Source organism: Chiloscyllium plagiosum, unplaced genomic scaffold (assembly GCF_037043375.1).
Source record: "Chiloscyllium plagiosum isolate Xiang-an unplaced genomic scaffold, Cpla_swu_hap1 HiC_scaffold_2, whole genome shotgun sequence".
In the NCBI taxonomy this organism is placed as follows: Eukaryota; Metazoa; Chordata; class Chondrichthyes; order Orectolobiformes; family Hemiscylliidae; genus Chiloscyllium; species Chiloscyllium plagiosum.
This window is the reverse complement of record NW_028270140.1, coordinates 127,032,935-127,134,067: the sequence shown is the minus strand read 5'-3', so window position 1 is coordinate 127,134,067 and position 101,133 is coordinate 127,032,935. Positions and strand designations below refer to the sequence as shown.

The window sequence follows — 101,133 nt, the reverse complement described above, 5'->3', positions numbered from 1 at the left end:
CTCTCTCACTCTCTCGTCACTCTCTCTCTCTCACTCTCTCTCTCTCACTCTCTCTCTCTCACTCTCTCTCTCTCACTCTCTCTCTCTCACCTCTCTCTCTCTCACTCTCTCCTCTCACTCTCCTCTCTCTCACTCTCTCTCTCTCACTCTCTCTCCTCTCACTCTCTCTCTCTCACTCTCTCTCTCTCACTCTCTCTCTCTCACTCTCTCTCTCACTCTCTCTCTCACTCTCTCTCTCACTCTCTCTCTCACTCTCCTCTCTCACTCTCTCTCCTCACTCTCTCTCTCACTCTCTCTCTCACTCTCTCTCTCACTCTCTCTCTCACTCTCTCTCTCACTCTCTCTCTCACTCTCTCTCTCACTCTCTCTCTCACTCTCTCTCTCATCAACTCTCTCTCTCTCTCACTCTCTCTCTCACTCTCTCTCTCAACCCACTCCATATCCACCCAAGATGTTTTTATGGCGGGCTTTGCAGATCAATAGGGCTGTTTCTGCTATTGTATTATCCATTGCCTAAGTCTGCCATGTGATTTCCTTCACTGAGGAACATTTGAAATACTGTTGTTCTTGATGTGTTGTGACTTGAAAGTAATGGTGACCTGACATCATTGTTGCTGTTGATCTTGACTGAGCAATCACAGGAGTGAACTGAGTACTGCATTGCATGCTGCAGGTTGTAAGTTCTGTCATATCGTGTACTCCTAGAGAAGGCAGTATATATTTGTCCAGTGTCAGAAGTTGATGAAGTGAATTGCTTTGTCCTGGGTTATTTTGAGAGCTGCAGCTGTACCTCTTCAGGCTAGTAATGATTACTCCTTCAGATTTGTCGATGGTGGAAAGACATTAAGTGATTAGGAAGTGAGCCATTTTTCACAGAACAGTCAGCTTTGACTGAATTAGATTAGATTAGATTACTTACAGTGTGGAAACAGGCCCTTCGGCCCAACAAGTCCACACCGTCTCACTGAAGCGCAACCCACCCATACCCCTACATTTACCCCTTACGTAAACTACGGGCAATTTAGCATGGCCAATTCACCTGACCTGCACATCTTTGGACTGTGGGAGGAAACCGGAGCACCCGAGGAAACCACGCAGACACGGGGAGAACATGCAAACTCCACACAGTCAGTCGGGAATTGAACCCGGGTCTCTGACGCTGTGAGGCAGCAGTGCTAACCACCGTGCCGCCCACAATTCTCGAAGCTGTGGTGTTGATATGGCTGCATCTGATTCAACCCCTGGTCAATAGCCTGCCAAGATTCTGATGGTGGAATTTGCATAATAAAGGTACCTAAACTTCAAGAGATGGTGGAATTTTTCTCTTTTTTTAAGTACTGATTACTCAGCACATACTTGCTATAAATGTCACCTGCTACTTTTCAGCCCAAGCAGGATGTGATTCAGTGGGGTTTCATCATTATTGAGGAGTCATGAATAGAGCTGAATACTGGAATATGTAGATTTGGCCTAATTGTTGACCCTCATGATGGAGGGAAATTAATTAATGAAGCTGCTGAAGTGATTGGGCTAAGGATGCATCTCTGAGGAACTCTAGAAGTGTTGTCCAATGGCTGGCTTCTCATAACCACATCTTACTTTGCATTAGGTACAATTCCAGTGAATGGAAGGTTTTCCTTTTGACTCACGTAGACTTCATTTACATCCATTACATACCTCAGTTAATAAATTAGAAGAGCAGATCCTCTCATCTTTTCAGTGGCATTCAACTCTTTTGTGTACGTGTCTGAATCAAACTGAATGTGTAATTTAGATTGCAATAAAATGTTTCTGACTAAGTCTGAACAATATGGTGGTCATGTAGAAGATTCAGTTATTTTAAGTTGGTGCCCATGGGGTACATAGAACAGTACAGTTCAAGAACAGACCTTTCAGCCCACCATGTCTGTGCCGACCGTAATGCTATCTAAACTTATTGCATTTGCTTGCAAATTGTCCATATCCCTCCATTCACTGCCTCTTCATGCATCTGTCTAAATGCCTCTTAAATGTTGCAATCATATCTGCTTCTATCATTTCCCTGACAGCATGTTCAGCAAAACACTACTAGAGATGTTTGCCTACCTTTGGAGAGGTGAGATAGTAGGGTCTTCCTTTATTACGAATGTTATGTTGCAAATCTTTTGTGATTTATAGTAATATACTTCTGGAGAGGTCAAATTTTGAAGACCGTTTTTTAAAGCTGAAATTAGGGGTCGAGTATTACGCAGGCACAAGTTTTGAGGGCTGAAATTCATGCTGCAATTCTAAGTACCGTATTATAAGCAAAACTTGATTTGATCTCACAACCAATCCCGGGTAAAGAAAAAAAACACAATGAATTACAGTAAAGGTAATTATTAGATAAAAGCAAGAAACTGGTATAAAATTTGAACATGTCAAGATTCATTGAAATCCTGCAAAATCACACTGTTCAACATCATGGCCTGGTAGAATGGCACACTTTAAAATGAAACATTTCAAAAAGTTTACACATTCAGAATTTAATAACTTTCCCGCCAAATTCTTCCATTTCCCTCCCATTTCTTCATGTATGTTATGAACATCAGTAATATTAACACATTTGTCAAAGGAATTAATGATATACCAGTATGTAGCTAATATATCTCAATTTTATTCAGATATAATGGCACAATTAAAATGATCAACTTTTTAACAATATTAACTTTAGAATGTAGAGTGAACAAAGTGCGATAAATACCGATAGACTTAGTAGACCTTATAGACGTTTATAAAATCATGAGTTGCATTGATAGGGCAAATGGACAAGGTCTTTTCCCTGGGGTGGGATGTCCACAGCTAGAGGGCATAGGTTTAGGGTGAGAGGGGAACGATATAAAAGAGACCCAAGGCCAATTTTTTCAAGCAGAGGGTGGTGCGTGTGTGGAATGGGCTGTCAGAGGAAGTGAGGAGACTAGTACAATTTGGAGGGATAACCGGCCGAGTGCTAACAGGTGGGACTAGATTGGGTTGGGTTATCTGGTCGGCACAGAGAAGTTGGACCAAAGGGTCTGTTTCCATGCTGTACATCTCTATGACTCTAGTACTGGACTGAATGAATGAATGAATGAATGAATGAATTAAAACATGCTGTCGTAAATCAAGGTGAGTAGAGTTATGAATGAATGAACAGAGATACGATAAATAAAGAGCAATGAATCGAGTTACCAGTATGATTGAATGTATGCATTTTAGTACGATATAGTAGGGTCAACATATACATGAGATATATGGAAAATACCATATTTCTTTGGCCAAAGTTAGGTCTCTACTTGTACTTCAATTGAACATATACTTGAGTATACACAGTTATCTACATATCTCACTCTTCAGTTTATTTTGCTTTGTTCAGTGGTCTGTAATGTAAATTCCTTCAGTAGTTGAGGAATTGTGAATGGGTGCTGAACAATTTTGCAATCACAAACATCCCCACTCTGATTTTGTGCTGGAGGGAAAGTCTTTGATAAAGTGGTTGAAAAGTAATAATAAATAATTCAAATAGAATATCTTCACTTTTTTAAAGTTATTGACTTGCTGTGAATGCAAATTCTTCAGTCTGATTAATTCACCAACCTTCATGCCCTTGTTGCTAGATTCTCATGAAATGAGGCTTTATTTTCTGATTTGAAATCACCAACTGAATGTGTCTGTGTGCCAGTAGTTATTGCATTTTTATGTCCTGATCTCTTGGTTTTCATGTATTCAAAATGTTATTGAGTTATTTGCAGCGTGCTGCGTTTGGATTATTGAACTAAACCTAGCGGAGCAAATTAGTCCAGTGCATTAAAGCACAAAGCTTTGTTTGACTGAAAGTGTCTGTGTTTGTTCCCATGCTTGAGTGTCTTCTTCACTATATGATTGTTGAGAGAGAGGAATATCTTCCAAAAGGAAGAAAGACGTCACCTGGCGTCCCTTATGTTTCTTGTGATTTTATTGGGGTTTTATTCATTATTTGATAAATATGTATAATATGGTCTTGTACAAGATTGTCTGCTCTATGATGCTGCCACCTAGTGTGGAAATACAAAATCAAAGAATTTAGCCAGGGATTTGAGTTATGAAATATGGGTTCCGAATAGAAAAAGATGAAAATCATGCAGTTTGGGTAAAACAGACCCAAGATGATAAACTAAGAGATTAACGGTGTGATCTTTCTTAGAATTCTGATACTTGATCACAAAAATATTCAGAAATCTTTTGGAATTAAGTTTGAAGCAAGTGTGTTGAACTTTTCATTGCTACTTTCCTCCCCAGGTGCCTTTGACAAATGGTCAGACATATCAATCTTCCAGAGTTCCAATTAACTGCAACCAACCCCACCACACAATGTCTCAAGCAACCATTGGGAGACATCCTTCTCGGGAACAGCTGATTGATTATTTAATGCTAAAAGTATCCCACCAACCTCCACATTGTCCAACACAAAGTGCATCGGCAAATCATTTGATGAGACAAGGCCGTGATATTATACAGCAGGAGGTAAGAACTAATTGTAGATTCTCTCTCCTAATAATCCTAATATTTTGCTGTTTTTTCCCCTCTCTTGTCCTTGCTAGGTTCTCCATAGAGATCCAAACCTTGTAAAAGGATATTTAAATTTCCAGTATTCGTGGAAGGTCCACACTACAAATTCTCAAGGTTTCAGGCTTCTGCTGAAAACAAACTAAAAGAAACAATGTCTAACCACCACTGCATAAGCAACTTATACTCTATACACCAGAAAAGATCCTCCATTTAACTATTAAAGCAATCAAAATTCCTCTTCCTGTAAACAGAGCTTCATTCTACAGAAACCACCTCAAAGTTATTCTCAACTCCCTGTGCCTTGCATCTATTTCTCTTTTCTACTGGATAACTTCAAATTGTTATACTGAGTTTCATGGTGGGGTTACCCTGCTAAGTAGAGCTTGGTGAACCTTTCAACTTTGTTTAAATTCTCAGCAACTTGTCCCTTTCGTCTGAACATAAGCCTTCTCCCACATTGATTGGCAAATAATAGACTGGCTATCTCTGTCTGCTCTCTCTTTCCCTGCAATATTCTCTTTCATGCTCTCATTCTGTTGCCTCACCATCTTTAGAGGTTTTAAGCATTTTATACCTGGTTCCCAATACAACAAAAACTGAAAGAACTGCAGATGCTGTAAATCAGAAACTGAACCAGAAGTTGCTGGAAAAGCTCAGCAAGTCTGGCAGCATCTGTGAAGAGAAATCAAAGTTAAATAATCGGGTCTGGTGATTCTCCTCAAAGCTCAGTTCTGAGGAGGATCACAGACCCAAATTGTTAACTTAGATTTCTCTTCACAGATGTTGCCAGACTTGCTGAGCTTTTCCAGCAACTTCTGTTTTTGTTCCAAGTATAACAATCTGGGCCCCTTCTTTATCACCACTTATCAGGTACAATTCAGAACAGGTTATATGATCCTCTTCAGCCCTTAATTTTGCCCTAACTCAAAGAGAGAATCCTGAGATGTTGCAATCTTATAACCTTTGTATTTGTAACATCTTCTACTTTTGAACCTTACAACTGATAACCAGGAAAACTGAAAGAACTGCAGATGCTGTAAATCAGAGATAAAAATAGAAATTGTTGGAAAAGCTCAGCAGGTGTGGCAGCATCTGTGGAGAGAAATTAGATAACTGATCCCAGGATATTGTCATATGGGCCATAATTATCTTCATTTATCTTGCTATGTTAACTCGTAGATTAGATTCACTGATTCATAGATTCAGAAATCTTGGATCTTTTCCTTTCACAGCACTTTGTCCAGGAGCGTTAAAGCTGTAGCATTTCCACCACTGCCTAATTGAGATTGGTTAATAACATATTAGTGAATAAACATTGAATTTTCCTAGTCTGGAATACACTATCAGTCTCTTTCATCTTATGTGCAGCCTTGAGTACTTCTATGAAGTGCAAATCTTGACCTTTTTAAGTTTTCTCAAGATGTTATTATAAATTTAAAGTTTAAAATGAATGCAGTTTAACAATAAAGTTTCAGTACTGGCTTTATACCCATTGTATTTGCCTGGTATCACTGGTTTAAAAAAAATTGAGCTGACTGAAGAGCTTGAAACATAGAGAGGTGTTTGTGACTGAGAGGCTGATAGAGAGTTTTGAAATATTTTAAGGTGTGGGAAACCTTTGTACTTCAGAGTTGTAATTTGCCAAAATGTATTATAATTAGGATTTTTTTTTGGGGAAATGCAAAGTATTCCCAGCAGCAGGCAAGACTCATGCCCACATCCCAGAGGTACAATAATGAAAAAGATTTTAATCTACTTTGTTTTTCCAATGTCCCTATACCCTCTCAGTTTATGTTATCAATGCCAACTTAAATAACAGCAGCATATTTCAGTTTACTTAAATGGTTTCCTGTATTCAATTTTCCAGATGCACGTTAGAATAGATAAGAATCCTGAGCTGGGTTTCAGTATATCTGGAGGTATTGGAGGTCGAGGAAACCCCTTCAGACCTGATGATAATGTGAGTACTTCACTATATAATTACTTCAAAGCATGATAACTTTCTTTTGCAATCCAAGTAATTGTAGTAAATTTTTAAAGATCACTGAAACTTGTTTGATTAGAATTGCATGTGATATTTTCAAAATTCAGTGTCATAAGTTTATTACTATTGAGTTCTATTTACATGTGTGTTTCCTTGTAATTATTAAAGATTATATGAAAATATGGTTTAAATCTCTTAATGTTTGTTCATTATTTAGGGTATATTTGTAACTAGAGTTCAACCAGAAGGGCCAGCTTCAAAACTGTTGCAGCCTGGAGATAAAATAGTTCAGGTAATTTCCCATTAATCTTACTTTATCTTCTGATGCCCATGTTGTGTTTAAAAAAAAATTGAACTCTAAAGCACTTGCAGTTATGTTTTCTTCAACGTTTTGCGCAGGTTATTTCTTTTATTCTCTATTATACATGTTCTCATTCATGTGCTCCAGATGAGTTAAAAATAGCTTTTTCTCCTTAGTGTTTCTTGCCTTAAAATCATCTCCAAATGTTAAACTTAATCAGATCAGTTATAGATTAGTTGGGCAGAGAAATTACAGATGGGGCTTAATGTGGACAAATGTGAAGTGATGCATTTTAGGTCAAATGCACAAATTTAACCAGTGCTATAGGGCATTTATCATGGCATTCATAATTTCACATGAACTTCTTTACTTAAATGTAAATGATTGATTGATTGAGGTACATACAACACTTTTGAGAATCGTCGCACAATTTTGTTTTGTTCCAAAGTTGTATTTTACTTTCTTCTGATTAGAATAAAACCAAATTACTGGTTGCCACTTCCAAAATACTTCTACGTTTGTTTCATGACTGATCTTGTTCGCCATCATCATATGGGTCAGCCAGGTTGACCATTGCTGCCTCCCATTCTTCCACTATTTTAGGATCATCAACAAGGATAAGGAAGCTAATAACCCCTCGCTGGACAAAGATGAACTGTCTTATCTAGTCCTTTCACCTGTCCCTTTCTCTCACCCCATTGATACCAGTGTTCATGGATTTCTAAGATTGAAAACGATATGCACAAGTCTCTCAGGTTTATACTCCTAGCCACTTCGTTACAAATCTCAAATCTCTCATGCTTTCAGTTTTTACACTAACCCTCTCCATCTCTTCCATGAGATCACACTTTGCTTCCTTGATTTTCCCTTTGTTGTGCAACTTTGGCCCCCCATTCAATTAATGTCCTTTTTTCTGAGGCCCTGTTTGCTCCTAGTATTGCTCTCAAACTCCAGATGACCTTACCCATCATGCTGTCATGGAAAAAGCCGATCACATTGAACAACTTGGGCAGTCAGTTGTTCTACTATTTTAAATAGACCACTGTTACTAAGATGGTCAAATGCCTTGATGAGATCGATGAGGGCAAACAAACAATGTCCTTCCTTCATGGCATTTGTTTTACAGCTACACAGACACTGAGAAGATCAAGTCAATTGTAAAGTTTCTAGTTCTGAAACCACAAATGCATCAACCAAGGATGCACTAGATGCTGGCCAGCCAGCAATGTCCACATAGGCAAAAGTTAGGACTGCAGATGCTGGAAACCTCATCTTCTGCCTCGGAACACTTCAACCCCAGGGCATCAATGTGGACTTCACCAGTTTCCTCATTTCCCCTCCCCCCACCTTACCTCAGTTCCGACCTTCCAGCTCAGCACCACCCTCATGACCTGTCCTACCTGCCAATTTCCCTTCCCACCTATCCGCTCCACCCTCCTCTTTGACCTATCACCTCCATCCCCACCCCCATTCAACTACTGTACTCTTTGCTAACTTCCCCGACCCTCCTCTCTGAACCCTCTCTCCCCCCCCCCCCCCCCACCCCCCCCCCACCCCCATTCACCTCTTGTATTCTTTGCTACCTTCTCCCCAGGCCCTCCCCGTTCCATTTATCTCTCCACCCTGGAGCCTTCCTGCCTCTATTCCTGATGAAGGACTTTTACCCGAAATGTTAACTTTCCTGCTTCTCGGATGCTGCCTGACCTGCTGTGCTTTTCCAGTACCACTCTGATCTAAGCAATGTCCACATCCCATGAATGAATAAAAATAAAACAGGGGTCACAGTTTAAAGATACAGATGAATTTGTTGTTGTATTTTCTGCCATAGAAAATGGTGATGCCAAAACTTTGCATGTTTTCAAGGAGGAGTTAGATACATTTCTTCGAGCTAAAGGGATCAAACAGTATGGGGTGTAAGTGGGTACAGAGTACCGAATAAGATTTCAGTTTTGATCATATATTGAATGGTAGAGCAGGTTAGAAAGGCTGATTAGCCTACTTCCGCTCCAAGTTCAACATTTTTACCAGGAGACAGCTTGCCTTCATAGATTTATAAAGTGTGCAGCTTAAAGGAGGTCACTTGGCTCATGTCTGCACCTGCCCAAAAACAAGCGACCCAGACTAATCCCACTTTACATTATTTGATCTGTTGCCCTGCATGTTAGTGGGTTTCAGATACACATCCAGCCACCTTTTAAATAAGTTGAGGCTTTCTGCCCCATAACATCTATACAATATATATAGCAATATAATTACTAAGAAGACACCACTTAACACCAATGGCAGATTCTGCAGTATGATGGCCTCTCGGGAGTCAGCATTTTAAAACTCTTGTTTTTCATATGTTGAGAGTAGAGTGTTGTAGACAGTTTTTCAAAGTATGTTCCATTTTGTTTCTGTGCTGTGTGGAAATGCCAAACAGTGCCTGTTCGAATCCATCAAGAAACTGTCTTTTAAGGAGTAAGTAGTGTGACTAACATTGATGTGAGACCAGAATTTCTGATTTGAATGAAAAACTTCAAGAATTGTATTGTAACCCTGTTGCACACCAGAGGGTATGACGGACTGTATCACAGTCAGCATTGTGGTAGATGTTAGTTTTGAGAATGCTGTTCAGAAATTCACAACTGGGTGCTGATCAAATCAATTTCAGTGCCTTGATCTTGGATTTCTCCAGCTGAACTTATGTTGCTGTTTGTTCTGAAAGATGGTAGTAGTTACATAAAATTCATGGTAGCAGCAAAGATCAAGTCATCTCTGTCCATTCTTATTTTTCTTTCAGGCTTTAATCTCCAATGCAGGAGAGTCGCGTTTCAATTTGTTTCCCCTTTTGCAACTCCTAGTCTGTAAAGATGGGACTTTAGTCTTTGGGGCTCTACTGATTTCCATGAGAATCTTGGCGTTGAACTTTTTTTTTGCCTCTGTAATGGAGAACAGCATTGAATGATAGATACTGATTAGATTAACTGGTCCTGTTTGAGCTGAGAGGAGAATAGATAGATAGCTCATTCTGGATCATTTGTGTATGGTTCAAGCTAAACATCAGTCATACATGCAACCCTAGAATTTATTACTAAGTACATAATATCTGTGAGGTACACAGAAATTAGATGAGTAGAAAGGCTGTACATATATGAAAGGTAAATAATGTTTGACAACTGTCAGTTTTTTTGAGGCTGTAACAATCAAGATAGATGAACAAGTGAATATGGTTCATTTTCAGATTGCATGCTGCAACTAGTAGACTATTACATTAATTAGTGTCTGGGCTTCAGCTTTTTGCAATTTTCATCAATTTATTTGAAGGGACTGAGAATGATGTATACCAGTTTTTCTGATGGGAGAAAATTATATGGGAAAGTTAACTGTATGAAGCATGAAAGAAGACTATATCCATGTACACAGATTAACGGAGGGGGAAAATGTGTGACAGACACAATACAGTGTGGAGAAATACATATGTTATCCACTTTGATGGGAAAAGTAGAAAAACAGAGACAAAGAATGTTGGCATTTTGAGGCACTCACGGTAAGTTAACATACAGATAAAGCAAGCAAATCCGAAAGCAATGGTATGTTTGTCTTTTTACAAAGGGATTGGAGTAAAATTAGTGAGTAAACCTTTTAGTAAAAGACTTATTAAACAATGAAACAGGCATTGTTTAATTTTGCAAATGAATAGACTCGATTTTTGTAAACTTGGATTAAACTTTGCTGCTTGTACTATATTTTTAAAACTATGTATTAATGGATGTACTTCTTTTACAGGCAAATGGATACAATTTTGTTAAAATTGAGCATGGACAAGCGGTGTCACTATTAAAAACCTTCCAGAATGCAGTGGACTTAATTATCCTGAGAGAAGTTGCATCCTAATGATGTAAATCATGGACAAAAAAAGAAATCAACCATTGTGACCAGTTTTTTTTAAAATAAGTAATTCCATAGCAAAATGCAGCTGATATCACTTTTTACTGGGAGTTGGGAGAGGGATCAATGGACTATAAAATGGTCAGATAAGTTTAGGCTGTAAAGTAATTTGTTGGCAGTGTAGAGCTTTGGTTATAAGGGGCACAACCACTCTGTATAATGGTAAAGGTGTGGATCCAGGGACTGAAATAGATTATGGAAGCAAATATTGCAGGATGAAGAATTAATATAGTAAACATCAAAATCACTCTTAATATGAACAAACCTGTGTGCTTTTCTGTACAGAATTTAGGTTTATTTTTGGATAATCTTATACATCACTAAATAAATTGTACAAGGCTTAAGTAGTGAGCCTGATTTTAGCTTATGAACAGGTGGCAGGGCTATCTGTTCCATAGATGTATGCCTTTATTTTTAATCACCTTTGTATAATTGTTAAACGCTGAAACCTACAAGTTTGATGTACAGGAGCTGGAAAATGGATGTTTGTGCATTGTTTAGACGAATGGGTAGGTGAATGGCTTGAGCATATACAATAAAGTGACCTTGCTATGAGTAAATGGGGAAACTGCATATGGGGCTAGGTTGCCAAAAAGTACAACAGTGTGGTTACATGATGGAGAAGTTATTATTCAAAGTTGGATTCGGAAAGGAAGAGCAAATGAAACCTGTCTGTCTGAGATGGTCTGTTACAAACAGTATGTTCTGAAATATGATTGGAGACTAAAGTTATTCAAGGTTTCTTAGTGTTTTTACAAAGCGGGGATTGTGGTTATGTTATTACTGTATGAGAATGTTATTTTATTACACTGTTATCATTTCTAGTACATTTGGCCAATGTTTTAAAAAAAAACTTTCTATCTTTACTAAAAGTGGGTTTCATTAACAATACTGATGCATATTGGTCAACCTTGCGTATCACAGTGGAAGTGCCATAGGAGACCGAGAATTAAGTTTTTAATAGATTCTACCCATGCAAAGAAGCAATACTGTCTGTATATTTAGAAGAAAAAAATCTGAATTTAGTAATGTGCTTATCTTTTAATCTCAATTCCCTGTAAAATTTCTATACCAACTTAAGCATTAAATGAGTTGATTTATTTTATCAAATGTACACTCAAGATTATTTGAATGAAGCCCTACAAATGCTCCTATGATGGTGCTAAAGGCTATTTTCCTTATGTTGGAATCAAATTGATCAATAAAGTTGCTCTAAGCGTATAGTAGAAATACTTGTATATGTCAGCAGAAACAAAACCCTCTTGGGTATCTTCTGTATTTTGCATCAGCTCATGACTTCATATTTCTTGATTGTTGGTATTCCGTAGCAGCATTCCCATGAAGGTAAATTGTATAAGAGTTTGTTGTGTGTGTTGAAAATTTTTTAAAAAACACTTCCTTTTTTTTTAATAAGATTTGACACCAGGTCACAAGCTGTGTTGATTGCTAACTTGGTATTTTAAAAGATTTTTACCCACAATTTTAGGCATGGTTTTTAAAAGTGTGGGAACAGCTTTAAAGAAGTAAAAAAAAAAGTTTCATCTGATGGGGGAATGATACTGTTCAGCTGCATGGTAATACTGTAACAGAATTTATACTGAAAGAATAAATTATATTTCAATGAAATAGCCATTTAGTAAGAATTGACGTTTGTAAAATGTTTTCTTTCATGAACATAAAAGTACCATTTGAAAATTTTGCATTATGTATGCACTTTCAGACTATTGTTGGATCAAAAGAGCTTATTAATATCACATTTACTTGAGGAATTTTCAAAATCTGGATTGATTTTTCGGCAACCTCTAGAAATGATTTTGAAACCAAACTTATAACAGTGCCAGTAAATCCATTGATTTGGACTGGATCATAGCAATGGATGGGATACCAGCTATTTGACAAAAGTAAGGCAAAATCTCACCTGTTTTTTTTTGTAACCAATATGATGCAACATTTATGAATTTCAAGAGGCTTGATTTCAAAGTGATTTGTTTCTGTTTTCATTCTACCTTGTTTTACATAAATGTTTAAAAAAAGACATGTTTTATTTCTGTTCACTGGTTTACAAAGCAAAGCTTGACATTCGGCCTGTTGTGTTTGAAGTAACCAGTGGATCACGATGGATGGCCAATTCATAAAAGGTAAAATTCAGCTGCATATGCAAACCAGAAACAAATTGGAAAGTTTTGAATATTCCCTTATATTTATTATCTAACTTATTTATTTTAGATGGTTTCTTGTGGACTGCAGTTTTCAAAAGTTTGTATATACTTGAACATGACCTGGATTGGAACCAACTTAAAATGAACCAGCAGTAGCCACTGTACTTAACTAAGTCCCCACAGTAACATTGATTATATTTTGAACATTGCCTTTTTAATTGAGGAAATCTGTAATGTTTGAAAAAGCAGAATTTGTTCAACATTCCACATTTTGTACATAACTAGATGGTATCTGACATAATCTCTGGTGATTAGGGTAAACAAATACTCTGTTTTATTTGTACAGTTTTAGTTTTAATGAAGGCAGTCTGTTGTATATGAAATCTTGACTGACCAGTTAAAATTGCTGTGTCCCACTGACAACTGAAACTGATTTATAAATTCACTTAATTTACAAAAATGCAAATTGCTTCTTTATGTTCCTATTGTGGTTTATTAAAAAAAAATCCAATCACTCACTTTATTTGACCACATTTTGTGTTTTTTTTTAATCTTGAAGTTTTTTTCTATACTACACAAAAGCACTTCATGGTTGCAGTCTTATCCAAAATGGACTCATTGTAACATTAATTGTATGAAGTGAACTGTACAAACAGTATTGTCATTTAAAAGCATATTCCTAAAACAAAAACTTTGAAGTCAAGTCCACTTTCAATCATATTTATAAATTCTTGGTTTTGTTTATAAATTATTGATTTGGGGTTTATTGTCTTAAACAATATTTTATAGATCTGACAGTTCAATGTTTAAAGTGGTCTCAAAAACAAAAAATGAAATGCTGCTTGCAGTCACATTCATGAATTTATTTTTACTGGTTTAAAAATATATTTAATAAAAAAGAACGCTTCATGCCATATTCTGTACATTAAATATAATGAATACTTTATAAAAGTTTTTGTTTTGGCTCTGCTTTATTTAGGGCTCATGTCCAAGTTCTCAAGGTGCAATGAATATTTAATCCAATGCAAAGATAAGTTGTTAAACTCTGTTTTGGTACCTTGCTGTTACAGTTCCATTTCCACAGTGAACAAATTGAAGACTGCCTGAAGAGATGGCAGAAGTATGCGTCACCAGACAGGCTGAAATAATTCTAGTTTTGATATGATTATCCAGCAGTAAATGTTATATTGCATTGTGTGTGAACATATTCATTTTAATTCCCTGCTAGTTAAGTAAACTTACATTTGATGTTAATGTACTTTATTAATGTAATGAGCTTTTTAGCCCAAATCAACCCACCAGCTGTCTAATATTGACCATAAGACTGCCCCAAATGCATTCAGTAAATATTGATAAAAGTCATACAATCTTATGTACCAGTCAGTGATACCTGGTCGTATTCGGGTAAGGTAAGATGTGTATGGTATCTTAGATCATTACATTTCAAGGCTAACTTGGCTAATCAACATAACTGATTCTGTCAACTAGTTATGGTATAAGGAGTTATCAAGGTACACCAATTTCAAATTCTACTTGACAAGTGATTCTCTCAATCTGCCTGTCTTCCATGTATGATTTACATAAACAAGACACTAGAAGAAGTAGTCTATAGTAGCTATAGAGCAGGAGAGAGAATAAGAGTTAGTGAGGTCATGTAAGAAAGGCAATACATAATATTAATCTTCATGGGGATTGGAATAGTCAGATTGGCAGAGGTAGCCATGAAGAAGAATTCATAGCGTAACTGGGACATTTCCAAGAATAATATTTTGTGAATCCGACCAGGGATCAGACCATTTGGATGTGGTGCTATGTAATGAGGCAGATTTGATAAATGATGCCTTAGGAGACAGTGACCATAACATGGGAGAGTTCAGTTTGACAAGGAGGAACCTGGGTTAGAAACAACTGTAGTAAGCTTAGTTAAGGATCATTACAAAGGATTGAATGCAAAGCTGCTGAAACCGACTGAAAAAGGAGTTTAGTAACAAAGATTGCTGAGAAGCAATGCCAGATGCTTAAGAAAATTGTTCACCGCTCACAGCAAAGACATTTTCTAGTGAGGAAGAAAAGTTTTAGGAAGGGGATAAACCAACTATTATTTAAACAGGGAAGCTAAGGATAGCATCAAATTCAAGGAAAAAACATGCAATGTGGTAAGGCCAAGGATCGAGGAAGTTTTTAAAACCAACGAAAGATGACTAAAAAAAAAACAGAGAGAAGATAAACTTTAAGCATAAACTTGGAAGTAATATCAAGACACGCAGCCAGGGATTCCTTAAATATAAAAAAAAACGAGAACCGCAGTGAGTGTAGGTTCTTCAGAACGAGGCTGGGTAAATAATAATCGTGAACTAAGAAATGGCACTGGAGTTGAATGAATACTTTGTATCTGGCTTCACAGTAGAAGACGCTAACAGCATTCCAAGATGATTGAATAACTGATGGGGAGGAAATAAATACAATAACTATCACCAGAGAAAATGTGCGAGGAAACTTAATGGAGGTTCAAGACTGATAAGTCCCATGGACATGGTAGGATATATCCCAGGACATTAACTTAATTAGCTACAGAGATAGCGAACTCTGGAAAAGTCCCACAGGATTAGAAAACTGTCAATGTAATATCTTTATTTAAAAATAAAACTATGGACCAATTATCTTAATATCTGTTATTGGGAAAATGCTAGAGTCTATTGTAAAGGCTATAATCGCAGAGTATTTAAAAATACATATATCAATCTTCATGAAGGAGAAATCATGCCTGACAAATTTATTGTTGGTCCTTTGGAGGATGAGATTGGAGAATTAATAATGGGAAACACAGAAATGGCAAAATCATGTTGTCAATATTTTGCTTCAGTTTTCACAATTGAGTACACTAGTACAATCCCAATAGTAACAGGTAATAAGACATAGGAGTGGAAGCAAGGCCATTTGTCCCATCGAGTTTATTCTGCGAAAGGGAGGAACATAGAATAATCATCACCACTAGGGAAAAGGTACTGAACAAACTATTGGGTAGGCAATCCCCAGGGTGTGATGGCCCATGTCCGAGGTCTTAGAGGAAGTGACAGCAGTGATGGTGGAGCCACTGATTGTAATGTTCCAAAATTCCCAGATGCGGTCCAGTGGAAAAATGTTGTTTTAACACTCTTATTAAAAAAGCAGGGAGGGAGGCAGAAAGTAGTAGACTACAGACAAGTTAGTTTAACAGCTATTGTTGAGAAATTGCTGGAATCCAAGGAAGTCATGACAGGACATTTGTAAAGTCAAAATGCAATCCATCAGAATCAGCCTAGTTTTATGACAGTTTAATCAAGCTTGACTAATTTGCTGTAGAGATTTTTGAAGATGTGTCAAGCAGAGTGGATAATGGCGATCCTATAGATGTAGTACATCTGGACTTCCAAAAGAATTTGATAAGGTGCCCCACAAAAGGTTCATATATAAGGTGGGATCACATGGGGTTAGGGGTAATTTATTAGCTTGGATAGAGAATTAGCTAACCAATAGAAAGAGAGTCAGGTCTTTTTCTAATTGACAAGATGTAAATACTAGGGTGCTACAGGATTCCGTCTTTGGGCCCAGACTATTTACAATGTTTCTTAATGACTTAGTACTATGGTGAAAGAATGTGCAGATTTTCAAATGACATTAAAAAGGGTGGGAAATTAAATTGCAATGAAGACATAAGAAATTTACAAAGGGATATGAGTAGGTTAGGTGAATGAGCCAAAATGTAAATAAGTGTAAGGTTTCCGTTTCGATTGGAGGAATAGAAAGACAACTTATAACCTAAATGGAGAGAAACTTTGGAGTGCATCAAAGCAAAGTGATCTGGATTTGCTTTGTACGAATCACAGAAAACGAGTACACTAGGTAATAAAGAAGGTAAATGGAATTTGGGCATTTATTGATAAAGCAGTGGAGTATAAAAGTATGGCAGCATTGTTGTAACTGTACAAGGCATTAGTGAGACTACACCTTGAGTACTGTATACAGTTTTGATCCCCTTACTTGAGGAGGGATGTAGTTGTATTGGAGGCAGTTCAGAGGATGTTCACTAGATTGATTCGAGAGATGAGAGTTGTCTAACAAAGTGATTGAGCAGTTTAGGCCTAAACTGTCTGAAGTTTAGAGGAATGAGAGGAGCTCTAATTGAGGTACATGAGATGCTAAAGGGGACTGAGCAAGTAGGTGCAGAAAGAATGCCTCAGGTAGTGCAAATTAGAACACTAGGTCCTAGAATAAGGAGTAGTAATATTTAAAACAGATGAGGATAACTTCTCTCAAAGGGTCATGAACGTGTGGAATTCACTACCCCAGAATGAGATGGATTCTGGGATATTGTATAAACTTGAGGAGAGACATTTTTATGTAGTAATATGTAAAAAGGTTATGGAGAACTTTCAGGCAGGAGAGTGGAATGCAGATCGACGGAGCAGGGGGACTGAATTGCCTACATTTGCTCCTAGTTCTTTTGTTCTTGTATTTTGGAATTTGTTGAGGTAACAAGGAGGCTAGATAAAAAGGAAGCAGTGAATGCAGTGTATGTGGATTTTCAGAAGGCATTTGGTAAGGTATCACACATTAGGCTACTCAAGATAAGAGACAATTAATTCAAATATTGAATGAATGAATAAATAAATTGAAAGATTGATTGAATGAATGAATGAAAGAAAGAATCCAAAGACTGCATGAATGAATCACTGAAGCCAAAGATTTATTGAATGCATGAATGAATGAATATTGACCTTTTAGCATGTCCTGACACATTAGGCTACTTAAGATAAGAAACCATGTATTTCAAATAGTGTCTGAGCATGGAAAGAGGATTGGCTAACAGAAGACACAGAATTGGGATAAGGGAGGCATTTTCAGGATGACAATCTATAATTAGCGGATTGCGACAGGGATCCGTGCTGGGAACAAAATTTACAATATGTTTTAATGGATAAGGAAAGTGAACATATAGCCAAGTTTGGGATATAAAATACATGGGAAGGCCAGTGGTAAGGATGACAAACTCCCCAGAAGGAAATAGACAGATAAGTGAATGGGCAAAACCTCGGCAGATGAAATGCAAGCTAAGAAATTTGAGGTTATGCACTTTGTCAGGAAGAATAGAGGAACTGAATATTATTTAAGTGGAGAAACACTGAAGAAATCAACAGAACTGAGGGACTTAGAAATCCTTGTCCATGAATCACAAGCTACCATCCACATTTAGTGGAGAAAGGGAAGGTGAATGGAATATTTGCCTTTATTTCAAAGCGAATGGTTTATGTAAGTAAGGGGAATTTTCTAAAATTATGCATGGCACTAGTTAGACTACAGCTGGAATATCCTGTGAACAGTTTTGGTTATGTAAATACAAGGAGTCCAGAGAAGGATTGCTAGGCTGATTCCAGGTATGGAGGGATTGTCTTCAGAGGAGAGGTTGAGTAGGTTCAGTTTGTACTCTTTGAAAAATGAGTATTGACATTATTGAAACATACAAAATTCTGTGACTTGACAGGGTAGATGTGGAAAGGTGGTTTCCACAATTGGGAGCATCTAGGACCCTAGCATGTAATCTCAGAATTAGGGGCCGCACACTTCAAAGAAACATGAGGAATTTCTTCACTTGGTGAATAGTGAATCTGTAGAATTCTTTATTACAGACGGCTGTGCAGGCTGGGTGGTTAAGTATATTCAAGGCTGAGATTGATTTTTAATCTGTAAGGAAATTGATAGAAAGGCAAGATTATGGTCCTGAGGATTGTCAGATCAAACATGATCTCATTGAATGGTGGAGCAGACTCAATGGGCTGAATGGCCTACTTCTGCTTCTCATATGATTGAATGAATGAATGAATCCAAAGATTGTATGAATGAACCACTGAAGCCAAAGATTTATTGAATGCATGACCACATGGACCTAATTTTTCAGTGTTGGCCTCTCAATTTAACTCCCTAATATTCTTCTTTGCAAATCTCCTAGTGGTCTTGTTGTATATTATTTAACAAACACCTTCTTGGCTTTCAATTTGCAGCTTGTGTTGTCTCCTGCATTTTCATGTACTGTTTTTATGCTGTGATTATTAAATTTTACCTGGTCTTGAATGATATGGGCATTGGTCTAAAGTTGGGAGGATACAGCAAGAAAGAACTTAAAAAGCAGCTTCTCAACATTGAAAAATATTTTGTGACTGTTCCTCTCAAGGTTTTGAATGGCAATTTCTATATTTCACTAATGGATGGCAACTGTCTATTTTCATGCATTTGCATCTCATTATTGGCTAATCTCACCTCATTTCCATGCAACTTCCCATTTCCCCTCCTGCCCAGAAAAAGCAGACAGCCTCAATTCCCAACATGAGAATCAAAGTGAATACCTGGCGCCAAAGCTCACCACTTGCTTCTCCAGTCTTTCATCCAGCTCCACTATTGCCACCATTTCCCTGCAGGCTCTATGGACAACATCCTGTTCCATCCTTCAAGGGAAATGGGCATCACCTCTATCCATCATTGTGGCTGCTTTTGAAACAACTCACCCTCCACTTCAGGACTTTGGCTTGGAGCTTATACTTTTTCCAAGTATGGGGACGGCAAACACGAGGAGACACAACTTTTAAAGTGAGGGGAGATAGGTATAAGACAGATGTCAAAGGTAGTTTCTTTACTCGGAGAGTAGTAAGGGTATGGAATGCTTTGCAACGGTGGTAGATTCGCCAAGTTTAAGTCGTCATTGGACGCGCATGGAATAGTGTAGGTGGGATGGACTTCAGATTAGTATGACAGGGCGGCGCAAAATCGAGGGCCGAAGGGCCTGTACTGCGCTGTAATGTTCTATGTAATTTATTTATTTTTTAGGATCTCCCTCTAAGAAAAAATGTAATTACGAGATTCGTGACTTCATTAATAAAGGAATAGAGTTCAAAAGCAAGAAAGTTATGTCAAATCTTTGTAAAACACTGAGTAGACCTCAGCTTGAGCTTCACCCTGTTTGATTCTGGCCATCATACATTAAGCAGGATGCCAAGGCATTTGAGAAATTGCAGATGAGATTTACCACAATGATACCAGGAATGATTAAAAGCACTAAATAGATGCCAACGCTTAGATCATGCAGGCATTCTTCAAGTGAAGGGCTTCTGTTAATTGATAGCTTCATTCTCTTTTTTTTTCTTGGAACTATTAACATTTTTAACAACCAAATAGTTCTCTAAACAAAACTTCCAACTATTCCCAAAGGACATGGACAGAATGTTAAGTTTCAAGGAGACCAAAGCGCTGTAGCCAGGAGCTTTATTATGGATGTGTTCTTTCAACAGGCAGCAAGGTTATAGAGCTGTTTATCCACCCAAAATAGCTTATGATGTTATTAGGTCATGTAACTAGACTTTTAAAGTGACAGTCCACCATACTCATGTATGCAACATTGCATTTTTCTACTCACTCACAGATGCAAACCTTCTTTGGCATTGCTGGACATTTATAATCTGCCCTAATTGCTCTTGAGAAAGTCTCCCAATAGTCCAAAGTATGAATGAGCCCTCAGTTAACTACATAATTTTTAAATTACATATGCCATATTAATATTACATTTTAAAACTCCCTCCATATTTTAATGCATCAATGCAATTTGCAAATCTGACATTTTCCAATTCCTACTTGGAAACTTCACTCCTAGCAGATGGAAATTAAGCCCTTTACTGTATTTGAAACTGACCATCAATTTTCTCTGTTGACAGCAAATCCTGAAAATCTGGCTGAAACCAGCAGTAGTTATCTGTTTTTGAAAAACCCACAGCTGTTGTTTTTTTGCTTTCCTTCAAACACATTCAACAAGGGAATAGCCGGGGACGCTGTGCAGATTGTTAATGGTATTGTTCTATTTACTGTGTCCCATTGTTCACCTAAATGTAAAAGTTGCTGCAGTAGGTTCCAAAGCACAAGAGCAATTAAGTGTTGTCGATACTCTTGGGAGTATTGAGATTTTGGTTACAGAAAAAACACAACCTTTGCAGCTAAACCAGTATTAGCAATGGTTCTGTTGGTTATATACATGTCTCTTAGTCAGGACTATGTGGTTAAGTCCCACTGCAGGCAAGGAACGAGGTTGAGAGGTGACATCATGGTTACCTCAGCAGGTGAGGAAATTGAATCCACATTGTTGGTGTCATTGGTTATAAATTGCTTTGGGATGTCCTTAGTTTTAGCAAGGCACTATATAACTGCAAGGGCAGTTTCTAAACACAGACAGCAGAGTCTTGGATGAACTCAAGTGTACGCAGGGTATGTTGGCGTGATTGTGTCAGAATGTATCTACAAATACAAATTCACCCCATAGACTTACATGTGAGAGATTGGGAAGAGAGACCGAGTTTGCTCAAAAAGCACACAACTTGCAGGCAGTCAATCCATATAACATTTTATAAATTCCGACTTTGGAAATGGAACCAGTCTGACTCAAGATTGGGATACAGACCTTACATGTTTAATACATTATCATTGATCTGAGATGTCATTTTTTTTTTATATAAAACCTTCAGTTATCTCGAATGTGACTTAAAAGAAGTTTTGGGTTTTACATATTAACAAACCAAAACCTGCAACTCATTCTAAAAGGTGAAAGCTTTAACAGCAATCTAGGTTTGTTCAATATATCACTTTAATTGCATGACACTAATCTTTTGCTGTAAATTGTGTCGTCTTATCCTGCCCAACTAGTTACTTGATGAAGGAGTAACTCTGAAAGTTGGTACTTCCAAATAAATGTATTAGACTATAAACTGCTGTTGTGTGATTTGTCCACCCCAGTCCAACACTGGCACCTCCCCATCATAGCATCCATGAAGAGAGTAAGTTGATGTTTCAAGTCTAGATGACTCTTTATCAGAGCTGAAGTGAAATGTGGAGGGGACAGCATTTATGCTGTAGTTTGAGGGGAGGGGTGTTGCAGGTGTGGGGATAGTGGGTGTAATTTGCTGGTGGAGAAAAGATGTTGACAATTCAGATTAAGTGATCGGACTGTGAGAATGACAGAACAATGGTGTGTCTCCTGCCAGACTTGAAGGACAGACAGTCCCACTTCGGTGGAGGGAGGGGAGACAGGACATGATAACAGAATGTAACAAGCTAAAAGAAAGGGAAGAAATGTATTCACACTTTGAAGAGGAAGGCTGTAAAGTGCCTACTCTGAAGATGAGATGTTGTTCCTTCAGTTTGTGCTAGGGAACACTGCAGCATACCAAAACTTGAGTTGAAATCCATGCAGGGTAAGTCTGAGTTGGAGAAGACTTATGTCATTGACCATATTAAAGCTGAGATCAGGTTAAGAAGAATGAGGAAAGAAAGTTTACGTTTGTTACAATCACATAGGGTTATAATTTGTGCATTTGATCAGAACTGTTTTAATAGAGTGACAGGAGCAGAAATTCGATTGGCTGATGAGGTTCTGGGAAAGATGAACATAGCTTTAGCAGTTGGTAGTATATTTGAGGAGGAGATGTGGAAGGTTGGAATTTGTAAGGGCACATGGAACAAATTGAGTTTTTGTAGTAATGGGGTAATAATACAAATTCAAATTCTGACACCTGGAATACTGTGTACAGTTTTGATCTCCTTATCTAAGGAAGGATACATTTGCAATAGAGACAGTGCATTTGAAGTTCACCTGACTAAACTTGGGAATGATCAATTTGTCTTAGGAGGAGAGATCACAGAAGTGTTATGGCACAGAAGGAGGCCATACAGCCCATCATGTTTGTACCAACTCTCCAAACATTTAGGATATATGAATAGACAGAAAATAGAGGGAAACAGACCCCATGTGGAAGCAAACTGTTTTTAGTTTAGAAAGGCATCCTGTGTCAGCATAGTCTTGGTGGGCCGAAGAGCCAGATCTTTGCTGTACTGTTCTTTGTTCATTATGTGGAAAAGCTTTATACTTTTTTTTTGCAAATTATCAACCATGTGCCCACTTACCCTTTTTACAAATGGGAACTGTTTCTCACTATTTATTTGATCATACATCACATGATTATGATAATTTCTATCAAATCTCCTCTGTTACCTTCTCTCCAAGGAGAACAATCCCAATCTCTTGAATCTATCCTCAAATTATGTTTTCTATTCCTGGAACAATTTTTGTAAATCTCTTCCACACTCCCAATATATTCACATCCTTCCAGTACTTTGTTCAGAATTGCATCTGTGAAGAGATATGCCTTTATCTGTCCTGGTTCTCTTAAGGGAGGGGTGTTGTAAACCTGATACCAGGTTTCTGCTCCATAGAAAGCAGAATAAATAACTGAGTGTTTTTTTAAAAAAAAAACAAAGAAGCGTGAGTGGGTAGAATCAGGCTTACACAGACCCAGGGATTTAATTTTTGCATTCAGTTGTTGAAACTGGGCTTGTGGAGTTGGAGCTGCTAAATACATACCTCCCTCTCTCTCTGCTGCTAGATTCATTCTGTTAACGTCCCTTTCTCCTGGGCTGGAGGAGATAGCAAGTGAGGGAAATCTGTTATGTAGCATTTGCCTTTGCCAAGGGTATGTTTGTGGGATGCTGCTATATATTGGAACAGTTTATTAGTAATAGTTAAATAACATGAGTTTGATAAGTATTTTGATAGTTAAGTTTTGCCAATTATTTTTTGTTGGTAATTTAGGTTGAGTGTAAGAATAAGTTGTTTTGCTTAAAGTCTAGTAATGTGACCAATCAAATCACCTCCAGAACACAATGCCTTACCCATTGTTTTAAATTAAAAAAAAAGTTAGGGTCTAGGCTATCTCATGTTTTGGGCGGGGGGGGGGGGGTCTGGTCCACAACACGTACAATAAGTCAGCTTAGGCCAAGCAATTATGTAAGTTTGGCATCACATCCTTACTCTGTCTCTGTTGATAGAACACCCAGGGTTCTGCATGCTTTATTTACTCCACTCTCTCTTCCTGTCCTCTGACTTTCTGTACAGATACACATTCAAATCTTTTTCTTCTGCACCTCGTTAGGAATTCTACCCCTTGTATTTTACCTGTCCACTTTCTTTGTACCAGAATATATCTTACATCAAGATGGAGGAAAATGGGTCTGTATTTTCTAAAGCTTTAAAGGATAAGAGGTGATCTCATTGAAATCTAAAGCAGCCCAGTAGGTTGTGGCATGTTTGTTTCCCTTGGCTGGTGAGTCTTAGAAGAGGACCTCTGATATTGGCTAAGGCACATGGGGCAGGGGAAAGACAGGCACAGGACTCTCATCTTCCCTTGTCAAAATTCTGCAGGGACCGTTCTCTCAGACATTCTAGTCCATTCCTGCTCCACTCTATCTCCCCACACTCACTGTACCTTACCATGCAATTGCAAAAAGTGTAATATTTGCCTGTTTACCTCCTCCTTTCTCACCATTAAAGGCCCCCGATATACCTGCATTTACATACACGTCATTCAATCTGGTCTCCTCTACACTGCAGAGACCAAATGCAGGCTAGGTGCATAATTTGCAGAACACCAAGTTCTAACTGCAAAAATGACACCTAGCTTCCAGTTGCTGGGACTTCAAAATGCCACTGTGTTCCCACAAACATTTCTGTTGTAGACTGTGTTCCAGCAAGTCCACACAAGCTTGAAGAACAGCATTTCATTTTCTACCTGGGGACCCTGCAGCCTTTCGGACTTAACGTCAAGTTCGATCACTTTAGAGCCTGATTCCATCCCTTTTCTAAAAAAAAACACCCACATTTTGTCTATTTAGCCTATCCATGCCCCTCATGATCTTATAAACCTCAGGTTTCCTGAAGTGCACTAGTCCTATTTGGCCCATATCTCTCTAGACCTTTCATATCCATATACCTGTCCAAACATCTTAAAATGTTGTAAATGTACCTGACTTTACCACTTCCTCTGGCAGCTTGTACTATATACATCCTGTGAAAAGTTGCCCCTCACATTCCTTGTAAATCTTTCCCATCTCATCTCTGCCTTCTAGACTCCCCTACCCTGGGGAAAAGACTTTGACGATTCACCTTATCTATGCTCATGATTTTTTAAACCTCAATAAAGGTTTAGCCTCCAGGGGAAAATAAATCCCAGCCTATACAGTCTCACCTAACTCAAACACTCCAATAACGTCCTTGTAAATATTTTTTGCACCCTTACAGTTAAATAACATCCCTCCTAAAGGAGGCCTACCAGAACCATACACAGTGCACCAAATGTAGCCTTACCAACATCTTGTGTAGTTGTATATCCCACTATCTACTGTGACTCCACTTTCAAAGAACTATGCACCTGCACACCTAGGTCTCTGTTTGAGAACACTCCTCAGGCCTAACCATTAACTGTGTAAGTCCTGCCCTGATTTGTCTTACTAAAGTGCAACATCTCCCATTTATCTAAATTAAATTCCTTCTGCCATTCATTGGCCCACTGGCCCAGCTCACCAAGATGTGGAGGTGTTGATGTTGGAATGGGGTGGACAACGTTAAAAATCACAACACCAGATTATATCCAATAGGTTTATTCGGAAGCACAAGCTTTCAGTGCGTTGCTCCTTCATCTACATCATTGCAGAGTTACGAAAACAGGAACAAAGGACTCCTGCTCCTCCTGTTCTGGATCTTTATAAATTACTTGGATGAAGAAGTACAAGGATGGGCTAGTATGTTTGCTAAAGACATGAAGGTTGGAAGAGTGGTGGAACATGTAGAGAACTGTTGTAGGTTGCAACAGGACATTGACAAGATGCAGAACTGGGCTGATAAGTGGCAGATGGAGTTCAACTTAGATAAGTGTGAAGTAGTTCATTTTAGAAGGTCAAATTTGAATACAGGGTTAAAGGCAGGATGGAGGAACAGAGGGATCTTGGGGTCCATGTCCACAGTTCCCTCAAAGTTGCCAAGTTGATAGGGTTGTTAAGGTGTATGTTGTGTTGGCATTCATGAGCAGGAGGATTGAATTGAAGAGCCATGAGATTATGCCGCAGCTCGATAAAGCCCTGGTTAGATCACACTTGAAATTTTGTGTTCAGTTCTGGTCACCTCATTATAAGGATGTGGATGCTTTAGTGACGGTGCGGTGGATATTTATCAGGATACTGCCTGGACTGGAGGGCATGTCTTATGAAGGACGGTTGAGGGAGCTAAGACTTTGGTCATTGGAGCGAAGGGTGGAAGGTACTTGATAGAGGTGTACAAGATATTCAGAGGTATAGATAGAGTGAATAGTCAGATTTTTTCCTCCAAGGCAGAAATGGCTATCACAAAGGGTATAAATTTTAAAGGTGATTGGAGGAAGGTTTCAGGAAGATGTCAGAGGTAGATTCTTTATAGAGTGGTGAGAGCGTGGAAAGCATTGCCAGAGTTGGTAGTAGAGTCAGATACATTGGACATTTAAGTTACTCTGGGATAGGCACATGGATGATAGTAAAATGAAGGGTATGTAGGTTAATTTGATCTTAGACTAGGATAAAAGGTCAGCCTAACATTGAACGCTGAAGGGCCTGTACTGTTCTATGTACCTGATAAAGGACAGTGCTCTGAAATCTAGTGCTTCCAAATAAGCCTGTTAGGACTATAAGCTGGTGTTGTGATTTTTAAAATTTGTCTAGCTGACCAAGAGCATGCTGTACTCTTAGTTAACTACCTGCCCTGTCCATTACACTACTGATTTGTGTCATGTGTAAAAGCTAACCAGAATTGTATACAGTACTACAAATATGGCCTTAACCAACAATCTTTCTATAGCTGTGAAATGACATCCCAACCCCTATACTCGATACATTATCACACTACAGGGGTTGCATTCAGTACAACTCGACCACTTGCTTATTCTTATTTATGTGGCCTGCTATCCATAGTTTCTAGTTTATTTACGCCCTAGATCTCTTTCTCTGGGCTCCAATTCTACGGACTCCTTTCCCCCGCCGGCCGAGCGGGAGGAGGGGCCGCAGGACACAATCACTGGGGGAGGAGCCAGAGTGAGGGGGCGGGAACCTGAGGATTATGCCGTGAGAAGGGGGCGGGGCCGGAGGACTTGGTCATCGGCGGACGGGACAATGGAGTGGGCGGGGCCTGGGGACGATACGCTGTCACCGCCAGAAAACGAGGCTGGACGACTCAGTGCACTGAGGACAAAGTTAAAAAAAAACACACCAAGTTATAGTTCAACAGGTTTATTTGGAAACACTGCTTCAAGTGCTTGTGAAGCAGGACCATAAAACACAGCATTCATAGCAAAAGATTAAAGTGATACAACGAGCTAGTGTTTCCAAATTAACCTGTTGCATTTTACCCTTGTGTTGTGTGATTTTTTTTAAACTTTGTCCACCCCGGTCCAACATCGGCTCCTCTGAGGAACCGGTGAGAGTGGGCGGGACCGAAGCACCCGTCACCGGCTGACGGAACAATAGGAGTGGGTGGGACCGGAGGCTGCAGACACCGGGAGGGGCGGGGCCAGGTGGCTGTCAATCACTCGTGCGGCAAAGGCTGTCGGGAGACGGGCCTAGCGAGACGCTCCAGCCACGCCAAGAGAGAACGGGAGAGAGAGAAAAAAATTCGAGAGAAAACAATCGGGAGAAGGAGCCGTCCGATCAGGCGTGTAAGAGCCAGAGAGATATAGAAAGAGGGGCGAAGCTAATAGACAGACCGCTCGCAGAAAGAAACAGAGCGCAGCCTCCGTTTAGGGACCTCCATGATGTCCACCTGCGTGGTCCAGGTCACCAACATCTCCCCGGTGGCCAGCGCCGAGCAGCTGACCACTCTCTTCAGTTTCCTGGGAGACATCGACGATTTCCGCGTCTTCCCTTCCGAGTAAGTGAGAGGTTGCGGCCGGGAGAAGGGGATCGGGGTTGCGGATGTTGCGATCTCTCTCTTTCTTCCTTCCTTCACTTCCCCAGTCCCGACGCTGCCGCCATTTTACGCCGAGAGAGCGTTGCGCAGGTTTTGCTGTTGGCGTCGAGTCTCTCTCTCTCTCCTGTGTCTCTTCCCTCCCCCGCCCCCTCTCCAACTCGGGAAGTACAATCCTACGTTCAGCCCGGTGGCGGCCCTATTGTCCACCCAGCTTGACCATCCCAGCTGATTCAGATTGTTATAAAATACCCCCACCCATGGCCCGCTTCCTGAGTGCGGCTCAGCCAACTACACTGATTACAATATTGGATCATGATTGATCCCTAACGTTACCATGAGTGGCGGGGATGTGGGAACCGTGTACAACACCCTGGTTTCCTCCTCCCTTCAGATGCCGCCAAAGGTTCATTTGTTTCCGCCTGTTTTTTTTTTGATTACACACACCCTTGTCCTTCATGAGAAAATCAAACTCATCGTAAAGCCGACGGTTACCGACTGTTTTACGCTCACCGTTAAAAGTGAAGATTCACCCCCTTCTGTAATGCGGGCGCTTCAGTCAGTCATGGGCAATCGCGTGAAGTGAACCACTCCAAACTTGCCCACATCTTAGTCGAGAGCATACAGTTAGAGGCGGAAGAGGCCCACGTGCCTTTTGTGCGAATCGACCTGATCTCAACCCCAGTCAAGATCAGAGTGGTGCTGGAAAAGCACAGCAGGTCAGGCAGCATCCGAGGGGCAGGAAAATCGACGTTTCGGGCAAAGACTCTTCATCAGGAATGAGGCCTGATCTCAACCCCACCAAGCAGTCATGGAGTCATAGGGATGTACAGTATGGAAACAGACCCTCCAGGTAAACTTGACCAGATATCGTAAATTAGTGTAGTCCCATTTACCAGTATTTGGCTCTTGTACCTCTGAACCCTTCCTATGCATTTACACATCTAAATGCTGTAATTTTACCAGTTTCCATCACTTCCTCTGGCAGTTCATTCCATGCACTCACCACCCTCAGCGTGGAAAAAGTTGCCCCTTGGGTCCCTTTTAAATTTTTCCCCTCTCCCCATAACCTATAGTTCTGGACTCACCCATTCCAGGGAAAAATTTGGGTGGTTGTGAGGTCGCAACATATTGTACGCGCAATCAAAAGTTTTGTGTTCGTATCATAAGCCATGCTATCCTATAATTAAATACTTGAGCACTGAAGATACTTTGATTATGTTGGTTGCTTTCCCAAGCTAGTGGGTAGTAGAGATACAGTCAATGGATGAATGGCTGGTTTACGTGATGGACTGGGCTATGTTCACAACTTTCTGTTATCTTAGGAAGAGCAGTTGCCAAATCATGCTGTGATGCATCCAGATAGAATGCTTTTTATGGTGCATCTATGAAAAATGGTACAGGTCCTTGTTGACATGCCACATTTCCTTAATCTCCTGAGGAAATACAGACATTGTTGTGCTTTCTTGACCATTGCATTGATATGGGTGGACCAGGACAGATTGTCAGTCCTAATTACTCCCAGGATGCTGTCGACCATCTCCACCTCAGCACCATTGATGAGGATAGCAACAAGCATGTGGTAACACCAACACTTAAAAATTCTCCTCTGTGGCACAAACCATTCTGAATTGAAAATATAGTCCAGTGACCCCTCAAATTTGAAATTCCCATTCTCACTTTCAAATTCTTCGGTGATTTTATCGCAAATCTATGTCATTTAGCTCTTCAAACCTCCAAGAGCTCTTTTTGTTCAGTTATAGACTCTTGTAACCTCTGACATCCTTTGCCTTATGTTTGATGGCAATGCGTTTGGCTACTAGCCTGAGCTAATGAAGTCTTTCTTAACCCTCCTTGTCTCCCGCATTAAGAGGCTTTTCAAAAACTAGCATGTGTTTAAAGTTTTGAACAATTTGCCCTAATATTTCCTTTTACTTAATGTGGATTTTGATCTGAATATGTTTCTGTAAGCATGTTCTGCTGATAATGTTAAGGGTAATATATAGCTACAAGTTATTGTGAAAGTTGTCACACGTGTGTTTTATGAACCCTTAGTACTTTGAAAAAGATGCATAAATATAATGTATTATCATTCAGGTATGTTTAAATATTGATCAGTTTCAGTGCTAGGTTTTGTATCCTGTTTGTAAACATATCAAATAATGACAAATTGCTGACAGGTTAAAAATGTTCTAAATGTTAAATATATGCAAAATATTCTGTATGTATTAGTCAAATTTATTCAAGTAAAATAAATGCTGAATTCTAGTAAATCTTCTACAAAATCTTTGTTTGTTTCGAATGCCTCCTCTTCCATCTGGTTGATTTCTTATTCTACAGCTTTGTTACAAAAACAGACTTTTGTATTATGTTTTCACTTGGCCTGCTCTTCGGAATATGTAGTTTATCCTAAGCCAGGTTGGGAATTCTTTGCTTAATTGTTTTCTTTTATCTATATATTTTACTTTAAATTTTTTTTCATTAGCTACACAGAAGTATTTCATTTATATTTTGATTATTTTAAGGATTTTTTGACAACTTATTTTCCCTCCAATTTTCCTTTCCTGTTTGGATTTTTTTCAAGTATATACTTTTTGATGCTCATCTGAGGAGAGTTATGTCCTTAGGGAAAGAATAAACTAATAGGCGTTTTTACTCATTTTTTTCACAAAGTGAAACAGTAGTGATCAGATAAATACTCGAGCCAATATCAGTCAGGATCAGTGCCCTACATACCCTCTCGTCTTCGTTAGGAATAACCAAAAATGAACATTACAAGAGCTGAGGAAAGAGAAACACTGAAGTAAAGGGTACAGGTTCAGACAGCCATACTGTCTGCCTGCTACCAAGATTCATACGTCTGCTCTGGGCTGAAGAAGAACTTATAGTTGGAAGGGAGTGAATCCAGTTGTCATAGTCCATAGTTAGTATCAGGAAAGAGACTCTGTGGTCCCCAGTATGAGGAGCTAGGCACCAAATTAAGAGGCAGAACCTCTAAACAAAGTAATCTTTCAAATATTACTTGAGCTGCTTTCAAATTAGCACAGGATAATCAAGGTGAAAAGAGTTGAATATATGGCTGAATGACTGCTGTGGGAGAAGTGATCTAAATTTAGGAAACCAGGATTACTAAAGAGCTTTGGGTAGGGATGAGTAATGATAAAGGCAAGCACTCACTTGTAGGGGTTGTGCACAATAACAACAAGGTAGGTTAGAGTATCAAGGATGACAATGGGAGCTTGTGAAAAAAGTACAGCAATTTTCATGGGGGCATTTTTAACTTTCATATATACTAGAAAAATCAGATGGGGAAAGGAACGAGTCTAGATGAAGAATATATTGAATATTTTCAGGACAGTTTCTTAGACCATCAATGTTACGGCACCAACTAACAGGCTATACTAGATCTGAAATTGACACTAGATTTAATATTCACTGGTGAATTAGGATTAATTGTTTATCTCGTTGTTAAGCAGTTACAACGGTCCAATAATATAATTGAATTTTATATACAGTTTTCAGAGAGAAGTATGGGTCCAAGGTGACTTGTTGAATTTAAACAATTGCAATTATGAGTGTATGAGAGCAGGTCTAGCAAAAGTGAACTGGCAACTTAGGTGGAGGTCAATAGAGATGCAGTAGCAAACATTTTAAGACGATGTCTCAGAAAGCACAGAATTGATACACATCAACAAATAAGGAGCATTCTGAGGGATAGACCTGCCATCCACTCAAAAAAAAAAGTCAAATGTATCTAACTCCAGGAAAAGACACACATTGCACAAGAATAGGTAACAGGACAAAAAAATCAAAATATGAAAAAAAGCAAAAGGTTAATAAGGGAAATGTTAAAGTGTGAGAGAAAGTTAAAATATAAAAACAGACAGGAATAGTTTCTTTAAACATTCAAGAAGGCAAAGAGTTAAGTGTTGGTTCTGTTGAAAATAAGTCTGGGAAATTATTAATGGAGGATAAATAGAAATTAAATTGAAATGATATTTCATGTCAGTCTTTGGTAAAGAAGATTTGTGTTGTATCCCAGAAATAGAACTGTTGGAATTGCAAATTGACGCATGTCCAGATCCTGTTAGATTTGTGCCTCATATATTAAAAGAAATAGTGAGATAGTTGATGTATTTCTTCTAATTTTCCAACTTCAGGGAAGGTTCCTTTAGATTAGAAATTAGCCAACGCAACTCCTTTATTCAAAAGGGGAGAAAGACAAAAAGCAGGAAACTAGTGGCCAGTTAGCATAACATTTATAATAGGGAAAATGTTAGAAACTATTACTAAAGACATTAAAATAGGACTCTTGAAAACGTTAATCAGGCAGACCTAACGTGGGTTTGTCAAAGGGAACTCACATTAAACAAATTTATTGGAGCCTTTTTGAAGAAGTAGCTTATGCTGTAGGTAAAGCTGAACCAATGGAACTATTGTACAGAAAGGTGCCACACCAAACATTCCATTGTTGTTGAAAATATAAGTTCATGGTGTAAGGGTTACTGTGTTGGTATGGATAAAAGATCGACTAGCTCACAGAGAATAGGAATAATAGATATTTTTCAGACTGGCAGGATGTCACGAGTGTCAAAATTTATTTCCCTAAAGTGCCCATCTACTCTCCTTTTGAAATTATTAATTTTCTTTGTTTCTGCAACCTTTGTAGGCCACATGTTCCAGATTGTTATCATTTAATTACCTATTTTAAAAAAAGTTCTCCCTCTGCGATTCCTATTCCAAGTCACAATCTCTGTTCCCTACTCTCTGCACTACCAACTGTTAGAAAAGATTTTCTTTGTCAGCATAATTGTGTACACACTTTCAAAACTCCCCTCAATTTCTTTTCCTCAAAGAGACCCTTTCCAACCTAAAGGCTGAGTTAAAATCCCTGAAACCATTCAGATAAATTTTCTCTATGTGCTCCCAAGAACCTTCCTTGCATTCTTTCTAAAATGTGATTTCTAGATGCAGTGCTGTAGTTGTCTAGCCAAACGTTTATAAAAGTTCAGTGTAATTTCTCTGCTTTTGTACCTTTATCGTTCACAAAAATGTCTGAAAGTGGAAATTTTGGTTCTAAATTAAATTGTGGTGACATGCAATTAGGAATGATGTAGATTACTGGATAAGATTCTAAGGCACTCAGTGAATTACAATGTTAACAGTGTTTGCAGCTTTTGTGTTAATTTGAAAAGTGAATGACTTGTACTACTGCACAGTGTCTAAATTCGCATGCAGGATAATTGTTTAAATGATGTATAAAAAGTTCCAACTGTTCATGGGAAAAAAAATAGTTATTTTCTAATCAACCTGTTCAGGGATACTATTATTACGTTCAGAAGCAGGTGAGACTTGAACTTAGGACTTCTGGGTCAGGGATAGCTGCCGCTGCACCAGAACAGCACCTGAGGTATTGTTAAAAACTGCAATTTGAATCATTTGACTTCAAATGAAGAGCACTAAACTGGAAATTGGAATGGGAAAAGAATTGTGTGACAAAGCGAGTTTACCATTTGAATTTCAGTTTGCAGTTTTGTCAGTATGCTGTTTACAAAGGGACTACCTGAAGTAAGGTTAAGCAATATCGTAGAACCGGGATGATATGACACATGAGGCCACCATTTGAAATTATTTCAGTTAGTGCTACTGTTATACATATTCTTATAATGTCTCCTTTTTCAAAGAGTTGAACATATTAGCAAGTTTTGAGAAGATTTGTAGCTCAGGTTGAGGTTCTGGATGTAGATTTACTCACTGAGCTGGAATGGTTCATTTTTCAGATGTTTCGTCACCATACTAGGTAACGTCAGGATATTTTTTCTGAACCCTTTCAAGTTTCACAACATCCTTCCTTTAGTAGGGAGACCAGAATTGCACACTATATTCCAAAAGAGGCCTCTGTAGCATGGACAATCTCAATAAGGTGATCATCCCTTTCTTCTCAGTTAAAACATTGAATTCAAATTTTACCATCTGCTATGGTGAGATTTGAACCTGGATCCCCAGAGTATGACCTGGATCTCTGAATTAACAGTCCAGCAATAATACCACTAGGCCAACATCTTCTCTGTTGGGGTCACCTGAACTTTTAACATGTTCAATTGACCCATTATTATTTACATGTGGTGAGCAGGCCAATGGTCTCTGAACCCACCATTCTGTGTTTTGAGGGATGAGCACATGTGGGTGTGAAGATGGTGGGCTAGAAACCATTCTACTTTACATGATACTGCATGGCAAAAGCCTCTGAGAGGGCATGTAATACCTAGCTTCTCTCTATAACTTTACCTCCCTTTCTGCCAGTTTCAACTTGTTTCTTCTGATTGTGTGTTTGCTGCTTCCTGCTTACTGTCCAGTTTTTCTGGAAAGTTTTGTATGATGTTTCATTATACAGGATGATCCTATAGATGTTTTTATTGTAATTTTAAAGAATATATTGTAGTGCAGTTGTAAGTTAAATGTATTAAATTTGTTATTCTTCTTGCAGCAATTCGCCTATCCCAGTTTCGACAAGGGTATGTTACATTAAATATCACGATCCTGTGAGTGTTGGTGTGGCCCAGCATCTAACAAACGTGGTTTTTATAGACAGAGGCCTCATAGTTGTTCCCTTCAATGAAGGTAGGTATTTAAGGCTTTGTTGCAAATTTTTAAGCTCTATAGTAATTATTTTTATGTTTTTTTTTTAGTTGAGTGGAAAGAGTTTCTAGTGATTCGTGTTGGTGGACAGTGGTCTTTATTTAACACAAGTTATTCCAATGTCTGGAATGCCCATTACGGCATTGAGCCTGGGCCTGTTTTGTAGAACTCTGAATATTGCATTGAAAGCACAGATCAAAACACTTGACAGACAAAACAAAATATTTGTTTTTTGTTGTGGAATCGTGGAATTGGAATTAAATATAAAAGAAATCTTAGAAATTTTATCGTGCAGAATTAGTAATTAATGCATGAAATTTTTAAGCAAAAATGTTAAACTAGATATCTCTAAAATTAGTTAAGTTAAAATAGATGCATGAATTCACCCACACATGCATTAATTATTAATTTTGCAATGCAGAACATCAGTCTTTTAGTATTTATTATGTTCATTGAAATTTAACACATTGAATTTTTAGGGGTGCCCAAATATTTTGCAACAGCCTCACCTATCAGGCTATGTCAAATGACTCAAAGTTTATGCAGTGTAGCACAAGATTTGTTGGAAGACCTGTATTCAACAAATCATTATGCGACCATAACTAAATAACGAATGTAAAGCAGTCAATGCAAAGCATAATTACAAACGTGCTATACATACGTTTTGTTTTAGAAGAAATGCTTAGATGCAATTTGTTCTGAGTCAATAACATTATGGAATCTAATTAATACTAAAGTGATATTAATTTCAAAAATACATAAGTTAAGATACAACACTTTCACAAGTGTTAATAACACCATTTGTTCTTAATTGGCTAATAATTAGTTTTGCCTTAAATCCTTTCTAAATGGTGAGATTTTATAAATGCTGTAAAGTATACAAAACATTGATGTCGTTTTTGTATTTGGCCAAAAGGATGTACTCTCTACTGGAAAATAAGTGAATAAAGACTTGCCCACAAAGATTTAGTGGGTTATTCCAATTTGACTTAGTCTGATCTAATCTTTAAGGGATCATTAGCTTCCATTCACAGTTAAATTCTCAAGCAATCTGATCAACCATTCAGACTGAAGAATCCTGACGGGAAACCAGGAAATAACATGCAAGGATTCGAATTCAATTTTCAATAATTTTACAGAAAATAATATAAAGGTTGTGACGTACACATGAAATTTAAGTAGAAAATAAAATATATTTTTAAATGTTATGAGGAGGAAATGGCACTCCATTTTCAAGACTAGAGGGATTGTTCCTTTTTTTCGAATTTGTAAAATCTCAAATACATCTCATTCAATATGCTCAGTGTTTTACATTGAGAATACTGCACCAAAACTTAGAGCTTATGGCAAACTTTCTAATTCTGTGTTGATCGCATCTGATGGAGGTGCATGGTATGAATGTTAGCAACTTCCAAATTTAACTGCATTCACACAGTACTGATGGCAATCACTGACGGTTATAACATCATTTCAGCTACATTTTCTGGGCCAGTATCTTAATTTTGTACGGTAATCCAGATGATTGTTTTGGAATAAATTTATAGATTATTAAGTTGATTTACTGCAGAGAATCCACACTTCTGAGTACATGTTTTTAAGGCACTCAGCTGTCAATGTGCTGTTGAAACTATGATGGAACTGACATTGTGCTCCCAGTTATGAAGCTGTAATTGCATGTAATGTGGGAGACGAAGGGCCCAAACTCTATTGAGCTCTGTACGTGGAATTTAGCGCACACAGACTTGGGTATACAAAAGTAGCTCAGGGAAAAATGAAACCCAGGTAATATGACCACATACGTTAATGATATTTCTGAGTCATGTTATTAAACATACTGGTATTTCCATACTGACCCTTTAAATTATTTATAGTGCTAATTGATTTTACTCCTATTGAACTACTCACTGTTCACCTTAGATAGTATACTCTGAATTCTTAATGTCCTGCTGAAAATCAATAATGTGTTCCAACTGCTTTGTTCAATACTGCAAAATCAAAGTGTAAATGAATCCATCACAAAGTTTTTAAGTAGAAAGACCACACCAGAATTCATAATGTTTAGCCTTGTTCTCACAACCTTTATTTTCACTTGACATTAACAGTGGTGATCAACAATTCTAAGGTGTGGCTTTGAAAATGTATTATATGGAGTTACTTTATAACACACGAAATAACTTTGAGTAGCTAATAATGCAGTACTGTTCTACTGATTTTATTATCTGAACTGAAAAAGATGTGATGGCAGATAAAGGTTCACCTTAAAATGCTTATTTAGAATTGGAGTTAAACAAAATTTATAAAGTTCTCATGCTTGTTGTATAGAACTTGCTATGCGTGGTTCTTGTTATATTTCATTTATAATTTCTGTGCTTTGGCCTTTGCAAAGAAATTCTATACAGTCTTTATGTGCCATTTCAATAATAATGGAATTTATAATCTCGTAGGAATGAACAAGTTTTTACTCAATTGACAGACATGCTCTTATGTGCAGCATTAAGTCATCTGAAACATTTTTAATTCATTTAAATTGCTGTCAACTGTTACATTCCAATTTTAAAAGCTGGTTCAGTATTAATGAGATTGTTAAGTCCAAGTGGCTGCATTGTCTCGCATATTAGCCAAGACAGTGGCTGGTTCTTTTCCTGCAGGTATATCATGTTTTCAAGTAATTGAAATATGTCCTAATTAATTTAAGATTTTTCTTTATTAACCATATTTAATGGTCGATGGAATCCCAGTACCAATATTAATTTGGTTTTGTATGTTTTCTCTGTGATGTGTGTGCATTAGTAGATGACTAGACTGGCGAAGGCAGACCTGTGCACTTGCCTACTGTAGGCATTGTTTGCCATGCCACTAATGCTGACACCAAGCAAAACCTTCACGGGGGGAATAATGACTGGAGGCTGCCCGTCGACATCTTCCAAGATGGATACCCTGTCTTTTTTTTTTATTTGTCCCTTGTATACATCTTCTCTTTAAACTTTTTAACCTTTCTGTTTTTGTACTGTGTTATTTGTAAATGTTCTCTAACTAAAATACTGTTTATTAAATCAGTTCCTGATGTGTGTGTTTGTATGTGTGCGTGCATGTGTGTGTATATTGGGGAGTGGAGTTCTTTTTAGATATGTAGTTTATAATGGTACCTTTTTGAAATGCCAAGATAAAGTTTTGCCATTGTTTCTTAAGATATTTTGAATTATACCATTATTATAATGTTTAAAACCATGAGTTTATTTCAGGAAGTATTTGAAAGCTTTTTATATGGCTTTGAAATTTTCAATTGATATATGATACCAATCTCTTTTGCTTTCATCACAATTTTGTGACTGCTGTAGTGAAATCTTTTTTTCTGTTTTAGTTAATGATAACTATAAGTTTGTACTCTTGTATGTTAACAAGGAACATTTTTAGGGACAATGTAGTTAATATAGATAATGATTAGTGGCTATAACATAAAATTCTATTTGTTTTCTACCACACATCATTTTCACATCTGGCAGAGTACTGATTTATGATCTTTTCACTAAATTGTATACAGTGATTGATATAATGTGAACCTGAATTTCCCCCTGTATTCTATCCAGTCACAGCATGCTGGCTATTCTCTGTATATTCTCCCCACCCTGCCATTATTAAAATAAATTTGTTGTGTGGTAGAAAACAGAGTATGCATTTGAAAGTAGTGAAGTGCAGTGTACTGCATGATTTTCACCACTTCCCCACAAGATTTGTAATTTATTTACAAGTAGTTTGTGATACTAGTTAAATGTTCAAGCACACAGAAATTCTTATTTAAAAGCTAGCGGTATGGTGATATTGTTTTTATAAGGTAATATTTGATACAGTTCTTAAATATGGCAGTGTTTGGAAGCATTTGTTCTATTTGCCTGAAGCAGTACATTGTGTTTTTTTTTTAATCCAGGTTTTGACTTTTCTCCTCAAACCTACGGTGTGAGTTGTATTAGTGTACAAATTGCTTGGGTGCCCATAGGTCTTTGATTCCTTATTCAAAAACTAATTAGTTTTTGTGATGGTCTGACAATGAATATCATCTGACCAATAAAAACAGAAATTGCTGCAAGTATTTAGCAAGAGAGGCATTGCCTGTGAAGAGAGAAGTTGAGTTAACATTTCAGACTAATAAATATAGTTTAGCATCGTTAATTGTCGTTATAAGAAAAGAATACAGCATGGTTGCATTTTGTTCTCATCCAATATCCATATGTGTATGGTTTTAAGTACAGATCAATGTGTTACGAAGTGTGAACCCTACCTAATTTTTCTCCCCACAATTTAAAGGGTGAACCAGCAAGTTGTTAGCCGTTACTTTTATTCTGGCCTTCTGTAGTCAGTTCAGACTGGAAATTAATAAATGTGTGGCCTTTCAACTCTACGTGACTAACAAATCACAATCATGTTTATTCACTAACCCCCTGTCTCTTTCACTGATTATTTTTAGAAAAGATTTGAGTTGGGTTCACCTAACTTAAAACATTTTGACGTTTTAAAATTTGGAGGTACTTAAAATTTCAATGGTAACCTCACAGTGTGTTTTGGAAAATAGTCCTTTTTAATACCAAAGGAAGTCGATACATCTGGAACACAGATGTGGTATCACAATATTTAAGAAGTATTTAGGTTAATACTTGAAATATCATATGTGAACAAGGCTGCAGAACAAGTGTTGGAAAATGGACTAAAATAGGTACTGGATGCCCAGTGAAATAACAGTGAACTGAGCGATCTCATTCCATGCTATAAAATGCATATTATTCTATAACTCTACAATGGCTAGAGACTGATTATTTTTACAATTTTAAGTTAACTTGCGCTTCTTGTTCACCTGCATTAATTCATGATAAAGGTGTTCTCACCAACTCAGCATCTAAAGGTAGCATTGATAGTTTGACTTATTTTTTTTAAACACAAGAACATGTATGAAATATGAATTGACCCTGCAGAGACTTTATATATTATCCAGTAAACGGATTCAGTCGTAAACCTGAACAAATTAATATTGAACTTTCAGAAATTCATCGCAGGCTTCTGAAAGCAAGAGAATTGTTACAGGTGACTGCAGTATCTGACCAAAGCAACATCTTAATCTGTTCTCAAAATGTTGCTATCACTACTGTCAAATAGTCCTGATGTAAAAGGTCAATGCCAGAACCCAGACATACTTTCTATTGACACCTTTGATGTTTAGGTCTGTCAAGCAGATAAATCACTAAGCCGTCATATTGTGAACTGCAAAATCACAGTCGTTGATATCAGTCCCCTCTATGATAAGCTGTGGATTAAACTGAAAAATGCTCGAAATGTGACCCTGATACGGTGTGCGTCCATTGTCATTTTTAGGATGGCAGTATTCTTGACGTTCAAATATCCTCTATGGAATTGCTGAACGTACACTTAAATTGGATTTCGGTGCAGTTGGGAGCTTGATTTAAAGTTGACTTTGCAATATGAGTTTCCCAGGAGCCAACGATCATGGCAGTAAAAGGAAGTAGGCAGTACTGAATTCATGAGATCATTGCCTTTTTCACCATTGTTGCATGTTGGGAAGCAGAGTGCTTTCTCTAACTTTACAAGGAAGCCTTCAGCTTTGTGATTGTGAACTGATTTTTAGCATCACTCCTTTCCTCCTGATTTCTATGTTCTGTTTTTGGATGTACGAGCTGCACCCACTGCAGCTGAGTGTTTCTCATGACTACTGGTTACAGGTTATCTGTTTGACTAGCTTGTGATTAGGATACTGACTGCATTGAGATCCTGCAATAGAGTTCAGCAGGACATCCATGTCCATAAACTTTCCAGCTTCTTTGACCTCCCTCCATAAATATTATGGGCACCAAATTCGCATTTTGAAAAGTCATTCATTATTGGATCTAGTGAAGCACCAGAATGAATAGCAAACTAAAAATAAGAGTTGACCAATTAACAAATTTAAAAAAAAATTGTGTGCCAGCTTACAATGCAGAAATTTAATTAAAAATAATATATTAATAATCTGTCTTTTTGTTTTTCAAAACAAGAAACTTTAATCATAATGCTGTACGTAGCACAAACAAAAGTTGTGAACTGGTTTATTAACAATGTATTCACTATTTAGTGACACATAGTGGCACTACCAATATTGCTACAGTATGGCTTACATTAAACTACTTAATTGAAATCTGCACAGTACTTTTCCTCTTTCATTTAATGAATTCCACTTGCTCTTTCTCCTTTTCTCTTTTGCTCTACTTTGGCTGATTACGTTTTGCTTTCTAATAATCATTTAATCCTGTTTTTCCGCCTCTGTGTCCTTGTCAGTTTTCTTTCTCGATCTCTTACTCACTCAGTACTCTGTTCTACTTGTTCCTACTCTCATTTCTGACTTGTTTTTGCTTACTTATTTGCATTTGGTTCTTTTCTTGCAGTTACTCGCAATTAAGTCTCAGTAATTTGTGTAGCACATAGTTGAACAGATCTGACAGAAGTTTGTAGAACTAAAAAGATATGCTTGTGGCAGTAGCACCAGTATCTCATGTCATTTCACCCCCACTCCTTTCCTCCCCTTTGGAGGATGCAAGACCATTGGTTTTGTTATCTCCCTTTGTTGAATAAAATTAATTAGTTTAGCAATGATATTAATTCTCATTGGATGTGAAACTTTTGAGTTAGTTTATGTCTGTTGCACCTCAAAATTATCAAAAACATTAAGCTAATGCCTATATCCATACAGTTTTTCTGATGTTGATTAACTGGCTTTTGACTTTGGCAGTAGTTGTTGCACCACAAGCAGTTGTTAATCTACGGAAGCTTATTATAGTATTTGCCTAATTTATGCTTATTTTCTAAGATAATAATTTAACAGTAACCTTAAAGGAACAGAGCTGTAAGCAACTTGATATAAAGGCTATACTCAGTGCTACAGGAGATCAACTAATTCCAGTTCTATTGGTTACCTGGGCCAGGAAGGAGGAAGGATAGTTAAGTAATTCACTAAAAGCAGTTGCAATTCAGCCACAGAAGGGCTGCATAAATTTTGAGCTCCCTGCTGTTCCTGGCCATCTCCTACCCCAATTTTATTGCGCAGTAACTGGTGATCAGTTGACTGTAAAATTATTTGTGCAGATGCACATATCATTGTTGCACAGGCAAGGTAACGTGTAATTTGTCATGGTATTCAGGGCAAATTGAATTACATTACATTACATTATGATCTCACGTGAACAATTATGGTGTCTTGCTGCAACTGTTAAACTGGTTTTTAATTTTTTTTTTAAAAAAGAAAATCAGTTCTTCGATTTTGGCTATGTCATTTTATTGGGGACTGAAAAAAGAATTTTAAAAAATGTTCTTCTTTTCTGTATCTGATGTTCTGTGTGCTAGTAGTGATGCAGCCAACATGAACGGTTGTCGTGTGTAACACAACTTTCGAACACTGAGAGTGATCGCCTGGGGAAAGCGTCCATGCTTGATATCGTATGGTACATGACCAATAAGTTTCAAGTACAGGTGACCATAGCTCAAAGTGTTAAATTATTGTCTACATTTTTAATTATTAAAACAACTTTTCCTGTAATATATGGTTGCTTACAGTTTTGACAGTTTTGCACTTTATTTTAATTTTATTACAGAGTAGGTTAAAAAGACATCTTTGTTTGTATATTTTTGGAAGGATCTAGAAGTGAGCTCTCAGATTAGTCAATCTGTGCTTTTGAGATGGGAAGAACTCTTTTTTTTGAAAATTTTATTCCATTTTCCTAAGTAATTGTTTTGTTTCTTTCACAGGTAAAATCCCAGATGAAGCCAAAGCCGTGTCCCTTTTAGTTCCTTCTGGTACTCCAGGATTGATACCCGGTGCAGGCTTGCTCCCAGTCCCTACTTCAAACCCACTTGCTTCGGTAAGTGATGCTTTTTTTATATATATATATATATTAAGATCTGTGAATTTGCAAATATTATTGATAAGTATAACATTTGAAATTAATGTAGAAGCTGTATGGACTGATAGTTTCCTTTGTAAAATTCAGTCTTAAACTTAATGGAACACAGGGCAGTCGGAGGAGGAAACTAGCTTGTGAGCAAAGGCATTGCCATACAGTATGAATAGAGGGCTAGTTAACTAAAAGGAAGCAGTGTTATGGACCAGGCCAGACCCCCTCAGACATTTCAAGAGAGTCGCCCAGACCGTAACTTTGCCAGTTGTTTTAGGCTGGTGTAACGCGGATATTCTACGAGTGATGCAGCTGGTCAAATTTACAAAATTACCAAATGACACGCAAACAAAAGAGAACAGAATAGTGAATAACTTACCCGATCTGAAAATCCAAAAGATTATACAAACTTAATGATACTGTTCCCAATACTTGCAACAATCCCCATAAATACCCCTTGGCGCAAAAGGTAAAATCATACACAGGATCTCACAGGAGAGAAGTCTGAGAGACGGTGAGCATAGACCTGCTTCTCTTGAGTTCAGCAGCTTCAAAACTGCTTGATTTCTTTCAAAGAAAAGCGAGACCAAAAGCCAAATCAAATGAGAAAAGCTGAGCTGGGAAAAATGGCTAGATCACATTTCATTGTACAAGTGTTTTTTTAAACTTAAAAGGCTTTTACCTGAGGCACTACCTGTTAGCGAAAAGCAAACTGACCCTATAATCCTTAGACTTTTCACAGTCTGTGTTTTTTATTACCTCTCTCGGGGGAAAAAAAAATAGGGCCAACATAACCTTTTTAAAGGAACAGCATCATTACTTAATAGATATATAAATGCCCTTTTCCCATATTGATGAAATGTAACAAGTAGGCTGCCACAGGGATCAGTGCTGGTTGACTTGGGTAATGGAGCTAAATGTATGTTAGTTAAATTTGCTGATTTAAAGGAAGCATTTGAATATGAGTTAGGGCTGTGGAGCATTTTTTAAATGGTCTGAAAACCATCTTGGAACAGTGATCCAAAAGAACAATCCAAGCAGACATAGAGAATCCTGAGTGTTAATGGAGGAGATTACAGGTATCCCCCACTTTTCGAAAGTTTGCTTTACACAACTTCGCTTTTACACATCACCCACATTAGTATCTGTTTTTGCTAACCAAAAGAAATCTGAAGAGGATTGTCGCTTTTATGGGAAAAATGCGAAATTTATCACATATAAATGAATGCTTCTTTGCTTTACACCATTTTGGTTTACGAAAGGTTTCATAGAAACGCTCTACATTCGGATAGCAGGGGATACCTGTACTCTACTAATCTAAAAGCAAAGTGCTGGAAAAAATCAGCACGTCTGGCAACATCTGTGTAGAGTGAAGCAGAGTTAACATTTCGAGTCCAATGAGTCGTGTACTCAACATATTGACTCTCTCTCTCCACAGATGTTGCCAGGTCTGTTGAGTTTCTAAATCACTTTGTTTTTATTTCAGATCTTTAGCATCTGTGGTATTTTGTTTATATTAAAAATGCTTGTACATTTGGGTTTTTGACAGGCAGTGTAAACACATTATGCTATTGGTTCTGTTCAGTTCAGTTCAGAAAATAACAGATTTCTAGTTGAAAGAAATTAAGAATTGAGTTCAGAAGCAGATTTTAGTTTATTAGATTAGATTCCCGACAGTGTGGAAATGTCCTCCTGCCCAACCAGTCCACACCGACCCTCCGAATAGTAACCCACCCAGACCCATTTCCCTCTGACTAATGCACGTAACACGACGGGCAATTTAGCATGGCCAATTCACCAGACCTGCACATCTTTGGACTGTGGAAGGAAACCAAAGCACCCGGAGGAAACCCACGCAGACACGGGGACAATGTGCAAACACCATACAGACAGTCGCCTGAGGCTGGAATCGAACACAGGTCCCTGGTGCAATGAGGCAGCGGTGCTCACCACTGAGCTACCGTGCTGCCATCTCTTAGTAGGTCTGATTTAGTTTAATTCAGAGGAAATCAGCCAGGAGAACTTTGGATAGCAATCATCAAATTGTTGAAATGTGAAAGGTTTCTGCCACTCTGAGAGGCATCAAAAATACATTCTCCACAGTTCAAGAAAGAACAACTAGAAGGAGATAGTAAAATGGAAGCACAGAGTTGAGATGCGTGTATAAATTCTCTGATCTTAACTCTCAGTAATGTACAGTGTTGGGAATCCAGTTGAAACTATGTTTTAATGTTGGAGTTAGTAATATTTGATATTTTAATAGCAAAATGTCTATATAGCTGCAATATCTCTGTGTATCAAAGGGAGGCAATGGTCTAGTGGTATTATCACTAGACTATTAACCCAGAAACTCGACTAATATTCTGGCAACCCCGGGCTCAAATCCTGCCATGGTAGATGTTGGAATTTGAATTCAGTAAAGAATCTGAAATTAAAAGTCTTAATGATGACCACAAAACCATTGTTTATTATTGTAAAAACCTATCTGGTTCACTAGTGTCTTCGCAGAAATCTGCCATCCTTATCTGCTCTGGCCTACGTCATTCCAAAGCCTACAACAGTGGTTGACTCTGAACTTCCTGATCGGCAATCAATGTTGGCCAAGCCAGGAAACCCTACATCCTGTGTATGAATTGTTTTTTAAAAAGCTGTCCTTTTTTTCCCTCTTGCATAATAAACGGTTAATTTTTTAAAAAAATCTGAAACCTTGCTTCAGAAACCAATGTTAACTAACTAAGCAAAACAGTGAAACGTGATCAGTCCAGCTCGGTTTTGTTTTGGGATCTCACTTGTACTGTCAAAGTGGGCAGTATTTGGTATATAAAAATAATGTGAGAAAATGTGAACGTGACTTCTTTTGTAGGAAGTGTCGAAAAATAAAATATTATTTAAATAAAGATTGCAGCATTGTGAGGTAAACTGTAATGTACAGAAGGGTCTAGGTTCCCTGACAAATGAACTATAAAAGGCTAGTATGCAAGTCCAGCATGGTTGAGAAGGCAAATGGTCTGTTGTAGCATATTGCAAGAGGAGTGGACTATTTTACTACAGTTGTAAAGGGCATTGGTGAGATCACATTTAAAATAGCTTTGGTGACCTTATTTAAGAACGGACATAATTTCATTGGAAACAGTGCAGAAGAGGTCACTTGATTACTGGGATGAGCAGTTTGTCTTATGAAGACGGCAAGGCAGCGGAGGTTTGAAACCAGACTCACATGTGGGAAAGGCTTCAGGAGTAAACTTCAAGGAAAAATCTGGAGACAGGGCTCCGAAGGCAGGTTGTTGTTATCTACTCGTTCTGGCAGCCCCTGTGACGGCACTGGTACCAAACTCTAATGGCTTTGCTGTTCCTTTGGATTAGCCAGTGTCATGGAGCAGAGGACGTGTTTCATGGTCAACAGCTTTTCCCCATACCACATCGCCTAGGCTTGCATCCTACCACCACCGCACATGGAGAAAACACTCCAGCTTCATCCACAACGTTGACACAACACTGGGAGGAGTGGGGGGGCAGCAGATACCGATTTTAAGTCATTGCTAGATTGGCATAGAACATGATGCCAGAGGCTGCTCCCTACAGTGGGACGGATTTTAGATTCCCACTGGACAGCTGGGCAGTCCTCAGCCAGTAAAGTACTGTCCTGCCACCGTCAGCTACCTGATTGGGTGCATGGGGATTAGGAATTATCCAAACAACAGATTGCACCAAGCAACAAAAGAGACCAGCTCTGAAACTGGGAAGTTAGAACATCCAGACAATGCTGACTGGCTTCTCAGAAAAACTCCAGGACATCAGCAACTCTAGAAAATCAGCTGTCATAAATAATGAGCTCAAGAAGCTCAACATGGGCATAGGTGCCCTTCAGGAAACAAGTCTGGCAGAGGCAGGCTCACTGAAAGAGAAGACTACATGTTTTACTGCCTGGGGAAGGGCTTTGATGAGCCCAGAGAGCTTGGGGCTTTCCAGTAAAAACAGCCTGATGAACACAGTAGAACAGGGCAGCAATGGCTCAGAGCAACTCTTGACTCTTCGCCTCAACCACTGGTAGCCTTGTCACCCTTGTCAGCCTGTATGCACCGACACTGTCCTCCATGCCAGACACAAAGGTCGAGTTCTACGACAATCTTGCATCCCTCATTAGCAACGTCCATAGGAAGGAGTAACTTGTTCTTCTGGACAACTTTAATGTTAGTGTAGGTGCAGACCACAACTCATGGCCCTCCTGCCTTGGGCATTTTGGCGTGGGCAAAATGAATGAGAATGGACAGTGACTGCTTGAGCTATGCACTTACCACAATTTGTGCATCACCAACTCCTACTTCCAGACAAAGCCTCGGCACAAGGTTTTCTCGACATGCGCGCTCAAAGCATTGGCACCAACTCGATCTGATCCTAGTTAGGTGCACTGCCGTTAAATACGTTCTCCATGCATGCTCTTACCACAGTGCGAACTGTGACACAGACCACTCCATAGTGTGTTGCAAGATTAGGCTGCAACCTAAGAGATTCCATTGCATGAAACAACATGGGAAACCTCGCATTAATGTCAGCAAGAAGTCCCAGACAGACCTTATGCAACAGTTCTAAGAGGCTTTCAATAGAGAATTCAGCGCCTTGTGACATGGAGACTGTGCCACAGAGAAGTGGGAAATCTTACGGGATACCATACACCACACATCCCTAGCTATCTTTGGAAAGAAGACCTACAAGACACACGACTGATTTGAGACTAAGGCAACCGAGATGACCCTTGTCGTTGAAGCCAAGCATGTTGCCCTCGCTGAGGACAAGTGGTCAGCTAGCAGAAAGAACCTGCAGATTCTCAGGGCTGCCAGGAACAAGGTTCAGCAGACTGCCAGGTGTTGCGTTAACGAGTACTGGACACAGCTAAGTGAGGAAATTCAGATGGCTGCTATAACTGGGAACATAAGGAGAATGTACGAAGACATCAAAAAGGCACTAGGACCAGCTCAGAGCAAGACAGCCTTCCCCCTCAAATCCTCTACTGAGGAAGGTAATCACATACAAAGGCCAGCAGATGGAGAGGTGGGTTGAACACTACTCTGATCTCTACTCCAGAGAGCATACAGTGTCAGCTTCAGCACTTGGTGCCATCACTTGTCGACCATGGACGAGCTAGATGCAGAGCCATCAATACAGAGCTCAGCAAGGCCATTGACAGCCTGGCCTTAGGCAAGGCCCCGAGTAGTGACTGGATTCCTCCAAATCTGATCAAGTGCTTCCTGCTCCCATTGCATGAAGTCCTCTCTCAGTGCTGACAAGAAGGAGCTGTACCGTAGGTCATGAGGGATGCCAAGATCAATGCCCTCTACAGGAACAAGGGTGAGAGAAGCGACTGCGAGAACTACAGAGGCATCTCTCTCCTCAATACTGTCACAGAGCCTTTGCTCGGCTCATCTTGACTCACCTGCAGAAATTGGCAGAATGTGTATACCCAGAGTCACAATGCGGCTTCCAAGCTAAAAGATCAATAGTAGACGTCGTCATCTCCCTTCGCCAACTGCAGGTGACCAGAAAATGCCCTTATGTCGCTTTCATTAATTTCACCAAAGCGTTCGACCTGGTCAGCAGAAACGGCCTTTTCAAGGTTCTTCTGAAGATCGGCTGCCCACTGAAAGTGCTGAGCACGATGGAATCCTTCCACAGTAACATGAAGGGGACAGTGCCCTTCAAAGGCAGCTTTTCTGAGCCCTTAGACATCCACAAAGGCTGCATCCTTGCTCCTCCACTCTTTGGGATTTCTTTTGCTGAACTCCTGAAACATGCCTTTGGCACTGCAATGGAGGGAATTTACCTACGCACTAGATCAGACAGCAGGCTCTTCAACCTGGCCTGCCTCAGACCCAAACAAAAGTAAATGCGGCACTCAGCAGGGACATTTTGTTTGCTAATGATGCTGCAGTTGCAACACACACCCAGCAGGATCTCCAGTCACTGATATATTGCCCCTCCCACGCTTGCAAGGATTCCGGGCTGACTATCAGTCTGAAGAAGACAAGCGCCCCAGGACGGGACACAGAGGCACTGCCGGTCATCACCATCGATGACAACGAACTCTGTCCATCAGTTTATGTACCTTGGTTCTCCATCACTGACAACCTCTCCTTGGACACAGAGATTGACATGAGGATTGGGAAAGCAGCCTCAACTCTTGCTCGCCTTATGACTTGATTATGGACAAATCCCAAGCTGACAGTGCAGACAGAAATGTCAGTCTACAATGTCTGCATCATAAGCACACTGCTTTACGGCATTGAAATGTGGACTACATATGCCAGACAGGAGAGAAGACTGAACACTTTTTCCACTCGATGAGTATCCACTGTATCCTGGGCATATCCTGGCAAGACAGTGTCCAACGCAGCAGTCCTATCTCACACTGGCCTTCCCAGCATGTACACTCTGCTCAGGCAGGGGACACTGCGCTGGCTGGGCCGTGTCCACCACATGGAGGACGGCCGTATCTCAAAGGATATCCTCTAGAGAGCTCACATCTGGAAAGAGACTCATTGGGCGTCCCCAGCTGTGCTACAAGGAAGTCTACAAGAGGGACATGAAGGTGCTTGATATCGTTAGAATCCTGGGAAAGGCTTGCAGCTGACCGTACGAGATGGAGAAGCATCCTAAACCAACACCTCAAAACGGGAAAAGAAGCTGATGAGTGCTGCAGCAGACAAGCTAGAATAGCGAGGATGCAACCCATGGTCAGCCGTGACTGAAAGGGGCCTCACACTTCTGAAGAAAGATTGGACTTGTATTAATTTAAATTAAGAAGAATGAAAGCTGATCTCACTGAACTGCATAAGATCCTTTTGGGGATTTGACTGATTGGTTGCTGAGAGGATGTTACTCCTTGTGAAAGAAACTAAATCTTGGGCAATAACTATATAAACAAGAGGTCTCCCATTTTAAGAATGAGATGTCAAACTCTTTTTCTTTGATTGTTAAGAGTCTGTGGAATTCTCTTTCCCAGAGAGCTTTGGAGGCTGTCATTGAATTTTTTTTTTAAGGCCTTGACTAACCAGGGACTCAAAAGCTATAGCCAAGAAAATATGTAATCTTATTGAATAATGGAGCAGGCGCAAAGGTTCAAATAGTCTACTTTTAATTTGTATTGTTAGTATACTGATAGTTGGCTGCATTGGAATGGAAAATGCTGAGTCATGGAATGAATGATGCATTTTGTGCTAAACAAATAAAAATTTGCAACCACTGTCCCATGAAATGAGTGCAGAACCCTTTCTTATTTCCCTTCACTGCTTTAATGGATCATAGAATTTTCTAAGTGTCTTAACCTATTTGAAAGCCTTCTTTCAACCCACACCTGCGAGAAAAGCTTTGCCTCTCTTCATAACCTTTTTGTTCAGTTTGGCATTCCTTTCTGCTTGTAAGTTCATATGTGTATTCAAGATGTTAGATGTTAAATGTACAACACATTTGGATAGAAGTTGGTAATGTTTCAAACTAAATGACTATGTTCAATGAAGCAGCTTGCTGATTTGCACCTTAAATTTTATTTTGACAGATTACTACAGTCGATGCAGTTGTGAGTTCAGTGGGAGCTGTTGTTGGTTCTGTCCCTTTGACCACACTGGGAGCACTACAAGCTGGACTTGATCCTGCTCTTACAGCATTAGGAATAAACTCTCAACCTCCAGCAATGGGAAATGTGGACCCTTCGAAGATCGAAGAAATCAGAAGAACCATTTATGTTGGAAACTTGAATTCACAGGTAATTTGGTTAGTTGATTTAATTTGATAACTGGACATTGTATTCTCTTCTTGCTGTGACAGTATTCTGCTACTGGAGAGTTTAAATTGACTGGCATGTATATTGAAATTGAGTACACCAAACCTTGATTTCATCTAGAGATTTATATAATAATCACAGCAAGACCTTAAGTATTCCCTGTTATTTCTCCATTGAAACTTGCAGGGACTGCAAGTACTGTAGAGCTTCAGAATTTATTGTTAATGTATCTGCATTATCCAGAGGTTGAGGTGTTAAGGTTTCCCACTCAGCCATCAGTGGAAAAGCTTTCAATTGTTGAGAACTTTGATCCTGCAGTTCATCTTACTGTAAAACAAAACTTGACAAAACGTAGTTGAATGCGATGTGACTGGATTTTTAATAGCTTACTGAATTTTTACAGCATACTAATTTAAAAATTACTGCTTAATATGTTCGCTTGCTCTTTTTTATTATTTTTCTTCATTGTTTTTTAAATGCCACAGTTAAAATGAACGAGTTTTTTTTACTTTAGTTTCAATATTAATTACATTGTTCTTATTTTTCCACCTGAGACTTGAAAATAAAAGGAAAGAAATGTAGTTCTTTTTAACTTTGAACATTTTTGTAGACAACAAACTGCAATCAGGAATGAGAAATTTCTGTTATTCAGTGGATTTCCAACATTGACATTTCAGAAATCCACCATTTTAAGTATCTGTTCCAACATTCCTACCAAGGTTTAAGCAATCAAAACTCTAGTCAGTTACAGTGGAAACCTGTTGCAAAGTTGTGATTGGAGGAACAGCCAGCATAGGAGAGACAGTTGCTCTTCCAATCTCAAATTCTGTCCCAGACATTGGCTGCTCCAGCTCTTCCAATCACAGGTCTCCTCTTCCCTGATCTTGCTGCTTCTCCAGAGATTAAAAGCTAACATTTAAAGCTAGGGCAGAGACCATGTGCTATTTTAGGAACTGGAACAGCCTGGACACTAATCTTGAGAGGGAGGAGAGAAAGATCAGATGTGACCAATACTTCATTATTATATTTGACAGTGAGAAAAGAGAGAAGGTACAGTAACTAGCCTACAAATAAGTTTTGGAACAGAGGACTGGGAAGATGAGACTTTGGAAAGCAAATAGTCCTTCCTACCATCAGGACTAGAAACCTGACGAAAACAAACTTGCTGTGGGGATTGTTTGTCAGTGGTGAAGATTCTGAATTTCAGTCTGCAGCTGATCAACATTTTGGGCTGTACCCCTATTCCTGTTCACCCACCCTGCCAAGATGTGATCAGCAATTCTACACCACACTGACATTACTTTGCTTCTCATTTGAAAAATCTAGAAAAAAACCCTAGTAATTTTGTTTTTAATGTACCTAATAAACCTACTTTTAGTTAATTATGTATCTGGATGAAGCTCTCTCCATTCCATTTAGATACTTGTGTTCCAAAGGAAGACCAATCTTCCACAAAGTGCTGCTGTGTTTTTATATTAGCAGATTATGTATCCATTCTGTCAACTTACTAATGTCTATCAGTACGTTGGCATTATTCTGATCTGTGTTAGCTAGATGAACCCCTCCCACTCAGTTTTGGTGTTGACTACATATTTGACATTGTAACTTACTATTTTATTTCTGAGTGTAGGCTGTTACTTTTTTTTTATTTGTTTGTGAGATCTGAGCATTACTAGCTAGACCAGCATTTATTTCCTTTATCTTATTGTCAGAATCACAGAATTGTTGTCGTGCTGAAGGAAGATGTTCAATGCATTGAGTCTGCACCAGCTCTATGCATTTTGCTTTCGTATTTCCTTCCTCTTTTTCCTTTTAACTCTGTACAATGTTTCTGTTGAAAGAATTTCTAACACCATTTTAAATGCCTCACTCCACCATTTTCACGCAATGCATCCTACACCCTTCTCACTATGTGCAAACGTTTTTGCATTTGCTTTTGTTAACAAAGTACTTTAAAACTCTGTCCTCTGGATCTTAATACTTTCCGGGAAAGGTAGTGGTGACTCACATTTTTGTATTGCTGATGTGTGTGGGGATCTGGTCAACACATAGTGCTGTTGTGAGGGGTTCCAGGATTTTCATGTAGTAACAGTAAAGAAGTGGTGATATAGCTCCAAGTCTGGATGGTGTTTAGGTCTGAGGGAAGATTGCAAATCATGGTACTTTCATGCATTTGCTGCCCTTGTCCTCCTAGATCTTGAAGGTTATTGGTTTGAAAGATGCTGATGAAGAAGGCTAGGGGGTTGTACATGATGAATGGCACTGATTCCCTATCCAGAACCTTCCAAAACACACACCATCTGGTGTCTCTTAACCTTTTTTTTAATTCTGCAACGTTATCCTTCTCTGTTCCCTTGACTCTGACACCTAGTTGACTGCCACTGTTTGTTTTTATATTCCCTCTATGGATCCATTTGCCAATATCTCTCTTCTTAAGGTCTTTATTACAATTTTAGCTCAGACTTTAAAATCTCTCGAAAGTCTGCAGCATTTTTGTTTGAATTCTGTGCACTGTAGAATGGTTGAGTTGTGCTCCATAATGGGTTCACAATGTGATTGCCAAATGAACTCTTTGTGGAGGTCCTGTACCTTTAAGAGTGTTGAAAAGCTAGCAAGGCCTGCCTGACACAGCACACAGTGTTCTGAACAAGATAACAATGTAACATTTGGTCAAAACAGCTAGCAGCAGCTGCGTTACCATGAGATTAAAACAAATTCAAATTTGGTCAATCAGTTTAAATTAGGCCCCAAGATCCAAAATCCAATCAAGTTTGAATTTAGTATTTTGATAATATAAAACCAATGAAACGATCCAATGTTTTGGGGTATAAAACCGGACATTTTGGAACAGTTGAGAGAGAACTGCCACAGAGGCTGCTAGCTCAAGAACTCTCTGGAAGGTACCTGTCTGGGGAAGGAGTTTGCATAGCAGAATATTGGGGCTGACCTGGAGAGAATCTACAGAGGAAAATCTACAAAGGAGACTAGGCAAAGCTGACTAGTTTTGAAACGTGATTTTTTTTTGTAAATCTTAATCAGGATTTTTTTTATCGGACTGTTGTAGAGTAGGAAGTAAAAGACAGGTTTAAAAGAAAGGAATTGTTAATAGTTGCTGTTTTTTAATATATTCTGTTGGACTTAAGTTGTTAATTTTTGCTTTAAATAGAGACCTCTGTGATAGTTCTTTGCCCCTCAAATTTTAACAGATTACAGCAGGGATGAATCTTTTCTGTGTTGCTGGTTTAAATTAGCAAGGGGGTTTACACCATGTTGTAACATCTTCTACGTACAACATTCTACCGTTAATAGCTGCAATATTATCTCTAATGATGACAATCATTCCTTTATTTCATTTTTCTCTAAAGACAACAACAGCAGACCAGCTACTAGAATTTTTCAGCCAAGTTGGTGAGGTCAAGTTTGTACGTATGGCAGGAGACGAGACACAACCAACCCGATTCGCCTTCGTTGAATTTGCTGAGCAATCTTCTGTACTACGAGCTTTGGCCTTCAATGGAGCCATGTTTGGGGATAGACCTTTAAAGTAAGTTTTTACTTGTTTAAGTTGATTTAAAATAATAGCCAGCTGCTAATGTAAAATACATGTTAAAAATCTAGAAATAGAATATCAAGCGTTCTAATGGATGTCTATGAATTTGCCATTTGATCTTTTTAAAGATGTCGCTATTACATTTATATCCTTTATTACAGCTTACGATGTTAGACTTTAAAATAAAAAAAACTCACATATATTAGTTGAATTGCTTATTGAGAATCATGGGTTGAGAACTGCCAACACAAAGTGAAAAGATTTCTACACCTGATAGCAAGGAAATAAAATATCAACAGTTCATTCCATCTTAATTTAAACATCAAAAATGAGTCTCCTCAGTGATTACAATAAAAATCTAATACATTAAATCCCAGAAGGTGACTTTTTCAGTGGTGAATTATGTCTTTGTCGTTGCTTCTGCTGTGAAATGGGTTTGTTGACTACTAAGTGATATTTCATTAAATGTCCGATGTATTCTTTGTATATTGTTTTCCATTTATGCTTTATGAGAGAGAACTATTGTGGGATTTCTCACAATTTGCAAATACTAAACAAGGGAAGTTCAGCTTAAGTGGGGACATAAAATGAGTGATTTGATATCAGTGTGGAGGAAATTCAGCAAATCTACTGCTGTCATTTGTGTGTCTGTGCCAAAATGGAATTTTACTCTTACTTTGTATGAGCTGTTTGACTTTTTCATCAATGTTCTTGTTGTCTTTATGATACTTGTAGGAAAAACAGGAGAATATTTACTGTTCTTAATTTGATTTTGAATTTCTTCTATTCAATTTTGACTTTATAGTTTATATATACCTGTTAAAATATCTGAGAGTACAGTGAATGACTGATCAAATCGAAATTACTATTATTGTAATAATAAATGGGCTAAGCATGATCCCACAGGTCACAGTGAGATAAAAAAACTGTTTTGGTGATGTTGTTGGTCAATGACAGCTAGCCAGGACATGGCAGAATCTCCTGTTCTTTCTTACATACATATTGAATAGGCAGGCTGACTGTTAATTTAGCATTTCAGCTTAAAAACCTAATTTCCATCCTGGTACTGCATTGGAATGCCATCATGTCATTGGACATGAATGCTCTACGTCCAAGTCAAATATGAGTGTCAAGCTGTAAGAAAAACCTTGTGTTCTCAGCAGCATCCTTGCTCAGGATAAGAGGGATATGCTACTCTAATATTCAGAATTGGGTACCTGCTGAGCAAAGCTTCCTGTCGAACAATGAAATCCGCCTATATCACCCTCAGGTGACCTGATAAGTTCTTCTGTTCCTTTTGTCCAGTTTTGGAAAGTTATCAAGTCTTACATCACAATGAATCTTTAAAATATAGCACAGAATATCCTGCAAGGATAGTCTGTAAAATTGAAAGCTTGCAATGTGCTTGTTTGCTCCATTATATTGAATCCTATTTTACTAATCAGCCTGTTCAGAGGTGTTATTACAGATCTCTGGACAGGTGGGACTTGAACCCGGGTGTCTCGGTTCGGGCGTAGTGTCCGTACTACTGTGCCAAAAGAGGGCCCACACTACATTTGTATTTTTGTTTATATAAATATATTTTTTCCAGTCAACTGTTCAGAGATATTAAATACCTCTGGAGCAGGTGGGGCTCCCAGGCAAGAAATAAGGACACTCCCACTCTGTTCCAGAGGCCTCCATTATACTTGAGTTTTACTTTTGCCACTTGGGTGGCACTGTGTTTTGTTTTTAAATTAACCTATTTTTCTAATCAATCTGATTAGATTAGATTCCCTACAGTGTGGAAACAGGCCCTTCGGCCCAACCAATTCACACCGACCCTCCGAAGAGTAACCCACGCAGACCCATTTCCCTAACACTATGGGCATTTTAGCATGGCCAATTCACTGAATTGCACATCTTTTGGATTGTGGGAGGAAACTGGAGCGCCCAGAGGAAACCCATGCAGACACTGGGAGAATGTGCAAACTCCACACAGACAGTTGTCCAAGGCTGGAATTGAACCTGGGTTCCTGGTGCTGTGAGACAGCAGTGCTAACCACTGTGCCACCATGCTGTTGAGATGTTATTGCACATCTCTGGGGCATGTGGGACTTGAACCACGGTCTCTCAGTCCACGGACAGGTGTACTACCACTTTGCCACAAGAGCCCCTCTATTCTCTGCCATTTTATTTATTTTTGTAACCTGTTTTTCTAATCAACCTGTTCAGAGATATTATTACACATCTCTGGAGCAGATGGAATTTGAACCCAGGTCCCCAAGCCCAGAAGTAGGGACACTACCACTGCACCAGGAGAGCTTCACTACACTTGTCTGTGGTGAGTCATGTTATTTGAAGCACCTGGTTGGCTTGAACCCAGAAGCAGGAGGGAATACAATTATAATTGCACACCTGACTTCTAATCTCAGAGCATTTCGCTCTTCTAAAAGGTTAGTTTTGGTTCTTAGTTTTGGACAGGCATGTATTTATTTTATGGAAATGTCTATCTGCTTCCTGTTCAGCCTACAAACTTGACAATCAGACTAATTTGCTGCTCATGAACACAGAATTGTATGTGGTGGGACAATATGTACAAACGTCCTGAAGGGGATGAATGAAGAAACCACCCAATTAATTGAAATGCAAGCACCAGGTGTTATGTGTGCCACCAGAAAAATTCCATAGCTTTCCAAAAGTACCTGCCAGTTGCAGTTGGCAGTTATTTTATTGTGGCCGTCTGCCATCTCTGCTCTGAAACCATTACAAAAATGCAAGAAGGTCAGAAAGTAATTTCTTGGCACTGCACAACAGTGTTGGGAAAGTTACTCTTGAGTACCAATGAAGATTCTGGGTGTATTTTCACGGCCACCTAAATTAGTTCATATATTGTCAAAGCATTACATAGCAGAGGAAAAGTTCTTTATAAGTTTTGTTAATGGCAAGATGATTATAAAACACAAGTTCGATTTGAAGTCAGAACAATCTGTAAAAAAATTAAGAACATTTTCTACCTTGAATCAGCAGGTGGGCATTTAGATCAGTAATTGTCAAATGTGCCTCTTCAAGAAAAACTCTGCATGATTGAAAGGTTTCTTTCTCTATTTTCGGTATCTAGAATCAATCATTCAAATAATGCGATTGTGAAGCCACCTGAGATGACACCACAGGCTGCTGCCAAAGAACTTGAAGAAGTGATGAAAAGAGTGAGAGAAGCCCAGTCCTTTATATCAGCAGTTATTGAACCAGGTATAAGAAATGAGAGTGTGAAAACTTAAATCTCAGATTTTCATGACAAGAATTGACACCAAACATTTTAGCCCCAATAAATATATTTGCTTAATTTTTCATTGTTCAGTATTGCAGTTAATGCATGGTACCAAAATTAGACTTGACTTGAAGCTATATAGGTTTATATTGAATTATTATATTTGCACATAGGAATGATAAGAAATCATGAAACTACAAAAAATACCAAAGCATTGTAGATTGTTTTCTCACAATTGCTGGCAGTTATGATTAAATATAAATCACAATATGTTTCCATTGTTTTTGTATTGAGTAAGCTAGTGGTCTGTGTCTGGTAATAATTATGGAACTGGCAGTTCCAAGAGTTGTTGCAGGATAACATTCAGATGTGCCTGGCACTAAAGAAAGGTTTTGTTGAAAGAATTTTGATACATTTTGGGATCGTTTGGAGGTCATTGAAGAGGAATTTAAAGGTTGTTCAGAAAGACTGTGAGGATATGAAAAAGCTAGTAGATGCCATGTTAGGTGTGCTGCAAACTTTGTATTAACCAGCAATCAATGGGACCAAGACTGTGCCAGTTGATCAAATATACTGTATGATCAAGAGGTCCATGTAAGCAGTGTAAAACCACTCACTAAGTACTAGAAATGTAATGCAGTGGTGTTCACATCTCTATTGTACTTTATTTACAGCAGAAATCACTTCAGTAATAGTGCACCTTTGCCTTAAGTAAACCTTATCCACAGAGAGCCTTCACACTCACACCCTCAACTGACTACCCAAAGATCATGATAATATAATAAACTTCTGCTGGCTTATCAAGTGTGCCAGTTAAAACAAAGTATGTTGTGTTTCGTTTGGCTGTAAAGGCTGGGAAAGCAATTGAACTTGCTTTCTGTAGTAGGAGAGTCATGAGAAGTTAAGAGCAGTTGGGTGATGCAGTGTTGACAAACTCAAAGAAATTTTAGGAATTTAGTAGGCAAATGTTGGAATCAGGGTTCACAGATTCTAAAGGGTTTGAAGAATGCTTTGGATGCGGAGCAACGTGGCTGTGAAAGATATGGGCAGTTTTTAGCTCATTGTCATTATAGCTGTTTGTATGAGTACAAGAGGTGTTACTTTTGCTTCCAGGCAAAAGTACAGCAAAGAAAGAAGTGTGAAAGACCAGATAGACTGTAATAGACCAACTTAACTCATTCTGTTAATAAATGACAGCGCAGTTCTTGAGAGAGAGTTTCAAACCAAATCAGTGAATCTAACTTGTGAATCCTTGTGAAGTTTAATGAGCTTTTGATGGTCCACTGAGACATTAACATCTAGGGAATTTGCTGAGAAATCCTTGGGGTTTGTCTTAATTGTATTTGCTATTTGATGTGCACTACCTTGCAGTCCATTACCAATGTTTACCATATACTGAGTGTCAGAAATAAGTTGTATATTCTATTACAGTTCTAAAGAGTGATCTGTTCACTGCCATGCTGTGTTTGTGTCTTATTTGCTTTGCACTTGTTCTTTCCCTTTCACACCTTAACATCTTTTTTTACTCTCGACTATAAATAGCCCCTTTATCTTTTGCAATGTGCCTCTATACCATCTGTTCTCTTGCTTAATAGTGTGACTGTCAAAAGTAGAAAAAAAGTCAATTTTCCAACAACTGTGTTTGCTGACTCTGCATGCATTGTGCATCACTTTAAATCACACTTGAGCAGAAACGGGAGAGATTGAGATCAGATTTTTGGGGCTGGGTTGGCAAAGTCATTGAGGACCCAGTAAGAGAGTTGGGGGGGGGGGGGAGAAATTGGGTGAAGGGTGAGTGGTTTGGAATCCAGAACTAGGGGTTGGTGTGGTAGGAGAGCATGAAAAGGAAGGGTAGGTTGGAGGGAGTGTCAGGAAAGCACTGAAACAAAACAGATGAGAGGGCCTCCCAACTCCTGCGCTCTCTTTCTCTTTCCTTCTCTCTCGCTTCCGCCCTGCAGTTCCACATGCTGTTTCCTTAACACTTGACAATCACGCACACTACACTGCACACATGCAGTAATGCATTTGTGCATGACATCACACATAAAAGCTATATTTTAATGATAATGCGTGGAATATGTGTTCTCCAATGAACATATATGCGTGGTTGCCCACAGTTGTCGATGTCAATAAATGCCAGCTTTTAGTTCTGCAGAAGAGTCATACCACATTCAAAATGCTAACTCTGTTTCTTCACATTTGTCACCCGATCTGCTGAGTTTCTCTAGAATTTTGTTTTCAACTTCCAGTCTCTGCAGGATTTTGCTTTTATTAGTGAAGTTCATTGTTTATTCAAAATCATGGAATTGTGTGATTTTTATATCCTTGCAAGTCCCGTGGATCTCTAACTTTTTGTCGACTTCAAAAATCAAAGTTTCTGATCCCTGACCAGGTTATAACATTAATTTGGCAGTCTGGTTCAGAATAATAAGAGTTTAATTCAGACCTTGAGATAAATTTGTCAATTAAATTCACCAAAGGAACACAATTATGAGAACTGTAATGGGCAGTTTAGTGATCTGCATATGAGTTTAGTAATCTGCATATGAATTTCATTTTAAATAGCAGCAAGAGAAATTGTCAACTTTGTTTGCAGAGGAAAATATAAATTACATTTGATCACAAAAGTGAACCAATAAAGCATTTTTTTAATTGTCTTTACAGTTTGTCATTGGTTTGTTGTCTAAAGAATAATAGAAACAATTTATTTTAATTCCATTTATTGACCATCCCTGATTTTCTTTGAGCATGTAGCAATGAACTGCCATAAAGTGCTGCAATCTTTGAGATCCCGGTGCATATTCAGTGCTGTTATAGAGGGAGTTCCAGGATTTTGACCCACTAACAATGAAACAATAGTGATATAGTTCCAAATAAAAAGGGTGTGTGTCTTGAAGGTGAAGTCACAGTTCCTATGCATCTGCTGTCTCTATTCTTCTAAGTATTAACAGTCATGGCTTTGGAAAATGCTGAAGAAAGAGCTTTGCTCCAATGTACCTCTTGGAGGTGTGTCCAACTCATGAATAGAGTCAATGTTTAAAATGGTAAATGCTGTTTCAACTATGACGTGTTGAGCTGCATTCTTCCAGGCAATTGGAGACTATTCTGTCCAACTCCTGTGCCTTGTAGATGGAGAGTCAGGAGTTGAATTATTTGTTACAGAATTCCCGGTCTCTGACTTGCTCTTTCAGCTACAGTATTCATATGACTAGTCCAGTTATGTTTTTGGACAATGGTAACCCCAGGAATGTTGATGGTAGGGGATTCAGTGACAGTAACATCAATAAATGTAAAGGTGATACTCAGATTCTGCCACCTAACAGCCCAATCCTCAGTGTTGTCCTAGTTTTGCTGCATGGGTACAGACTGCTTTAGTATCTGAGGACTTGTGAATTGTACTGTATATTACACAACATCAGCAAACATCTCCATTTCTGTCCTTGTGTTGGAAGGAAAACCACTGATGAGTTAGCTAAGAATGGTTTGGCCTCGGACACTATCCTGAGGAACACTGCAAAGATGTCCTGGGACCGGGATGGTTAACCTCTCGCAAACATGTCTTTCTTCCTTGTGCTAGGATTAGCCCCAGCCAATGGAGAAATTTCCCTTTTTCCCGGTGGCTTCAAATTTGCCAAGGCTTCTTGTGCCATAGACCGTTAAATGCTGCCTTGATGCCAAGGCCATTATTTCTCATCACATTGGTATTTATTTAATTAGATCTCAAAATAATAGCTGCAATAAAGTACCATTAACATTTTAGTACTATTTCTGCTCTTCACTTTTTTTTATCATACATAAAGTGGAAGAGATGTCTAATTTTCTGGCCACATAAACTGTGTATTTCTATACAGCTTGCTGAGTATCATTTATTTTTTAAAGCTGCAGAAAAGGAAACCGATGAGAAAGACAGAAGATCACGATCCTATTCTCGATCTCGAAAAAGAAGATCTCGTTCCAGCTCAAAACAAAGGTGAGGCATTAAACAAACTATGTTTACCTCAGATGTTAATACTCTAAGAATTTATAGTTTGATTAAATATTTTATCATTTGGATTTATGCAGCAGTTTGTTAAAAATGTAAATCCCCTGTTAAAACTGGTAATGTCTAAATATAGTAACATTTAAAAATGAAGACGGTATTTCATTTCCTTTCCACAAAATCCCGATTGTCAGTTCTTCTTATTACTGTCATGTCTTATGTCCATTTTTCAGACATCCACTGTTTCACAGCGTATACTTGTGACATAATACAGGACTGTGCCATTCTAATTCTTGATCAATTTCTTTACCTAGTGAAAATCTAGTAAAAATATGTATTAAAATGTTTAAATGGAAATGTAAACATTGTTGCAATCAAAATTTGATTTGGGACTAGGTATAATAAAGTAAGTACTATATCAAAGTCGCACATTTTTCACAAAAAATACAAATGCTTTGAAAAATATGTAACATTTGTTGACCAAACATTTTCAATGATAAATACTTGGTATAATTTTTGGAGGAGGAGAAGCAAAAATGCAACTGTAAGATCTTTTGAAAGAGTGAAGTTTAATAGAAGTTGTGTAATTGTTTGACAGAGGTATTGACATTATTTTCTGGAGGCATCTGTAAATATGTAATATGGTTTACTACAAATATTTGTTGGCATTTTACAAGAAGCAATACACTGGATTCAGCCTTTCATGACTAGCATTCAGGGCTTGAAAGGTACTGATCAGCTTTTGTGCACAGAAAGATTGGCAACTAATACAGTAGTTCTCTGGTGAGTTAACATTGTGGGATCTGGAATTGCAAAATAATACGAATGGCAAATACTTATCAGTTGACCCAGTTTTCAGTGGCTGAAGGTTAAATCAGGCACGGTTCAATTTAATCATATCTTGCACTGTTCGGAAATTGAAATCAAATAGTCAGATAGCATTCATCTTAAATGCTTATTTTAATATATTCACATCCAAAGAAAGAGGAATAAACATGCTACATATGAGTATATTAAGTGACCATCTTCTATCCGACATTTAATATATTTTTTTAAATTTGTATTATTTTCATAGAACTTGTTTCATTTTTGGGGTTTTGATTGAGAAGGTAAGCATTGCACCAGTTCTAAAGCAAATAGCACGGGGTTTGGTTTGGAAATAGCATCAAACTAGTTCCTGGTTATCATCTAGCCATCTTATAATTGCTTCCTCCGACAGTCATCCTGATTGGTATTGAAGTCTTTCTCCCAATTCAAGCATGCAGACTGATTAATCCAAATAGTTTCAGTCTTGAAAAGGTGATTCCTGTAATAAGTTTCAACACTGCTGTCTATATCGATTTGATTTTTAATTCAATCTCAGGTTTATTTTAATATTTGTGACATGAAGTAATTATTTTTTCCTGGTCCCTTTACAAAACTTGAGTATTATATTTATTGAATACTGCCTAATATTTCTCACTGACCTTTCTGTGATGAATCCTGAATGAAGATTTGCATTAATACAAAAATAAAAAAGTTACAAATCTGTTTTGTGCAGCATACCTCTAATTGGTAAATAATAAATTAGCCTGCCATTTTGTGGTATTTTCTTTCCCCTAACTGCAGCTGGAAGTAACTTGCTGAAACATGATACTCAGTGAGTACGATGGCGTTATGCAGGCTACCTCCATGAACTCAGAATGGCTGATCTGATGATACATGTGAGAGAAATTACAGGTTTTTGCTCGTCTTTCTTTTCAAGATCTTGAAGTAGCCACAGTAAGAGTGACGTAACTGCATTGTTGTAAATATACTTCCAAATTCCTTCGATAGTAATTTTACTGTATAAGCTTTTAAACCGGGCTTAAAACAACAGAGGTTAGAAGAAAATGAAGAAGAGAGTGGTATAAGAAAACAAAATAAATAACTGAAGTACGTTTGTAATTTTTAATGATTGCTTTGTAGCAGTATTAGCAACAAGCCATTGAATATGGAATTTGTCCCAGAAAATTATGGCTAATGATTAAATGTTATGACAAAAAGTATGAATGAAGATAAGATTTAAATATGTAATTTGAAGATTGGCTGGCTTGAGTGAATAGTGGGAATGAAGAATTAGGTGGAGGTTGTGGAGTTTGCCTGCATTTTTAAAAAAATTATATTTTGATTGAATGGATTAATAAGATGTAGTCCATGGTGAAATGGATTGTGTGTCTATGGTGCCTGTTGGTCCGTGTCTGTCTTTCTTTTGCTGTTACCCCTCTCGCTCTTCTGCTCTGCATTTCCTTAGCAGAAGCACCTCTTCTGTCTGTTCCTAATAACTGGGATAAACTCCATTTTCAGTGACTTATTAATAAATATTTGTATTACCATGTTATTGGGTATGAATTACAAAAAAAAACTAATAGCACTATCATTTTGGTTGTTACTATAAGTGTAGATTCTGGTGAAACAATTAGATCTCAAATTTGTTTGTTTTTGAAAATTCTGTTTGTCAGAATTAGAGATTTTAGCAACAACACAATGAGGAAAGCCCAGAGGCACATGGGAAATATTTATTTTTCCACTAACATCCACCCGTTTTTTTGCATTTAGATGCCTCTTTAAGTTAATGACTTTCCTACCCTTAACCCTCCCCACCCCCTGCAGTTGAACAGCTTCCATAAACACTTTGTCTACGTATTTGATTCTGTTCTAAACTTCACCTTCACAACATGAACTGCTGGATTCTTGTCCTGATGTTTCAAGAAATTGATTTCAGTTCACTTTTCTCAATCCTGTAATTATTTTCTTCATTATTTGTTCTTCGGCTATGGGTGATGTTGTACGACAACATTTATTGTCTTTAGAACATTGAAAATAGGAATGATAGTATGGGATTGGGGTCACGTTGGCCGTACCAAGTAAGGATGACAAACTGAAGTTTCTGAAAGAAGTTATTGAACAAGTTGCATATTCATTTAAGTTCCACAACTTGCTAGGATTTGAATTCACAACTTATATCTTCCTAATTCAATCCTTTAACACTTAGATTTGTATTCTGAAGTATCACTTTTGAGAACCTGAAGATCTGTTTCTTTTCAAAGCATTTTACTTGGACATTTGCTTGACACTGAGATAATGTGGCTTTCCTTGTATTTACTCTAGGGCCAGCATAGTTTTCTGATTCATGAAAACAAAAAAATATGTGCAGTACTCTTGGCTTGACCTGGAACACTGAGTATTTTTAGTCGAGATAATGGTGCTGAAAAAGCACAGCAGGTCAGGCAGCATCCGAGGAGCAGGAGAATCGACGTTTCGGGCATAAACATCTGGAATCATCCTAATGAAAGGCTTATGCCCGAAACGTCAATTTTCCTCCTCCTCGGATGCTGCCTGACCTGCCATGCTTTTCCAGCACCACACTCGTCTCAGATCTGCAGTCCTCACTTTCTCCTGAGTATTTTTTGTGTCTTGATAGCTTCAACATGACTTGTGAACAATTTGTATTCAACTGATTTTGCAATATACCCAAGATTGCTTGTTTCTTGTTCACCTTTCATTTTAAGGATATGGGCTCATTTAGTCTCGTAACATTCAAAATTTCTGTTAACTTCTGTTGTGGCAAGCTCTGTTATACCATACAGTGATTAGTGGCACTTATAATATCTCAACTACACAGGACAAATTTGTGGTTAGTTTACACATCAAAGACATTTGATTATCAGAACATTGTAGAAAGGTTATTTCATTCATTTATATTGATTTCTTCCATCACATTTGTGGATGTAACTGTTCAATGAAAGAATCTTTATAATTGCACACTAAAGGCTGATTCTTTTCACTGATCTTTCAAAAGTGAAAATATTTTTGCATATAAAACTAGAATATCTTGAAAGATATTTTGTGGCATTTTAAAATTATAATGCTACTATGAAAGCATAAATGATATTCGTTAACACTCATTGAAAAATGCTAACTTGGAAGTCATCTCATTAATTAGGATAAACTAACCACTTGAATGATTTTATTTAATGAACTTAAGTGCCTGACCTAGTTTCTGTTGAAAATGGATGCATTATATTGAAGATCCTAATGAAAAGATAGGCGATGGGTTAGTTATCCCATTACACCTTAATTCCTGATTTCAGCCATTTACAATTGTAACCAGACGTTGCATGTCTGATTTTCCCTTTCTCCAATGATTGATAATGTGAGGACATTTTCTAAGGATTCATTGCTGTTCTTCTGTGTGACATGTTGCTGAAATATTGTTAATGCCGGTGACATGCTTAGAGTCCAATCATTGAAGGAGTGTGACCCAGTTAATGCTAAATTCTACTAATTTCATTAATTAGAAAACTTGAGCTTTCAATTTGTTCCTTCTGAACATGTCCTTGATCAAAGGAAATTCTCGTAAGTTTATTTTTAAAAGGTATACTAGAAATCATAGAAGTACACTGAATGTGTCTATTCTGTCCTGGAAAGCTCCTTGCAACGGTTCTGAAGGTTTTCATTAAGTGTAGTGAGAAAAGATATTCTATTCCTTGAACATTAACATAGTCCTTTGATTCACCTCTGAAATTATACCTGCATTGATCCACTGACTAAGTAAGGTAAAGCCACTTTCAGATTTCAATGTAAGCCATAAGTGCATTTTTCCTATCTGTTACTGATTCCATGTTTAATTTGGTGGGAACCTACTGCTTGGTTATTAAATCAATTAGATATATTAAATTTGCAGCATGCAAAACTTACTGAAACACGCAGCAGTAGTAAACAAAATGTCTTTCTATTATGCTAAATTTGCAACATACTTCGTATTAGCCAAAATATGTTCTTAAATTAGCTTGTAAACATTGAAATAATTTACTCCAGTAGTGGTTATAGCACTTAAACTCACATGCTTTTAAACAAGTGGCAGATTTCATCAATATTTGGGTCTAGATTTTGTGACTGTTCATGATTTTCACAACTTTCAGCTCTTTCTTCAGGATTGTTTGCATTTCTGTTCTGAGTGCACATCCAACAATCCTTTTATCAGGAAGAGCTTTGGAAATTAAGAAGGCTGACCTGCATGATCATCAGAAAAATTCTCAATCCTCTCACAAATGGGAACAGTTTCTTCTTATCTGCCCTGTCCAACTCCTCATAAGATTTGACAGAGCCATTCAAAATACTTTAAACTTCCCATCCCAACCAAAGTACCTGAACTTTGGAATGATTCCTGTGAGTGAACTTTTACTCAATCTTCTGGAAGCTTTCATGTGCTTCCTAAATTGTGCCCAGAACTGGATACAATACTACAGTTAATTCAAACCATTACTTGATATAGTTTAATCAAACCTGCCTTGCTTTTGTACTGTATGTCCTTATTTATAAAGCCTATGATTTATTTAAGCTTTATTAGCTGCCTTTGTACCTTGATATATGTGCAGGAATATGCATAGGTCACTTTGTTCCTGCATGTCCTTTTTGAACTGTAACCATCTCCATGTTGTTTACTCTTTCTTCCGATCATAATTCATCATTTCACATTTCTCTGCATTAAATTTCATATACACTTGTCTGCCCATTCCATCAGCCTGTAAATATCCTCTTGGAAGTTAGTTATCATCTTCACAATTTGGAATGCTTCCTTATTTTGGTGTGTAGTTCGCAACCTTTGAGATTGTGCCCTATATAGTCAGGTCTAAGTCATTGAAATAAATTAAGAGAAGCAGTGAATCAATACTTTTGGGGAATTCAAGCTCCTTTTCAATCCAAAAAAGCAATTGTTTACTACTATTCCGTTTCCTTTAGCGAAGTTTGTATCCATGCCGTCACAATCCCTTTATTCCAATGGCTCTAATTTTGATAACATGGCACTTCATCAAATGACTTCTAGTCATCTCCCATTGACCATCCATAGCATTGCAATCTCTGAATTCCTAACTGTCTGTTTCCTTGGGATTATTATTGGTCAGAAACTGAACTTGGCTCACCATATAAATATTGTAGTTACAAGAACAGAACAGAGACTGAAAATAATGTGGCAAGTAATTCACCTGTCTCCTTGAAACCTGTTGTCCATTTACAAGGTACAAGTCAGAACTCTGATGGAATCTTCTCCATGAGCTCAGCCCCAAGAGAACACAATAAATTTGTTGCATTTCAAGACCAAGTAACCTGCGTTATAGACACCACATCCACCATTTTCAACAGTTACTCTCCCCACCACTGAAGTAAAATGGCAATCTATTCATAAGATGAAATGCTGCAATTTATGATGGCTTCTTTGACAGCACATTCCATACCTGTGTCCATTACAGCCAGGAAGATCAAGGGTAGCAAAGACACGTGAACACCATCACTTGCAAGTTTTCCGTCCAAGCCACACACCACCCTGACTTGCACTATATTGCCATTGCTTCACTGTTGCTGCATCAAAATCCTGAAACTGTCTTCCTAACAGCACAGCACTATAGATGTACTTACAAAGGACTTCAGTGGTTTGAAAAGACTATCGCCACCATCTTCCCAATGGCTGAGCAATGAAGGATAGTTTTACCAGTGACATTATCTGAGTTAATTTTAAAATAGCCTTCACTCAATAGTATAATATTCATCAGTGATCTAAGATGTGTAATTCACTGGCCTCTGATACCACCCCTATCTTAAGGAAGATGGAAAGACCATGGCCAGCACCTCAGAAATTTCAATACGTATTTCATCTGGTGACTTACTGATGGCATTTGGGAGTCTGGATAATGGACAATATTTCCTCTTCGAATCTGAAAGCATTGTTTGTTCTACTACTAATTTGAATATTAACCACTAGTCAGCATCACAGCTTCCATGTCATCACTGGATATGGACACCCATTAACCAGACCTGGATGTACAGTGCCACTCATGATATTGCTTTCTGTGGTAGCTGTCCAAGGAAAAGTACTGTTTGTATAGTAGTTTACATGATGACTAGAATGCTGAAAACTACTCGGCTGTTTTATCACAAATGGGTATTTTAAAGTTGGGATTTTAAACTGCAGCACTTTTAAAGAAATGTTTAGTTTTGTTTTACATCAAAACTAATATGAGGCCAGACATTAATTTATAAAATACTGCATGCATTTATTTTTTTTTTAAACTGTTGCAATTGTGTTGTGACAACAAAAGTCTTCCCACCTTTATTCTTCAGAGGCTCCAGGAGTAGGTCACAACACAGATCTCCTTCAAGACACAAAGATAGGCATGATTCTAAGAGTCCTCAGACGAAGCGTTCACGATCAAAAGATAGGCACCAATCAAAAAGCTGTTCCCCATCAAGGTAAATTTCTGTTATGGTTTAAAATTTAAGGAGCCAAATGTCAACTTGTCCTTTGCAGTCTCATTTCTTTAATACTTTCAATTTTGGTGTCAAAACAGCAGCTAACGAAAGTAAGTTATATATGGACTGTCAGCAAAGAGCATCTCAATAAGCATGAGATGCTGAAACATTGCTTCTGTCTCGCAACTAAATACCACTGTCACTGAATTTCTGGTGTGATCTTTCAGTCATTTCTACTTGACTTTGCCAAAGAATGTGAACCGGTGGCAAATGTGTACTGATGAATCTTAAAAGTCTTTATATATTCATATTTCCAACGAGCAGTTCAAAAACAAAACTACTACTAAAATAAAATTGCTCTACCTATCAGAGCCGTAATGTTGATGCTATCAATCTTTCAAAATGCTAGTATTTCACTTTTTTTTTTCACTCAAAATGGTTTTGTTGCCTGTGTAGTTTTGTAGAATGCTGTTTGTTCTTTATATTCACTGTTGGTGGTCATTTTCAGTACTATGTCAACTCCACTATATTAAAGCTTATATGGTGGATGTTAATGACTTGTGATGCTATTTGCTAGCCTTCTGAACCATTTCCATCTGTACCCCTATCAAAGGATAGAGACTTTAAAAACTGCAGATGCTGGAATTCAAAGTAGATGGCTAGAAGAAACAACAAGCCAGGCTGCATCAGGTGGTGGTGAAGCCAACGTTTTGGGTCTAAACCTTCTTCAAGAATAGAGGTGGGGGTAGGGGTGTTGCAGATAAAGAGGGGTTAAGGATTTTAGGTGGGGAGAGGGGCGGAACGGTGAGATAGTGATAGGTGAACAAGTGGTGGATACGACCTAGTTGGTTAATGGGAGGGATGAATCTGGTAGCTAGAAGGAAGGGTTGGTTAGGGGAATAGAAGGGAAGAGGCAGGGCTGGAGAGGGAGTCGCAGTGGAGGGGGAAGATGAAAGGTTACTGGAAATTGGAGAATTCAGTGTTGAATCCTCTGCGCTGTACACTGCCCACGCGGAAGATAAGGTGTCCAGCTGAGATGCTCGGCAAAATTTTACATTTGGTCTCACTGATTTGGAGAAGGCCATGTCGGGTGCACTGGACACAGTAAACTAGGTTGGAGGAAGGCAGGTGAACTTCTGTTGGGGCCCTAGATGGAGTTGAGGGAGGTGGTATGCCAGCCGGTTTTGCATCTTTTATGGTTGCAGGGGAGGCACAGGGGATTGGGGGGTGTGGGGAGGTGATGGTAATTTGCTGGGAGAGTGGTGTGAAACAAGGAGTGACGAAGGGAGGGCAGAGAGCGGTGGGAAGGGGAAGATATGCTGGGTGGTGAGGTCTAGATGAAGTTGGCAGAAGTATTTGAGGATGATATGTTGGATGCGGAAACAATTGGAGTGGCAAGTGAGGACAAGGGGGACCCTGCCTGTATTAAGATTGAAGCAGGGTGTTTTAGAGCAGTGGAGTAGGGAGTGGTGGAAGTGTGGTGGAGAGCTGTTTGGATGATATGGGAGAAAAAAAACTGTTTAAAAAAGGTGTTCATATGGGGTGGTTAGGAGTGGAACGTTTTCTCGTCAGAGCAGATTCAACAGAGATGGAGAAATTGCCGAAATGGGGTGAGAAGAGGTTTAGTCCAGGTACTTAGGGCAGTCTGTGCGTTTATAGTAAATGTCAATCCATAAACTGTCGCTGGGGACATCAAGAAAGGGAAGGGAGGTATCCAAGATTGACCAAGTAAATTTGAGGTCAGAGTGGAAGTTGTGAGTGAAGTTGATGAAATGCGCTTGTTCAGCCTGGGTGCAGTATGCAGCACTGGTGCAGTCATTGATGTAACGGCAGAAAAGTTTGGGAACAGGTACCCATGTATGTACTGAAGAGGGACTGTTTGACGTAGCCAACAAAGAGGTAGGCGTAGCTAGGCCCCATATGAGTGCCCATGGCCACCTCCTAGATTTGGAGAAAGTAGGAAAAGTTGAAGCAAAAGTTATCGAGGGTGAGGACTATTTCAACGAAGCAGAGGAGGGTATTAGTCGGGGGAGACTGGATGGGTTCACCTACCTTTGCTCCAACGTGGTGAACTTAAGGAATGTTTTGCTGAAAATGTGTTGCTGGAAAAGTGCAGCAGGTCAGGCAGCATCCAAGGAGCAGGAGAATCGACGTTTCAGGCATGAGCCCTTCTTCAGGAATGACTCATTCCTGAATGACTCATTCCTGAAGAAGGGCTCATGCCCGAAACGTCGATTCTCCTGCACCTTGGATGCTGCCTGACCTGCTGCGCTTTTCCAGCAACACATTTTCAGCTCTGATCTCCAGCATCTGCAGTCCTCACTTTTTCCCTTAAGGAATGTTTTGCCAAGCATCTCAGCTGGGCCTGGAAGGGTCAGCCTGATCTCTGGACCACCACCTGTTTCAATTCCCCTTCCCATTCCCTTTCCAACAACACCTTATCTTCTATCTGGGCAGCCTACAGCCTGGAGGACTCAATCCCTCGACTCCCTTTCTAGCCATGCCTCCTCCATTCCACCTACCAACCCTCCCTTCCAGCTACCAACCAGATTCATCCCTCCCATCGATCAACCAAGGCTAACACAAGACAGGCAGCCTTCCATCCCTTATCAGTAAAATTGCTCCACGTTACCTGGAAAGAAACAAGAAGGCTCACAGTTAACCTATGATAAATGCTTCCCCTATGTATGGTTCATTTGTTTCTTCCAACAATGGCATTGACCCTTGATTAGTTCCGTTAGGCAAGTTGCTTAACTGCAGCATATGTGTCTGCTGCCATTCCGGGAATGACACAACGACACAACACCACAACCTCCTTTACAGGGAATGTGACACAAATGTTACTAGCCAAAGCCTGGATATTGTCCAGTTTTTGCTGCATTTGAACATCAACTGCTTCAATACCTGAGGAATCGTGAATGACGCTGAACATGGTGCAAGCAACAGAAAATATCCCCACTTCTGGCCTTATGTTGGAGGGAAGGCCAATGATGACGTAGCTGAAGATGGTTTGGTCTAAAACACTACTGCCCTGAGGATCTAACAGGCACTCGTAGCATAGTGGTAATGACCCTACTTGAGAGCCAGGAGGTCTTAGTTCATCTACTTTCTCCAGAGATATTTAAAAACAAGTCTTAATATTTTGCTTAGAAAATATCTGCCTTGAGGAACTCCGATGTGCAGCAGCTGAAATGATCAACTTCCAACAATCATTTTTCTTTTTGCTACATATGATTCCAATTAGAGAGAGTTTTCATCTGATTCCAGTTGACTCCAGTTTTTCTAGGGCTCCTCAATACCATACTCAATCAAATGTCATCTTGATGGCAAGGGCAGTCACTTTTACCTCGGGAATTCAGCTTTTTTGTCTATGTTAGTCACAATACCACTATTGTTACTCAGGTTTGAGTAGGCCAGAGATTTTAGTCTGGTCTGCTTATTTATTTACTGAACCATTGCAGGAACTTTTGACTCCCAAAAAGATATAAAAATCAGCATAGTTAAAGAATAGGCCAGTCTTGACTGATTACAGTGTTTTGATAGTAAATTGACAAGATAATGGAATTTTGACATATGAGCTTATATTTTCATCTTTGAGGTTTCTCGCAGGGATTGGGAAAATTATCAGTTTCATTCAGCTGCCTCAGAAGAAAGTGCCTCCAGAAACTGATTTGTATTGCAGCTGCAAGCTGTAGTCAAACCAGCCAACCCAATAAGAAGGTTGGAAATAATCAGATTGTCGGTATTGAGGCAAGCTGCTGTAAATACTGTGGGACTTCGTCCTTTTAGAACAACAAAAGTGCCAGGTCTTCTAACCTCACAGTCCCACACAATTCCGTGCCAATCCATGCCAGGATGTGACTGTTTCCTATTGCCATGTCAAATATGCCAAATTATACCTCCCCATCCAACTCCCAAAGCCCATATGCCAGTCTGTTGCATTCTTATATCCATTTCCCAATATGTATGGAAGCAATTAACTTAGTCAGTGTACGTACAAAAGAAGTTTTTAAAACTAATCATTAGCCATTAGTTTCCGTTTATTGAAAAGTGTCAATTATTCTTACCCTTTAAAGTATCAGGAGCAGCAACTGAAATAACTTGAAATCTCTTAACCTTGTATTAAAGCAATTATGCAATGAACAGAAGACACCAGAGAATCAGAGTTGTCAATTGAACAATGTTTTCCTTGGGCTTCAGGCGCTACAACAATCTAATGAATTTCTATACTCTTAGCTAAGCTTCACTCTACATTCTATTTCCAATAACTGATTCCAAAATAACTGAACCAAAATTCTGTTTATCCCAACCTTAAATATATTCAGCAGTCAGCTTTCTACAACCCTCTGGGTTGACCAATTCCATAAATTCACAATCCTTTGAGTGAAATAATTTTATTCTCATTTCAGTTTCAAATGATTCGATCCTTACCCAAAGGCTGTGCGCCTACTTTTTGTTCCCATATTCCCAAGGAATTTATCTCTTGGGGTGCTTCAGAATTGTGCAACTCTCAAAAGATTTTCAACTTCATCTGAACTCCAGAGAGTATGGATCCACTTTATTCTGCTTGTTATAGGATAATGCCCTCATCCCAGGAACTAATTTAATGAACTTGCATTGTACCACCTCCAACAAATATATTCTCTTTCCATCTCCTGGTCTACTCTTGCTTTTAATTCATATGTTCATGCAGTTTTGTGAATGTAAAGACCAAAACAACATGCAGTACATCAGATGTGTTCTCACCAAAACACTATACAAATTCTGCATTCTCACTTCCTAATTTAATCCCTTGCATTAAAGGCTAACATACCTTTATGAATTGCTTGTTCTGCCTGCATGCTGCCTTTTTGCATTCCTTGAATGAACACGACTAAGTTGCTTTAAACATCAACACTTCAATTTTCACACTTATTAAAAAATATTCTTTTTTTCCAATTTTTCGAATAAACCTGTTCAAAGATGTTTTTACACACCTCTGGAGCAGTTAAAACTCCCAGTTCAGAAGTAGGGACACATCCACTGCACCACTAGACACTTTCCTACCTTATATGTTATCTGCCAATTTGTTTCCCACTAACTTAATATCACTCATCACTTGAGGCTTATCTATACCCTCTCTACAGCTTATTAATCTCCTTTTAGTCCCTAGTCGGTCCACAAATGACCTGCTAGAATGTGAAATGCACTCTGTCAGAAAACTGTCTACCTCCCTTTTTAAAGACTGTAAATAATGCATGCTCGCTAAATAAATTGCAGACTTTCCAGTGAAAACTAATACCTTCTATTGCCAAACTTAACTTTAACTATCTGTTTTCTAACTATGCTCCTGAGGCCTTTTCAATTCTGTTCATTTTAAACAAACTGTCCATTTTTCAGAAATCTAATTCATTCTTCAGTAGTAGCCCTAATAGAACCTAACTTGTTTATCATCCCATAGAAATCTACAGATTCACCATCTCAGTCTACCAAGAGTGACTCCAAAATTTTACCTGCACAAATACTTGTTGCATTAGTCCTGCAATTGTATTTTACTAGTTGTATATAAACCCCTTTGTGTTCCAACTTTTAAAAGGCATGTCAAATTAATTTTCAGATTAATCTTGTCAATTAACTTTCTTTTATTGCTTTACAAGCGCATCTCTAACTTGCTTTCTTTCTCATCTGAAAAGTTTTAAATTTTTCTACCCTTGACGTTACAACACTAAATTGCTCTTATTGCACATTTCTTCTAGGATTCAAAGATTCATTTGCTTTTGTTCCTAAGTAACTAGAATAGAATGTATACAGTACTGCTTGGAAGTAAAACATTAAGACCTTTGTCATAGTCTAAGACTTAACAGGCCTGTTCCTATGATAGGTGAACAGAAATTCACCTAAGTTCTAAGTTAGAAGAACTTTGTGATTTTATTAGGTATTTTGTAGCTCTCAGCGTAAAATTTAAGCTTTCTTGTTTTTTCTCACTGCATTGTAGAAGTAATTAGTTGTGTGAAATGCTTTGAGATGTTTCAACAACCCAGATGAAAGACTCTATAAGTGCACATGTTATAAGGCAAAAGCAGTCACAGTAATTTGACGCTTGCAAAAAAAGTCTGATCTTATTTTGTTTTCTCCACTCTACAGGAAGTACTTATTTTTCTTAATCAGATTTAATTTAGTAAGCAGTTTCAATATAAATGCAAGATAGATTAATCTGAAATGTTATTGTATCTTTGTAAATCTGAGAGACTGGAGGCTAAATATTTCAGCAAAAATTTAATATTTTAAAATGAAATTCAGAACTGGCAGTAAAGTACTTTAAAATTTGAATCTTTAGAGTAAGTGTACACACGAAATAGGTCTTGCTTAAGATATGTGTTTGTTCCTGAGAGTTATGAATTCCTTGTTCACTAATAGAGAAAAGACAACAGAAAGTGACAGCAAAGCAAAAGAAGAAAGCAAAGATGCAGATGGAGATTCTGGGAAGAAGAAAGAAAAGAAGTCTAGCACTCCACCTGGAAGAAATAGCTCATCTAGGAAATCTCGGAGTTCAAGCAGGTACGCACCCAGATAAACTAAGGCATCTTGAGTTCAGAAAATCATATATGTACTCGTTTATATTTGAGTTATCTTCAATTTGATGAGCTGCTGCCTCACAGCACCAGGGTCCCAGGTTCGATTTCAGCCTCGGGCGACTGTCTGTGTGGAGTTTGCACTTTCTCCCTGTGTCTGTGTGGGTTTCCTCTGGGTGCTCCGGTTTCCTCCCATAGTCCAAAGATGAGCAGTTCAGGTGAATTGGTCATTCTAAATTGCCCGTTAGTCAGAGGGAAATGGGTCTGGTGGGTTACTCTTCGGAGGGTCGGTGTGGACTAGTTGGGCCGAAGGGCCTGTTTTCACACTATAGGGAATCTAATCTAATCTAATCATCTACAAAACAAAAGAACTGAATTTCCATGGAAAATATTTGTAAACACTTCAACCAAAGTAATCACAGGTAATTTTTCAAACTCAACATAATTTGTTTGAAATCTGCTGTGAGATGTTGAATAGGATAATGATGAGGTGTTTAATGGATGACAAAATAGAAAAGTCACCTGTTCTAGGTAGGCTTGCTACAGTCATCCATTTCTTTGTGGATAATAAAGTGATGCAAGATGGAATGCATCTGTTTAGCACCATGAAGAGAAGGAGTACGAGCGACTTCTTGGGTATTATAATCGGTACAGATTTAATTGACACTTGGAAAATTATCAGTTATTAAATAGAAGTAATTTGGATGTATTATAAGCAATTTTTTCCAACTACTAACTTGATTTTATTTGGGCAAGTATCACATAATGTTGTTGATGATAGTGTGATTGAGTATATGAGTTTTCATTTGATAAAGCACCACATAATAGACTTGAACTGGGATTAAAGGAACAACTGCTGCATTAAAATGCATATGGGCAAGGGACAAAAAACAATGAACAGTGATGAATGGTTTCCTTCCAACTGAAAATACTTATGGAGCAGTTTCCTCCAGTGTTTCGAATTAAGGCTGCTGTTCTTTTGGAGAGAAGAACTCAGGCGACTGACTGTGTGGAGTTTGCACGTTCTCCCCGTGTCTGTGTGGGTTTCCTCCGGGTGCTCCGGTTTCCTCCCACAGTCACAAAGATGTGCAGGTCAGGTGAATTGGCCATGCTAAATTGCCCGTAGTGTGAGGTAAAGGGGTAAATGTAGGGGAATGGGTGGGTTGCGCTTCGGCGGGTCGGTGTGGACTTGTTGGGCCGAAGGGCCTGTTTCCACACTGTAAGTAATCTAAAAAAAGAAATACCTGCATTTGGGTAGCAGGAAATAATTTTAAAGTTCGTACATGACACAAACTCACAAATGCTGAGCATCGGAGTAATCATTCAGGGAACTTGAATTAACAAATTGGGCAAGCACAAAGCATATTAAATTTAAAGTATACAATTACAAAAGTGATATATTTTGAGGAAGAGCAAAAAGCTAAATAGAACATTTTAAAGGTAATTGTAGAAATAGAAATGGACTGCAACACTTCAAGAAGCTGGCGCACTACCAGCAAAATTAAGGATGAACAGCAAATGTTGGCATTTCTAACATTCATCACGTGAAACAATTTTGAAAAAAAAACGGAGAAACTTTGCAATAACTGTGCATAAGTCTTTGAAGTGGCAGGATATAGAGCTCAACATTATCCAGGTGTAGTCAATTTAATTAGCATTCTATCTGCCACCTTTAATAAACACTTACTCTGCCATCAGCACTAAGTGGTGGAGGTCTATAGCATTTGTAAGATGGGGAGAAAGTGAGGACTGCAGATGCTGGAGATCAGAGCTGAAAATGTGTTGCTGGAAAAGCGCAGCAGGTTAGGCAGCATCCAAGGTTTTTTTGTTGCTGGAGGCCTTTTTTTTTTGTTGCTGGAGGCTGAAGAAGGGCTCATGCCCGAAACGTCGATTCTCCTGCTCCTTGGATGCTGCCTGACCTGCTGCGCTTTTCCAGCAACACATTTTCAGCATTTGTAAGATACACTGTAGCAATTCACCAAACCTCTTTTGACAGCACCTTACAAACTTGCAACTTTTAGCACCACAAAGAACAAGAGCATGAGGCACATGGAAACACTGTCACCTGCAAGTTCTCTAACAGGTTACTTATCATCCTGAGTTCTGAAGAAGTTCTAATGAACTCAAAGCATCAATTTCATAGCTCTCTGAAATTAAGCAGGAACCAGTTCTAGTCGCTTCACTCCCCAAGAACTCTATTTTATATCAATTGAAATTAATTGTTTTTGTTCTCAGGATTATTCAGGTATGTGTGCTGCTTTTGGATTTCAAATCTAAACTTGGGCCTGAGAGTATTATTGCACAAGTTCATGCAGCACTCATGGAGAACAGTTTTTTTTAAACCAATTTTCAACTAGAAGTACTGTGGTGCACTTGAAAACAAAGTCCTTCTATGGGAGAGCATAAACTGACATAATTACTTGTGGACCACAGAAAAGCTGCTATGGTAATTGTGGAAAGTCTGCACTTCCAATGTTCTAGCTTTATTTGAGCAAAACCTGAAGTGAAGGAAACATAAGGCACTTGATAGTTTAGAAGTTTGATCAATCCTGAAAGTTGAAACATTGGCCAAAATGTGCAGTGTATGCATTTGTTCATCTGATTCCTGGCATTGTGTTAAATTCTTGCTGGATCTCACAATGAGCTAGAAGTATAGTCTACATTACCTAAATATCTGACCTATTTCCATCTTTTTAGCATCACCCATTTTTGCCTTTGTTCATTTGACTCTGAAAACATCATCCACGCAGTTGTCACCTCCAGACTAGCTTATTTTAGAACAGCTAATTAGTGCTGTTTTTAATATCTTATTGCACCTGGGTGATCGACTAGTTGTTCTATTTTTGGTGGTATTGCATAATGAAGAAATCTCTTGTTTTCTTTGGATGGTGTTGTCAAATATTTTACTCGTAAATGTTTCACTTAAAGGACTCCACCTGAAAAAGTATGGCACTCCCACAGTAATGCACTGGAATTTCAGCTCACTATATGCAGTCAATTCTTCCACATCCTTCTGGCCCAGGTGATGCTGCCGTTAGGATTGTTTATTGTCCTCCGTTAATGTGAACATGTTGCAAAATTATACACATTATGTTTACAGAGAAAAGTATCGCAAAAAAAGCAGGAGTTTATCAAGGAAAAGATCCAAGTCTCCAAGAAGGAGATCCCGGTCTCCAAGAAGGAGGTCCCGGTCGCCAAGGAGGCGGTCCCGGTCACTGAGGAGGCGGTCCCGGTCACTGAGAAGGCGGTCCCGATCGCCAAGGAGGAGGTCCCGATCATTGAGGAGGCGTTCCAGGTCGCCAAGGCGACGTTCCAGGTCACCGAGGAGGCGGTCTAGGTCGCCAAGGAGAAGGTCCCGGTCGCCAAGGAGAAGGTCCCGGTCGCCAAGGAGAAGATCCAGATCACCACGAAGGCGAGTCAGGACACCAAAAAGAAAGCTATCCAAATCTCCATCTCCAAAAAGGTGACTTTACATACTTTCCAATATATAACATGAACAAAAATAGTTTGTTTTTGACATAATATAAACACTTGATGGGACTGTCTTATTGGGGAGGTTGAGTATGTTGGACCTGCTATCGCTGCAGTTTGAAAAAGTGGGGGGCAACTTAATTGAAACATAGACAATTCTCAGGGAGGCTTCATGGGTTAGATGTTGGTAGAGTCTAGGACTAGTGGGCGTAATTGCAGACTAAGATGTCGTCCTTCTAAATCAGAGATGAGGAATTTCTTTTGTTGGAGGGTACTGAATTGTTTAATTCTTTATCACAGAGGACTGTAGATACTGGGTTGTTAGGTATATTCAGGGCTGAGATAGACATTTTTAATCAGTAAGGGAATCAAGGGTTATGGGGGAAAAAGGATAGGGCAGTTACGTTAAGGTTTGTCAAATCAGCAGGCCCAATGGCAGAATGTCCTACTTCAGCTGCTACATATTATGGTCTTATAGTACATGTTCCTTTAACAATGAACAACCTAAAGTTGCACACTTACACTTTGAACTTTCATAATCCTGCCCCATGAATGTCTTCCTCTTATTCTTCTTCTGTCCTGTACTTTACTGTGCCTTCAGCCTTCAGTAGACAGTTCATACATATTTCTTTGACTGTGCTTTCATTCGTCTGCCTAATTCTTCTCCCATTGTTGCTTCATGTCTTCATTCTTCTTCCTATTTCAATTAAATTCTTTGGGACACCTGGCTTTGCCATATGTAATATATTGCCAGACTGTTCTTTCTGCTTTGTTTGATGAGGATGCATGGCAGCCTCCGTCTGGTTCAGTTCACTTGCAGGCTCTCATTTACAATACATGATGCTGACTCCCACCCAATTGCCAATGATAATAACATGATTGCTGGTTAGAGCAGGAATCTTCAAAAATAGTTAACTAACTGAGCTCAGCTCCTTCAGGTCTTCGATCTTGTGTAATTTCAGCTTTTGCTGGCATCTTTAGAATTTGACTTTGCATCTGCTAAAACCTGGAAATTAAGTTGGCAAACCACAAATTCGCTGGGCAGTGACAAGCCACTATTTTTGCTCCTGCCATTTAGGTCAGACTATTGACTCTAAAATAGAGTCCTCGTTACGTTCTCCTTAGACCAGTGTGTAAAATGTTTTTCATTTATTATTCCATCAACTTGTAACATGGGGAAACTGTCTGATATTACTGTGTTTTTTAAAAATGGAGTGTTTGTGCAATGGAAACAAAACTCTGTTTCATAATGCTGTTACAAAGATTTTGTAATGCAGTCTGGTATGATCACTTCTAAGCCTGATGACCTTAAAAGCATGTAAGACATCTCCGACCACCATTTTTGAAGTCAACAAGGCTAGAAGAGCACAGTAAGCGAGACAGGATTGGGAGGTGGAGAAATCTGACATTTCAAGTTTAACCCTTCTTCAGGAATGAAGGTGGGGGTTGGGGATTTGCAGATAAAGGTAAGGGGAGGTGCCGGGTTGGTGATAGGTGAATACAAGTGACAGGTGCAATCTGGTAAGTCAATAGGAGGAATGAATCCGGTTGACCGGGTTACCAAGCCGGTGCAATGCGTAGAGACACACACACAAAGAGACGATAGGCGCAGGGGTAGGCCATTCTGCCCTTTGAGCCTGCACCACCATTCAATACAATCATGGCTGATCATCCTTAATCAGTATCCTGTTCCTGCCTTATCTCCATAACCCTTGATTCCACACAACCTTGTATCTGCAATTCCCCTAACCCTACCTCTATCCCTGAAGAAGGGTTATACTACAACGTCAGGCTGCCTGGCTTGCTGTGCTCTTCCAAACTCTGGCTTGTCTGCTTTGGATTCCAGCATCTGCTGCATTTTTTTGTCTCAAACCATTGTTGAAGTAACGTATGGTGATCTGACTGCTGTTTTGTTCTCTCCTTGTTTAGAAACATTTACTGCTCACCATTTCCCCATCAACATAGTTGAGATTGCAAACATGCTATTATTGTGTAAAAGCAAACCTATTAAAATATACTTCAACACAAAATTACATTGTTATTGTAGGTGTTAGGTCAGCATATTTTTCATATACAGAGGAACTTCAATTATCCAAATGACACTGACAGGAAGTATTTTGTTCAGATAATTTAATGTTCGAATAAGTGAACGACAGATAACACAATTTAGCCAAGCACGGGGACATTATGATCTTGTTTGGATAATTGCATGCCGGATAATTGAGGTTCCTCTGTACATTGTTTTGGAATCACTAATGAACGGGGATTACTATGTTTAATGGAATATGTTGAGTGAGACGAGAGGCAATTGGGGGTCGCTTAATTCAGTTGGCTGGGTGGCTGGTTTGTCATGCAATGTGATGCTGACAGCATGGGTTCACTCCCTGTACCAGTTGATGTCAGTGTGTGACCTTAAACTCACTCCTTGTCTTAGGCATGGTGACTCTTTGACTAAACTCCCAACCATTTGGAGCAGCACAGTGGCTTAGTAGTTAGCATTGCATCTTCATAGCACCAGGGACCCAGGTTCAATGATTGTGTGGAAATTGCACATTCCCTCTTTGTCTGCATGAGTTTTGTCTGGGTGCTCTAGTTTCCTCCCATAGATGTGCTGGTTAAGTGTATTGGAATGCTAAATTGCAAATAATGTTCAGGGATATGCAGGCTGGGTGGATTAACCTTGGAAAATGCAGGATTACAGGGATAGGGTAGAGTGGTGCATCAGATTTGTGCAAACTTGATGGATTGAATGGCTTGCTATCACACTGTTGGGTTCTATGATTCATCTCTGTCTAAGGTGACATCTGCATTTGGTCCTCTGGGACTATGGCATTTAGACTTCAGACTTTATCAGTTGATATATTTCTCCCTGGGGATGTCTAAATTTAGCATGAATTTTATACACAAAGAGGGTTGCATGGTGTATTAGTGAGTACCATTAAATTTATTTAGCAGAACTGCCTTAAGAAGTTACCAGGAAATTATATCCACTTAGTCCCCTTGAGGTAATATATTTATGTGGATTTACAATTGGCTAACCGAGAACAGATTAGGAATAAAAGGGCAACGTTTTGGTTTGTAGGCTGTAATTAGTGGGTTCCACAATGGGCAGTGGTTGCGATTAAGTTCTTTACAAACACTTTTTTGTGTTTCCATTTAGGTGATGACTTCTATAAATTCATGTGGTTTCCCCAGTGACCAGCTCAAAGAATCACGTGATGACATTTTACATTTCAAGACATTTACTGTAACAAAGTAAAATCAACATCACAGAGGCATTCTTTAGTGGGCACCTAATACATTATATTACAGAACAGGTCTACACCACTGTCCCAACCCTACCTTAACACAGTGGAAAATGCAATCCCTGTGTTTTTCCATTATTCTGCACTCTTCATAGAGATAGTCTTGAATTGTCTCCTCATGGCTGGTAATGCTACCCTCTAACATCTGATATTCTTCCTTACATCTTGTGTGAATTCTACCCTCACCAGCTGTTTGTTTGGTGGTTAGCCCATAATATATGATAGGTCTACCTCCCACAAATCCACGGGTCTTATTAACAATGTGAGTCTACAAGTCTCCAGCATCAGAATCAGCTGCTTCTGCATTTTTGTCAGTACGTTAACTTAAAGTCAGGTGAAAACCTTTGACTCAGAATCTTGTCATATAAGTCTATTATATAGAGTTCATTGCAACTTCCCCTCACCACCAAATAAATAAATATTTCAGAAAGTTCTATTTATCGTAAGTTTGGAAGTAGTCTAATGGTTATAGCACTATAGTGGTGACCTAAATGAGGGGACCAAGTGTAACATATTGAAGATTGGTGGCAATGAAAATTTGCTTGGTAAATTATGCTGTCAGGAGAATGCAAAAAATGTTTGAGTAACAGTCAAATGAGTGGACAAAGATGCTGCCAGGCTCCTTAAGCCTACACCACCATTTAATACAATCATGGCCAATCTTATCTCGGTCTCAATTCCACTTGCCTGTCTGCTCTCCATAATCTTTAACTAATTAAGACTAAGGAGGAGATGGATTGATTTTTATTTAAACTTAATGTCCCAGCATCCTCCAAACTTTGGGGTAGTGAATTCTATTGATTTGAGAGAAATAATTTGTCCTTACTTCTGGATCAAATCTGTTGCCTCATCCTAAAGCTATGATCTTTCATTCTAGATTGCCCCACATGAAACATCCTTTCTGTGTCTACTTCATCAATCCCCTTTTGCATTTATATGCCTCAATTAGACCTTCTCTCATTCTTCTAAACACGGACAGTAAAGGCCTAAACTGTTTTATCTTCATAAAATGAATCTCTCTAAAGTGGAAGGACAAGTGGAAGGGCGGCACGGTGGCCCAGTGGTTAGCACTGCTGCCTCACAGCGCCTGTAGACCCGGGTTCAATTCCCGACTCAGGCGACTGACTGTGTGGAGTTTGCACATTCTCCCCGTGTCTGCGTGGGTTTCCTCCGGGTGCTCCGGTTTCCTCCCACAGTCCAAAGATGTGCGGGTCAGGTGAATTGGCCATGCTAAATTGCCCGTAGTGTTAGGTTAAAGGGGTAAAGGTAGGGGTATGGGTGGGTTGCGCTTCGGCGGGTCGGTGTGGACTTGTTGGGCCGAAGGGCCTGTTTCCACACTGTAAGTAATCTAATCTAATCTAATCTAAAAAAAATAGAAAAGCGGATCATCTTTCATTGAAAAACTGGGAAATATTGATATTCGATGAAACCTCAATTGTACAAATCACAAGATTAACATGTAGGCACAACAAGCAATTAGGAAGGCAAGTGGTCTTGTTGCACTTTATTGACAGAATTGGGATGCAGGAAACATGGCTGAATTATAAAATTGTGACTGAGCAAGGGGCAGGACTATCAACTCAAGGTTTCAGGGTACAGAGGCTATAGGCCAGAGAAGGGGAGGCAAGAAAGGAGGGGAGTGGTGGTTTTGATTTGGAAAATATCACAGCGGAACACTGATTATTCCTAGGGGATCACCCAGTGGAGCTGAGAAAATAGGGTGATGGGATTTTACTGAAGGTTTCAACACACACAAACACACGCGCGCATCTGCACACACCAGTAGTCAGTGGGAAACTGAGGAGTAAATATGTAGGTTAATATCAGATAGCTGTAAGAATAATAAAGTTACAAATCACACAACACCAGGTTATAGTCCAACAGGTTTCGGAGCGCCGCTCCTTCAGGTGGTTGTGGAGGACACAATTGTAAGACACAGAATTTATAGCAAAAGTTTATAGTGTGATGTAACTGAAATTATATGTTGAAAATTACCTTGATTGTTTGTTAAGTCTCTCATCTGTTAGAATGACCATGATGCTTTTACTTCTTTCATGTGTAAATCACAAAACCTTTTTACAAGTTACATTCTCAGGTTAACTGTAACAATTGGTGTCAGCCAGATAAGATGTTGAGATGTTGAAGGTGTTAGCCCCCTGTATTCCCTGTCTGTGCCATAATGTTTAGACTGATTCTAATCTAAAAAGTGAGTTAACGGAGTCTTAAATGGATTCATGCAGTTTTGAGCAAAGTACAGTGGAACTCTGCAAGTACAAATTCACCCCACAAATGCATATCTGTGTGTGCATGTGGGTTTTTGTGTGTGTGTGTGTCTGGGTGGATGTTTGTGAGTGTCATATATATATATGTGTGTGTGTGTAAGTAAAGTGGTCTAAGTCCGTGAGAGAGTGCATGTGAGTGTGGGAGTGAGAGTATCTGTAGGGGTGTGTGCGCGCCTGGGGTGGGGGGTTGTGAGTACCTGTGAGAGAGAGTGTATATGTGTGTGAGTGTAAAGATAAGTCTGTGAGAGGGTGCATGTGGGGGTGTGTGTGTCTCTAGGAGTGTGTGTGAATGTGTGTGTGTGTGCGCGCGCGCGCATGTAGGAGTGTGTGTATAGTGCAATGGTGGTCACCTGTAATGTGACATGAACCCAAGGTCCCCATTGAGGCCCTCCCTATGGGTACGGAGCTTAGCTATCAGCCTCTGCTCGGCTACTTTTCGCTGCTGCCTGTCCCGAAGTCCGCCTCGGAGGATGGTCACCCGAAGGTCCTAGGTCGAATGTCCTGGACCACTGAAGTGTTCTCCGACTGGGAGGGAACACTTCTATCTGTTGATTATTGTGCGGTGCCCATTTATCCATTGCCGTAGCCTCTGCTAGGTTTCACCAATGTACCATGCCTCAGGGCATCCTTGCCTGTAGCGTACTAGATAGACACTCCTACAGACATACACTCCCACACTCTCACATGCACCCTCTCACGGACTTAGACCACTTTACAACCACACACACACACACATATTTATACACTCACTCTCACAGACACTCACAAACCCCCCACCCCAGACATCCACACACACAAAAACCCACATACACGTATGCATTTGTGGGGTGAATTTGTACTTGCAGAGTTCCATTGTACTTTGCTCAAAAACTGCATGAATCCATGTAAGACTCCGTTAATTCACTTTTTAGATTAGAATCAATCTAAACATTATGGCACAGACAGGGAACACGGGGCTAGCACCTTCAACATCTCAACATCTTATCTGCACTCATATCAATTGTTACAGTTACCTTGAGAATGTAACTTGTAAAATAAGTTTTGTGATTTACACATGAAAGAAGTAAAAGCATCATGGTCATTCTAACAGATGAGAGACTTAACAAACAATCCAGGTAATTGTCAACGTATAATTTCAGTTACTTCACACTGTAAACTTTTGCTATTAATTCTCTATCTTACAATTGTGTACTCCACTACCACCTGATGAAGGGGCAGCGCTTCGAAAGCTAGTGCTTCCAATTAAACCTGTTGGACTATAACCTGGTGTTGTGTGATTTGTAACTTTGTACACCCCAGTCCAACGCCGGCACCTCCAAACCGTACGAATAATAGGTTGTAATAGTAGGGGATTTTGAGTTTTTGGACATAGATTGGGACTGCCATCGTGTTAAGGGCTCGGATGTGCAGATATTGTTAAGTGTGTTAAAGAAAACGTCTTGATCAATATGTAGTGATGGCCTTAAGTAGAGAAGAGGAAAAACTCAACCTCTTCTTGGGACAGAGGTGTTAGTGCGAGAGTATTTTGCGACAAGTGACCATAATTCGGTTAGTTTTAAAATAGTTTTGGAAAAAGATAGGCCTGGTCCACAAGTTAAATTTCTTAATTAGGTCAAGGTCTGTTTTGATTGTAATGGACAGGAAAGTTGATTGGAGTTGATTCATTGATAATGACACATGTTGCAAGTGGGAGGCTTTCAAAAGCAAGATGAGAGTTCAAGGGCTGCATGCTCCTGTTAGTGTGAAGGGAAAAGCTAGAGCAACCACTGGATGGCTAGAGATATTGAGGCTCTGGTCAAGAAAAAGGAGGCATATGTTCAGTAAAGACACCTGGGATCAAGTGAATCCCCTGAGGAATATAGAGTTGTAGGAAATAAGGGGGAAATCAGGAGGGCATAAAGTTAGCTTTGTCAGATAAGGTTAAGGAGAATCCAAAGGGATTCTAGGAGTATATTAAGGCAAAAGAGTAACTGTGGAGAGAGTAGGATCCATTAAAAATGAACAGAGCCATCTATGTATGAAACCACAGGACATGGGTTAGATCCTAAACAAATATTTCCTGTCAATATTTACTGTGGAGAAAGTCATGGAAGCTAGGGAAATAAATAGCCATGTGTTGGAAAGAGTCCACATTACAGAAGAGGAGGTGCTGGGTGTCTTAAAACACACAATATTAGATAAATCACCAGGACCTGATCAAGTGTTTGCTAGGACATTGTGGGAAGCTAGGGAAGAAATTGTAAAGCCCCTAGTATTTATATATTAATATTAGATTTTAGTATCATCAACAGACACTGGTGAGGTGTGGCAAGACTGAAGGGTGACTAAAGTTTTGCCATTCTTTAAGAAAGGCTGCAAGGAAAAGCCAGGGAACTATAGACCAGTGAGCCTGATGTCAGTAGTGGATATAACTTTGAGAAGATTCTGAGAGACAAGATCTGCATACATTTGGAAAGGCAAGGATAGCCAGCATGGCTTTGTGTGTGGGAAATCTACTTGCAAGATTTGCAAGACCTTCAACATGGGATTCAGAGAGAGTTAGCCAGTTACATACAGAATTGGCTTCACGGTAGGAGACAGGTGGTGGTAGAGGGCTGTTGTTCAGACTGCTCCCCATGGTTCCTCTGTTCAATAAGACTCCCTAGTGCGAACCATCAGCTGTGTAAGTCCTGCTCTAGTTTGCCCTACCAAACTGTTGTTTGTCATTTATATGAATGATTTTGATGAGAATATAGAGTCATGGATAATAAGTTTGCAGATGACACCAAAGTTGGTAGGCTAGTGGACAGTGAAGAAGGTTTTCAAAGAGTACAATGCGATCTTGATACACTGGTCCAATGACAGGAGTTTAATTTAGATAAATGTGAGGTAGTGCATTTTGATAAGACAAACCAGGGCAGGGCTTGCACAGTTAATGGTAGGACCCTGGGGAGTGTTATCAAACAGAGAGGCCTAGAGGTGCAGGTACACTGTTCCTTGAAAGTGGCATCACAGTTAGATAATGGGATGTTAAGTCATGGTTGTACAAGATTTTGATAAGGCCTCATTTGGAGTACTGCACACAGTGCTGGTCACCCTGCTGTAGGAAATATTAAACTGGAAAGGGTGGGAAAAAAAGACTAACAAAGATATCACTACATCTGGAGGAACTGAGTTATAAGGAGAGAATGGATAGGCTGGGACTTATTCCCGGAGAGCATAAGAGGCAGAGGGGTGACCTTTATAGAGGTTTATAAAGTCACAAGGGACGTAGATAAGATAAAAGCCAATGTCTTTTCCCTAGGGTGAAGGGGTTCAAAACCAGAGGGCAAAAATTTAAAAGGGACCTGAGGGGCAACTAATTCACACAGAGGGTGGTGCAGATATGGGACAAGCTGCTAGCGAAAGTGGTAGAGGTGTGTACAGTAACAACATTTAAAAGGCATATAGACAGCATATGGATAGGTTTAGAGGTATATGGGCAAAATGCAGGTTAAATGGGACTAATTCAGTTTAGGAGAACTGTTTGGCATGGATGTGTTGGGCTCAAGGATCTGCTTCCATTCTCTATGACTGACCCTAGGAGTGAAGTCCTACTGAACTTATACAGGGCAATGAGGTCAGATCCTGGAGTACAAGTTTAGTTTTACAGTGTGCAGTCTATACTTACCTTAGACCCAGCGCTACATACATTGACTAGTCTTGATTCCTTGTTGTGGTTCTGCTCGCCGCGCTGGGAATTTGTGTTGCAGACGTTTCGTTCCCTGTCTAGGTAACATTCTCAGTGCTTGGGAGCCTCCTGTGAAGCGCTTCTGTGATGTTTCCTCCGGCATTTATAGTGGTTTGTATCTGCCGCTTCCAGTTGTCAGTTCCAGCTGTCTGCTGCAGTGGCCGGTATATTGGGTCCAGGTCGATGTGCTTATTGATTGAATCTGTGGATGAGTGCTATGCCTCTAGGAATTCCCTGGCTGTTTTCTGTTTGGCTTTTCCTATAATAGTAGTGTTGTCCCATTCGAACTCATGTTGCTTGTCATGAGGAGGCTCCCAAGCACTGAGGATGTCACCTAGACAGGGGACGAAACGTCTGCAATACAAATTCCCAGCTCGGAGAACAGAACCACAACAACGAACACCCGAGCTACAAATCTTCTCCCAAACTTAGTCTGATTCCTGCTTAAAGGAGTTTGTCCAATGAAAAGTGTTTGGATGAAATATGTAGATATTCCCTAAACTTTACAAGAATGAGAGGCAATCGCATTGAGCATAACAAGTTCCTACAGAACAATGTTGCAACATCACATTCTTTTTAAAAAAAAGTCATTGGGTTCTCTTCGTTATACACAAACCAATATTTCTCCTTTAACTGACATCAATAAAAGATACAACCTGACCATTTATCACGTTTTGTTTTGTGCAACCTTATTATGTACAAACTGGTATATCCTACATTGCAACAGTGACCCCTCAAAAGTGTTAAATTGATTGTACATTGCTTTGGGATGATTTTCTTCCTTTCTGTCTTTTATTGTTTTGCTTATTTCTCTTACCATTTTATCCCTTTATTCTTGCCCCTCTTGTCCTACAAATTTCAGTAAACCTGCTCAGTTGATCATTCATGCAGTTGTTGTAAATTATATATTAACAGTCCACTTTTTTTACAGTGCATTTGCAGTAGAGGTTGTGATTAAAAATGTTTGTTATTTTTTATCAGAAATAAGAAAGAGAAAAGAAAAGACAAGGACCGAGGACACAGCAAAGACAGAGTTGAGAACAGAGAAAATTCAAGTAGTCAGAGCCAGGATAAGAATAAGCGAGATCATTCTACCTCCAAGAAGAAGAAAGATAAGGAGAAAGATGGCAAAATCAAGCTGGATAAAACTGATATCAAGGTGGTATTTAATAAAAGAATTGAAGAATTTAAAGCTGTATCACAGTTACTTCTCTAGCAATTTCTGCTTTTTTTTTGTTTATCCCCCGTAAATACTGTGCTACAAGAGTAGGTCAGATGCTTTTGCAAGTAACTCACCTCCTGAGTCCCCAAACCCTGTTGATCATCGATAAGACAAGAGTCAGGAGTGTGACAGAATGCCCTCCACTTGTCTGGATGAGTGCAACTACAACAACAGTGAAGAAGTTTGTCACCTTTCAGGGCAAATATTCATTCCCTTCTTCATTGATACACAGTGGCAGCTGTGTGTACACTCTACAGCCTGGGGCAACTTGGGTCTCTGGATTATTAATCCAGTGATGTTACCACAACCTCCTTAATTATAATTTTTAAAATTTGTATAGCATATAACATAAGTATAATTCTAATAATGTGAAGCATTTGAATACACCTGATACTTAAAAGTAGCAGCAAGCAAAGTAACCATGATTGTGATGTTATCGATTTTATTTTGTCACACTCTGGTCTGTGGCTGTTTTTAAAATCCAATTCAATTTGACAGAAATAGCTGGCTTTATTATTAAACTTCCTGTATTGAGCAACTGCTTTTAATAACTTGATTGTGAATAACAAACTAACCAGATAATTCTGCTGAATACTGAAAGATTGACATCTATGAGACACTATCATGTTCCTTTAGTAGCTGGCATAGAGTATCTTTGGTAGACACTTGAGGGCAGTCCATCTACCATTGTTCTTGACCACAGATCGAGTAATGGGTAGCGCATAGAAGTTACCAATATTATCAAAAATAAAAAGACATTTTTATTTAAATTGGTATCACGAATCATAGACCAGGGTATGACTAACTGCATTCCTGCAAGGCAGTAGATCTCAAAAATAGGTGTGTAGAGTTTAAAGCTTAAAAATGTGTTGCTGGAAAAGCGCAGCAGGTCGGGCAGCATCAAAGGAACAGGAGAATCGACATTTCGGGCATAAGTCCTTCTTCAGGAATGGATGCTGCCTGACCTGCTGCGCTTTTCCAGCAACATGTTTTTAAGCTCTGATCTGCAGTCCTCACTTTCTCCCTGTAGAGTTTAAAGTCTACCTGCAATTTTATGATGAAGGGCTTTTGCCCAAAACGTCGATTCTTCCTGCTCCTCGAGTGCTGCCTGACCTGCTGTGCTTTTCCAGTATCACTATAATCTAGACTGCAATTTTATGTGAGCTTACATATATTCTTGACTCATTATTTAAGTGGTCACTTCTTCAGTGAGATTTTAGTTTAGAGCTAAGCAATGTTTACTTCAGTTACTAGCTCCAAAATATTAGCCATTACTGCCTTATGTTTGGAACTGCTGAGGAAAAAATACAATCACTTCATTGACTATTCTATGTGGATTCAGAAAGATCTCCAGTTAGTCCCATGTTGAATGTTTTGGACTTGAAAAGAAATAGTAAGGCCTATAACTAACCTTGTTATACTATATTTAGATTATTACTATCAGTCATGATATTTGTGAGGCGTCTTAATGGATGTTTAATATTTTTCAGGTGGAAGGAGAATGCAATAATGAAGAAGGGCATATTAATGATGCAAGCAAAGACAGCAAAGAAAATACTGAAACTAGTAGTGAAGTATTGGTCAATGTTAAAGAAAATGGTGACCACAACATAATTCACCAAAACACAGAAGAAGAAGAAGTCAAGTCTGAGAAGTCTGAGAATATACCTGTAGTTAGTGCTGACGAGGAAAATGGAGAAAAACAAGACACTTCAGACTTAAATGATTTGCAAAACAAGTCTGCTTCTTCAGCTGAGGTGGAATGTCCTTAGCAGCTTGACCTGATTACACATCTGTGTGACATTATCTTTGATGGATCTCAGAACTGGATGATGCTTCAACATTTTAAAATGAGAATCTGTAATGAAAAGCTTCACTTGAGTTTGCATGAACCAGTGAGCATAGAATGGGTGGATAAGTAATGTCACTCAGACTGAAAATGACAAAGTAGTGCCTTTGTCATAAAGGATTTGTAAATAAATGTACTACTTCCCTTAAACTCTCACAATACACACATTTGCCTTCACAGAATGTTAAGTCCATAAGATGTCCGGACATTATTTTGCTAATGTTGATAAGGGGAGGGAACAGTGTCATATACCATCTTCATATGGACGTTTTATCCTCTCCTTGCAGTTGTAGACTTAACCATTTGTAAATGTATTGATACTGAGAGTTGAGAAATAGAAAAATACACATATAGAACAAGATTTCATTATAGATTGGAATTATTGATTTGTTTCATGTGAAAAATAAAACCAATGATTCCAATCTTTGTGGATTTTTTCTATTTGTACTTTATAGCTTTGGCAGTTGAATAAAATCAAGCTCTCTATGAGCATCAGTGATAAGGAGAGACTTATGATTTGATAAGTAACGGCATTGCAGTGGTACCAGTACTTTCACTGAAATTATAGTGTCAGTATTCAATTTATCCAGGTGGTTTTCTAATTATTTTGTAAAACTGGTTTATTCACTTTGATTAAGATTTAAAACTGCTAATTTATTGTCAGGTTTATGGAACATGGGAATCAAATCCTACTGTTGCTACAAATTGTTTTTGTCCTGAGAGTTTCAAACTATGGCCATTATTCATTATTATTCTGTCTAGCAGCTATTACATACTGGACTCTCACTGACAAGCTCTGAGTTTGTGAACAAAGATACCAAGAAAACGACACATGATGAAGTGGCTCACTGTTCTCTGACTAGATTTCCTATAATTACTTTAATAATTGGATTCATCATTTCCAATGATACCATACTGTAACATTCGAGAAGATTCCATAGTCAATGATCTGCCTGTGTTACCTTGTGTTGTATGAAATGGCAGTTAAGATATGAAAGGTTCCACAATTTGGAACAGGAAAGGGATCAAGCAGCCAGCATTTCTGGTTATAAATGCTATCGGTGATCCTTGCAAGTGATTGAGCACATACAAATTTTAAATGATAAGAATAACATTTGACTGTATTGCTTATCCATGAAGATTGGCTTCAACATGTCTAGAGGCTACGTGAGTCAAAGTGCTGGGTGACTTTTAGTTAAACCATACTGAACCATATTAAGAAGAGGGACAAAAATTGAATTAGCAAAGGAAGCATAGTTCCTTGTATTTAAGAAACCAGTATGGTGTATAACAAGAAAATGTTATCTTTACCATTTGCATTTTTAGGCTGAAGTGCTGTAACATAGTGAAGAATATTTATATGCAGTATAGTTCATTCAACATTTTTTGAAAATAGTGCTATTATCTCTGTTTCTTTAAATCTGTTATTTTCAATGGCAATTTCCTGTTTTGGTATAATAGGAAAGAAAGATACAGCTACATTACATTGGCCCAGTATACTATAATATGCATCAAAAATTCTGTTTAGAAGCCATAATTTGTCTAGTTTAAGTAATAAGTTATTCTAAAGTATTGATAGATTAATTTGACTTTGTACGAATCTTTTGATGCCTTTTCCATACATTACTGATTTCCTTCTAAAGAGAATGGTGGATTTCAACTCCTTTCTGAAATTTAAGACCTATAATAGCATCGAAGTACTGTACCATGATAAACTTTACACACAGCTATTCATAGTCCAAATAAAATTTTCCTCACTTCTACAGAATGCCACAGGATATGTTATTTCTTGGTTGATCTAATGAACACACAAAAGTGAATAATGTCTGTTTTCTTTTGCTAATAGTTCATGTTTGTTAAATAAGCTTCATTTATTATGTATTGCTTACATTTTGAAAGATACTTGTGTGAAGAGGGTGAGGTATTTGCTTATATTTTGGAATATTTAGCATGTGAAAGGCTCTGAAAGTCTGCAAAGATGCTATTTGTATGTTGTGTTAAACTGTGAAGTGCAATTTTCTATTAAAAGTTTATAGTACAAGAAAAACCATAGTACAAAACATGCAAATTGCTTAGTTGCTAATTACAGTGTATTCTCAGAAAATGTGACCGAAATCATCTTTGTGGCACTAAAGGTAGTTGTGTGATATCCATTTTACAAATAGTCGCAGATTGCTGATATGATTTATTTAGTACATCTGTTTCTTTTTAATTGTTATATAATTAATAAATATAGTTAAACAATTAATAAGACAACTGGTTGATAAGTTATTGTTTTATCTCATAGAGCATGGCTTAACTAAATTTCTTTGGAATCCTCTTAATGAATTATGGAAATATCTTTCAAGCAAGATGGGAACTGTGGCCAAAAAGAAACAAAGTAATGTTGGCTAATGGTTTATTTATTGAATTATTAATTTTTGATAAGTCTGATGGCTGTTTAGTCATCTCTGAATAATGCAGAGGATACATAGTTTTTACAGCATGGGAAGAGGACCTTCAGCCTGTTGTGTGTATGCCAGTCATCAAACATCTATCAATTCTAATCACATTTTTCAGCACTTGACCTGTAGCCTTGTCTGCTATGATGCTTCCAGTGCTCATCTCAATACATCATAAATGTCCTGAGCATTCCTGCCTCTACCACCCTTTTGAGGTAGTTGGTTCCAGATGTCCACGAACCTTTGGGTGAAAGATGTTTTCCTCTAATTCCTTTTAAATTTCCTGCTCTGTGCTTTCACCCCCAGTTATTGACCCCTCTGCAAAAGGGAAAGGTTTCTCCTGTCTATGCCCTTCAGAGCTCTGTACACTTAAATCAATACCCCCCCCCCCCCCCCCCCCCTCTGCTTTCTCAGTTCTAAGGAAAGCAGTTCTCTCCAGATCAGGCAACATCCTGATGAATCTCTTCTGCACCCTCTCTAGTACAGTCTCATCCTTAATGTATTGTGATAATGAAAATTGCACAAAGTATGCAAGCTGAGCCTAATTAACAATATAATCAGCTCCATTATTAGCTCTGATTTTGATTTCAATGCTTTAACTAATAATTAACTAAAACTAATAAAGAGGAATTGTGACTTTGAGGAAGGAAGTGAATGTAGTGTAGCCAAGTTTACAGATGGTACAAAAATAGGTGAAAAGACAGATTGTGTCAGATATAAACAGTTTACGGAGAGCTATTAATAGGTTAAGAGAGCAAAAGAACAGAATATTGTTTAAATAGAGAGAAACAGCAGAAAAGCTGCTTCATGAAGGCATTTGGAGGTACTTGTGAATGAAAAACAGAAAGCTGGCACACAGGTGCACAAGGTAATCAAGGCTTATGGGAATGTTGGCCCTACTTTTGAGAGTTGCATTATAAAAGTAGGGAGGTTCTACTACAGTTGTACTGATGAGACTGCATCTGGATTACTATGAGAACGTTCAGTCCTCTTATTTAAGGAAAAGTATTATTTCATTGGAGGTAGTTCAGAGAAGGTTCACTAGGATGATCTCCATATGGAGGGATTGTCTTCTGAATAAAGACTAACCAGGCTGGAACTGTACTCACTGGAGTTTAGAAGAATGAGAATTGATCTCATTGAACCACATAGGATTCTTAAGGGACTTGTTGGAGTAAATGCTGTGTTAGGATGTTTCCCCTCAAGGACCAGAGGGCATAGTCTCAGAATTATGAAGCGCAAGAAATGGGCCCCGAATCCTTGTGTATATTTAAGGATGAGAGATTCTTGATCAGGAGAGGAATCCAGGGTTTTGGGGAAAACACACAAAAGTGATATGAAAAATGTCAGATCAGCCGTGATTGTATTAATGGTGGAGCAGGCTCAAGGGGCCAGATGGTCTACTTCTGTTCCTATTCATTATGGTCATATCTGATATGCCTTCTTAACCACCTTATCTGCCTGGCCTGTCCTACCTTCAAGGATATATGGATGTGCACACCAAAGTCCCCCGATCCTCTCTACTTCCTCAGTTCTGGCACTCAAAGAATACTCCCTTGCCTTGTTAGCCCCCTACCATAATGCATCACCTAACATTAGCTTCTTTCACAGAAGGAGCGGGAGCAGCGGAGGAAGTGACGGGGACTGGTTAAAAGTTTACTTTTTATGGTTTATCAATTATTTTTTAGAAAAAGACTATAGCAGAGAGGTATCAGTATTTTAACTGAAATTTATACAAAGTAATAAAGTAATTAACTAAGCAGAGATGGCTGGGTAGGTGGTGTGCTGTAGCTGTATGATGTGGGAGCTGGTTGATCCCATTGTGAATGGCAGTGACCACATCTGCAGCAAGTGTTGGTTGCTGGAAGAACTCTGGCTCAGAGTTGATGATCTGGAATCTGAGCTTCAAACACTGCGGCACATCCGGGAGGGGGAGAGTTACCTGGACGCTTTGTTTCAGGAGGCAGTCACACCTGGGAGATTAAGTAATTCACATTCAGCTAGTGATCAGGGACATCAGAGTGTGACTGTAAGTGAGGCAGGTAGGGGGAACCTGAGTTCAGGAGTGGAGGAGCCTCAGCCAACAGGTATGAGATTCTTGCTCCCTGTACGGATGAGGAAAAGGGCTCTGGACAGGATGAGCCAACTGACCATGGTGCAGAAAGCCATTCAAGAGGGGGGAGCAAAAAGACAAGTAGTTATAGGGGATTCTATAATTAGGGGGACAGATAGTATCCGGATTGTGTGTTGTCTGCCCGGTGCCGGCGTGCGGGACATCTCCGACTGGCTTGAAAGGATATTGGAGCGGGAGGGGGAGGATCCAGTTGTTGTGGTCCACTTTGGGACTAACAACATAGGCAAAGCTAGGGCGGAGGACCTGTTTGGGGATTATCAAGCACTAGAAAGGAAATTGAAGTACAGGTCCTCAAGGGTCATAATCTCCGAATGACTGCCCGAGCCATGTGCCAATTGGCATAGGGATAAGAAAATTAGGGAAGTAAACACATGGCTAAGGGATTGGTGTGGGAAAGAGGGATTCCACTTCATGGGGCATTGGCATCAGTTTTGGAACCCGGGGATCTGTACGGTTGGGACGGTCTCCACCTGAACCGATCTGGTACCAATGTTCTAGTAAAGAGGATAATTAGGGTGGTCAGTAGGACTTTAAACTTCTGAGTTGGGGGGAGGGAAAGTGAAAGCGACAGGGAGTATGGAGTTAAATGGAAAGATAAGCAGGAGCATAACGTATGCAGGTGGATTTAAGATTGAGGCAGACTAGGAATGCAACAAAAAGGAAGGATAACTTAGGCTTTTTGGAACAGCTTGTCATGGAGCCCACAAGGGAGCAGGCTATTCTGGACATCGTGCTATGTAATAAACCAGACTTTATAAAAGATCTTAAAGTAAGGGAACACTTAGGAAGCAGCGATCATAATATGGTAGAGTTCAGTCTGCAGTTTGAAAGAGAGAAGGCAAAATTGGATGTAATGGTGTTACAGTTAAATAAAGGTAATTACAAGGGCATGAGAGAGGAACTGATGAAAATTGATTGGAAGCAGAGCCTAGCGGGGAAGACAGTAGAGCAAAAATGGCAGGAGTTTGTGGGTATAATTGAGGACACTACAGAGGTTCATCCCCAAGAAAAGAAAGATTATCCGGGGAGGGATTAGACAGCCGTGGCTGACAAAGGAAGTCAGGAAATGTATCAAAGAAAAAGAGAGATCCTATAAAGTGGCCAAGAGCACTGGGAAATCAGAAGATTGGGAAGGCTACAAAAACAAACAGAGGATAACAAAGAGAGAAATAAGGAAGGAGAGGATCAATTATGAAGGTCGGCTAGCCAATAGTATTAGAAATGATAGTAAAAGTTTCTTTCAATACATAAGAAACAAACGACAGGCAAAAGTAGACATTGGGCCACTTCAAACTGATGCTGGAAGGCTAGTGATGGGAGATAAGGAAATGGCTGGAGAACTTAAGTACTTTGCGTCAGTCTTCACAGTGGAAGACATGAGTAATATCCCAACAATTAAAGGGAGTCAGGGGGCTGAGTTGAGTATGGTTGCCATTACAAAAAAGATAGTGCTAGAAAAGCTAAAAGGTCTTAAAATTGACAAATCTCCTGGCCCCGATGGGCTTCATCCTGGAGTTCTGATGGAGGTGGCTGAGGAAATAGCGGAGGCGTTAGTTGAGATCTTTCAAAAGTCACTGGAGTCAGGGAAAGTCCCGGATGATTGGAAGATCACTGTTGTAACCCCCTTGTTCAAGAAAGGATCAAGACAAAAGATGGAAAATTATAGGCCAATTAGCCTAACCTCGGTTGTTGGTAAAATTCTAGAATCCATCGTTAAGGATGAGGTTTCTAAATTCTTGGAAGAGCAGGGTCGGATTAGAACAAGTCAACATGGATTTAGTAAGGGGAGGTCGTGCCTGACAAACCTGTTAGAATTCTTTGAAGAGGTGACAAGTAGGTTAGACCAGGGAAACCCAGTGAATGTGGTCTATTTAGACTTCCAAAAGGCCTTTGATAAGGTGCCACACGGGAGGCTGCTGAGTAAGGTGAGGGCCCATGGTGTTCGAAGTGAGCTACTGGCATGGATTGAGAATTGGCTGTCTGACAGAAGGACGGAGTTGGGATAAAAGGTTCTTTTTCGGAATGGCAGCCGGTGACAAGCAGTGTCCCACAGGGTTCAGTGTTGGGGCCGCAGCTGTTATATATTAATGATCTGGATGAAGGGACTGGGGGCATTCTAGCAAAGTTTGCCGATGATACGAAGTTAGGTGGACAGGCAGGTAGTACTGAGGAAGTGGGGAGGCTGCAGAAGGATCTAGACAGGTTGGGAGAGTGGTCCAGGAAATGGCTGATGAAATTCAACGTGAGCAAATGTGAGGTCTTGCACTTTGGAAAAAAGAAAACAAGCATGGATTATTTTCTAAACGGTGAGAAAATTCATAAAGACAAAGTACAAAGGGATTTGGGAGTGCTAGTCGAGGATTCTCTAAAAGTAAACATGCAGGTTGAATCCGTGATTAAGAAAGCGAATGCAATGTTGTCATTTATCTCAAGAGGGTTGGAATATAAAAGCAGCGATGTGCTACTGAGCCTTTATAAAGCTCTGGTTAGGCCCCATTTGGAGTACTATGTCCAGTTTTGGGCCCCACACCTCATGGGGGCATACTGGCACTGGAGCGTGTCCAGCGGAGATTCACACGGATGATCCCTGGAATAGCAGGTCTAACATACGAGGAACGGCTGAGAATCCTGGGATTGTATTCATTGAAGTTAGAAGGTTAAGGGGAGATCTAATAGAAACTTACAAGATAATACATGGCTTGGAAAGGGTGGACGCTAAGAAATTGTTTCCGTTAGGTGAGGAGACTAGGACCCGTGGGATTGGAGGGGGTAAATTCAGAACAGAAATGCGGAGACATTTCTTCAGCCAGAGAGTGGTGGGCCTGTGGAATTCATTGCCGCGGAGTGCAGTGGAGGCTGGGACGCTAAATGGCTTCAAGGCCAAGATTGATAAATTCTTGATGTCACAAGGAATTAAGGGCTACGGGGAGAATGCTGGTAAGTGGAGTTGAAATGCCCATCAGCCATGATTAAATGGTGGAGTGGACTTGATGGGCCGAATGGCCTTACTTCCGCTCCTATGTCTTATGGTCTTATGCTGATCATCTGAAAAGACCAACTTTATGTCCTGCATTCTAAGGCTTTCCGAAACCAAATTTTTGTGTCATCTGTGAGCTTACAGATAATGCCTCCTACATTCATGTCTAACTCATTGATGTATAAACCCAGCGCCAAACCCAGTGAAGTGCTACTGGACACAGGGCTTCTAGTCACAAAAACATCCTTTGGCCATTACCGTCTGTTTCCTGCCACTAAGCCATTTTTAGATCTAATTTGGAAAATTTCCCTGGATATCATGAGCTTTTCATTTCTTGAGCATGCAAGAACTTGTCAAAAGCCTGAGTAAAGTCCATGTAGACGACATCAACTGCACTAGCCTCATCTACAAGTTTGTTAACCTCCCCTTTTACAATGCCATGCTGACTGTCTTAGATTAATGCTTCCATCTGCAAAATGCATATTTATTAAACAGAAATAAAGGGATTAAGGGAAAACTGAAAAGTAAATTAGTGAGAAGAAGGAATAGTTAAGATATGGAAAAATAATACTAGCCAGTGTCGAGTTGCATTTATATTGTGTACTTAATGTAGAACATACCCCAGGAGAAATGTAAAGAAATCAAAATGGACACCAAGTCAACAAGAATGATACAGGGAAGGGTGAACAGATAGATATTAGGTGATGGTTTTAAAGGAAGGAAAAAAGTAAAGATGTGAAAAGAATTAACAAGCGACTTCCAGAAACAAAGAACCTGTAAAGGCATAGCTGCTAAAGAACAGGATAATGGGTTCTGAAAAGGCAAATCAGAATCAAACATCAACCCTGTTTCTCTGTTCACAGATGCTGGCAGACTTGATGCATTTCTTTGGCATTATCTTAAATGCCCAGCAAATGCATTTGGTACTAGTTGCTCTGGACTGAAAGCAAAGAAATGCTGGAGATCACAGCAGGTCAGGCAGCAGCCGAGGTGAGAAAGCAAGCTAACGTTTTGAGTCAAGATGACTCCTCTTCAGAGCTATGCTGCCTGACCAGCTGAGTTCTCCAACGTTTTTTGTTTCCAGTTCAGATTCCAGCATCTGCAGTAATTTGCTCCTACCTATTTTTTTTCTTTTAAAAATATACTTTATTCATAAAATAATTTGATGGTCTGTACAGTTGGTCATGCCGTACATATGTAAACATGTACATACAGAGATCAGAATTTATCATTTTTATACAGGTCTGTACATTTTTCCAATCATATGCCCATATAATTAGCTGAGGCGTCAGCAGAGCCCAAATGACTGCATGGGTCCCCTGTTCTTCGTTAGGCAGGTAGACTTTACACAGTGGTCTTTCCCCACCGCGCCTTGGCGGCAGCTGCCCCAAGCTTCAGCGCATCCCTCAACACGTAGTCCTGGACCTTGGAATGTGCCAGTCTGCAGCACTCAGTCGGGGTCAACTCTTTCAGCTGGAAGATCAGCAGGTTTCGGACCACCCAGAGAGCGTCTTTCACTGAGTTGATGATCCTCCAGGCACAGTTGATGTTCGTCTCGGTGTGTGTCCCGGGGAACAGGCCGTAGAGCACGAGTCCCGCGTCACGGCGCTGCTCGGGACGAACCTCGACAAACACCACTGCATTCCTCTCCAGACTTCCTCTGCGTAGGCACATTCCAGAAGGAGGTGTGTGACAGTCTCATCCCCCCGCAGCCACTTCGAGGGCAGTGTGCGGTGCAGCTGAGAGTCCGGGCGTGCATAAAGGATCTCACAGGCAGAGCCCTTCTCACCACCAGCCAAGCCATGTCTTGGTGCTTGTTGGAAAGTTCTGGCAATGAGGCATTCTGCCAAATGGCTTTGACAGTCTGCTCAGGGAACCGCTGGGTAGGATCCGCCCTCTCCTTTTCCCGAAGGGTCTCAAGGACACTACGTGCTGACCACTTCCTGATGGACTTGTGGTCAAAGGTGTTTTTCTTCATAAACTTCTCCACGAAGGACAGGTGATACGGAACGGTCCAACTACTCGGAGCGTTCCGCGGCAGCGAGGCCAGGCCCATCCTTCGCAACACTCAGGACAGGTAGAACCTCAGTACGTAGTGACACTTGGTGTTTGCGTACCGGGGATCCAAGCACAGCTTGATGCAGCCACACACAAAGGTGGCCATCAGGGTGAGGGTGGCATTGGGTGTATTTTTTCCGCCGTTGCCCAGATCTTTGTACAGCGAGTCCCTTCAGACCCGGTCCATCTTTGACCTCCATATAAACTGGAAGATGGCCCGGGTGACTGCAGTGGCACAGGTTCTGGGAATAGGCCAGACCTGTGCCACGTATAATAGCAATGACAGTGCCTCACACCTGATGACCAGGTTTTTTCCCACGATGGAGAGCGACCGTAGCTTCCATCCGACCAGTTTCTGCCTCATTTTACTGATACGCTCCTCCCAAGACTTGGCGCACGCCCCAGCCCCTCCGAACCAAATACCCAGCACCTTCAGGTGGTCGGTCCTGACGGTGAAAGGGATCAAGGATTGGTCGGCCCAGTTCCCAAAGAGCATGGCCTCGCTCTTGCCTCGGTTTACCTTGGCCCCCGAGGCCCGTTTGAACTGGTCACATATGCACATGAGTCTGTGCACGGACAGCGGATCCGAGCAGAAAACGGCGACGTCATCTATGTACAGGGAGGCCTTAACCTGCAGGCCCCCGCTGCCAGGAATAGTCACCCCTCTCAGGCTCGCATCCTTCCTGATGGACTCGGCAAATGGATCTATGCAGCACACAAACAAGGCAGGAGAGGGAGGGCAGCCCTGCCTGACTCCAGATCTGACTGGGAAGCTATCTGATTCCCACCCATTGATTGAGACTGCACTGACAATGTTAGTGTAGAGCAGTCTGATCCAATTGCAGATTCCCTCCCCAATTCAGATTAATGCGAGGTGCTGCATTTTGGGAAAGCAAATTTTAGCAGGACTTATACACTTAATGGTAAGGTCCTTGGGAATGTTGCTGAACAAAGAGACCTTGGGAGTGCAGGTTCATAGCTCCTTGAAAGTGGAGT

General features: G+C 39.2%; 2 protein-coding genes across 9 annotated transcripts in view; both read left to right on the top strand.

The window, feature by feature from the left end:
- LOC122557914 (uncharacterized) overlaps positions 1-13,440 on the top strand; it is a 116,703-nt gene extending 103,263 nt beyond the window's left edge. The window contains exons 15-18 of the mRNA XM_087994025.1: positions 4,259-4,500; positions 6,413-6,505; positions 6,747-6,821; positions 10,599-13,440. Coding sequence (XP_087850151.1) covers positions 4,259-4,500; positions 6,413-6,505; positions 6,747-6,821; positions 10,599-10,706 — 518 coding nt within the window. The 3' untranslated portion in view covers positions 10,707-13,440. The remainder of the gene's footprint in view (positions 1-4,258; positions 4,501-6,412; positions 6,506-6,746; positions 6,822-10,598) is intronic.
- A 13,954-nt stretch (positions 13,441-27,394) lies between these two features.
- Positions 27,395-92,783, top strand: srek1 (splicing regulatory glutamine/lysine-rich protein 1). Of its 8 annotated transcripts, none has more exons than XM_088000666.1 (13): positions 27,395-27,713; positions 34,237-34,370; positions 42,171-42,283; positions 44,814-44,942; positions 49,866-50,072; positions 53,456-53,634; positions 56,741-56,871; positions 60,770-60,860; positions 68,010-68,138; positions 74,535-74,675; positions 77,790-78,152; positions 88,438-88,615; positions 90,169-92,783. In XM_088000666.1, exons 1-13 carry the CDS (start codon positions 27,595-27,597, stop codon positions 90,448-90,450), a joined length of 2,196 nt encoding a protein of 731 aa, XP_087856792.1. In that variant the 5' UTR covers positions 27,395-27,594; the 3' UTR covers positions 90,451-92,783. The 8 variants fall into 8 exon arrangements, with proteins under 8 accessions (XP_087856792.1, XP_087856796.1, XP_087856794.1 ...); XM_088000668.1 differs by lacking the exon at positions 27,395-27,713 and adding an exon at positions 28,107-28,602; XM_088000670.1 differs by lacking the exon at positions 44,814-44,942 and having other exon boundaries at positions 27,396-27,713.
- Positions 92,784-101,133: the final 8,350 nt, after the last annotated feature.

Bases quoted from the DNA above. Each gene is read 5' to 3' on its own strand.
- srek1 (XM_088000666.1), top strand. From the start codon at position 27,595: ATGATGTCCACCTGCGTGGTCCAGGTCACCAACATCTCCCCGGTGGCC. The intron at 44,943-49,865 runs GTATGAATTGTT...TTATTTTGACAG, and splicing joins CAGGAAACCCTACATCCTGT to ATTACTACAGTCGATGCAGT. The intron at 50,073-53,455 runs GTAATTTGGTTA...TTTTCTCTAAAG, and splicing joins TTGGAAACTTGAATTCACAG to ACAACAACAGCAGACCAGCT.